Source organism: Harpia harpyja, chromosome 13 (assembly GCF_026419915.1).
Source record: "Harpia harpyja isolate bHarHar1 chromosome 13, bHarHar1 primary haplotype, whole genome shotgun sequence".
Lineage (NCBI taxonomy): Eukaryota > Metazoa > Chordata > Aves > Accipitriformes > Accipitridae > Harpia > Harpia harpyja.
In genome coordinates, this window is record NC_068952.1 from 28,574,095 (window position 1) to 28,684,853 (window position 110,759).

Sequence of the window (110,759 nt, forward strand, 5' to 3'; positions counted from 1 at the left end):
TAGTAAAAACTACTACAGTTACTCTAAGAAATAATTTATTGCTTAACTGATACCTTGTGCATCATGGCTGAATGTATTAGTAACAGACTAAACTTATAAAAGAATTTCTTCTGGGGCCATGATTTTTCTAACTCAAAACAGGTCATTCTAGAGAAGCAGTTGCATGCACTTTGTTATTTTTCTCCTCAAGAGTATTCATGTCTGAATGAAAGCTTAAAAAAAATGCCAAATGCTGACAGTGTGAAAGTGGCAGTTTCAGTGAGACCTTTCAGTCAGGTTAGTAATCATTTACTCTGAATATTTTGTATTTGAACTACAATATAAATATGGTTAAAGAGGTGGGGGGGGGGAGTTCTAGCAATATTTTTTAAATTCACATTGTACAGAAATGCAGTGAATAGCTCAGAAAATTGAATAAAAGATCAAACTTTCAAAACTGGAATAGAAAATGGATGTCAAATCTGAATATATGTTTTGTGTAGTGCACAAGAGTATTTATAAAATGCTCTGATTCCTGATCAAATAGAATTGACTGATGAAATACTAGTGAAGGTTGCTTAATAGGGTTTTAACATGTTTCTGTCATTTAGACTTGCAGTATATTTTTTAATGTGACAATCAATTAGAACAAATGAAAACATGATATTAACTAATTTTAGTAATAATTTGTAGTAATTTTTAGCCTCTTTATTTTATAACCAGCTCAGCTGAATTATTCTCATTTGGCAGTGCTTTGGAGGAAAAAAGAAAGCAATAGTAATAACAAGAAAATTGGCATGAGATTTAATAACTTCCTAAAGGTTTGTAATCATCTAGTAATTTTTTACTTTAAGGGAGTTTTAATCCAATTATGTGTAAAAATGTTTTCCTCCTGTTTTTTTCAGTTACTTAGATTCAATGCACGGTTCTTGGGTGCTAACCAGTTTCCCCAGGGGGCAGTTTAAAAAGAATAGGAGCATAAGCATAATGTGTAATAAGAAATGGGATTTCAGAGAATTGAAGGACATAGAAAGAAAGGAAGGCAAAATAAGGTACTGGGAATTTTTATTTAGAGCCTGAGAAAAGGAAGAGAAACTGGCTAACAGCGTCAAGATGGCAACTCCAGGATGGGTTTATAATGAAGTGGAGAAAATAGACTTTACTTGGGTGTTTTTTGTGTAGGCTTGCTATAAGTATGTGAAGGATAGAGTGGAAAAGATCATTTCAACAAGGGTGAGGAAGAGCCAGTGCATGGGCAGTTACTTCTTAACAGGATGAATTGGGAAGGAGACTGCCTTTTAAAAGATTAAAATAGCATGGAGGTGAGGGGTGGAGCAGGCTAGGAGTCTTAACAGAGAATTGCAGGTGTTTGCACATGGTGTCAGAGAAGGGCATGAGGGGCCTGTGAAAGAAAGAGGTGTGATGCATCACTGTAGTGGGTGCATGCAGAAGGCTATAGGGGCACAGAGCAGCAATTCCCTTGTGAGCAAGATGAGAATTGCCCAGGAGCTACTCAGTACAGTTCATCACTAAATAGAGCAATTCTGAAGTTTTTCTGTAAGAAAGTTAATTGCTTGAGAGGTGTGTGTTTTTCTCCCCCTAAATTAAAACTAGAATTTCTCAAGAGTGTTTTGATGCATCTGCTTTGATCTAATGTCAGATGGCTAAAAGCTGAAGCTAAAATGTGCATCTGTACCTTTGGGGTTGTAACCCCAGAGAAAATTCCGCTGGAAGGTTGACTGCCTTGGGACAGCAGACTTTCTCGCCTTTCAGAAAGAATAGACATAAGTGTAATGGCAGATTTGTTTCCAGGAAACACATAGTAGGAGGTGTTAGTGAAGGGAGAATGAATATTAGTAAGATTAAGGGCTGCTTTAGAAGGGAATTTGTCAAGAAAAGAAATGTTTTGGTAGAAATGGTTCCCTGAGTTAACGCAGAGTTATCACAAATAAGACTTTTTTTTTCTTCAAATGTTTAGAAGGCAGGGCTGATGAAAGTATTCATTCCAGGTTATAACATGAAGGAAAATGAAAGCAAATCTATTTTACTTTCGATAGACACTTGGTGCTTAAAGCATTAACTGATTCATGTTGACTTAGTTTATTTGCCTTAATGTTTGTATATGCCCAGTGTTCAATTAAAGCCGCAGATAACTAATTTAATCCCCCATCAGAACTTCCTCTCATGGAAGACTACTCTCAGGGTTGTCAGCACAATAAACGTATTTGCTGGAATTTCATCGGTTCCCATGTAACTAATCAGAAATAGCTTAGGTGTTGATTTCTGGTGGGGAAAAAAACAAGCTGCAGGCAGAAACCAGTCCATAGTTTCTTGTGAGTTGTTAGGCAATGCTTGTAACCTATTAGTCTAGGCCAATCTGAAAATACGAAGACATAATAGGATTTCAAGTAATAAGACAGCATTTGTTTCCTATTCTGTTTGTACTTTTGTCTTCTATGCAAAACTTCCAGGTTTCCATTCCAGGAATGCTTTTTTCACCAAAGTAGTCAAGATAATGAGTCTCTTTGATATGCCTGGGGATAAATGTATTGCGGTTCCTTTTGAATTAAAGCTGTTCCTAAAATAAAATGTATTTTCCAATGTACTGTGCTGTGCGGATGACCAATCTGTGAGGTAGAGGGAAAAACGCAAGTTACGGTCACTGATGTGGCTGTTCATTCAGGTCACTCACTCCTTGGCTGTGACTCTGACCTGGCAAGGTCCAAGAGCAGGCTTATCCCACAGCAGTCATTGGTGTGGCGTGCGTTGCTGTTGAACTTGGTTTAAATCCAGACTAAACCGTGAATTCTTAGTGAATGACTGTTTGCTTGTATTTTGATACTACGACTGCAACTTCAATACACAGAGAGAGAAAGGTGAGGAGGTAGGTGTGTGATTTCTCTGAGCACCAACAGCACAAGCATATATGCCCCTAGGAATCTCCAGGGCACAGGAAAACCTGTACTTTTGATCTGGCCTTTTGGCCACAATGAGTGGCTTCCTAGAGGGCGAGAATGGTATGCTCACCTCGGCAGGATCCAAGAGGTAACGCAGGCCAGGTGAGGTTTTACTGAAAGAACCAACAAAAAGCAGTTTTTGCTAATACACGGTGGTAGGCTGGTCAGTTTGTTTATCTCCCATTATTAACATTCAGGTAAGTGTAATGCAAATGACTGGCATTTATCAGTTTACTGGTTTGAAACATTATCTAGATTTTGTCTACATTTCTGTCATCCTGAAACTCAGTATTATGTTCAAGTTTGTGAATCTTGATTCCTCATTTAAACTATTAGTGGGGGCACTCCCACCTGTGGCAGTACATACCCCCCCCCCCCCCCCCTCCCACCACCCAGAAATGAAGCTTCTCCAGGAAGGGAGAAGGGGAAGGAAACCCTGGAGGCCACAGGTTGAAATTTGAACTGGCCAATCGAGATGTGCCAGGTACACCAAGGTGACCCTCCTAGGCAATAGAATTAAATGACCACAGGTCAGATTCAGCAGGGGTATAAACGGGGTCCTGCCGGAGGACACGGCAGTCCTCCTCGGAGCAGCGGGTCTGCAGTCGGAGACTCCCCCTCGGGTCGGGGCACCGCCCGAGGTGACTCCTCGAGGGAGAGAGCCCTCAGCTTTTGGGTGAGTGGTATGCGCGTTTTGAGCCATCGCTTTAAATCTTGGGGATGCTTAAGTCGGACGTGTAGTATTAATTCTCTTTACATCATTAAGCCTGTGGTTTTCTAAAATGTTACTGGACTTCTAACTAACTTTTGCTGAAGAATAAATCTGAGTTTTAACACCTGTTGGATTTGGTTAGTCGTGCATCCTTAACACCACCGGACAGCAGTGCTTGTGTACGCATTTGCTTGCTCGTCTATGAAGAGGACGGACTTGATGGTTTTTTTAGAGAGAGGGGTCTTTTGTGATCGTGGTTGAGGAGTGCTGGAGAACGCCTGGCAAGGTTATAACGCTGCCCTGCTGGCGTATGGTCAGATGGGCTCAGGGAAGAGCTATTCGATGATCGGCTGTGGTGCAAAGAGCGGCCTTGTGCCCGTTGTGTGTCCGGAGAGGTAGCTCTTCAAAGCCACCCAGAATCAGGAAAAGAACAAGCAGTACCAGGTGGGATTAGCACCAAGTGTCATTTATTTCCCAGATCTTGCCAGGTTGTACTTTAAAAGACTCAGTTAATGTCAAATTAGCAAAAAATAGAAACCAGGAGTATATGGAGCGACTTACAGCACAAGCTGCAGTGGATCCTATGAAATAGGGTTGAAAATAAGTTGATGTAGTACAGCTAGATTTACAGATAAACCCTAAAATGATGATTTGTCACAGGTGTAATTAATTGATCCCTAACATGAGAACCCCAAAGGTCAGTTTGTAGTAAACCTTTTTTTAACAACTGTTGAAACACCGATCTTCCTTTACCCGCCGTAAAGTGAGCTGATCTTTAATCTCCGCTATGCTTCCTAACTTCACTCTTGCACGGGGTATTCATGAGACGGTCTTCCCAGCACCTCAGTAAAGAAAACGAATGCTTTCTTCTGTATGCCTTGATAGGGTACAGAAGCTTTGTATTGCCACACCTCTGCTACACAGTACGAGCGATGTTTTTAGCTTTGCGGCACAGCTTTTGTAGCTGCTGGATGCTCCCACTCCACCAGCAGCCTTCTGCGCTTGTAGTCCAGTGGATTCTAGCACTGCTGTAAGCAGAAAGCTTTGCTCCTGTGACGTAGTGCCTTCTGTCTGCAAAAGTACCACCCTGATTGCTGAAGGCTGCTTGTGATTTACTCCTGGGTTACCTCTCTTAAGAAAGAGCACTTTGTTTTCCCTAACCAGCCTCCCCAGCTCTGTGCCAGCAGAAACGATGCAGGGATGCCATTTGCGAACATGTTTCTGTTTTCCTTTGACGCCGTCCACTGTGTGCTCCTGTGATAAACACGACAGTGAAAACTCATTCCTTCCCATCTCGCTCGCCATAGCAACGTGGAAATGCAAACCCCTGTTTGATGTGGATTTACTCCTATTATAGCCAGTTCTTGGACAGAGGAAAAAAATTGTGTCCTGGATCTTTCTTTTTACTTTTAATTCTTAACTATAGTCTTGCTATTAGAGAACAGATTTCTTTTTGAAGTTAGTGGATTTCTTACTGCGAAGCTTAACGTTTGATGCCAGTGCCTGCCAAGTGGTGAAAGGGATGGTACAAATCTGCTCACCCGGGGCTTCCTCCTTCCGGGCCGCAGGAGCCTGGCCTGGTGCACCCCAGGCCCGGGGGTGTCTCTGAGCCAGACCCGTGGACGTGGCTGCTGCTTTCCCGTTTGCAGGTTCGGCCAGTAGCGAGGCTGAGCGTGCACCACGCGCACGCATGACAACACCACGGCCGGCTACGCAGGCTGCCAGAGAATGGGCCGTGCCTTTACCAGCCGCCATCTAGCACTATGGCGGCTCGCCGAAAGCCTCCTCCCCGGCTCGTTGCCGTTGAAGCTCACGGGTGACACCAGAGGCATGCTGTCACCCTGCAGGTTCCCACGCACGCACGCCCACGTTTCCAGAGCCCCAGAAGATCAGCACAGCCTCAAGCCCAGCTGCCGTCTGTGCCCCCACCCTGGGCTCCCTCGCTCACCTCTGGCTGAGGCACCGAGTCTCTCCAGAGAGGGGTTTTCCTCCCACTCGCTGCCTAGCCCACCCCAAAGTCTGCTAGCAATTTACACGTGCACCTATGGCTAGGGGAAAATACAATCACCTGCTCCCTCCCCTTGCTGGCACCTCGGACGCCTGTGCCCCATGACTGTGGCCCCCCGTCCAGCTGCTGGCACTGAGACCCTCACCGCCCCACTTGCTGACACCGCAGACACAGGGGCCTCTGTCACCCGTGACCTGACTTCGGTTGCTGACGCTTGAGCATGACCCATGGTCCCACCAGGTGCTGGCACGGGGATCCTCATGCGATCTGATCACCGTGATGTAGCAGATGCTCTCACGTCACACATACCCTTATGCAGGTAATACGTATGGCTGCAGCTGTTCATCCAGAAATCAGAACCATTGGCTTTTTCTTTCTTAAAACAGCCTCAAAAATAAGTACTGGTTGAACCACCGTGCCCAGCTATCAAAAATTAACATTTGCACTTCTTGAATTTTCTGCATAGCTGTCTAGATGCTTCATAACTTAATTTCTAAGTAAAATGCTTTATTGAGATGTACCTTATGATGGAGTCTACCTAGACGGCAATAAGGATTATGCACGTAAGAGTAGGTTGAAGAAATGCTGGAGAAGAAAGAGAGTTGGGATGAAACAGTATGGATCTGATAAATAACTGCATGAATTAAGCTTATGTAATGGTTTGGGATGAAGGGAAGTTTTGATCTGTGTAGCCTGTGTTATTTTTACAGCAGGATGACACTCTCTGAAGTTTGTGGTTTTTTTTCCCAAATACGTTTTACCTTCTAGTTACTTCTTGTCTTTACAGATTGCTTTCAGGATGCTGGGAACTTCTAACCAACAGGTGATGAACTCGCTTTGTTTCAGTATTCACAAACCTTAGTTTTCTGTGTACATTTCTTTCTTTTTTTGCTTATTGCAATTAGAAAGTCATCCGTTCTGCTATGTTAACATGACCTTTCTGGGCACGTGGGCTGAAGTGTGTGGGTGCTACCTGGACCTAGCAGCACCTTTTTGCTGCTTTTTGCTGCCCGGCTGCTCTGCCGTACCACTGGCCAAGGTGTTTCATCCCTTGCAGTACTTTTCTTCTTTCTCCTTTCTGTATTTTGCTCCTTGGTGAAGAAGAAAGGGCTTAAGAAGAAAGTTAGCATTTTTATCTACTCTCTTTCCCCGATGCTCCTCCTCTTGTTAGTCTCTTACGTTGGCAGACACAGGACTCATTGCTAATTGGAAATGGGTAATCTGTTTCTCTTAAGCTGGGAGGGGATTTTGAAGATGGTGTATGTGTCAGAGCATTGAATGTTTAGCTTTCCTTCTAAGGTTTATGCAGTTTGCCACTTGCCTGTGAACTACTTTCCCCTGTACCTTCCTCCTCATTGGTTTGGAGCCATGTGGCCAATTTCAGACAGGTTCGATGCAATGGGCAGGAAAAAAATAGGAAAAAAATGAGCACAGGGGAAGACAGACTTCATTCATTTTAGCGGCTCATGGAATAAGCTTGTTTAAACTCCTTATCTAATGACGATGACAGAAGCAGAGGCAAATGATGCCTTTATCCTGAGTGTTGCAAACGTATTAAGTCTACAGATGTGAGCTCTCAGTGTAGATTAAATTTACCTGGCAAGAGGAACTCTCCGGCAATGAATTTCTCAACATGGTAAAGCCCGAACAACTACCCCGTGCTCCGCCGTAGTCGATCTTAATTTTTGTTCTATCCTTACTAAGCGTAACAATTTTTTTTCTTGTGCTGGTAACACATTTTGGCTCTCTAAAACCAGGAAGCCTGTTGGGCTCAAGATTAGAGAAGAGCAGCAGCAAGGTTTTTAAGTGGACGGTTTGAAGCTGGTGCCCTGTGGTATTTACGCACAGGTGGAGAGGTTAATGGAACACGGGAATAAGATGAGAACAGCAGCTACGACTACCATGAATGCCACCAGCAGTCGGTCTCACGTGGTCGTCACCATCCAGTTCGAACAGGTGTAGTGTGCAGGCACTGTTTCCACCGTTCAGTATAGCTGTTTAGCACTCTGAATGAGTTCAGTCCTCTTAGATGCGCCGTAAAACGAACTCGTGGAAGTTCATGCAGACACAAAATCCAGGGTGGCTCTGTTTTACCTAGACCCACCATCGTTTGTTGGCACCTCCACGACAGCGAGCAGATGAGAGCATGTTGGGTTGCCTCACCCCGGGCTGCAGGGCCAGCCTTGCCAGCCCACCTTTTTGGCGCTTGCACGCTGTCCGCCACTGCTGCTCTCGGAGCGGGGATCGCCGAAGGCAGAGGTGTCCTAAACCACTGCCTGCTTGCAGGTTGGCTCCGTATTTAAGATCCTCTATGTGCCAAATATTACAGGCGGTCTTTGAAAATCTCTCACTGGTGTCCAGAAATAACCTACGGTCACTGTTTCTCTCTGGCAGCTGCTGCTTGCCCGTTAGCGCTCTGCAGAACTCCTGGGCTCGCTATAACAAGCAGCCCTACAGCGAGCAAGCTCACAGGGCGCGGCACAAGCGCGGGGCAGTCTGCGGCACCTCCCCGGCCCCGTGTAAGGGAAGGCCGCAGCGTGGCGGTGGCAAAGACGTGACCCCAGAGGGTCACCGTGGCCCGAATCCTGCTGTCCTCGCTGTGTGTGCCCCCGGCCAGGCGGAGGGGTGCTGGGTGACCGTGGTGGTGCTGCTGCTGACGGGCGGCTGAACCACCTCAGAGCAGCCGGGCCGGGGGAGGCGACTGCTCGCGGCTCTGCTCCGGACAATGGGCCTTGCTCCTATCATCGCTCCCCCAACGTTTCCCCTCGGGAGACTGACACCAGAACTACAGTTTTTGCTGAAGTCCCCTGTCGACAGAGCTGGAGAGGGGTCTGCAGAGCCGCTTACGCAGGACAAGCCCGGGCTGGGGCTGGTTGAGGAGGAGGGGGCTCCGGCTGGCCCGGACGTGCATGACGCATCTCTGGAGCACAAGCGAGCTCAGCTCCCCACGGCTGCTCGCGCAGGCAGCTCTGAAAGCTGCTCAGCCCTGGCAGGCAGGGCCAGTCCTGGGCTCATCTGGGATGGGGATAGGAGGGAGACATCTTCTTTGCAGCCGGGGGAGGTTGGGAGCCAGCGGTGTTTCCATACCCCCTTTCTGCGGGTGCAGGGGATGAGCGGCTTTGTCTGCTGCTTAATCCTGAGAGACGGTAGGTCATTTGCTTTGAGGCACACCTTTGTGGTTCTCGTATTAAAAGCAATTCTTCATATATCAGATGTTCCAATAGCGGTAACTATCACAACCTATTTCCTCTGCGTTTCTGCAGAGTATCGTTTTCTGTATCTTACTTCATAATGTCTGAGCGATGGATTTGGTAATTTTTCCTGCTGTTGATACCGTATTTTAACAGATTTTTCTCGATCAAGCAGTCACCAAACAGCCAGTTATAAATCTGGCGGACTTGGCAGGAAGCGAAAGGCAAAAATCCTCAGGATCTGAAGGAGACAGGTTGAAGGAAGGCAGGCGGGTAAATCTAAGTCTAACCACGTTAGGAAATGTCACCAGGTATTTTTCTTCCTCTATTTTTTTTTTTTTTTAAATCCTTTCCTGTGAAGTAAAAAATAAATTTCTGCAGGTAAAAAAAGTTTTCCCTCCATTCAGGATTCCTTGCCGTCTGGCTAATGAAGTTACTTAAATGAATAAAGCCTGAGATGTCCATAAGCACAAATATACTGAAGCATGTGCCTAAGCATGAATATACAGAAGTTTCTAATCTGGTAGCGTCTCCCCCCCCCCCCCCCCCCCCCCCCCCCCCGCCCCCCAAATTTGCTTTTCATAGTCATGCTTCTACTTTTCACTTTATTTTCCCTTAGTGCCCTGGCTGAGGTTGCTACAGGAAAGAGAGTGGTGCATATCCCATACAGGGACTTGGTCCTGACGAAACTCCTGCAGTCTCCTCAGGGGGGAAACAGCAGGACCATCATGGTAAATTGATTCTTGAATTTATAAACCCGCTTTGCCCATTGAAATAGAATTGTGCGGCTCTGACATTGGTGAAAGTGAGTGTAGTTTAAAAGTTAAGCTTGCTTCCTGTGCAACATAAAGGTGAGAACCCTTCTGCTGGTCAAAAGTTTCTAGCCACTACTAAACGCGTTACTCAAATGGAGAGCACTTCTGTTTTCAGAACAGAAATGTGGCTGGCACAAGATATATATCTCTGTCTACGTTAGAGATACAACCTCTGTTTCTTCTGAAAGAGTTTTCTGCATATCTGTAAAAATTTATCGAAATATAGGTAAATGTAGCTATAAAACTCAGAAGCACCTGTTTTATATAAAACCCGTGTTCATTACCTAAAACTAGGCAGTATTATGAAACAAGTCCTTTTTTCCCTGAATTCTGAGATTATCATTTGTGCTGTGCACCAGAGGTTGCATTCCTAAATGACATGAAACTCCCCTAGGTTCTTCCTTGTCTCAGGTGAACTAACTGTATGCTCCAGCATCTTTGAAGAGGTATGTTTTTTTAAAGGAAGTGCAATTAAATGAAAGATGGAAGAATATGAACAGAAATGTGCACATGGGAAAAGGTTGACTGTAAATGCTGATACTCTCAAAACAGCTTACCTGGGTTTCTTCAAATGCTAACTTGTATAATTCATCGAAGATGTTTTGAACAAATTGAAGGACAGATTCTTCGATTGCTACTTGTACAAATACCATCAAAGTGGTTTTGCGCCTTTTTTTTTTTTTGCGTTGGCGCTAGCACTAAGGCAGAGTTAGCAGGATTCGAGCGCCTTCAGTATTAATTTTTGCAAAAGCCACCTCTGTCTTCTCATCTTTCTTTCTTTCTTTCTGTCTCATTTCTCTTCTGGCACAAGCGTTAGAAAGAGTTAATTTATGGCCAGATTGCTAAGACACCTGGGTTCTCCTTTTATATTTGAGGACTTAATGGTCTATCTTTCCACGTTAATCCCTATCTGGTTTTTGGTAGTGTTTAAAACTATTTTAAAAACCCTCCTTCAAAATCTAATGTCAGTTAATACTTTTCAGATGCTTAGAGATTGCGGCCGTTGAGTCCAGCAGACATCTGTTACGAAGAAACTTTGTCAACCTTGTGATATGCTGAAAGGTACACTTTCATAAGTTTTCCCTTTCTGGTCTTGGTGCACATTGCGGTCAGGACAGCTCAGAAGGAAGAAAGGGTGAATCTGTCCATAGGCAGGGGTGGCACATTAAGAGCTTATTCTTTACCCTTATTAACGAACGGCATATGTTTTTACAACTAAGTTGTACGACAGAGGTAACACTATTTCCTGAGAATTCCAGGTCTCCCTCATACGTGTGACTTAATTGAGCTTCTTTCCTCCCCTTTCTCTCCCAGTAACACAGCGCCTCTAAAACTAAGCTGTAGTTTGGGGTCCCACAGCCCAACCATGGTTGAAACGTAGAACATAGAAGTGATGCCTGCTGCCAGGCATTTGTCGTCTCTGCTTCCCAATCCCAGATCCCAGCGATAGTGCCACACAGAGCTATTCCTTCCTGCCCAGGAGCAGCTTGCTTTCCTGGCCACTTTCCCAGTCTGTCAGCTCCTTCTGGAGGAGAAGGTTCCCTCTCTGCTCCCCTTTGCTCTCCTCCTGCGCTTCCTGGGCCTCAGGACTGAAAACCGCTCTCTTTGCAGTTCTTTCAGTCAGGCTTTTGCTGGGACTCCAGCACTAATGCCTTCTTATTCCCTCTCCCATAAAAAGAGGTCAGGCACTTACACCCCAGTCCGTTATCCCAAAGCGGATGATGACTCAGTGACCTTGTAGCCACAGCAGCCTGGCTGTTAGCAGGTGTCAGGAGCAGGATATTTAATGTCTCCAGCAGCAGTTCAGTCCTGCAGAGAGCTGAACTGCTTTCATGTGCCGATATGAACGCAGACCAACAAACTCCCCATGCCTGAGCCAGCTCCGTGCAGGGGCAGCTGGAGTTGTGTCCTGCCTGCCTACCTGCCGTACCCACACTTACAGTGGGTGAGGTCTGGTTTTGAAGTATCCCATCCCGTACTGCCCCACATACTAGAGGCACAGCGGCTATGGCTACATTGCTGCAAGTTAGGGTTAGCTGGAGAAGAGAAGGGTTTTCGTGGGCTGGCAGGGGCAAAACGAAACCAGGCTGTGATTGCTGGTAGCGGTACAAGAGAGGGCATCAGATGTTTCCACCGAAGGAGCAAAGTGGCTGTCGCGTCCCAAAGTTGGAGCGACTCAGGTTCGTGGATTTCCTTTGTCAGAATTAAGGTGAAACGACACCAGGGGAGTTCAAACAACAGTCAACATTTATTCAACCTAGCTAACCTTGCCCAAGTACACGTGAACTTATCAATATGAACCTTGCAACATGTCATTAAGCCGCTGTTTGAGAAAAGAGGGGAGGTGTAGAAAAAGAAATGGAAGAAGAAACATGAAATGTATCAGAAGGAGAGCCCTCCCATTGAGTCACGAGGTTCAGAGCGGACCCCCTTGCTTTCTGGACTCCTTCTCAAAGAGGAGCCCAGGGGCGGCTAGACCCACTCCTAGTCTCAGACTTGGTCAACGGTTTATGTTTAAAAGGATGAGGTGTAGGGACTGTGAAAAAGAGAGAAGGAAAAGAGGGAGAGAGAGAAAGAGAGAAAGAAAGAAAGAGAGAAGGAAAGGGTTTCACCAGTCCTGGGTCCAGCGTTGGTCCAGCCAGCGTAGAGATCCAGTTCCGGAGGGCGCGCGCTGAGGACCCGTTCTCCCTTCTTTTATAGCGTGTTAGTCGATGGTCTCGACATGCGCAGTCCTGTTCCCGGGGTTCTCTGGAATCGGTCGGAGAGCTTTCGGGGGGGGGGGTCATCGCAGAGTTGCCTCTCTTTTTCTGCTGGCATGACCGCTTAAGATAGAAGCACAGTCCCATCCTCCGTGGGGCCTCCTCCTCCAGGCGCATATGCTGTGCTCCTTCTCCTGGTCACTTAAGATAAGGAATTGCGGCTTTGGAGAAGCGCGGTCCCACCCTCCGGGGGGCCCTCTCCTCCGGCCACATTATCCTGTTCACAAAACTCCAGCATTTTTACAGAGGCCGTTTTCTCCACCAAAGTTCTTTAACAAATGTTTGAGACATTGAATTTGTCAGACCGTCACAGTGGCTGTGAGACTTTTTCGCTTGTGAAGTTCCAGAGCTACATGGGATATTTCTGAACAGGGAAAAGAATAAAACAAAACAAAACAAAAAGTCACGTTTGATTGGAAATGTTGTCGTTTGCTGGGATTGTCTGGGTAACAGCTTCTTTTTTGTCTTTTATGTATTTTCATATTTAAAAGGACAAAACGGGTCAGGAACAAAGCAGTGGTAAGTGCAAGTCCCAGTGAGAAGCTTCTAAGAGAACCGCAGGCTGAAAATAACAAACTGTTGTCCAGACTGCCTGGGCTCGGGAGCACAGGGCGACCAATAGCCAATGGAACACGTATGTATTTCAGCATAAATACAGCTATGAATAGCAAGTAGATTTTGACTTCCCAAAACATTATCAGGAGGCATTTTTGGTAATCTGTAACACTGAAGAAGTATGGTGGGAATGGAGCTGAGGAGGATTCGCCGGGGCTGGCTCCTGTGCACGCTCTGGGCACCGTGTTTTGTTGATCCCCCCCTTCTGGTTAGAAGAGGACAAGGAAGATGGCAGCTTTCATTTCCAGTTCAGGATGCTGACAGCAGCAACAAACATCTCGGCTGTTCAGCAGCGGGGTGGGTTTCTGTCCCCACGTGCCACACGGTCCCCAGGAGGTTTGGGTTGGAAGGGCTTGCTCTGCAAGAGGCCAAACCGCCTCCCACTGCGTGGCTTCCTCGCTGCTGGTCCCTCGTCTCTCACGGGGTTTGATATTTTACACATAGGTACCCTGGTTAAAGCTGTCTTGCTGTTCACAAGAGGTGTGGTTTTTGCTGGCTGAGAACAAGCGGCGGATCTGGAGCACGCAGGCGACGTGGGAGTCCCGGCTGGAGGAAGCCCAGAAGAAGTGGGAGCACCAGCACGCTGCAGCGGCTCAGGCGTTTCCCAGTAATGGGCATCGCAGCCAGATACCTTAACCTCTGCTCTTCTGCTTCTGATGTTTTCCCCTTCTTGTCATCTTTAAGACTCGTTGCTCACACACTTCTCTGCCAGCAATGCCCCGACGAGACCCTCCAGGGGCTTTTCAGCCTGGGTAAACTGGCAATAACGTAGCCCTGGGTTAAGGGTCCACAATATAATAGCAAATCTCTCATGAGTTCAGATAACAGAATATTCTGTCTACTTCTAAGTACCTTACAGTTTCTAGGTTTCATTTTTTAGTTGTGAGAAATCATGACTGAAATAAAAGATGCCAGTGAATGTACCGAGCCATGTCAAAGCAGCTCAGGCTTGGGTCATTTCAAAGTCCTTGACAGGGAGAACCAGAGGTTTTCACTTTAAAACCAGTCATGAGATGAACACCCTAGAACTTGGGGCAGATGTGTTCTTTGCACTTTCTGAAAAACCAAAAAAACCCAACAAAAAACCCAAACCCCCAAACCCCAACATCCCCTCCCCCCTCTTTAGTTTTGGGCATATTTCTGAAAGCAACCAATGTTAACATGACTTATTTAGCCAGACAGAAGCATTTCAGCAGGAGGCTGTGGTGGTGTGTAAGAGCCAAGGAGTGCATGACGGGCTGCTCTGGGAAAGAAGGGGCCTGATGGTGACTTGATTAATAAGTCGTTCAAGGCACACCCTCATTGAAAGGCCATACGCTGCTCCCCTCCCAGTCGCTTTTCACGAACCATTTCGTTGCTTCAACATGGGTAACTGCCAAACAGAGGAGCTGGGAAATTGGCTCTCTGCATAGAGCGGCGATTGATCACGGGAAGAGGGCTGGGTTTAATGGGGAGAGCAGAGCTTTACAGGAATCCAGCGCGTTTTGTGGGGGGTCTCTTGATTTTTGCATGAAGCATGCATCACGCAGCAAAGTTGCTGACTTAAACAAAAGTGCTTGATTTCTTCCTGACTCGAGGTCTGGAGCATCTGCCAATAGAAGGAAGCGTGGAGTCAGTCTTTCAGCTCTAGCAATTGCTTGCTGATCGTCTTTGGTAAAACTAGGGGAAATTCAGGGGCTGAATTCTGTCGGGAATGCTGAACCCCGTGTAGGGTGTACGGCTAAACGTGGTAGTTCAAGTGCCGCCTTAGGCCCATCGGTCTGGATGATGGTATCAGTCTTGGCTGGCAGCTGTCACAGGTGTTTGGGCACACAGGACTGTATCCTGTTCTGCTGAGGACAGCTCCTCATCCACTTACTGCATCAGCTCGTTTTCCTGCATTGATTTGCCTGGGGTTTGCTTTTTTAAGAAGGTGAAATGAACTTAATCGGGCTTCTATTAGTTTTGTGTCTTCTCCCTAGCAAGCTGTTGGATATAGTTGTAGAGAAGTAATGGTGACAAGCCTTTGCTGGTGTGGTATTTTTTCACCTGTGTGGGGGAGAGAATACTTAAATTGGTAGGAGAGAGTCACCGAAAGCCTGGGCCTGTTGCACGTGTTGCCAACGTTTTTGCGGTTCAGCTTGTCAGGTTGCTGTTTGTCCAAGTACGTTTCAGAGCTGGATACTCAGAAGCCGTCTGGACGTGGTGCTGGGCAGGCTGCTCTAGGTGACCCTGCCTGAGCAGGGGGTTGGACCAGATGACCTCCAGTGATTCTGGAAGGCCGTCTTCTTCCAGAAGAGAACTTCTGGAAGTTCTCTTCCTTGTGATTCTGTGATTCTAGAATTTGTGCTGGGAGGGGCAAGCACCGGTGCGATGGCACACCGGTGTGGTATGCTGGAAATGTCAGCTGCTGTCTCCCTCTCTTAGGAAGGCTGCGTGGGTGTTCTGTACTGAGACACTTAGCACCTATGTCTGTCTGTCCAGGTACGCCAAGCAATGTAAAAAGAGCGTAAGTTCAGAAGGGACTTTAGGAACTTTTGCTAGCTTAGCCACGTTAGACAGGGGCTGCGACTCTTGAATGAAAGTATGGTCGTGTTAGAGAATAACCGTAGGAGGTGGCTGGGTAAACTGGCCCCAGTGTCAAATTCTGAGCTGTGTTGGTTTTGTTTGTGTTTTCATTTGAAGGGAAGTCAAATCTATGGTCTTAGCTGTTGGGGGTTGTTGGGATAGAGAGCTGAAATTCTTCCTTCTTCTCGCCTTCTGCTGTAGATTTGGGCTTGTGGAGCATCCGCACAAACTCTGCAAGAGAATCTGTAGGCTGCACTTGAGCGAAATAAGCCTGGTTGTGGAGTTCCGATACAGACCGTCTCTGTTATGCTAGTGGCTTTTTAGACTAGAACTTAGGCTTTGGAGTAAATGTAGGGTTGTTGCCTAAAGCACCGGGGCGGGGGGGTGTTTCCGCCTAAGTGGGAAAGAAATGACCCGGTGGTACTCACAAAATCACCTGCTAACTCACTCACTAAATCCTCTTTCGGCAGGAGTAAAATATGACAAAGTGCAAATTCACTGAACCCGACTACTAAGGTGCAGAAAGTGTCCTTTCCATCTACTGCTCCTCCAGCGCTTGTGAGTTGCCTCCTGCTTTTCTGGGGAAAATGTCATTGAACCAGTCATTAATAGTAATTCAGAAGATTCTGTCACTGTCATCTTTACCTGTTATTCAACAAAGTGGATGCTGTTTTTCTCAAAAGAACTTAGTTTTTCTTCCATTTCTTCTTCTTTGGCTTCTTCCCACTCTTTGTCCTGTTTCCTTGGAAAATGTGACCTGAATCGTGTCGCACACTGTTGTCCGTTCTCGGATCACCAGGTAGCACTTCCCTGAAATCGCTTTAGCTTCCACATCTGGCTGAATGAAAGAATGACGCCTGTCAGCTGCAGCCTTTCTCAGTGAGACAGTGAGTCTCTACGTGCACGAGGGAGTTAAAAGTTGACTGACTGTGTCTCGGGTGGTGTCCTTTCTAAAAGGAAAGGGTTCTTTAGCTCTCCTTGCAAACTGCGTGTGTAGTTTCACACGTGTATGAGCTAGCATAACGGCTTACTGCCACAAAATCGAGACGGACGAATTCCCTCTCCTTCTTCCCAATGCACTGTCCTGCCTCCTTCCTTGTGCCAGCTTTCATGCTTGCTAGTTCTCTCTGCAAGCCAGTTTAACTCTCTAAGCTGGTGGAAAACTATCTACTTTTCTGGGTTCGTTTCCCGTCTGCTTAGGCAGTTAACCTGGCTCGTAAAGTGCTCTAAAAAGTGCTCAAGTCAGTGCAAGGTAGGCCACAGGAATACAGCAGTAGAACAAAGGAGCAGATGGAGAGATGGGAGGCGGCAGCAAGGCCTCTCTTCTGGCGGCAGTGAAGGCAACGTGTTTTGTGAAACCGTATCTTCAGCTGCGACTGAGCGTATTTTTAGCTTTTTCTTCAGTAAGCCTGTAACATTGTTGGCCTTTGATTTTCCTGTACTACCGTCGGTCAGAACTGACATCGCAGAACTCTGACTTGGCTGTATGTGATTCCGCTTGAACATGTAATTTCTCAATTTTTTTTTTTTTTTTCCTGGGGATTTTTAATCCAGAAATCTGTCATCAGTCTATGACTTGTGGCATGTTCCTTTCTTTGGAAACAGTTCATGAGGTTTAGAGGTCATAAGTAGCAAGGGTGAAGAAGAATGGTAATTTTGGCAACTTGTACACAGACCACTTTGGTGTAGGATACAGCTGGGAGGTTGGATTCTGGCTTCCTCCTGAACATGGAGCAGGCCTGTGGCGTTTTACACTGATCTGTTTTCTACCAGACAGAAGGAGGAATGTGATCGTAGTTGTTGTTTTCAAAGAGAGCAGAAATGCAGTTAGTGTTGGATATCTCTCTTAAAGGAGAGGCTTCATGCCTTTAACCTAGTTCTATCTAACTATTTTCCCACTGTGTGGATTTGCCAGTAATCCTTGGTTTAACTTAGCAGAATGATGCAAGTAAAACATCTTAATAGCCAGGTCACTGTATATACGGTTCAGGCTTTATTATGGAGTTTATCTTCCTAGTTCCATATTGCCAAGCCAGATGTCTAGGAACAAAATGTTTCAAATGCCCATTGGCGTGCTGGAGGAAACCTGGGCATGGCTGATGGTCTAGCGTTTTCACGTGCTTTTATACGCAGTTAATAACTGCAGCGGAATTAAATTTAAAGTTCCATGAATGGTCCGGGCGTTGGAGTGTTACGTATTTGATGGTTCTTAGCGGTGGTATGGGACTGATAAGCACATTTGATGTGTGCTGTAGGCAGGAGTACACTGTGTCAAGGTGTGAGCTTTCCACCAGAGAAGAATTCTTTCTGATTTGGTGGGGAGTTTGGGGTGGTGAGTGGTTTGTTTTTAAACTCAACTCTCCCCAGTAGAGTATCTTAAAATTTGATGTGCAATTTGGCCACGTAACGTTCTGTGCTCTTGGCCTGTCCAGGTAGGCAGTGGCAAAGGCAGGGTGACGCAGGGTGACTCTTGTGAAATTTCTTCTCGTGATAATCTTCTCTGGTCATTCCTCCTTTCTTATTCAGCATCACGGTATTGCTGAAGGCACCTATCAAAAGAGTTGGACGTTGAAGGCCTTTGAAGGATGCTATTGACCAACCCAATAGATCTGTATTTGTGTTTGGTATTATGGGTTAGTCATAAAACATGTTGATTAAATCATTACAATTAAACTGAGCTGGAAGGCTGGTCAAATTGTGGGGCTTTTTACTCTCTGGAGCCCCTGGATGCAGTGCAAAAGTTCATCCCGCTGTCACTGTGAAAGGATGACAAGTACCAAAAAGCAAACGCGAGAAAACTACTGCAAATGAGTTGTCCCACTTGGGACTTGACCTGTGCTAGTTGTGAATGCTGGCAGGGTGGTCAGGCTGGCTGGCTGCAGCAGCAGCGTCCTGCAATACTGGCTTTGCCATCGGCAACCTTTTTTTCCAAAGGTTGACTTGCGCTTAGTGCGGGACCCTGGCTTACACTGCCTGTGTTTCACACACTCGTTGTTTTCATGCTGGCAGAAGGTACTGGAACATGTTCTCAGATAGAGCGCTTGTGACCTGAAATATAGTAGCTTCCAACGCCCAGGCTTTAGAGCGTAACCTTTCTCCACAGAAGTACAACTTGTATAAATGGTATTATTTATAAATGTTTCCCTTTAATAACTTTGTGTCGCTCCCAGAGTCTGGTCTTCAGAACTAGCTGTAACCTCCTATGCCATAAGGAAAATAGGTTATTAGTGCATGCTGGAAGAAGCAACCATAAAACTTTGTTTGCAGGAGAACATGTGGGCTACAGTTAATGCAATAGGCTTTGTGTGCCCATTGAAGTGGCTGGCTGTACTGGTTTGTGGCATAGGGTAAGGGTTCTGTTTGATGCCCGAGTTGGTCAGCATGTGTAACGCCCAGGAATAGTGAGCTACGTAGAATATCTTCCTTCTGAGACTCCGTGGAGAAAGCAGTGCTATTTGAAGAGATACTCGAACCTGTCTTGTCTTCCGGAGGCTTTTTCAATAACCCATAGAACTTGCAAAACGTAGTGAGCTAAAGTAGTTTGTATTTCCATGTGTGTGGAATATCTCTTACTTAGCCACCTATTCAATCTTGTAAGTCACTTGAGCTTTTAAGTTTTCCTCCCCAAAAATCTATCTATCTTGACATAGTGAAATGTGAACTGTCTGTGGAGCACCGATAGAGGTGTGGAAACTGGAAGGCCTCAAAGTTCTTGTAAAATACCACAGAGATGTGATAAGGACTGGCAATAGGAAGGAAAGGACTGGAATAAGGAATATGGGGATTTAAGTGTAGAAAAGAATCCGTGTTGTAAGGTGCTGTGTTATGTTCAGGTGATAAGTGTATGGAAAACTACTTTCCAACTGATGAGGTATGAAAGTCTGTATTGCTTGTCATGTGGAAACATCAACAGTACATTTTCTGGAAGAGTTTGAGAGTGAAGGTAGTTAAGAACTTAGTATTCCTTAAAGTTCAAAATAAACACACAAAAAGTGAACAAGACACAAATGATGCCTGAAATCTACTAGAAGACAATTGGCCATAAATAATGAAGTACAAAATCAAGAGCAAGGGCAAATGGAAACTCATACCTCTTACTGCAGCGCTAATTGAAATACGCTTTTTCTCGGATCGCATCTTACTACAGACTTACATGTCTGAGTAGACTTGAACTCGGTGTATTGGTTTTTTTCCCTGTTATTTACCTTATCAATACCCCTGTGTCACTTTTTGTTGGTGATCTCATAGGCATTAGAAAAGTAAAAGGATTCTCCTTTTGCTCTGCTGTGAGATCAAAAACTGTCCCGAGTGCCATTTTTTTAAGGAAAAGAGCTACAGGAGCTGTATAGGAGATTATTTGCGGCATACTGATGAAACTTCTGTCAATCTCAAAAACAGTTATGGCTGACATGAGTCTATTTTTGCATTTTTTTCTTTATTTACAGTGAAGAATGCGAGACCTATCGGCTCAGGTAACGAGCAGTCTGCTGCAGTTTCCAGAGGTGACTACTCAGGCACTTGGGCAAGATGAGATAACCCTAGGTTCTGTGCTGAGCGGGAAGTTTTCTGGAGGTGAGCATTCTCCTTTAAATTTGGTCTTGGTCTGAAGTTGTTATTGCCTGGAGGTTACCCGAAGCACAGGGTCACAGTATCGACTGTGTCAGGCTGGTGCTGTTAAGATGCATCAGGTTTCGAGAGAACAGGAAGGATGTTTTAACAATTAAAAATGCTAATATGAAAACCTTAGTATAGTTAAACTTTGAAATTACAGCAACCTTCACCAATCTTGTGCTATTAAAATAATTTACTTAAGCATGCTGAGTCAGCGGGCCTTCCTCAATGTCGTGGTCACTCAATTTTTAATTAAATAAAAGGCAGTTTTCAAAACAGTAATAGTGTTGTTTTGGGCCCTATTTATTTGTACCAGCTCAAGCTCTATGACCATCATAGCACCACATGCCGAACTAGTTCTTCTACAGCGTTACAGAGGCACCCCCCCCCCCAGCTTTTTCTTTTCCTAGTCTGAACACAAACAGCAAAGGAAGAGGATAACACTGTTAAGCGCTGCAGCCATATTTCCAACATATTTAATAGGGTGCAGATGAGTACCCAGGGAGAGTTGCTGAAAGTGGCTAAGCAGATTAGGTAGTTGACTTTCTAGGTGATCCGCAAGTAGAGCTAGCTGGGTGCCTATCTGGTTGTCTAGGCTTCTGTTAGACCAGGTAGAATGCATCTACCTGACTGAAAGTGCAGTAATTGAGTTAATACTTCCTCCGAGTTTGTTCAGTGAAACAAAATGTGTTAAATTCTTTCTGTCATCAGCCCGTGTAAAAGATTAGATTTACTCACGCGGTGCCCATTTTACGATAATTTCTTGCTGCCGTCCAAATCCCTGCCCCACGTAGGCGTGTGTCAAGTAAATGAATAAACTAGAAATGAATTGGTTTAGATTTGTTATCTTTGAAGTATGCTTTAAGACTCGTATTCCCGTATGTATTTAGACGATCTCTAGCCAAAACAAGCCGAATATGGGATGAAGACTCTAGATCAATATGTTGTCATCTTCATCCCAAACAGTCAAAATCCTTCAGTGCGGGAATGACAAGTAGAAATGCAAAATAATAAGGTTGTTAATATTAAGAGGTAGTGATGGAGGATTTCCATGGGTGATTTTAAATAATTGACCACAACTAGGTAAGTCGGTCTTCCCTTTTGGGTACTTTTATTGAAGGAAAGGGGCAGTGGCTGTGATTTTTCAGTTGTTTTCAATCTTGTATTGGAAATTTGCTTTAGTCAGCTTTCTTTTCTCTTACAGGGAGAAATGGTTTGGCATGGTTGGCGTGTGGTCCTCAACTGGAGGTAGTGAACTCTGTGACGGGAGAACGGCGCTCTGCTTACCGTTTCCGTGGAGTAAATAAACAGCCTCCCACCATTCTTGTGGTAAAGGACTTTTCCTGGCAGAAGAGAACGGGACTGCTGGTTGGGTTGGAAGAAGCAGAGGGAAGTGTTCTCTGTCTGTACGACCTTGGAATATCGAGAGTGGTTAAAGCAGTTGTTCTTCCAGGAAGGGTACGTACACTTTAATCGGAGGAGAGAAGCTTTTGCGTTGTCAGGTGCTGCATAATCCTGTTTCAGGAGAAGCTTTGGAGCGTCTCTTTGTAGGCGGTATTTTTTCTGTCTTGCATTAGTGCATCCTGTCACTTCAGAGTATCCAGTCAAGAGAGCCTTGGTGCAAACTCTTGGGCTTAACGGTACCGTTATCTTTTGAGCTTACTGATCGTAAAACAAGTTTTCTGGGTTTATGGTAGAGCACATAGTTACCTAATTCTCCACTGCCACAAAAAGGCATTGAGAACTATCTTTTTTTGGCCAGAGTGAAAAAGAAAAAAAGCTCCCGCCGTTCCCAGTGTCTGTAACGTACATTTCCTAAATGCTTGATTTCTATATATGTTAGAAATACCGTCTTTAAAATATCTGAAACTTCCATAGTTGTGCTGTAAATGACTTAGACACATTCCCCTGAATCTCAGACTAGCAAGCAGGTGGCTTTAGAGCAGAACAGATTTTTATGTTGACTTAGGATAGGAAAAAAGAGCCGTTAGGGAGTTACCTGGCAGACTGTTGAAAGATTGACTTTCAACCTGCAGTCCTTGAATCTCTGCTTATTGAATATTGTGTTTGTGTAGATGGGAGAGACTGGTGGAATGTTACTAATTTTTTCTGTCTTCTATAACCCAGGAACTCCAATGATGTAATGTCCCCTGGTCTCATTATCTTAATGTAAACAAGAATCAGTGCAAGTTAATAGAACATCAAGATTCACTATATTGTTTTTTTCTTGATATAACTGGAAACAATGCTTTGGTTTTAAGTCTTATGGTCCTGTATTTACTTTGTTGTTTCTGATGTGCTAATTCCGGCTTCACTTTTGAATGATTTCTGTTTAGCTTGTCAAACAGCTTAAATGCTAGCTTGCAGTTTTCCTGTAGGTAACTGCTATAGAACCCATAACGAATCACGGAGGAGCCAGCGTGAGCACTCGGCACCTACATCAGAGTCTGCGATGGCTCTTTGGAGTGGCAGCAGTGGCTACAGATGTTGGTCATCTACTTCTGGTGGACCTTTGTTTGGATTTCTCTTGCAATCAGAATGAAATACAAGCATTGGGTAAGCTTGCAGTTTTTAAACTTGAATTTGAGAGTAAGAAAACTTGTGTATAAACAATATGCATCCCACTTGGAAGAGACTAGTGTGCAGGCATTTCTGACTGCTGATTACAGATGGTGGTTTGACGTGGTATACTCCTGACCTGATTAAAAATGGGAGTGACTTAATACTCCTTCTAAAGTTATAAATGCCCCCCTGCCACCAAGATCCGTATGTCACTATGATTCTTGCCAGTGAGGTGTAGGAATTTTACCACGCGAGTCAGTGCAGCTGCCTGAGAGGAAGTTGTGTCAGAGGCGCCCTATTTCTTGGGAATGTTCTTCTGCTGCTGTTAATTGACTTGGGGCAAATTTTAGGCTTGCTTGTTAAAATAAATCCGACTTGTCAAAAATCGTGCATTTGGATGACTGAAATCTCTAATTTGCATATTCGGATTGCATACGCTGTTTTGGCTATTACAAGAGTGGCTTCAGGAGTTGGTGTCGCTCCAGACAGCTTCATCATGAGGCCCAAACGCGTGATTTATAGAGTTCAGGAAGAATTTGTCTACGAAGGTTACGCTTTTACCTGGTTTTAAAATACGAGTGAGAATACCTGTCCGATCAGAGAGTTCTTCTGTTCTTTGGAAACATACAAAAGAAGGCGTTGCATAAATGGGTATTTTGCCTGGGAAGGTAGAATTGGATGAGACGTGTTGTCACGTCAGTGTTCAAAATGCAGCCTAAATGGCCTAACACATTAATTCATGGCGTGGTTTTGTGTGTGTAGATCTAGAAGTTGTCACTAGAATTCCTGCTGAAGTTCCACAAAGAAGAGAAACTGTGACCAGAGAAGGGAGACATCTCTGCTTTCAACTACAAAATCCTTCAGGAACAGCAATATCGACCCTGTGCTACATAAGCAGAAGCAATCAGCTCGTTGTGGGTTTTTCAGATGGCTACCTGTCACTGTGGAATATGAAAACTTTGAAGAGGGAGTAAGTAGGCCTTTACACCTGGCCACACCTGGAGGTGCAGGGGTCTCAATTGTTTGCTTACGGAAGCCCGTTCATTAAAGAGAACCTTTTCAGGGACTGAAATTTTGGGTATAATCTTGGAATGTTTAGAAATCCTCTTCCAAAATAATTATTAAAAGTCATACATGGATTAAGTGGACCTCCTTCTCCCCAGTGGACTAGGATTCTTTTCCTTCTTGTGCCTGTGGCTCGAGGGATTGTGGAAAGCATGTTTCTTTGGGTTACGTCAAGCAGTTTAGGATGCGATAGAGCTGATTTTTATAAGATGCTTTGTCCGATCAGTAGCGTTCAGGGAAGCCAGGAAATGTGTGTATTTTGATGAACCAGATTTTAGGAATGATTTTTCAGAACCAGTTACTGCAATTAGAGCATACATTGAGAAGCTGAAGTATGTTAATAATGTGGTTTTGGTGATAATATTCTTTAAAGTGTCCAGGATGAAACTAGTGAGACATGAAAAATCAGTAGCTGATCTGTGCCTGAAAAGATATTCTTTCCTACATGTCAGCCTTGTCCAAAATAGGGGACTGACCCACTCCGAGGCAACGTTGCGTGTGAATGAAAATTTGCTTGGAACACTTGGAGATGAGGATAAGGGGCATGTAAATCTATAAGCAATAGAAAAATTAAGAGACGATTTTATATCTGCCGAAGGGCAATCACACGTGAAATATGTGACCAAATTCAGGTAGGGATTGGCTTAAGCAAACCTGCAGTGACTCTCCAGAAACTGTTGGATGCATAAATAGCCAGTGGAGGACTAATTGGGTGGCAAGAATAGATTGTGAAGGTACACGTAAGGTTCAGAAGTCTGGAGGAAAAATGCTTTACATAGCATCGGAGTAAAGAAATGAGAAAGTACTTGTGTTCGGCACTGTCTTAAATTTGTTCAGAAGATAGGCTGCATTTTAAGTTCAATATTGAAGTCGGCTGGAACAGGAGGAACAATCTTTTGCCTGGCAGCTGAAGTAATCATTTATGTTCTTCCTCCCCAGGCAGAGGAGGATATACACCCAGGTTATTGCATTTGATGGACAGTAATTTCGTCAGCTCTTGACTGTTGCATAAAAAGTAGTCGCTTCCCTGACTCACTTGTCTGAGATGGAAGTATGACCTTCTGTACTTTGAGGATAAGCATGGAAGGATAAGCTCTTTTCTCAGAAGATGCTTCTACCCTTCTACAAACAGTTAGGGCCCATCGTAGGCTCACCGTTTTGGTTTTTTTTTTCCTCTCTTTTCCCCTTTTCCTTTTTTTTTTTTTCATTTTTTCTTTCTTTTTTTTTTTTTCCCCAAACACGTAGGCACCACTCTCAGCTTGAAGGAGGAAGGATTCCTGTCTATGCTGTTACTTTTCAGGAGCCTGAGAATGATCCTCGCAATTGTTGCTACTTGTGGGCTGTTCAGTCTACACAAGAAAGGTGAATAAAAAGTTACTATAAGCCACTGAATGCATTTAAATTTTTTTGTATCTTTGTTCACATACAGTTGATACATGTATATTTGTTTTGTTTATGTAGCTGTGCAGGAGATTCTCTCAGGTATGGAAGGTGTTAAGCTTACAATGCAATTTTTACAGGATTTAGCGGATGTGAAGAGGGACCTACTAGTGCCTACCTTCTGAAAGAAGGCAAAGCAACAGTGGCTATGTTTTCGTGCTTGCATTCTTAAATGATTTCCTTTGTTTCTTGAGGACTGCTTCACGGTTTGTTTGGTACTCGCACCATGGTATTAAAATACCATTAAAAGTAGTTGCGGCTGCAGATCTCGAGCGCTAAACGTGCCAATATAACAGCCGGCTGCCCCTAAAGGAGGGAGGTGACAGTATTGCGGATTACCTTGTGCCAACTTCCACGGTCTTTGGAGCCTTTGTCAGCCAGGTCAGCTCACCTGGCAGAGACCGATCACTGTTCAGCAGCAAAGTCAATGGTTTCCTGCTGGGCTAATGGCCCAAATCAGTATGTGGAAGGGTGCAGTGTGTGTATGCAAGAGAGGGGCTGGAACTTTGGTGGGAAGGGAAGGGGAGAAAGATCTCCCTCTTTCAGCATCAGCAAGCTATTTAATCAGCTCAGCTGTTCATAGAGTGGCAGTCTTTTTAAGTTTGACTTTAAAGCAACAATTTGTAGTCCATACAACATATTAAAGCTTTCAAATTGTATGGTTAGCATTTGCCCCTGAAGCTGTTAGTGTCCAAATGTCCTCCTTTGTGTTACAGCGGCTACACGTGACCGGTTATCTGATGGTTTGGGAAGTGGTGTTTTTCTTTTCAGCAAGAAAACATCAGTCTAGATCTAATAAAATGATAACAAGGCCTATAAAGCAGCTTTGTAATCAAATGTCATAATTCCTACCTTTTTCAGTGAAGGTGACGTTGTGAGTTTACATCTGTTGCAGTTAGCATTTGGTGACAGAAAACGCTTGGCCTCAGGACAAGTCATGTATGAGGTAAGGCGTGCGTGTATGTGAAAAGATGAAAATAGTGATTTTGTCTATGTGAGTACCAGTTAAGTTGTCAGGGGTGATTTTTACCATCAGAATTCAGAGGTGACTGAAAACCCAATCTTTTGCTGAGTCTTCTTGGGCATGTTTTATACTGCTGCATCTCTTGTAGTGCTGTAAGCACTTTGGCAGGTCGATAGGAGAAAGATGCTTTAATCGTTCTCCAGTTTCACTTTTGAACTTCTGCTTTGCTTTATCCTCTTTTAAAAGTTACTTGTAGCTACAGTCTTAGCAGTGGCAAAGACAATACCTTGTACTGTGTGCTGCTTTGGAAGAAAATCCAGTCGTTGACATCCATCCCTCACGTGGCTACTTTGTTCTGTCTCAACGCTTTAATGTTAAAATGGGGGACCTTTTACTATTTGGCAATGCTTTGTCTTGGTCATCTTATTTTCCTGAATAAGGTGTGATGAGTGTCAGATTTCACCTCAGAGGGTTGAAATGTTTCAGCAGCTTTGAAAAATGGGTCTACTAAAAATTCCAGTTTTAAAAAAAGCACACAAAGTGATTCAATAATGTGGTTTGCGTTTGCGACCTGAGAAAGCTGTGCTGTCGTTAGTGTAAGACTTTTAACCCTCTACAGACAGTGCAACCAGTAATACATTCACAGGCTTCTAAGAGGTGTCAGGCGCCAGTCTCTGGATTTGAGATACTTTACTCCCCTGCTGTTCCTGCGTTCCTGTGATGAGCGTTGTGCAAGGTTGAAACAGGAACCGATCTCACAAGGTAGTTGAAGAGAGAACTAAACAGCTGGATCCCCTGGGGAGAAAAGACAGGTTCTTCAGCTAGCTTCCACATGAGCCACTTACACATGTAGCTTCATACCAAGACTTGCTAACACCTACTGCCAAAAAACCCCCCAGACAACTCCCACCTCCCCCCAAAAACCCCCAAAGAAGCATTAGTACAGGATCTGTCTCCTACAGAGGACACTTGGAGTGTCGGAATACTTCCCTGTAGTCACAGATTGGTCAGTACTACATGACTGTCTGCCTGCGTGCCTGGCCGAGTCAAGTTTCTTGTCCGTCTTCCGTGGCAGAAAATTTAAGAGTTGTTCCCAATTGCCAGGCCAAATTTGAGTAAAGGAGGAGGAATCTACTGTTGACCCTTGTTCGTTGAAGAGAGTTCACAGAAGCTTGAAGGAAAGCTTGAAATCTAGTGCATCCAGCCATGGTCATGAAGCGCACCTTTACATTTGTCCTACATATTGCTTGCAGGTGGATAGAGTATACAGCCTCCACTTCCACATCAGAGTCTGACGAGTGCATCTCATTTGAAAACTGTCTTCAGATTTTACGGGTCAATAAAGTCATTACTTAACATCTTCCATGCAGTGGAGTTCCTTAACTTCTTAGATTTGCTTGCCCCAGTGGAGAATTTAAAATGCACTGTTTTGCTTCAGAAGTTGTCTTAGGCAGGAATTGTTTGATATCTTTTTCCCTTCCCCTCAGCCCTAACTTTGGGGGGAGCTGGCTCTTCATAGGTGAATAAAAGTTGAAATCTCTAGCAGTTAAAATTCATCTCTAAGAGGTTGATGGAGTTGTAGTACTTTATCCGACGAAAGGGTCTTTTGGCATGGTGGACCTGTTCAGGACATCTTTTATTATAAACTGTGTTTGGTGATTATTCCTTCTGTAATAAAAATGGGATTCTTTACTTAGGCTTCATGCTAGTTTTTCAAAGAGATGGTTTAGATTTTTCGTATCTACTCTGCACATGTCTGTTATTTCCAAAGTTACTTGATAAAGTAGAATGAACTGTGCATACTTCAGAGGAAATTTTAGCTAGGGAAATGCTAAATTTTGAAAATGTGCAAAGCCCGTTACTATTTGACACTTCATTCTCTTGCATGTCAGATGTAGTTTCTCTTTGCCATCAGAAATAAGCTCATGGGAAATATACAGGACAATATGCATATTATATTATACATATACACATTCTTTCATATTTAGCTATAATGTATGTTTTTATCTCAAAATGACCTTTTCTCTCTCCTTTTATTTTTCCCCCAGGGTCTGGAATACTGTGATGAAAGGTACAGTTTAGATCTTACGGGTGGAGTCTTTCCCTTGAGAGGGCAGACCAGCAATACCAAACTACTGAGCTGTCAGACCGTAGAAAAATTTCGCAACCATGTTGACAGAGAGGATAGTGTTAATGAAGGTTTGTTCTAATGTCCCTGTTTGGTTATTCTAAAATAAATAGTTTTGGAATCTAAGCAATGAATGCTGTTCTGTACCCCAGTCTGTGAGTCTTATAGACTAGCTGGTTGGGCTTATTTAAAAAGAAAAAATGGGTGCTTAAGTTATATGGGACTTCTTTAAAGGAAAAAATAAGTTGTATTTTATGCTTGCTGACGTGCTATAGCGATGTATGGTGGGGTCACCTGCATGATGCTTGTCAGTCGTTTTATTCCTCCAGCTGTCATCTTTGAACAATAAGATGATGCTCCCCATTGCTTAGGAATGTTACGTGAATTTTTCTTTCCCTGTTCAAACCTATGTCTGCATCTGCATCCAGCTGGTGGCCGGTCACAAGTGGTGTTCCCCAGGGCTCGGTATTGGGGCCAGTTCTGTTTAATATCTCTGTCAATGATCTGGACGAGGGGATTGAGTGCACCCTCAGTAAGTTTGCAGATGACACCAAGTTGGGTGGGAGTGTTGATCTGCTTGAGGGTCTACAGAGGCTCTATGGAAGGATCTGGACGGGCTGGCTCAATGGGCCAAGGCCAACTGTATGAGGTTCATCAAGGCTAAGTGCCAGGTCCTGCTCTTGGGTCACAAGAACCCCATGCAACACTACAGGCTTGGGAGGGAGTGGCTGGAAAGCTGCCTGGCTTTGGGCCCCTCGCTACAAGAAAGACATTGAGCGCATTCAAAGAAGGGCAACAGAGCTGGGGAAGGGTCTGGAGAACAAGTCTTATGGGGGCAGCTGAGGGAACTGGGGTTGTTTAGCCTGGAGAGAAGGAGGCTGAGGGGAGACCTTACCGTTCCCTACAAGTACCTGAAAGGAGGTTGTAGCGAGGTGGGTGTTGGTCTCTTCTCCCAGGTAGCAAGTGATAGGAGGAGAGGAAATGGCCTCAAGTTGCGCCTGGGGAGGTTCAGGTTGGATATTAGGAAAAATTTCCTCACTGAATGTGTTACGAAGCATTGGAACAGGCTGCCCGGGGTTGAGTCACCTTCCCTGGAGGTATTTAAAAGACAGGGAGATGTGGCGCTTAGGGACATGGTTTGGTGGTGGACTTGGCAGTTCTGTTTAGGGTTGGGCTCAATGAACATAAAGGTCTTTTCCAACCTCACCAACTCTATGATTCTATGATCTGCCTGTCCATTTCTTCCTCTCTAAATCTAATAGGTTCCTACACCTGCAAGTTCTTAAAGCAATAGCTTTCCTTGTCCATATACTCAGTTAAAACTTTTACGATGTCTTTCATTATCTTGCAATAATTAAATGTCCATCTCTGGGTTTACAAATTCAGTTATGCTCTGACCATATTTTTGAGCCTGCTGCAGTGATAACTTTCATGGCCCTTTGTTCTGACTGCATTATTCGCCTTCCTTCTCTTCTTACTGGCCTGTACTTATGTATGATGTTTACAAAGACGACACTTGCATGATCTTTCTAGGCTACTTCTGTTTATCATCTTTGACTTAGTCCTGAAGCGGCAACTTGCATCTCTTTTGTGATGCCATCCTCTATCAACAGTGTGTCAAAATCTAACAAAAACACCTTTGGATTTTCTCCACTTGTGTCGCGTTTCTGAGGAGAGTGCCTCCTAAAAGCTTGTTAAAAACAAACACACACCACTGCTCCACCACACCCGACGTGTGTGTCCCCCCCCCCCCCCCCCCCAACCAAAATAAGAACAACAACCCCCCTTTCTGTCTCCTTTTTATGAAGCATGAGGCATGGAGAAATACCTGTAATTTCTCTGATGGTTTCTAATTAGCTTTTATTCAGAATCTGTTCAAGTTAAGTTCTAGGCACACATGAGCTGCTGTTGGATGTGGGTTGAGGCTAGCAATGAAGCCGTCTTCTGAATTATGAAAATAATTGATATCTTCAAAGGCACTTGCAGCAGCTACAAAACGGAAGCGGCACAGATGTTCACAATGAAACATAGTAAAGTGTGTGGGGATCCCTAAATGTAATGATGAATTCAGCAGAGAACAGAGAAACATTTTGCCAAACGAACTGTCGTCTTCTTCCTTACTCTATTAGGGTAAATGATATACCACATCCTTTGCTTACATCTAGAGAATGCATTCTCCCCAGAGAAGACAAACCATTCCACTTACTGAGAGAACTGGAGTATAACATTGTGAATGTTTTATGTTAAAATCTTTATTCCAATTTCTCGTTTGTTGGGTTTGGGGTTTTTGTATTTATTTTGTGTGATAATTGTGTTCGTTCATTCTGAATGTGCTGGAAAAGAGCTATTCGTAAAACCTGTAATTGAGTGCAGTCTGGAAATTAATAGTGCCTGCTAAGTGATACAAGAAGAAGGGGCAGTATGACTGAAACCTGTCACAGAGATGTTTGCTATTCCGTAAATTCTTTTTGTTATTCTTAGCGAGTGTTGTGCTTCATGAGTGATATAACAGAATTAAGCCAAAATAGGAAGTGGTGTTTTAAAAATATCAGCTATAGCGTTATTTTCTACAAACAAGAAACAATGTCTTGTCTTTTACAGTAATATCGCCTGACACCAGTGTATCAATCTTCAGCTGGCAAGTGAATACATATGGTCAGGGAAAAGCATCTGCTTATTTGGGTGTATTTGACATTAATCGCTGGTATCATGCTCAAATGCCAGATTCACTAAGGTATATTTTTATTAAGTTGTTTTCAATATCCCTACAAATAAATCATTTGAAAGTCGGTGTTTAGCTTATGCACTTGCTTGCTTTCAGGCCAGAAGAATTCCTTCAGGATTGCCCCTATTTTGCGTTGTGGTCACTGGATACTGTAATAAGCATGACTTCTCCAAACCCCATTTTGGATATTCTGGTACACGAGCGGAGTCTAAGTCGGGGAGTTCCTCCTTCTTATCCACCACCTGAGCAGTTTTTTAACCCAAGCTCCTACAATTTTGGTGGGTATTTCACTGCTTTTGATAGTGATAAGCTTAAAGTGAGGTCAAATGCCATTTATTGGTTCTCCTGTTCATTGTTTGTCACTCAAACCCATCCCAAACCAAAAAGCCCCAAACCCCCACAAGCCCAACCCTTGATTACGTTGCACTAACAAGGTGTTTAATACTGTGACATATCTGACAGTCTGCTGAGTTTGGGGGGTTTGGTGCTTTTGTAATGTAGCCTGTGAAGTGGTGATGGTCGTTGAACTGAAGCTCAGAGCAGAGCACCTCGATAGCACTAGAGATAAAATTTCTACACGCAGTAATTATTTTCAAAAAAATAAGTTTGGAAGTGATCTGATGAAGAAAATGGGTACTCAGTTACAGCTTTCCAGATACTGCTATTTACAAAACGTAAACTGGTCATAACCTAAGTGCGAGAGTATGGAAGGTTGTCAAACGTTCATTGTCTCTGCAGATGGTACGTGCTTGCTGAACTCTGGAGTTGTTCATATGACTTGCACCGGCTTCCAGAAGGAGGTGATCTTTTACTGTATCTTTATTGAGAATGGCAAGAGATGAACCTTTCCTATGTTTTCTATTGTACTGCTTTCAGTGTCGGAGACCATTTTATGCCCATCTTGCCCATCCACACGCATGACGGCAATTGTGTCCTGCCAGTTTTATGCAAATGGTAACATTTTAGGTCCACTCTTGGGACTGTAAAACTACCACTGTCTCCTGTTGAAACACGCTGAGGGATTGAATGTCTAGAGCGGAATACAACGTTGCTGTAGGAGCAAGAACAAAAATGTTGTGGACGTTGGGGAAAGCTGTTACTTCTGCATTACCCATCAGTGGAACTGCCTCCATAGTCCTGAGTTAGGGTTTTGATGCCTGATTAACTTGAAAAAGGAGGGCGGAATGGAGAAAATGAAATATTACTTAACTGTTTGAGAAGAAATGTTTTTTTTTTTTTTCTCCCACACTTGGCCGAATTAAAACTTCCAAGCCACTGCACAGCTTGTGACAAATAATTTTGAATTAAATTTCAGCTCACTAAGTATTTCCAACATAAATCAACTTCTGCAGAAACAAGCACAGAAAGGGTCTTCCAAAGCGTGATTTAAAGTTGTGTGCTAGCTTTAGCTTATATAGAATGTATTTTGTGTCAGTGTTCAGGGAAAAAAAAAGGTCTGTGTATTGACAGAGAAGCTAGAAAATACCTAAAAGGTTAGCCATCGCAACGCTCTAGTTGTTTTACAGGATATTTTTTATAAACCATAGTAGTTAGTTTGGCTGCCGTCTTTAACTCTACGTAGTACTGCTTTTTCAGGTAGTTAACCTAAAGCATATTACCGATGCAAGCTTTCTGACAGTTTAAGTGAATATTTATATTATTTCTCTTAGTGATTATCCAGAACCTTAATGACTGAATAATGCTACTGTCTTAATCTGTAGTTTTTGATTGATGTTTCAGACCTTGAATTTTTTAAAGAAATCTGGTCCTTCTATAAGTGAAGCCATTCATGATAGCTACAACAGGTGTCTTGTAGCTGGCTTGCTGTCTCCAAGACTAGTTGATGTCCAGCCATCCAGTTTGAGTCAGGTGAGTGCATATCAGGGAATCAAGGGGGAAATACATCCGTCTTGTCTGACAGGGCTGTAGAGGCTACAAGACATGATAATCTGATTTTCCTGTTATTCGCAAGTTGCACTGAAATGCAGGTGTTGACTTGAGTTAGCATAAGTTATAGTATTCTTAGGTCCAAACTACTGAGTTGTTTTAGAAAAACCAACAAAACAAACAAAAAAACAAAAAGAAAAAAGTAAAATTTTATGAAGGATCTTTTCACCTGAAAGAAGTATCACAAGACAAAATGAAATAAGCTACTACTTAATACTGCATGTCTGTGCATAGCTGTGCATTGTCCTTACCTTGCTGGTAAGAATTACCACTGCATTATAATACAGTATTCAAACAGCCTAAAATTTAAACCTATTAGAATTTAAACGTTTCACTTCTTTTTCTGTCATTTTAGAAAATGATAACTTGAAGTTTTGGGTGTCTGAACTGCTTCATGTCTTCAGAGTCTAGGAAGCTGCTTGACCTTAGCTTCACTGTTTCCGTGCAAGCGTTGCACCGTTGTATTTGCTCTGTCCCCTTCACGCATTCCTGATGGCAAACTTCTACGTGCAAAATGCGTGACGGGTATTAGCAGAGGATGTTACCGGACATAGTTAATTGGAACTCGGTAAACTGAGACTATACTGCAGAGGCATGCAAATAAATGTTAGAATCAGCCTTCAGTAAGTTGAAAAGTTAGAGGAAAAGTTTAACGTGTTTCTCAGACCAACAAGCAGTCCAGCCTGTGGCTAGAATTAAGAAAAGGAATGTGGAATTAGCTGCGTGTGTACTAGTGGACTTTGTGATGTCTGAATGAGTGTACAGTTAGAAACAAACACTTGCTGTTGCTGGTTCAGATATTGAAAGCATGTAAGATTCTCAGTTCATTTTGTCGGTTACATTTAGGAGGAGCAGTTAGAAGCGGTATTGTCAGCTGCTGTCCAGACAGGTTCTTTAGAACTTCTGACTGGATGCATTAAACATTGGGCATCTGAAGGTAATGCTTCTTACGTTGTTCTTATGTTATGTATTTTCTAGTTTGCAATTGTCGATTCATTTCTTTTTTGTTTTCTTTTTTTTAAAGCGCAGCCAAGTTCTGCTGCTAATTTACGGTTTGTTCTTGAGTGGACATGGAACAAAGTGATCTATACAAAAGATGAGTTTGACCAAATATGTGAGTACTAGTGTAGTCATTCTGCAAACATAAAATCGTTCTTTCTAATTGAGCTTATTCAGGAATGTGGCGGTATATGGTACTGCACGGGGTTCTTCAAGCGTACTTTGAAACTCTGAAATTGCTCTGTAGGCTAATGATGTAATATTTATTCTTGAAAAGGTGTTCCGCTGTTTGATGGCTCTCGCAACTTTGTTGACCCGCAGACGTTACAGTCTCTTCAGCACTGCCAGTTGCTTTTGAGCAACCTTAGCACGGTCTTAACCTGTTTTCTAACAGAAGCACAAGAGCGTACTGAAAAAGGTTTGTAATCGTATATATGAAACCTTTGGTATGTTTTACTAAGATTTGGAATTATGCTTGAGTTGTAAGTGTGGAAAGATGAGCTTCTGTTGGTTTTGATGATTGGAAGACAGCCAAATTTAGCTGGGAGAAGGGGCTTAAATCTGAGGAGTTGGGACCACCACTTAATATGTGTTGATTTCAGGGAAATAGTTGGTTGTGGAGTTCATGCAAGTGGGTAGGGGAGGCTACATTCAGCAAGAAGCTGTGTAAGCAGCTGGGTGGAGATTCCAGCAACCGGATGTGGTAGTGCTGCAAATTATTCCTTTTAATTCTTAGCTAGCAATTTATAATTGCATGCAAATATTGTATTGCCAATTGCTAGAAAATATAAAGGAAGCACAAATGAGTAACTTGTAAAGTAAGTTACTTGAGTTTCTGTAGCTTTTTATGTTATCACTTGTCCTTGGCATATTGAGGGGAAAAGAAGAATATCCCTTTGCTACGGTAAAAATCCCCGCTACGTGAAAAACAAATGTCTTATTCGTGAGTGTATTTAATAGTTCCGGCTTTATTTTTTTTTCTTTTAACCTTTAGTGAATCTGGTTCTTTGTAGGGGTTGCTTTTTGTTTTGGCGGTGAATGTGGGGTTTTTTTCTTCAGATAAGAAGGTGCTACAGAGTGAGAAATGCAAAGACCACAATTTCTACCGCTTTACTTTTACTCTTTCTATTTGGGATGATGAAGGGGGTTTTGTTAAAATGAAAGGAATTGGATAACAAAAATCATCTTATGCCTTTTTTTCAGGTTTTACAGACTTGACAAACAAGCAGGTGCTCACTGGCCTCCTTTCTTTGTATGCACAAGTGATCATCTGGTTCTGTCAATCCAGTCTCCTTCCAGAGGGTTTAGGTAAGCATAAACTGTAATACAGTTGTAACAGGGAGACTATCCAGTAAGTGATTCCGATGAACACATGCTTAGCCATGTTTTTGTAAATGTTTTGTCAGTGCTGAAGTTTTGTTGGTGAAACGGCGATTTTACTGTTTTTTCAAATACATAGTGTGGAATAATGCAAGCAGTTTCTTTCCTGGATGTTCCTTAGAAAGAGCAATAAGCCTCTGACTTGAAGGAGTTGCTTGTGTCCACAGCTTGAAAGACTTGGGATTTTAAACAAATTACTATTACACAACAAATACTGGAATGCTTGTTTTTACAGCAAAGGCATTACCTGCGTGTTTGGAACTTTTTATTTATTGCTTGAGGAAAAAATACACCGTGGAAATACTTCTTTATTTGGGTGGATTATAAAGTCTATTGTCAGCCTTCATTGTCTCACAGATGCTCACATGACATGTTTAAGAAACCATTCCCTTTGAGAATTGTCCTTTTTGTAGTGAGCTTCCGCTTACAGTACATGTTCTGAATGCTACCTCAATTGTAAGCTTGAAATGGCACTTGAGACAACAAGGAATTGAGTCTTGGGTCTTACCGCTCCTTTAGCGAAGGCAGAAAGAGGATTGGCTTCTTTCAAAGTTGGAGGCTTGCCTGTGCTTCTTGATGCTTAGCTCGTATGATCTTCTGTCTTTTTAGTCAAACATTTTAGTTTCAAAATGTGATATTGCTTCTTTAACTTGCTTTTACTTTATTGCCTGTAGATGATGCTATGCATTTGGGTAGACCTTTCTACAATTACCCTCTGATTCAGAGCTACTACACTGGTCATCGACAGAAACTTGAGCGTTTATCAAGGTAAGCCTTACGGGAAAACTCGAGAGCACTTCCACTGCGAATTCAGAAGTGGCAGCACGTGGCTTTGCTATCAACAGTTGGTGTTTGCTTTGCTTAATGCAGTTGCCGGCAATCCTCTTCACTTCAGCGATGCATGCGTTCTCTTGAACACGGAGGTTACTTTCCTGTGTTACAATATTTGTATATACCTCTGCTTAGTACCATTTGTTGGCATCATCGTTTCTTGGTAGCGTACTTAATCCAGCGGCCAATCTGTATAATTTAGTACTACTGAAAAAGGTCACGTGTTCAGGATAGGGTCAGCGATCTCCCGTTCAGCAAAGCACGGCGTTCACAGAACAGGTGTTTTGGACAGAGAAGAAAGCAAGTTTTAAAAACAAAACAAACCTCATCTCGTTTATTGACCAGCGAGCGATGGTAATAACTGTATTGGCCTAAATCACAAGTACATTTGTGTGATTTAATGAGATAGTCAGAGTTCGATGTAGTTGGCACACCTAGCACTCTACTGGCTGTTGGATAAAAGTCACTTGCTGAACGTGAACTCTCTTTCCTGCACTAGCTCACTAGCATATAGGTGATATGCCTTGGATTAGATGACAATAGATTTTTCTTTGGAAATTGTGCTGAAAACTAAATAAAGAGCTAAAGAAGCTTAGGCTATGGCACTGCGAACAAGAACAAGATGCTGCAAGATGAGTTGAGGTGCAAGCTGCGGTGTAGTAGCTATTGACTTTAAAGTTCCTCTTACTTAGCTTACTTCTCAAGTAACTTACATACCGGCTCAGGTGTTCCTTAGAAGCATACAACCTCCAGTGTGCTCCTTCTGCTTCTTATTATGGGGAAAGTAAAGGGTAGTGTCACAGTCAGCCAAAGACTGCGATGGACTCGTGAAGAAAGCAATTTTAAAGGTTCACCCATCCATGGTTGTAATGGTCTGTGCATAGAAACGTAATGGGTATGTGCATAGAAACATAAACGCTGCTTAAGATGACACTAAACTTCACCTGTATGCTCAGCTTTCTGGAAACAACTTTTTTTCAGTAACAAAAGTGAGATGCTGAGAACAAAATCTGAACTTTCCATGGTGTTGTCTTCTCGCAGCTGTGTATTGGAACACTCCAACAGGAGGCATGAGACTTGTGTTGAAGAATAGTCCTGGTATTTTGATACTGTTACGTTTCCTCTGTTAGACAGTAGGAGAGTGGTTATTTCTGGCACATAAAAAACTTTGTTTACACTTCCTTTGTACTACAAGTAAGACAACAAAAGAGAAAACCTGAAAACGAAAAGGTCCCTTAGTAGGAGAGCTTTCCAGGATGTCTATTTGGAACTCCTTTAATAATTCAGTATGATCTAACAAACATCTTTCATCTGACTCGGAAATTTCTTTCATGTGCGTTTCAAGTCATAATCATGCCTTTGTGTGTTTGTCACTTTCTTTGCCTCATGGGAGCTTTTTTTTGTTTGGTTTGACTGGAGGAGATCTGTTACACTGAGAGGCTGGAATTAGTGTTTGACTCTCCGATTCCTTGCTACCTTTTGTTCCAGAGGAAAATGGGATTCTGACTGCTTGATGATTGATGGAATGGTTTCCCAGTTAGGAGACCAAGTTGAGAAGTTGTGGCGGAGAGATGAAGGAGGAACTGGGAAATACCCACCTGCTAGTTTACACGTGAGTGTTATGTTCACTGAAAACAGCAACGAACCCCCCAAAGCCCCACCCAAAAGCCAATGATTCATGAAAGACAGGAGTTTTTAAAAAACTTTTGATTTTTCATTTTCAGGCACTGCTGGATCTCTATTTGCTAGAAAGCATTGAAGAAAGCTACAAACATGCAATTGTATCCTTTCTCGTTATTTTTACTACACCTTCAGTATACGCACATAAATGTTCTTAAATGTTTGTCACCTGCGCGTTTAATAACATTTTTGAATTTATGCTTCCAAGACAGTGCAAGTGAAAACATTTAGTTTAGAATGAAGTCATGGACAGGAGCATTGTTTTATTTCTTTGTACTGTGGATTCCTTATGTTGTGGGGGTTTTTTTTTTGATGTTTTGTTGCAAAGTCTCTTTTCTGACATGCAAAAACAGGTTTGATAAGAAATGTTAAAGATAAAAATCTCCCTTGGTTTTTTCAAAACTTAGCACAGTTTTTAATTTTTTAAAGCACTCGTATCTGTAGCAAATGGCTGCTTACTAGGATGATGCACAAATACGTGCTGCTTCAGAGCAGAAGGATTTCTAACCGGTACCTGATTTTTGCCCAATTCATCCATCTTCCAGCCCAGATAGCAGTGCTTGCTTTTGTTCTGTTAGAAGTGCAGGCACACCGAAAAAGAAAGAGAGAGAAGAGAAAAGTCATTGGGCAGAAACTGAATTTTTAAGCTGCTGAAATATACAGAATTACTTGTTGTTGTTTGCTGCCTAACCCGAGAGGGGAGCCTAGAGAGCAAGGGGTTTAAAAACGGTTGTACCCCAGAGCTGTCTTATTAGAATATGTCCCTAAAAACGGATGTCAGAAACAGAAAATGACACTACCGATGAGTGATCCACATACTGTTTTAAATCCAGTTTCAATCGCTCAGTGCTACGTTGTCTTGTAAGGACACCTTAATTTACATTGTTCTATATACTCTGGAAATGAGGGAAAAAGCCAATGGTAGAATTTGTTTGCTTTAATAATTAAGCCTTGGATGTTCAGGTGTTTTGAATGTCCAACTGGTAGCTCCAGTGACTAAAGAGGGAGCCTGAGTTTGTAACAACGGAAGTATTTAAGTATCTAAAGTTAACCTTTCTGAATGCCTTACAGAAATCAAAGAGTGTTTCTTTCTGGCTATATATTCAAAATGCAGTTTGGGGGTTAGGACCTGACCGTCTTCAGATAGCTCAAAATGGCAAGACTAACATGGCAGTATTTTCTGCTTCCTACCACTTGTATATTCTGATTTCACTGTGTTTTTCGAAACATGATGTGATAAATGTTTGGTCTTCCAAATTTATTAGCCTTAACAAGATACTTGATGTCAGACAATTTACTTGCTGCTAGATATCATGCATTCCTTTCCGAATAAAACAGAAACTTCAATCGACTCCTTCCCAACTGCCTTTGCTATCCCTTGGGGACTTGTTAAGCTTATTCAAGGTTTTTGGCTTCTAGATCACAATGATTACGAAGTAAGTACGTTACAGTTCAGTTAGACATCCCTTACAGTCCAAAGCTGTAATCTGTAAAATGATTTCAAAAAATCGGTGCTTAGCTAATAACAGGTGCTACAACATTAGAAGCCCTTTTGTCATACTGCTATGACATCTTCAGCAATAAGTTATAATCTGAAATTTTCTTTTAGCCACTTTGACAGGAAATTGATTAAAACGAAGAAGAAATCAACTTTAATAATGCTTGATACTTGAATTTTCAAAGCCATCCATTTAGGTTGTTTTCAGCAGACCGATGGAGCGCTTTCTCAAAAACAGTGTTTTAGGTACTTTAAATATTAAAACTGTGATCATAGCAGCAAGGTTTGAGGCAGAAGACTGCAGAAGTGACTGTTCAACCTAATTCATGTTCTTTGTGATGCTGAAGGTTGTTCTTTGCCTGTCACGAAGTTAATATATCTGTTTGTCTGGGAGAATAGCTTATTATTTAGTAATGTATTTCTAAAAAGTTCTGTTTGTACACAGAGATTTGGTTACTCTGGAAGAGTGTGAATTACTCCTTTTAAAACACTCGCTTTGTTCTGTACGGCTAACTGAACTTTTTTTTGCAAATACTTGAGAATTTTTATTTACAGTAGTTAGTCATCTAAGTTTATTTAACACACGTCCACCCTTATTTAAGATACTTTTGAATATTCTTGTTGCGTGCGTGCATGTGCATATCGTAATACACCTGACCTCTAACCTCTACAGAATTCACTGGCCCTGCTCTTTCATCCAGCTACAATCAAAACAGTGTCATGGCAGCACGTGAGAATTATTCAATCCCTGATGTGCCAAGGAGAGCATAGGCGAGCCCTCAGATACATACGGATGATGAAGCCATCAATGTCAAGCAGCAGTGAAGTGCGGCTTTTCCTCACTGTGTTGTTGTCCAATAGGTAAAGAAACCTATCCCACCGTTTTGGCATTCAAATATTGTGAAAGGTGGAGAACAAAGAATACGAATCACCGTCCCCTAAATTCCCTTTAAACTCTGAATGCAGTAGTTTGGGGGCATCTTTTTGGTTATACTATTAATATTCCTTTACGTCTCAAAAAATTTAATTACAGGTGCGTGGTGGAGGCTTGGGGTCTGTTGCATCAACATGCCACGAAGTTAAACATCGAAGAGCTGTTAAAACACATGTATGAAATCTGTCAGGAGATGGGACTAATGGAAGACTTACTGAAGCTACCTTTCACAGGCGCTGAACAAGTAAGTGTGGACACGAAAAAAAACCTTAATGGTCTCTTTGAAAAGAGAAGAGGCAGAATCATAACAGATTTTTGAAATGTGTTGTTTGTCATAGGAGTGTTTGGAGAAGTTTTTACAGAGCGATGCTGCTGTTCAGAATCCTGAATTTCTTTTAGTCCACCATCTGCAGCATGCCAACTATATCCCAGCGCTGCAGTTGAATCATTCAATGAACGTTAATCTTATGGTAAGCATAAAAGTTGTGTCAAGTGTGCAGGTTTCTGCTAGGTGTTACTAACCATTTTTGGTAGTAAATAAAATAAAAATCAATGCTTTGTTTTTTATACCATTCTTTGAAATACTAGGAATAAGTTTCTACACTTTCCGTTACAGCTGAACCTAAAAGTTGAACAAAATATTCCACTACTCCAAAGCTACTCCGTGAAGTTATAAATTAAGTGTTGCAGACCACTGTTGACTCCACTTTAAAATAGTTTGTTTGCATCTAAGGAATAATGGTTTAGATTGCTGAACGCTGTTTGTGTCAGTCTTTTCTGTGGCATGAAGAGTATGTTGTATGTCACCTCTTGAATCTTGCACACAGCTTTATTTTTCTAGCTGAGAGCAGTCTGGATGCCAATCCACAGGTAAAATCTGTGTGCTGGTTTGGTTTTCTTTTCATTTCCTCCAGTTATAGCATGAGCTCTGCGATTCCACAACTTCTGTTTTACCCCTTTTATGACAGAAATTCTTATCTAACTTCTATTTCTCAAAACAGCCAGATTAAATTTTGCGTTTTGCAAACTTCTGTTATGAATCTGTGATACATTTTCTGTTTTCCGGAACCATAGTTTTCCAGTGAATCACACTTAGAAGGTGGTCTTGGAAGGTTTAGGTCCTGCATTTGAAAACTTTCATTCGGCCAGAAGGTGTGTGTAGGTAGCCTTTTCTTACTTGTTTTAATATTCACATCATTGTGTCCACTGTAATTTGCAGTTGCCCTGTATAGTCAGTCATCTCGGCCATTGGTGTTTCAGGAAAAACAAGGGAAAGCCTGCTATTTTGTAAGCCATTTGAAGACTGCAGGTGAGAACAAGCGTATCGGAGTAAGGTTCTGCCGAGTGCCAGAATTGTTTCAACTTGAAGTTGTAGGTTCTGTTATTATCCTAGTCTGCCTTGCCCTTTGCTGAAATTACCAGGTGGAATTGGTGTGTGCTGAGGAGTAGAACTTGCTGCTCTTCTGTGCAGTGGCTGTATTTTACAGTATCTGTGGAGGAAATGTATTCGCTAATTAGAAATAGCAGAGATAGTTGTGTGCAATGAACTTCCGGTAATCAGTTACCTTCTTGCTTTATGCTTTTTGTTCATCAGAATGATCGTGAGCCTCGCTTGAGAGAGAGAGCAGTTGCCAGAAATTCTATATTAGACCAATATGGCAAGATCCTTCCTAGAGTTCAAAGGAAGCTGGCTGTAGAGAGAGCCAAGCCTTACCACTTGCCTTCATCGGTCTCAAGAGAAGGTAATTTTTAGGGGAGGGAAGTACAATGGACAACTGACCATGACTTTGATCACACAAGGCTGATATTTTTTCCCCTCTTGCTTTACAGTCGCAAGACCAAAGCCATTATCAACAGTAACAAAACAAGAAAATGCAGGAAATGTGCATACAAGAGCAACGTTCATCAGCAATGTATTGTCCAAAATTAGAGAAGTAGGGGTAGGCAATGAGCAGAAAACCAGTTGCTCACGCCGTGATAGGTAAGCAGCCTTTTAACAACGTTTAGTCTTGAGCTGCGTGTTTGGAGAGAGAGAGAGAGACAAAAAAATCCATTTGAATTATGTTAGTGTTTTGGAGGGAAGGGGCACCTGAATAAAGCTTCGTTTGGCTTTTTTGCACATACAAGATATAACATTTAAGAATCAATTCACCGTAAGTAATACTTGGAGAGAGAGTTCTTCTGCTATGATAATCTCATTTATGCAAATACATCTAGTTCCATTACAGTAAATGTGTATACAGAATTTAAGGTAGCTGAAACGAAAACCGTGATTACCAACAAGCTATTGGTGTACAGGTTTTGGTAGACTTGATTGTGTGATCAAATAGTAATCTTTTACCACTTTGTGCCCAGTTTCTGCTTCGTTTCTGCCTGTTTTTTTTATTTTTACTCAAAACCAGGCAGAATTATAAAGAGCAAAAAAGAAGCTAGCAGTTGTCAGATGATGGTATGGTCAAATAAACTTGAATTCTGGTACGTTTGGACTTCAGGGGAGTGAAAGTCAGTTACATTTTCCTTTTAATTCTAGGCCTAGAGCTACAGAACCACCAGTCATAACACGTCCTCTCCCGGATGCAGAGTTGCCCGATGCATTTGTTGGGACACCTATTACAAAATTTTCACGAACCTATTCTCATATACTGTGTGCGTGTATATACTTTCAGTGATTGCAAAGTGTTCTGTTTGCATTTAGTTTTGTACCTGTTAAAGAAAAGGTCAGGTTCGGGAGACAACTAAGTGCAAATTTGAAGTGGTGCCAGCATTGAAATGCAGAGGAATTTTCTTCTGACATGAGAATTACATCACTTGTGCAACGTAAAATTGCATTACTCTTGCCTCAGATGGCAGGGATTTAGGAAATTAAGTGTGAAATGTAACGAAATAATGAAAAAACAAGAGAAGGCCTGTAACTTGTTCATGGGCCTGATACATCAGCCCAGCAGTGAGGGTTCACCTGTATTTCTTGTTCATTGAATGTTTTTGTTATGTGTCATCTCAGATGTCTTGAGCGCAGCATGGTTTTATTTCATTTATTTATTTATGTTCATATTTTCAATTGTGTATCTTCACAGATTGCTGGATTTGGTGGTTCATCCTGTTCCTTCATGTTCTGCGGCACAGGGTGGTAGCTGGCAGTCACCATGCAGAGCTTCTACTTCATTCATGGCATCCAGCCCATTGAAATCAAATATGCTTGGTTCCATCTCACAAAAGAATTTTTCGAGAGCATCAGAGCTGAATTTACTGGCGACGCCTCTTGTGGTTAAGGTTTGTGTTTTAAAAAACAGGATCAACCAACCAAACCAAAAGCCTGTTAACGTTGTTTAACATGAAACCACCAAAGTATTTAACACAAACCCTGTTGGATTCAGAGTGTGGAATATTTTCAGCATACGTGTGGTTATTGTATGTAGAATCCTTTTGGAAGCAGGACGTTGGGAACAGTCTTGAAGAGGGAAAGTTTAGTTCTAAGTTAACTGCAGTACGCACATTGTCCCATAGCTTTCTGAAATACACTCGTGTTTATTGCATGGAACAAAGTAAGTTAAAATTGGACTTCTCAATATACTTAGATCCTTAGAGATGCAATTTGTAGCTTAACCACCTCATTAGTTAAGTAAGTGCTCAATAGCTCTGTGGAGTTTGACTTGCATGCCTACAAGCAAGAATGTAGATGCTTCAGTTTCTTAATCCACCTAAGGGAATAACAACGTAAGTGATGCCAGTTAAGCGATGTCAGTCTCCATCAAATTCAGTGACGGCTTTTTGCAGGGATTTTACTTATTGATGTTTGCGTTAAACTCTTTCCATTCACCGCCATCAAACTCTCCTCATGTAAGGAAATAACAACTGACCAATCTTCTTGGTGCTGATCTTTTTGCCTTTGCCTACCTGAACAAAATAGTAGTGATCTCTCTGATTTATAACCTTTTTCTTCTTACTAACTATTGTCCATATCATTAAGCTGGTTTCATTATCTTCCTTTTAAACCCGTTCAATACCGTAAAGTCTTTTCTGAGCTGAGGTAAGAAGACCTGAACGCTTCTAGATGAAGATGTGTAGGTATGTTTACAGCAGTGTCACTTCATTCAGTCCAGTGCGTGGATTGATTAATCAGAGAAGAAAGAAGGTATCGCTGTTGCTTTGCCGATTGCCATTTCTCATGGCAGTGTTTTCAGTTGCTGTATCTGGGGTAGCATTTGAAGTGGTATGCCTTTTAGAAGAGCAGTGTAGATATGGCAAAAATTACTGGGATGGGAGATAGCATTGCAGACAAGAAGATGCCATATCCTTGTTTCTTCAGGAAATTAATTTGAACACTAACATTTTATGTTGCATTAATAAAAAAAAAAAAAGAAAGAAGCCAAAAGAATCATAAGAAACATGAAACGCATGGGTTTTTTACCATTAAGTTTTTTGTCCCTTTGGAAAAAGAGCAGTGCAGAGGCTAAACTTTGTCCTCTCTGCTGGTACAAACTCAGTTTAATTTGAACTAATACTTTTGACAAGTGAAGTCTTCTGTTTTGAAGATTTAACAGGTCTGAAATTAAATATTTTTATTTCTTTTCATAGAGAGCTAAAGTTTTGGCCACAGCTGCTTCTGGTTTTCCTGCGTTTACTCCTCAGTCTATTCTCAGATCCAGCCTTCGCGCTACACCCCTAGCAACTCCCTCTGCATCTCCAGGACGATCAGTTACTCCTCCTCTACGAGCAAAGGAGCCTAGAATATCTTTCAGGGAAGAGAACTCGAATGCAAAATGGACTGTTGGGGTAAGCTGGCCTGTAGTTAGTGATCTTTATAGTTAAAGGCTTTACAGACTGTGATTTGATTTATTTTTTTTAAAGTTTTCCAAAACTCCTTATATTGAGAACTGGAATACCAAATCAGAACGGCAGACTTGAATTTGGTCAAAAAAGGTTATGTTGGACCTTCTGTAACATCACCTGCCTGCAGGAACATATTCATAACAAATACCAGTGACCTTGGTGGTTTTTACTCCAGCATCGCTAGGCGCTGTGATTGTTCCAAATTGCATGTGTGCAGCTTCCCGCTATACCTTTTGAAATGGTGGTGTGGCAGGAAGTTAAGGAATACAGATTCAGTTGTTTGGGTTCGCTAAGCTTTGTGAATGAAACACCTCTGAAAGCAACAAAAGTCATGAGCTGCATTTACTTTCAGTCTCTCTTTTTGCAAGGACTGGGTTTCCTTAAGTTATGGTAAAAATAGACTCCCGATGAAGAGAGCTGTATGGCTGTCTCTTCTCTAGCCCTAAAGTTCTCGGTTTTGCTACTTGCCTTGCACCAGCGATAGCATTCGTATAGTTGTCAAATGAAGTCTGTCCACCTGGAAGTTGCCCCCTTCTACTCCTCCTTTTGTTCTGTCAGGTGGCTTCCCTGATTCAGCTCGTCATGCGGTTGCCAAAGTAACGTACCAAACGGACGGGGGCATGTGCTAGTATCTACCTGTAGGAGCTTTCCATACCTGTACTAACGAATTGTCATAACCTGTTTTTATTGTACCTGTTATTGCCTGTTATAAAGAGCTACTCAACTGTAAGAAGAGGCTCTCTCTCCTGTAGGAAGTTCTTAGTAATAGTGCAGCGTGGCCGGATTAATTCACTTGTTCCATGCCACAGGCATAGTGAATGCTAAAATATGTTAGTAGTGCATACAAGCTGAAGAGGCAAGCATAAAAAAAGAGAAATCTTGGAGTTATGATTTTAGGTATGCAAAGCTCCCTCTTCCTGAAAACACAGTAGTGAACCCAATGAACAGCCTTGAGATGACAGGGTAAGCAAGCACTTACAAGACCCACTTCATCTTAATTCTCCAAGGTTGTGGAAACTCAATAAGCAGTCAACAGTGTGATTGGTTTTTACGCTGAGCTTTAAAAGCTAAGACAGTGCTAGAATGAGAACTAATTTTGTAGCGCCTTGCTTAAGGTGACACTTGTAAAACTGACAAATATCAGTATATATTTGTTCCTTTTTTTTTTTTGTCTTGCTTTGACAAAAAGCATATGTGTGATCTTGATTGTGAACTTTCTTTTTAAAAAATAAAGGTAACGGAAGATAATAAAGCACCGTCTGGAGTTTCATCTGAGCATCATCACGGAGTGGTGGAGGATGCTTGGTCTGAAAGTAGAGATAAACCAACTCTGTTTCCTCTGAGCAATCCCGAGGATGATGGTGCTGAAATGGAAGAGTCTGGAGATGGTTTGGAGAAAATGGATGTCAGCAAAGAAAACAGTAACTTCTCTGCCAGGTCAGACCAAACTGCTTTGGAGTATCATGATGCAAAATCACCTGGCGATTTTGAAGATGATGTCATCTTTATAGCTGCTAATCCAGCTAATTCTTCCACTGAAGAAACTGCCGATTTTGAAGAACTGGAGAAGGAGGAAGACAGTGAAATAGTTGAAGAGAAACCCTTCCCGATGGAACAACCAGGTTCATCAGAACTAAGAAAAGCAGCTGGTGCGTTTCCTGCTATGATAACCTAAGCTTCTGCATTTTTCAAATGTCTTCAAAAGGCTAAATTACTGATGGGTGCAACAGTCAATGATGAGCATTCACGAATGTCCGAGGCACTTCCTTGTCCTAGGCTTTTAAAATTGCCACTGTGTTTTGAGTCCTTTTTTAGGTCTCGTGGACATTATGGATGTATACTGCTTTTGGCTGGCACTTCTTGTGTGTAACTGCAGCGGAGAGGCAGCAGTGACTTGTGGGAGTTTTGAGAGGGGTACAAGTTGAAAACTTAGGCTTCTGGTTATGTTTTAGGGGTACTTCTGTAGGCTGCAGGTTTTTTTACAGCACGTTTAGCGTATGGCGTGCTTTGACTAGATAGGTAATTTTTTGTTGTTCTTTTGTTTTTTTACCCCCCTCGTTAGTGCTCAGTTAAATAGTTTTCTTCGGGAAGTGAGTCTGCTTGGGTATCTGCTTCTCATTACAGCTATGCTTGCTCCTTTTGCTGGCTCAACAGCTTATGCAGCCTTTTCCAAACCTATTTCAGCTGGTCTTTGGCAATTCAGCTCAATTCAACTCATTCAAGCCAGTGCAGCTGCTGAGGATGTGTTCATATGAGCAGGTCTGCTGGCAGATTAGAAGAGATGTAGCTCACTAGCTGGTGAGCAGTGATGAAGAGCTGGGAATGACAGTAGTGCAGGAACAGGGAGAAGGTGTGTAAAGACAGCTACAGTCAGGATTTGACAAACAGAGCTCAGTCCGCTCAGCTGCTTATAACAAAAGTTTGCTATTCCTGGGAGAGGTATGCAAGTGTCGGAGTTCTGCGTCCGAGGTCTTGAAACAGTTTGTAGCGGGGAGTGTGTACTCCAGTATCGGTGCATCATATGCAGCCTGATTCAGTGCTAAGCCTGAGATGATCCCGGAGGATCCTGGAGAGTGATTGCTGCTACTGAAGTTCCTCAGCTCCTTTTCTTTTTCAGTAAGAGCAGTGCCCAGACAGGGACTCCGTGTACATGGGTAAAAGGGGTTCTCCAGCTCTGAGTGTTTCTAGTAAGATAGGTCAAAACATTTGCCTGTCTGATTTTAGCTGTCCCGTGTTTGGACAAGAAATCAAGGGTGCTTTTCCTTAAAAATAATGATAAGGTCCTAATCATTAAAGAATAACCTTATGAAGAAAGTTTGTCATTGCCGGACTATGGTACAAACAGTTCTGTACAATTTCAGTACTCTGGAAGCGTTAGAGGGCAGCCAGTATAGCTCTTGTTTGGCCTGAGCTAGCAAAATTATCCCAGTCCTGCGTACTGTCTGCAAAGGTAATTGTTGGATCTGGAGGAAGCAGACGGCAGAAACAAAGAAGAAAAGGAGGAGGGTGTTTCTAAAATTTGGCCTGTTGAGAGAAAAACAGGCTAGCAAGCAGTTGGGTTTCAACGCCACCAGTCAATTGCTAGAGAAAAGAACAGGAGACGACCTTAGATGCGTTCTTGTAGAAGAGGGGAAATGAAGTCAAGAAAGGAAGGAAGCATTGCTGGGATGAGTTAAATATCCAAAGAGAAATAAGAAAAACTTACGACCCAATTTTAAGAAGGAGGGATGTTTCCCGAGGTTTTTATGTATTAGGTCAGTAATATACCAAGTTGAGTTTGTAAACAGAATGTCAATGGCCATGTTGTTTTCTTGATGGAAATTATGCATCAGACTTCTTGTTTTACTGGAAAGAAGCATTCAGACCTTCTGTGCATTTGAAGTCTTGGTGGCGTTATCTTGTTAGATCACCATCCTAGGTGAAATGCGTTACGGCTCTCTTGAAAATCATATGAGCATTTTAAAAGAAATGATGTTAAGTGCAACAGGGAAGTCACCCATCTGTCTGTTTTTGTAGGATTTGTGGAAGAATCAAATGCTGAACGTCTTACCCTTCCTGAGGATGGTAAATTGTTGTTTAAAGCTGCTGAGGCTGCTACTTCTGGGACTGCAAGTGAAGGGTAAGTTTGTGAAATAGATACACCTTTAGGTTCACACAACATGTGACTGCTGGCTTTCCTGTGTTTGAAAACTATGATTTTGAGCTGGTATTGGTTCTCTCCTGTGTTCTTAAATATAACAGGTTTCCTGTTCCTTTCTGTCTGTGAACAGAACTAATGTGGCATGAATAGAAGTCAAATTGACGAGCTGTCAGTTTGAGCCTTTTTTCTCAAATCATTGCAGACCCCAAAGTAATGGGATAAGGACTTCATTCAGCGGGCTATATGCACCTTTTTACAGTTTGAGGGGGCTACTAAGCAGATACTGTGAAGAGAAGCCCTCCTTTTGTCTGAATGTTATGTAGGTGAAAATTACAGCTGAGATTCCTGTAACTTTAGTGGGTTTATTGTGGGGCTTGAATACTTTCTGGCAGTACTTTATACACTTAATTTCTATTTTCTATGTGTGGTCAATTAGCATCTATTTGTTTCTGGAAAGGGAAGCAGTTTTCTCACCAGGTACTTTAAAAGCTGCAACTGCTTAGTGAGAGATGTTAGCAATGAAATAACCCTTAATTTCAAGTGGTAACTTACAGTGGCACAAACTTTTGTTCAGTTGGTTCTAGACCTCGAATATGGCAGTTGGAGTCTTTCTACAGAAGACAAGTAAGATATTATTCTTTAATACAACTCTGTTGTTATGTTCTTATCCAGTGTGAGATAGCTGGGAAGAATGTTAAGTACTTGATTCGTTGCACAAAATGAGTCGGGAATTGAATGTAGATGTGTTGGTAAAGGAATTTCTAATTTTTCTTAATTTTTTTCTGTTTGGAAACTTGAAGACTTTACAGTGAGAAAGTAATTTGTAAAGCTCTTCAAGGTTTGTTTTGAAGCTTTATGATGGATTTCTCTCTTTCTGTTCATGCAGTGAAGCAAACCAGCAGGAGTCCAAAATGTCCTCTTCATCAGAAGAAAAAGCCATACCAGTTGCAACAAACCCACAGCTTTCTGAATCCCCGCAGGCAGAGGGTGAATGTACGTACAGTATGTGGGAGATGTTATGTGAGTTAAGGTAGCTGAACTCCTCAAGTAACACGTGCAGTTTGCCATAGCGCTACAGGTGTCTCAGACTGAAGTAGTACTAGCATGTTACTGCTAACTTCCATTAAACTCTAGAGAGAAGAATACCCTCCTCAGAGAAAGTCCTCGTAGAAAATGCATAGCCAATGTTCCTGTTCTGGATAAAGGTACTGAGAAAACTGGTAGAATGTAAAATATTGGAAGGAGAGATCAGTATTTATTTCGGTGTTGTACACCACTACTAATTTGTGTGCTATGGGATCTGCTGCTTGAGTTACTATTTTGAAAGATGATGCATCCCTCAGTATTCAGGCTGTGAAGAATAACTAGCTACCAGGTAGATGGTTCTGGTTTCTAGCGTTTGGGGAAAGCCCGATGTATGTGGCAGGATGGAGAACTGTGTTCTTGGCTCCTGCTCCCTCTGTCACTTCCCGTTGCTTAAACGCGTGTCATTTATAGAGCAGTTAAGTTAAAATCATGTAAATCTCTTCCAGCTGTGATACGTATCCTTGACAGCGAGGATGTGGTCAGTACTCATTCAGAAAATTGCCTTGAGGGGAAGTGTGTGGATTTACCTGAAGAACGCAACCCAGAAGCAGCTGAAGATGAAGGAAACGTTCCTTTTCCACAGGAAGAAGTGACTGTTTCTAACAATCTTCCTAAAACTGAGGAAATTAATGTAAGTAAACTATTTTCCCATTTTCTACAAAAGAGAAAACACTTTGCAAATTGAGGACAGTCCTGTCTAACTGACAATTAGAAGGCACGCAAAACCGTCTCAGTTTCTTTAGCTGGGTAACACAAGTTAAAACCTCGTTGGGTAAGGGCAGATAGGTTTTTCTCCTATGCATTTGCTGTACCTATAACACAGAATAGAACCTGTCAAGACTTGGGCATTTGAGAGCTGCAGGAGTGCCAAAACCCGCCTAAATATTTGTTAAAAATCACCATGCCTTCATTTGGTTTGCTAGACTGTAAATGTTTCTTATTTGACTTAAGAAAAGAAATAGTTTTAATGTTAAAGACAATAAGAAAAGTTGGGGAGTGCAGCTTTTCAATACTGGAGGCCGTTTACCAAATGACAAAATGATGTGGGAACCGGACTCATTTTCAGAATGATTTAGGTGCTTAGATCCTTTGCTATTTGTTCCTTATTAACATAAAGAGAATTCCCAGTAATGAGTTAATTTCAGTGTCAAGATATTTCCAGCTACCTAAAACTCTTTTTGTGTGTGTGAAAATGTGGGGGGTTTAACATCTAAACTTTGTAAAATATGAATTTTAAAAGGTTGTTCACAAGGGCTGAAAATCAGAGCCAGAGATTCCTCAGTTGTCGCAGGTTTTCCCCATTGTTCTCACTTCTGCTGGGGCCGATGAGTGATTTGGGTTCATTGTGGATGTCCTCTAAGTACCATATAGAGTATGCTGTCGATTTCCTGTAGGGTTATACTCACAGGAGTTAGTAATAGTTAGAGTGAAATACAAACTGAAAGGTAGGCGTAGCACAAATAGATTGGTCTTAAGTAACAGAAGATGCTTTTCGGTGTCCCAGATTTCAGATGAAGTTGAACAGGCAGTCGCTTACGTAGCTCGTCTCGGCTTTGGGGTTTAGGACAATGCTCTAGAGAAGATGATTATAGACTTGGGAATACATAAATCACTTACTTATGGGAGTAAATGGAAAATCTGTGATGGGAAGAAGGGAGCCGGTATGTGAGACGGTCACAAAGCTGCTGCAGTCCTTCCTGTAGCAGTACAGCGAAGGTTTTCCTGCTTTCGTTATGACTGGTTCTTACTGAGTTATACGTAAACATGTCTTTTTGGCTTGTCTACCTTCACTGAATTTAGGACAAACTACTTACTGCTTTCTTGGTCGTAGATTTGTAAGCATAAAAGGAAAGTTTATGCAGACTAGTATTTCTCGAATTTCGCTTTGAAGCGTGGCATGTTGCTATATGCATGTTGCGCAACTACACGCACTCGTTCTCAAATTTGTGCTAATACCTCGCTTGCAGTCTGTGCTCCCTGCCGTGCTGTTAATGGCCGGTGGGAACCGGGCTGGAGTGACCCTATCGTTGTACTTTGTAACGCCGGCTTATGACAGGGTAGAATTGCTGGTGGTCGTGAAACTAGTCTGGTATTTGTACTCGGTATTGCCGTCACCTTCGTACTTCGGGAGCCACCCATCGGAAACTACTAGTAATTACAGCTTTTAGCTTTTTCCCTCGGCGAGCCTGCCTATGGGGGGCATCTCCGTACTCCGGGTGCCATCGCCTGGAGACTGTTACTGATTACACCTTTTACCTTTTCTCCTTGGGGAGCCAGCCTAGGGAGGAGAGATCTTCCCGCATCTTCCCCTTCTCTGCCAGGCTAATTACAATAGTGTTTGAGGACTTTGAAAATTTGCATAACCTTGGGATGTTGAAACCAGCAGGGTCCTATGCGAGGTCTCCTGCATGTCGTTCAGGTCTTGTTTAGGGTTAAACAGCTGTTTAAGGATACGATAAAAGATGATGCTTTAGCAACTTTTGACAAGGCAGGAGGCAAGAAAATAAGCAGATTCTATGGAGACTCGCGCTGAGTGGCTTCTTCCTTCTGCCCTCTTTGGCTAGCACTATAAGTTAGAGGGTTGGGCAAAGGTCTTCACGCGTTGATTAAATTATCTTGGCCATCTGAGTCACTTGAAATACATAACAGAGACTACTTTTGTTCTCAACATAAAAGCTTGAGTGTCTCATGTGGCTCTAGCAGGAGAGAATAATTGCTCAGTACAGGGGGCTACAAAGGCAGAGATGGAGGTATTTAGAATCTATGTGTCGACTCCTGCAATCCAAGTGATTCCTTACAGTGCGGTGTTGAGTTGTGGGATGTGATACCTGACCAGTTTGACTAAGTGTTGCGGTGACAGCTATGATGACCGAAACTTTAAGCTTGGGGGACATCGTTGTACTTTACCCCGTTAGATGCAGAGTCGGTCACTCTGTGTGGCTTTGTAGTCAGTCCGGAAAGTACTGCAATGTGATGATTACTGCCAGCTGGGTATACAGCTTGTATTGTAAAACTGCTCACTTTGTTCATGGGTGGTGGCAAATCGTTAGTCATGAACAGAAGTATCAGAAATGGAGCATGGGATTGCACACACGGAATACTCTGTTCTCTGTCCCTTAAACGCATAAACTTTTGCCTGTAGTAGAGAGTACATTGTATGTTTCTAACTTTACATTTGGTGGTGATCTGAAAGGAAAAGCAGCATTTCACTGTCCTCAGCTTCATCTAGCTCAGCCTGAAGTTAGTCTGTTTGGTAACTGATAATGCATTAAGAGACATTTTTTTATCTTTAGGTTATTGAAGATGGTGCGGTTAAGGCACAAACCTCAGAAGAAGCACCTGAAACATCACCATATAGTGAACTACATCCCTCAGGCAATCTTCAGTACAGCTATGATACTACAGAGCAACGGTTTGCATGTCATTTGCCTGATCAAAGAGATGGTGAATGTGATGCAGCTGAGGGAGATGGAGAGCTTTTTCTATCTCAGAGTAATTTTACTTTAGTCTTGGAAGGAGAAGAAGGTGAAGCAGAGATGGGAGACCCTACATTAGTAGATGCTTCTAAAGCAGCTGGCACAACAACAGAGGAAAAACCTGTCAGCAGCTTAGGAAATACTGAAAACCAAGAACATGTTACCAACTCGGTGTCCACTGTAACTAGTGATCAGGAATCTCAAAATATTGCAGAGTCGCTCCCGTATGTGCCTGAACCCATTAAGGTAGCTATTGCTGAGAACTTACTGGACGTCATCAAAGACACAAGAAGTAAAGAATTTACATCTGAAGTTGTAGAACAATCTATTCATGAAACCATAGGTAAAAAGGTAACTGGGTTCCAGAAGGCAAAAGCTCCCTTAAGAACCGTGCCAGAAGGAGAGGAAGACGAAACCAGCGTACGTCAAGTAGAGTACGGCATCGCTCCTAGAACACGTGCAAGGGGACAACTGAGTAGAAGTCTAAGTACTCCATCGGCAGGCACTCAGCAGCTACCGAAGACAGGCAAACCAGGTCTGTTTGCACTGTCTCCTAGGAGAAGTACCAGGCGAACAAAAGAAGCACCCGAGACTTCTAGTCTTCAAACAGAAGAAAATGCTCAAGAGGAGCAAATGCTTGTGATGCCTGTTACTCCTAGGAGAGGCAGGAAGCCTAAACCAAGCACTGCAGAAAAAGTAGAAAGCAGTCTTTCTGAGGGACGAACATTGTCCCTCCGTACACAGTCCATAGCTGCTACTCCAAGAAGAGGATTAAGGAGAGCGAAGGAAGCTGCAGCTGAACTCTTGGAAGAGGCTGATGAGGAAACTTCTCTTGCTGAAGGTAGCATTATCGCTTCTGCTACTTCCCAAAGGACTAGAGGAGGGAAAAGTTCAGCAGGAGGTCAAGAAACTGGCCAGATTGACACTGGTCATAAGATAAAAACGTCAGTCAGTCCCAGCAGAAGTGCAAGAAAACTGAAAAGCGTTAATTTACAATTTATGGAAAATATTGTCAAGGATCAAGAGGTGCAGCCTAGTGCCCAACTCCTTTTACCGGTGCCAACTAAAAGAGGCAGAAGAAGAAAGATGAGTTCATCAGAAGTTTCAGAAAATTCTGACCTTGATCTGTCTAAATCATTGCTTCCTCAAACAGAATTCAAACTTCCCGTCACTCCGAGAAGAAGGGCCAGGAAGCGGGCACAAAATCTCCTGGCAGACACAGAATCTCTCTCTGCTCAGGAAGACGTGCGTGCAGGTGGGAAAGTGGAAATCCTTGGTACTCCTAAGAGAAGAATAAGAAGAGTCCCACATGCTAAACTAGAAAAAACGGATGCTCCTGAGCAAAGAGCTGCCCAGCCAAACGAGGAATCAAGCACACCCAGGACTACAGTAAGAACAGGGCGTTGGGGCAGAAAGAGACGATTAGTATTGGAGGAGAGCGCAGGGGAGGAGGCCTTCCCCCAAGGACCTGGTGGCAGTCCTTTGCTGCTTGAAGAGAGAAACCCATCAGGACATGCTGGAATATTAAGATCTGTAATGGATCGTATCAGAAGAATATGCCCAGTGTGTAAACAAAGCCGCAGATAACTAATTTAATCCCCCATCAGAACTTCCTCTCATGGAAGACTACTCTCAGGGTTGTCAGTGCAATAAATGTATTTGCTGGAATTCCATCAGTTCCCATGTAACTAATCAGAAATAGCTTAGGTGTTGATTTCTGGTGGGGAAAAAAACAAGCTGCAGGCAGAAACCAGTCCATAGTTTCTTGTGAGTTGTTAGGCAATGCTTGTAACCTATTAGTCTAGGCCAATCTGAAAATACGAAGACATAATAGGATTTCAAGTAATAAGACAGCATTTGTTTCCTATTCTGTTTGTACTTTTGTCTTCTATGCAAAACTTCCAGGTTTCCATTCCAGGAATGCTTTTTTCACCAAAGTAGTCAAGATAATGAGTCTCTTTGATATGCCTGGGGATAAATGTATTGCGGTTCCTTTTGAATTAAAGCTGTTCCTAAAATAAAATGTATTTTCCAATGCACTGTGCTGTGCGGATGACCAATCTGTGAGGTAGAGGGAAAAACGCAAGTTACGGTCACTGATGTGGCTGTTCATTCAGGTCACTCACTCCTTGGCTGTGACTCTGACCTGGCAAGGTCCAAGAGCAGGCTTATCCCACAGCAGTCATTGGTGTGGCGTGCGTTGCTGTTGAACTTGGTTTAAATCCAGACTAAACCGTGAATTCTTAGTGAATGACTGTTTGCTTGTATTTTGATACTACGACTGCAACTTCAATACACAGAGAGAGAAAGGTGAGGAGGTAGGTGTGTGATTTCTCTGAGCACCAACAGCACAAGCATATATGCCCCTAGGAATCTCCAGGGCACAGGAAAACCTGTACTTTTGATCTGGCCTTTTGGCCACAATGAGTGGCTTCCTAGAGGGCGAGAATGGTATGCTCACCTCGGCAGGATCCAAGAGGTAACGCAGGCCAGGTGAGGTTTTACTGAAAGAACCAACAAAAAGCAGTTTTTGCTAATACACGGTGGTAGGCTGGTCAGTTTGTTTATCTCCCATTATTAACATTCAGGTAAGTGTAATGCAAATGACTGGCATTTATCAGTTTACTGGTTTGAAACATTATCTAGATTTTGTCTACATTTCTGTCATCCTGAAACTCAGTATTATGTTCAAGTTTGTGAATCTTGATTCCTCATTTAAACTATTAGTGGGGGCACTCCCACCTGTGGCAGTACATACCCCCCCCCCCCCCCCCCTCCCACCACCCAGAAATGAAGCTTCTCCAGGAAGGGAGAAGGGGAAGGAAACCCTGGAGGCCACAGGTTGAAATTTGAACTGGCCAATCGAGATGTGCCAGGTACACCAAGGTGACCCTCCTAGGCAATAGAATTAAATGACCACAGGTCAGATTCAGCAGGGGTATAAACGGGGTCCTGCCGGAGGACACGGCAGTCCTCCTCGGAGCAGCGGGTCTGCAGTCGGAGACTCCCCCTCGGGTCGGGGCACCGCCCGAGGTGACTCCTCGAGGGAGAGAGCCCTCAGCTTTTGGGTGAGTGGTATGCGCGTTTTGAGCCATCGCTTTAAATCTTGGGGATGCTTAAGTCGGACGTGTAGTATTAATTCTCTTTACATCATTAAGCCTGTGGTTTTCTAAAATGTTACTGGACTTCTAACTAACTTTTGCTGAAGAATAAATCTGAGTTTTAACACCTGTTGGATTTGGTTAGTCGTGCATCCTTAACACCACCGGACAGCAGTGCTTGTGTACGCATTTGCTTGCTCGTCTATGAAGAGGACGGACTTGATGGTTTTTTTAGAGAGAGGGGTCTTTTGTGATCGTGGTTGAGGAGTGCTGGAGAACGCCTGGCAAGGTTATAACGCTGCCCTGCTGGCGTATGGTCAGATGGGCTCAGGGAAGAGCTATTCGATGATCGGCTGTGGTGCAAAGAGCGGCCTTGTGCCCGTTGTGTGTCCGGAGAGGTAGCTCTTCAAAGCCACCCAGAATCAGGAAAAGAACAAGCAGTACCAGGTGGGATTAGCACCAAGTGTCATTTATTTCCCAGATCTTGCCAGGTTGTACTTTAAAAGACTCAGTTAATGTCAAATTAGCAAAAAATAGAAACCAGGAGTATATGGAGCGACTTACAGCACAAGCTGCAGTGGATCCTATGAAATAGGGTTGAAAATAAGTTGATGTAGTACAGCTAGATTTACAGATAAACCCTAAAATGATGATTTGTCACAGGTGTAATTAATTGATCCCTAACATGAGAACCCCAAAGGTCAGTTTGTAGTAAACCTTTTTTTAACAACTGTTGAAACACCGATCTTCCTTTACCCGCCGTAAAGTGAGCTGATCTTTAATCTCCGCTATGCTTCCTAACTTCACTCTTGCACGGGGTATTCATGAGACGGTCTTCCCAGCACCTCAGTAAAGAAAACGAATGCTTTCTTCTGTATGCCTTGATAGGGTACAGAAGCTTTGTATTGCCACACCTCTGCTACACAGTACGAGCGATGTTTTTAGCTTTGCGGCACAGCTTTTGTAGCTGCTGGATGCTCCCACTCCACCAGCAGCCTTCTGCGCTTGTAGTCCAGTGGATTCTAGCACTGCTGTAAGCAGAAAGCTTTGCTCCTGTGACGTAGTGCCTTCTGTCTGCAAAAGTACCACCCTGATTGCTGAAGGCTGCTTGTGATTTACTCCTGGGTTACCTCTCTTAAGAAAGAGCACTTTGTTTTCCCTAACCAGCCTCCCCAGCTCTGTGCCAGCAGAAACGATGCAGGGATGCCATTTGCGAACATGTTTCTGTTTTCCTTTGACGCCGTCCACTGTGTGCTCCTGTGATAAACACGACAGTGAAAACTCATTCCTTCCCATCTCGCTCGCCATAGCAACGTGGAAATGCAAACCCCTGTTTGATGTGGATTTACTCCTATTATAGCCAGTTCTTGGACAGAGGAAAAAAATTGTGTCCTGGATCTTTCTTTTTACTTTTAATTCTTAACTATAGTCTTGCTATTAGAGAACAGATTTCTTTTTGAAGTTAGTGGATTTCTTACTGCGAAGCTTAACGTTTGATGCCAGTGCCTGCCAAGTGGTGAAAGGGATGGTACAAATCTGCTCACCCGGGGCTTCCTCCTTCCGGGCCGCAGGAGCCTGGCCTGGTGCACCCCAGGCCCGGGGGTGTCTCTGAGCCAGACCCGTGGACGTGGCTGCTGCTTTCCCGTTTGCAGGTTCGGCCAGTAGCGAGGCTGAGCGTGCACCACGCGCACGCATGACAACACCACGGCCGGCTACGCAGGCTGCCAGAGAATGGGCCGTGCCTTTACCAGCCGCCATCTAGCACTATGGCGGCTCGCCGAAAGCCTCCTCCCCGGCTCGTTGCCGTTGAAGCTCACGGGTGACACCAGAGGCATGCTGTCACCCTGCAGGTTCCCACGCACGCACGCCCACGTTTCCAGAGCCCCAGAAGATCAGCACAGCCTCAAGCCCAGCTGCCGTCTGTGCCCCCACCCTGGGCTCCCTCGCTCACCTCTGGCTGAGGCACCGAGTCTCTCCAGAGAGGGGTTTTCCTCCCACTCGCTGCCTAGCCCACCCCAAAGTCTGCTAGCAATTTACACGTGCACCTATGGCTAGGGGAAAAATACAATCACCTGCTCCCTCCCCTTGCTGGCACCTCGGACGCCTGTGCCCCATGACTGTGGCCCCCCGTCCAGCTGCTGGCACTGAGACCCTCACCGCCCCACTTGCTGACACCGCAGACACAGGGGCCTCTGTCACCCGTGACCTGACTTCGGTTGCTGACGCTTGAGCATGACCCATGGTCCCACCAGGTGCTGGCACGGGGATCCTCATGCGATCTGATCACCGTGATGTAGCAGATGCTCTCACGTCACACATACCCTTATGCAGGTAATACGTATGGCTGCAGCTGTTCATCCAGAAATCAGAACCATTGGCTTTTTCTTTCTTAAAACAGCCTCAAAAATAAGTACTGGTTGAACCACCGTGCCCAGCTATCAAAAATTAACATTTGCACTTCTTGAATTTTCTGCATAGCTGTCTAGATGCTTCATAACTTAATTTCTAAGTAAAATGCTTTATTGAGATGTACCTTATGATGGAGTCTACCTAGACGGCAATAAGGATTATGCACGTAAGAGTAGGTTGAAGAAATGCTGGAGAAGAAAGAGAGTTGGGATGAAACAGTATGGATCTGATAAATAACTGCATGAATTAAGCTTATGTAATGGTTTGGGATGAAGGGAAGTTTTGATCTGTGTAGCCTGTGTTATTTTTACAGCAGGATGACACTCTCTGAAGTTTGTGGTTTTTTTTCCCAAATACGTTTTACCTTCTAGTTACTTCTTGTCTTTACAGATTGCTTTCAGGATGCTGGGAACTTCTAACCAACAGGTGATGAACTCGCTTTGTTTCAGTATTCACAAACCTTAGTTTTCTGTGTACATTTCTTTCTTTTTTTGCTTATTGCAATTAGAAAGTCATCCGTTCTGCTATGTTAACATGACCTTTCTGGGCACGTGGGCTGAAGTGTGTGGGTGCTACCTGGACCTAGCAGCACCTTTTTGCTGCTTTTTGCTGCCCGGCTGCTCTGCCGTACCACTGGCCAAGGTGTTTCATCCCTTGCAGTACTTTTCTTCTTTCTCCTTTCTGTATTTTGCTCCTTGGTGAAGAAGAAAGGGCTTAAGAAGAAAGTTAGCATTTTTATCTACTCTCTTTCCCCGATGCTCCTCCTCTTGTTAGTCTCTTACGTTGGCAGACACAGGACTCATTGCTAATTGGAAATGGGTAATCTGTTTCTCTTAAGCTGGGAGGGGATTTTGAAGATGGTGTATGTGTCAGAGCATTGAATGTTTAGCTTTCCTTCTAAGGTTTATGCAGTTTGCCACTTGCCTGTGAACTACTTTCCCCTGTACCTTCCTCCTCATTGGTTTGGAGCCATGTGGCCAATTTCAGACAGGTTCGATGCAATGGGCAGGAAAAAAATAGGAAAAAAATGAGCACAGGGGAAGACAGACTTCATTCATTTTAGCGGCTCATGGAATAAGCTTGTTTAAACTCCTTATCTAATGACGATGACAGAAGCAGAGGCAAATGATGCCTTTATCCTGAGTGTTGCAAACGTATTAAGTCTACAGATGTGAGCTCTCAGTGTAGATTAAATTTACCTGGCAAGAGGAACTCTCCGGCAATGAATTTCTCAACATGGTAAAGCCCGAACAACTACCCCGTGCTCCGCCGTAGTCGATCTTAATTTTTGTTCTATCCTTACTAAGCGTAACAATTTTTTTTCTTGTGCTGGTAACACATTTTGGCTCTCTAAAACCAGGAAGCCTGTTGGGCTCAAGATTAGAGAAGAGCAGCAGCAAGGTTTTTAAGTGGACGGTTTGAAGCTGGTGCCCTGTGGTATTTACGCACAGGTGGAGAGGTTAATGGAACACGGGAATAAGATGAGAACAGCAGCTACGACTACCATGAATGCCACCAGCAGTCGGTCTCACGTGGTCGTCACCATCCAGTTCGAACAGGTGTAGTGTGCAGGCACTGTTTCCACCGTTCAGTATAGCTGTTTAGCACTCTGAATGAGTTCAGTCCTCTTAGATGCGCCGTAAAACGAACTCGTGGAAGTTCATGCAGACACAAAATCCAGGGTGGCTCTGTTTTACCTAGACCCACCATCGTTTGTTGGCACCTCCACGACAGCGAGCAGATGAGAGCATGTTGGGTTGCCTCACCCCGGGCTGCAGGGCCAGCCTTGCCAGCCCACCTTTTTGGCGCTTGCACGCTGTCCGCCACTGCTGCTCTCGGAGCGGGGATCGCCGAAGGCAGAGGTGTCCTAAACCACTGCCTGCTTGCAGGTTGGCTCCGTATTTAAGATCCTCTATGTGCCAAATATTACAGGCGGTCTTTGAAAATCTCTCACTGGTGTCCAGAAATAACCTACGGTCACTGTTTCTCTCTGGCAGCTGCTGCTTGCCCGTTAGCGCTCTGCAGAACTCCTGGGCTCGCTATAACAAGCAGCCCTACAGCGAGCAAGCTCACAGGGCGCGGCACAAGCGCGGGGCAGTCTGCGGCACCTCCCCGGCCCCGTGTAAGGGAAGGCCGCAGCGTGGCGGTGGCAAAGACGTGACCCCAGAGGGTCACCGTGGCCCGAATCCTGCTGTCCTCGCTGTGTGTGCCCCCGGCCAGGCGGAGGGGTGCTGGGTGACCGTGGTGGTGCTGCTGCTGACGGGCGGCTGAACCACCTCAGAGCAGCCGGGCCGGGGGAGGCGACTGCTCGCGGCTCTGCTCCGGACAATGGGCCTTGCTCCTATCATCGCTCCCCCAACGTTTCCCCTCGGGAGACTGACACCAGAACTACAGTTTTTGCTGAAGTCCCCTGTCGACAGAGCTGGAGAGGGGTCTGCAGAGCCGCTTACGCAGGACAAGCCCGGGCTGGGGCTGGTTGAGGAGGAGGGGGCTCCGGCTGGCCCGGACGTGCATGACGCATCTCTGGAGCACAAGCGAGCTCAGCTCCCCACGGCTGCTCGCGCAGGCAGCTCTGAAAGCTGCTCAGCCCTGGCAGGCAGGGCCAGTCCTGGGCTCATCTGGGATGGGGATAGGAGGGAGACATCTTCTTTGCAGCCGGGGGAGGTTGGGAGCCAGCGGTGTTTCCATACCCCCTTTCTGCGGGTGCAGGGGATGAGCGGCTTTGTCTGCTGCTTAATCCTGAGAGACGGTAGGTCATTTGCTTTGAGGCACACCTTTGTGGTTCTCGTATTAAAAGCAATTCTTCATATATCAGATGTTCCAATAGCGGTAACTATCACAACCTATTTCCTCTGCGTTTCTGCAGAGTATCGTTTTCTGTATCTTACTTCATAATGTCTGAGCGATGGATTTGGTAATTTTTCCTGCTGTTGATACCGTATTTTAACAGATTTTTCTCGATCAAGCAGTCACCAAACAGCCAGTTATAAATCTGGCGGACTTGGCAGGAAGCGAAAGGCAAAAATCCTCAGGATCTGAAGGAGACAGGTTGAAGGAAGGCAGGCGGGTAAATCTAAGTCTAACCACGTTAGGAAATGTCACCAGGTATTTTTCTTCCTCTATTTTTTTTTTTTTTTAAATCCTTTCCTGTGAAGTAAAAAATAAATTTCTGCAGGTAAAAAAAGTTTTCCCTCCATTCAGGATTCCTTGCCGTCTGGCTAATGAAGTTACTTAAATGAATAAAGCCTGAGATGTCCATAAGCACAAATATACTGAAGCATGTGCCTAAGCATGAATATACAGAAGTTTCTAATCTGGTAGCGTCTCCCCCCCCCCCCCCCCCCCCCCCCCCCCCGCCCCCCAAATTTGCTTTTCATAGTCATGCTTCTACTTTTCACTTTATTTTCCCTTAGTGCCCTGGCTGAGGTTGCTACAGGAAAGAGAGTGGTGCATATCCCATACAGGGACTTGGTCCTGACGAAACTCCTGCAGTCTCCTCAGGGGGGAAACAGCAGGACCATCATGGTAAATTGATTCTTGAATTTATAAACCCGCTTTGCCCATTGAAATAGAATTGTGCGGCTCTGACATTGGTGAAAGTGAGTGTAGTTTAAAAGTTAAGCTTGCTTCCTGTGCAACATAAAGGTGAGAACCCTTCTGCTGGTCAAAAGTTTCTAGCCACTACTAAACGCGTTACTCAAATGGAGAGCACTTCTGTTTTCAGAACAGAAATGTGGCTGGCACAAGATATATATCTCTGTCTACGTTAGAGATACAACCTCTGTTTCTTCTGAAAGAGTTTTCTGCATATCTGTAAAAATTTATCGAAATATAGGTAAATGTAGCTATAAAACTCAGAAGCACCTGTTTTATATAAAACCCGTGTTCATTACCTAAAACTAGGCAGTATTATGAAACAAGTCCTTTTTTCCCTGAATTCTGAGATTATCATTTGTGCTGTGCACCAGAGGTTGCATTCCTAAATGACATGAAACTCCCCTAGGTTCTTCCTTGTCTCAGGTGAACTAACTGTATGCTCCAGCATCTTTGAAGAGGTATGTTTTTTTAAAGGAAGTGCAATTAAATGAAAGATGGAAGAATATGAACAGAAATGTGCACATGGGAAAAGGTTGACTGTAAATGCTGATACTCTCAAAACAGCTTACCTGGGTTTCTTCAAATGCTAACTTGTATAATTCATCGAAGATGTTTTGAACAAATTGAAGGACAGATTCTTCGATTGCTACTTGTACAAATACCATCAAAGTGGTTTTGCGCCTTTTTTTTTTTTTGCGTTGGCGCTAGCACTAAGGCAGAGTTAGCAGGATTCGAGCGCCTTCAGTATTAATTTTTGCAAAAGCCACCTCTGTCTTCTCATCTTTCTTTCTTTCTTTCTGTCTCATTTCTCTTCTGGCACAAGCGTTAGAAAGAGTTAATTTATGGCCAGATTGCTAAGACACCTGGGTTCTCCTTTTATATTTGAGGACTTAATGGTCTATCTTTCCACGTTAATCCCTATCTGGTTTTTGGTAGTGTTTAAAACTATTTTAAAAACCCTCCTTCAAAATCTAATGTCAGTTAATACTTTTCAGATGCTTAGAGATTGCGGCCGTTGAGTCCAGCAGACATCTGTTACGAAGAAACTTTGTCAACCTTGTGATATGCTGAAAGGTACACTTTCATAAGTTTTCCCTTTCTGGTCTTGGTGCACATTGCGGTCAGGACAGCTCAGAAGGAAGAAAGGGTGAATCTGTCCATAGGCAGGGGTGGCACATTAAGAGCTTATTCTTTACCCTTATTAACGAACGGCATATGTTTTTACAACTAAGTTGTACGACAGAGGTAACACTATTTCCTGAGAATTCCAGGTCTCCCTCATACGTGTGACTTAATTGAGCTTCTTTCCTCCCCTTTCTCTCCCAGTAACACAGCGCCTCTAAAACTAAGCTGTAGTTTGGGGTCCCACAGCCCAACCATGGTTGAAACGTAGAACATAGAAGTGATGCCTGCTGCCAGGCATTTGTCGTCTCTGCTTCCCAATCCCAGATCCCAGCGATAGTGCCACACAGAGCTATTCCTTCCTGCCCAGGAGCAGCTTGCTTTCCTGGCCACTTTCCCAGTCTGTCAGCTCCTTCTGGAGGAGAAGGTTCCCTCTCTGCTCCCCTTTGCTCTCCTCCTGCGCTTCCTGGGCCTCAGGACTGAAAACCGCTCTCTTTGCAGTTCTTTCAGTCAGGCTTTTGCTGGGACTCCAGCACTAATGCCTTCTTATTCCCTCTCCCATAAAAAGAGGTCAGGCACTTACACCCCAGTCCGTTATCCCAAAGCGGATGATGACTCAGTGACCTTGTAGCCACAGCAGCCTGGCTGTTAGCAGGTGTCAGGAGCAGGATATTTAATGTCTCCAGCAGCAGTTCAGTCCTGCAGAGAGCTGAACTGCTTTCATGTGCCGATATGAACGCAGACCAACAAACTCCCCATGCCTGAGCCAGCTCCGTGCAGGGGCAGCTGGAGTTGTGTCCTGCCTGCCTACCTGCCGTACCCACACTTACAGTGGGTGAGGTCTGGTTTTGAAGTATCCCATCCCGTACTGCCCCACATACTAGAGGCACAGCGGCTATGGCTACATTGCTGCAAGTTAGGGTTAGCTGGAGAAGAGAAGGGTTTTCGTGGGCTGGCAGGGGCAAAACGAAACCAGGCTGTGATTGCTGGTAGCGGTACAAGAGAGGGCATCAGATGTTTCCACCGAAGGAGCAAAGTGGCTGTTGCGTCCCAAAGTTGGAGCGACTCAGGTTCGTGGATTTCCTTTGTCAGAATTAAGGTGAAACGACACCAGGGGAGTTCAAACAACAGTCAACATTTATTCAACCTAGCTAACCTTGCCCAAGTACACGTGAACTTATCAATATGAACCTTGCAACATGTCATTAAGCCGCTGTTTGAGAAAAGAGGGGAGGTGTAGAAAAAGAAATGGAAGAAGAAACATGAAATGTATCAGAAGGAGAGCCCTCCCATTGAGTCACGAGGTTCAGAGCGGACCCCCTTGCTTTCTGGACTCCTTCTCAAAGAGGAGCCCAGGGGCGGCTAGACCCACTCCTAGTCTCAGACTTGGTCAACGGTTTATGTTTAAAAGGATGAGGTGTAGGGACTGTGAAAAAGAGAGAAGGAAAAGAGGGAGAGAGAGAAAGAGAGAAAGAAAGAAAGAGAGAAGGAAAGGGTTTCACCAGTCCTGGGTCCAGCGTTGGTCCAGCCAGCGTAGAGATCCAGTTCCGGAGGGCGCGCGCTGAGGACCCGTTCTCCCTTCTTTTATAGCGTGTTAGTCGATGGTCTCGACATGCGCAGTCCTGTTCCCGGGGTTCTCTGGAATCGGTCGGAGAGCTTTCGGGGGGGGGGTCATCGCAGAGTTGCCTCTCTTTTTCTGCTGGCATGACCGCTTAAGATAGAAGCACAGTCCCATCCTCCGTGGGGCCTCCTCCTCCAGGCGCATATGCTGTGCTCCTTCTCCTGGTCACTTAAGATAAGGAATTGCGGCTTTGGAGAAGCGCGGTCCCACCCTCCGGGGGGCCCTCTCCTCCGGCCACATTATCCTGTTCACAAAACTCCAGCATTTTTACAGAGGCCGTTTTCTCCACCAAAGTTCTTTAACAAATGTTTGAGACATTGAATTTGTCAGACCGTCACAGTGGCTGTGAGACTTTTTCGCTTGTGAAGTTCCAGAGCTACATGGGATATTTCTGAACAGGGAAAAGAATAAAACAAAACAAAACAAAAAGTCACGTTTGATTGGAAATGTTGTCGTTTGCTGGGATTGTCTGGGTAACAGCTTCTTTTTTGTCTTTTATGTATTTTCATATTTAAAAGGACAAAACGGGTCAGGAACAAAGCAGTGGTAAGTGCAAGTCCCAGTGAGAAGCTTCTAAGAGAACCGCAGGCTGAAAATAACAAACTGTTGTCCAGACTGCCTGGGCTCGGGAGCACAGGGCGACCAATAGCCAATGGAACACGTATGTATTTCAGCATAAATACAGCTATGAATAGCAAGTAGATTTTGACTTCCCAAAACATTATCAGGAGGCATTTTTGGTAATCTGTAACACTGAAGAAGTATGGTGGGAATGGAGCTGAGGAGGATTCGCCGGGGCTGGCTCCTGTGCACGCTCTGGGCACCGTGTTTTGTTGATCCCCCCCTTCTGGTTAGAAGAGGACAAGGAAGATGGCAGCTTTCATTTCCAGTTCAGGATGCTGACAGCAGCAACAAACATCTCGGCTGTTCAGCAGCGGGGTGGGTTTCTGTCCCCACGTGCCACACGGTCCCCAGGAGGTTTGGGTTGGAAGGGCTTGCTCTGCAAGAGGCCAAACCGCCTCCCACTGCGTGGCTTCCTCGCTGCTGGTCCCTCGTCTCTCACGGGGTTTGATATTTTACACATAGGTACCCTGGTTAAAGCTGTCTTGCTGTTCACAAGAGGTGTGGTTTTTGCTGGCTGAGAACAAGCGGCGGATCTGGAGCACGCAGGCGACGTGGGAGTCCCGGCTGGAGGAAGCCCAGAAGAAGTGGGAGCACCAGCACGCTGCAGCGGCTCAGGCGTTTCCCAGTAATGGGCATCGCAGCCAGATACCTTAACCTCTGCTCTTCTGCTTCTGATGTTTTCCCCTTCTTGTCATCTTTAAGACTCGTTGCTCACACACTTCTCTGCCAGCAATGCCCCGACGAGATCCTCCAGGGGCTTTTCAGCCTGGGTAAACTGGCAATAACGTAGCCCTGGGTTAAGGGTCCACAATATAATAGCAAATCTCTCATGAGTTCAGATAACAGAATATTCTGTCTACTTCTAAGTACCTTACAGTTTCTAGGTTTCATTTTTTAGTTGTGAGAAATCATGACTGAAATAAAAGATGCCAGTGAATGTACCGAGCCATGTCAAAGCAGCTCAGGCTTGGGTCATTTCAAAGTCCTTGACAGGGAGAACCAGAGGTTTTCACTTTAAAACCAGTCATGAGATGAACACCCTAGAACTTGGGGCAGATGTGTTCTTTGCACTTTCTGAAAAACCAAAAAAACCCAACAAAAAACCCAAACCCCCAAACCCCAACATCCCCTCCCCCCTCTTTAGTTTTGGGCATATTTCTGAAAGCAACCAATGTTAACATGACTTATTTAGCCAGACAGAAGCATTTCAGCAGGAGGCTGTGGTGGTGTGTAAGAGCCAAGGAGTGCATGACGGGCTGCTCTGGGAAAGAAGGGGCCTGATGGTGACTTGATTAATAAGTCGTTCAAGGCACACCCTCATTGAAAGGCCATACGCTGCTCCCCTCCCAGTCGCTTTTCACGAACCATTTCGTTGCTTCAACATGGGTAACTGCCAAACAGAGGAGCTGGGAAATTGGCTCTCTGCATAGAGCGGCGATTGATCACGGGAAGAGGGCTGGGTTTAATGGGGAGAGCAGAGCTTTACAGGAATCCAGCGCGTTTTGTGGGGGGTCTCTTGATTTTTGCATGAAGCATGCATCACGCAGCAAAGTTGCTGACTTAAACAAAAGTGCTTGATTTCTTCCTGACTCGAGGTCTGGAGCATCTGCCAATAGAAGGAAGCGTGGAGTCAGTCTTTCAGCTCTAGCAATTGCTTGCTGATCGTCTTTGGTAAAACTAGGGGAAATTCAGGGGCTGAATTCTGTCGGGAATGCTGAACCCCGTGTAGGGTGTACGGCTAAACGTGGTAGTTCAAGTGCCGCCTTAGGCCCATCGGTCTGGATGATGGTATCAGTCTTGGCTGGCAGCTGTCACAGGTGTTTGGGCACACAGGACTGTATCCTGTTCTGCTGAGGACAGCTCCTCATCCACTTACTGCATCAGCTCGTTTTCCTGCATTGATTTGCCTGGGGTTTGCTTTTTTAAGAAGGTGAAATGAACTTAATCGGGCTTCTATTAGTTTTGTGTCTTCTCCCTAGCAAGCTGTTGGATATAGTTGTAGAGAAGTAATGGTGACAAGCCTTTGCTGGTGTGGTATTTTTTCACCTGTGTGGGGGAGAGAATACTTAAATTGGTAGGAGAGAGTCACCGAAAGCCTGGGCCTGTTGCACGTGTTGCCAACGTTTTTGCGGTTCAGCTTGTCAGGTTGCTGTTTGTCCAAGTACGTTTCAGAGCTGGATACTCAGAAGCCGTCTGGACGTGGTGCTGGGCAGGCTGCTCTAGGTGACCCTGCCTGAGCAGGGGGTTGGACCAGATGACCTCCAGTGATTCTGGAAGGCCGTCTTCTTCCAGAAGAGAACTTCTGGAAGTTCTCTTCCTTGTGATTCTGTGATTCTAGAATTTGTGCTGGGAGGGGCAAGCACCGGTGCGATGGCACACCGGTGTGGTATGCTGGAAATGTCAGCTGCTGTCTCCCTCTCTTAGGAAGGCTGCGTGGGTGTTCTGTACTGAGACACTTAGCACCTATGTCTGTCTGTCCAGGTACGCCAAGCAATGTAAAAAGAGCGTAAGTTCAGAAGGGACTTTAGGAACTTTTGCTAGCTTAGCCACGTTAGACAGGGGCTGCGACTCTTGAATGAAAGTATGGTCGTGTTAGAGAATAACCGTAGGAGGTGGCTGGGTAAACTGGCCCCAGTGTCAAATTCTGAGCTGTGTTGGTTTTGTTTGTGTTTTCATTTGAAGGGAAGTCAAATCTATGGTCTTAGCTGTTGGGGGTTGTTGGGATAGAGAGCTGAAATTCTTCCTTCTTCTCGCCTTCTGCTGTAGATTTGGGCTTGTGGAGCATCCGCACAAACTCTGCAAGAGAATCTGTAGGCTGCACTTGAGCGAAATAAGCCTGGTTGTGGAGTTCCGATACAGACCGTCTCTGTTATGCTAGTGGCTTTTTAGACTAGAACTTAGGCTTTGGAGTAAATGTAGGGTTGTTGCCTAAAGCACCGGGGCGGGGGGGTGTTTCCGCCTAAGTGGGAAAGAAATGACCCGGTGGTACTCACAAAATCACCTGCTAACTCACTCACTAAATCCTCTTTCGGCAGGAGTAAAATATGACAAAGTGCAAATTCACTGAACCCGACTACTAAGGTGCAGAAAGTGTCCTTTCCATCTACTGCTCCTCCAGCGCTTGTGAGTTGCCTCCTGCTTTTCTGGGGAAAATGTCATTGAACCAGTCATTAATAGTAATTCAGAAGATTCTGTCACTGTCATCTTTACCTGTTATTCAACAAAGTGGATGCTGTTTTTCTCAAAAGAACTTAGTTTTTCTTCCATTTCTTCTTCTTTGGCTTCTTCCCACTCTTTGTCCTGTTTCCTTGGAAAATGTGACCTGAATCGTGTCGCACACTGTTGTCCGTTCTCGGATCACCAGGTAGCACTTCCCTGAAATCGCTTTAGCTTCCACATCTGGCTGAATGAAAGAATGACGCCTGTCAGCTGCAGCCTTTCTCAGTGAGACAGTGAGTCTCTACGTGCACGAGGGAGTTAAAAGTTGACTGACTGTGTCTCGGGTGGTGTCCTTTCTAAAAGGAAAGGGTTCTTTAGCTCTCCTTGCAAACTGCGTGTGTAGTTTCACACGTGTATGAGCTAGCATAACGGCTTACTGCCACAAAATCGAGACGGACGAATTCCCTCTCCTTCTTCCCAATGCACTGTCCTGCCTCCTTCCTTGTGCCAGCTTTCATGCTTGCTAGTTCTCTCTGCAAGCCAGTTTAACTCTCTAAGCTGGTGGAAAACTATCTACTTTTCTGGGTTCGTTTCCCGTCTGCTTAGGCAGTTAACCTGGCTCGTAAAGTGCTCTAAAAAGTGCTCAAGTCAGTGCAAGGTAGGCCACAGGAATACAGCAGTAGAACAAAGGAGCAGATGGAGAGATGGGAGGCGGCAGCAAGGCCTCTCTTCTGGCGGCAGTGAAGGCAACGTGTTTTGTGAAACCGTATCTTCAGCTGCGACTGAGCGTATTTTTAGCTTTTTCTTCAGTAAGCCTGTAACATTGTTGGCCTTTGATTTTCCTGTACTACCGTCGGTCAGAACTGACATCGCAGAACTCTGACTTGGCTGTATGTGATTCCGCTTGAACATGTAATTTCTCAATTTTTTTTTTTTTTTTCCTGGGGATTTTTAATCCAGAAATCTGTCATCAGTCTATGACTTGTGGCATGTTCCTTTCTTTGGAAACAGTTCATGAGGTTTAGAGGTCATAAGTAGCAAGGGTGAAGAAGAATGGTAATTTTGGCAACTTGTACACAGACCACTTTGGTGTAGGATACAGCTGGGAGGTTGGATTCTGGCTTCCTCCTGAACATGGAGCAGGCCTGTGGCGTTTTACACTGATCTGTTTTCTACCAGACAGAAGGAGGAATGTGATCGTAGTTGTTGTTTTCAAAGAGAGCAGAAATGCAGTTAGTGTTGGATATCTCTCTTAAAGGAGAGGCTTCATGCCTTTAACCTAGTTCTATCTAACTATTTTCCCACTGTGTGGATTTGCCAGTAATCCTTGGTTTAACTTAGCAGAATGATGCAAGTAAAACATCTTAATAGCCAGGTCACTGTATATACGGTTCAGGCTTTATTATGGAGTTTATCTTCCTAGTTCCATATTGCCAAGCCAGATGTCTAGGAACAAAATGTTTCAAATGCCCATTGGCGTGCTGGAGGAAACCTGGGCATGGCTGATGGTCTAGCGTTTTCACGTGCTTTTATACGCAGTTAATAACTGCAGCGGAATTAAATTTAAAGTTCCATGAATGGTCCGGGCGTTGGAGTGTTACGTATTTGATGGTTCTTAGCGGTGGTATGGGACTGATAAGCACATTTGATGTGTGCTGTAGGCAGGAGTACACTGTGTCAAGGTGTGAGCTTTCCACCAGAGAAGAATTCTTTCTGATTTGGTGGGGAGTTTGGGGTGGTGAGTGGTTTGTTTTTAAACTCAACTCTCCCCAGTAGAGTATCTTAAAATTTGATGTGCAATTTGGCCACGTAACGTTCTGTGCTCTTGGCCTGTCCAGGTAGGCAGTGGCAAAGGCAGGGTGACGCAGGGTGACTCTTGTGAAATTTCTTCTCGTGATAATCTTCTCTGGTCATTCCTCCTTTCTTATTCAGCATCACGGTATTGCTGAAGGCACCTATCAAAAGAGTTGGACGTTGAAGGCCTTTGAAGGATGCTATTGACCAACCCAATAGATCTGTATTTGTGTTTGGTATTATGGGTTAGTCATAAAACATGTTGATTAAATCATTACAATTAAACTGAGCTGGAAGGCTGGTCAAATTGTGGGGCTTTTTACTCTCTGGAGCCCCTGGATGCAGTGCAAAAGTTCATCCCGCTGTCACTGTGAAAGGATGACAAGTACCAAAAAGCAAACGCGAGAAAACTACTGCAAATGAGTTGTCCCACTTGGGACTTGACCTGTGCTAGTTGTGAATGCTGGCAGGGTGGTCAGGCTGGCTGGCTGCAGCAGCAGCGTCCTGCAATACTGGCTTTGCCATCGGCAACCTTTTTTTCCAAAGGTTGACTTGCGCTTAGTGCGGGACCCTGGCTTACACTGCCTGTGTTTCACACACTCGTTGTTTTCATGCTGGCAGAAGGTACTGGAACATGTTCTCAGATAGAGCGCTTGTGACCTGAAATATAGTAGCTTCCAACGCCCAGGCTTTAGAGCGTAACCTTTCTCCACAGAAGTACAACTTGTATAAATGGTATTATTTATAAATGTTTCCCTTTAATAACTTTGTGTCGCTCCCAGAGTCTGGTCTTCAGAACTAGCTGTAACCTCCTATGCCATAAGGAAAATAGGTTATTAGTGCATGCTGGAAGAAGCAACCATAAAACTTTGTTTGCAGGAGAACATGTGGGCTACAGTTAATGCAATAGGCTTTGTGTGCCCATTGAAGTGGCTGGCTGTACTGGTTTGTGGCATAGGGTAAGGGTTCTGTTTGATGCCCGAGTTGGTCAGCATGTGTAACGCCCAGGAATAGTGAGCTACGTAGAATATCTTCCTTCTGAGACTCCGTGGAGAAAGCAGTGCTATTTGAAGAGATACTCGAACCTGTCTTGTCTTCCGGAGGCTTTTTCAATAACCCATAGAACTTGCAAAACGTAGTGAGCTAAAGTAGTTTGTATTTCCATGTGTGTGGAATATCTCTTACTTAGCCACCTATTCAATCTTGTAAGTCACTTGAGCTTTTAAGTTTTCCTCCCCAAAAATCTATCTATCTTGACATAGTGAAATGTGAACTGTCTGTGGAGCACCGATAGAGGTGTGGAAACTGGAAGGCCTCAAAGTTCTTGTAAAATACCACAGAGATGTGATAAGGACTGGCAATAGGAAGGAAAGGACTGGAATAAGGAATATGGGGATTTAAGTGTAGAAAAGAATCCGTGTTGTAAGGTGCTGTGTTATGTTCAGGTGATAAGTGTATGGAAAACTACTTTCCAACTGATGAGGTATGAAAGTCTGTATTGCTTGTCATGTGGAAACATCAACAGTACATTTTCTGGAAGAGTTTGAGAGTGAAGGTAGTTAAGAACTTAGTATTCCTTAAAGTTCAAAATAAACACACAAAAAGTGAACAAGACACAAATGATGCCTGAAATCTACTAGAAGACAATTGGCCATAAATAATGAAGTACAAAATCAAGAGCAAGGGCAAATGGAAACTCATACCTCTTACTGCAGCGCTAATTGAAATACGCTTTTTCTCGGATCGCATCTTACTACAGACTTACATGTCTGAGTAGACTTGAACTCGGTGTATTGGTTTTTTTCCCTGTTATTTACCTTATCAATACCCCTGTGTCACTTTTTGTTGGTGATCTCATAGGCATTAGAAAAGTAAAAGGATTCTCCTTTTGCTCTGCTGTGAGATCAAAAACTGTCCCGAGTGCCATTTTTTTAAGGAAAAGAGCTACAGGAGCTGTATAGGAGATTATTTGCGGCATACTGATGAAACTTCTGTCAATCTCAAAAACAGTTATGGCTGACATGAGTCTATTTTTGCATTTTTTTCTTTATTTACAGTGAAGAATGCGAGACCTATCGGCTCAGGTAACGAGCAGTCTGCTGCAGTTTCCAGAGGTGACTACTCAGGCACTTGGGCAAGATGAGATAACCCTAGGTTCTGTGCTGAGCGGGAAGTTTTCTGGAGGTGAGCATTCTCCTTTAAATTTGGTCTTGGTCTGAAGTTGTTATTGCCTGGAGGTTACCCGAAGCACAGGGTCACAGTATCGACTGTGTCAGGCTGGTGCTGTTAAGATGCATCAGGTTTCGAGAGAACAGGAAGGATGTTTTAACAATTAAAAATGCTAATATGAAAACCTTAGTATAGTTAAACTTTGAAATTACAGCAACCTTCACCAATCTTGTGCTATTAAAATAATTTACTTAAGCATGCTGAGTCAGCGGGCCTTCCTCAATGTCGTGGTCACTCAATTTTTAATTAAATAAAAGGCAGTTTTCAAAACAGTAATAGTGTTGTTTTGGGCCCTATTTATTTGTACCAGCTCAAGCTCTATGACCATCATAGCACCACATGCCGAACTAGTTCTTCTACAGCGTTACAGAGGCACCCCCCCCCCCAGCTTTTTCTTTTCCTAGTCTGAACACAAACAGCAAAGGAAGAGGATAACACTGTTAAGCGCTGCAGCCATATTTCCAACGTATTTAATAGGGTGCAGATGAGTACCCAGGGAGAGTTGCTGAAAGTGGCTAAGCAGATTAGGTAGTTGACTTTCTAGGTGATCCGCAAGTAGAGCTAGCTGGGTGCCTATCTGGTTGTCTAGGCTTCTGTTAGACCAGGTAGAATGCATCTACCTGACTGAAAGTGCAGTAATTGAGTTAATACTTCCTCCGAGTTTGTTCAGTGAAACAAAATGTGTTAAATTCTTTCTGTCATCAGCCCGTGTAAAAGATTAGATTTACTCACGCGGTGCCCATTTTACGATAATTTCTTGCTGCCGTCCAAATCCCTGCCCCACGTAGGCGTGTGTCAAGTAAATGAATAAACTAGAAATGAATTGGTTTAGATTTGTTATCTTTGAAGTATGCTTTAAGACTCATATTCCCGTATGTATTTAGACGATCTCTAGCCAAAACAAGCCGAATATGGGATGAAGACTCTAGATCAATATGTTGTCATCTTCATCCCAAACAGTCAAAATCCTTCAGTGCGGGAATGACAAGTAGAAATGCAAAATAATAAGGTTGTTAATATTAAGAGGTAGTGATGGAGGATTTCCATGGGTGATTTTAAATAATTGACCACAACTAGGTAAGTCGGTCTTCCCTTTTGGGTACTTTTATTGAAGGAAAGGGGCAGTGGCTGTGATTTTTCAGTTGTTTTCAATCTTGTATTGGAAATTTGCTTTAGTCAGCTTTCTTTTCTCTTACAGGGAGAAATGGTTTGGCATGGTTGGCGTGTGGTCCTCAACTGGAGGTAGTGAACTCTGTGACGGGAGAACGGCGCTCTGCTTACCGTTTCCGTGGAGTAAATAAACAGCCTCCCACCATTCTTGTGGTAAAGGACTTTTCCTGGCAGAAGAGAACGGGACTGCTGGTTGGGTTGGAAGAAGCAGAGGGAAGTGTTCTCTGTCTGTACGACCTTGGAATATCGAGAGTGGTTAAAGCAGTTGTTCTTCCAGGAAGGGTACGTACACTTTAATCGGAGGAGAGAAGCTTTTGCGTTGTCAGGTGCTGCATAATCCTGTTTCAGGAGAAGCTTTGGAGCGTCTCTTTGTAGGCGGTATTTTTTCTGTCTTGCATTAGTGCATCCTGTCACTTCAGAGTATCCAGTCAAGAGAGCCTTGGTGCAAACTCTTGGGCTTAACGGTACCGTTATCTTTTGAGCTTACTGATCGTAAAACAAGTTTTCTGGGTTTATGGTAGAGCACATAGTTACCTAATTCTCCACTGCCACAAAAAGGCATTGAGAACTATCTTTTTTTGGCCAGAGTGAAAAAGAAAAAAAGCTCCCGCCGTTCCCAGTGTCTGTAACGTACATTTCCTAAATGCTTGATTTCTATATATGTTAGAAATACCGTCTTTAAAATATCTGAAACTTCCATAGTTGTGCTGTAAATGACTTAGACACATTCCCCTGAATCTCAGACTAGCAAGCAGGTGGCTTTAGAGCAGAACAGATTTTTATGTTGACTTAGGATAGGAAAAAAGAGCCGTTAGGGAGTTACCTGGCAGACTGTTGAAAGATTGACTTTCAACCTGCAGTCCTTGAATCTCTGCTTATTGAATATTGTGTTTGTGTAGATGGGAGAGACTGGTGGAATGTTACTAATTTTTTCTGTCTTCTATAACCCAGGAACTCCAATGATGTAATGTCCCCTGGTCTCATTATCTTAATGTAAACAAGAATCAGTGCAAGTTAATAGAACATCAAGATTCACTATATTGTTTTTTTCTTGATATAACTGGAAACAATGCTTTGGTTTTAAGTCTTATGGTCCTGTATTTACTTTGTTGTTTCTGATGTGCTAATTCCGGCTTCACTTTTGAATGATTTCTGTTTAGCTTGTCAAACAGCTTAAATGCTAGCTTGCAGTTTTCCTGTAGGTAACTGCTATAGAACCCATAACGAATCACGGAGGAGCCAGCGTGAGCACTCGGCACCTACATCAGAGTCTGCGATGGCTCTTTGGAGTGGCAGCAGTGGCTACAGATGTTGGTCATCTACTTCTGGTGGACCTTTGTTTGGATTTCTCTTGCAATCAGAATGAAATACAAGCATTGGGTAAGCTTGCAGTTTTTAAACTTGAATTTGAGAGTAAGAAAACTTGTGTATAAACAATATGCATCCCACTTGGAAGAGACTAGTGTGCAGGCATTTCTGACTGCTGATTACAGATGGTGGTTTGACGTGGTATACTCCTGACCTGATTAAAAATGGGAGTGACTTAATACTCCTTCTAAAGTTATAAATGCCCCCCTGCCACCAAGATCCGTATGTCACTATGATTCTTGCCAGTGAGGTGTAGGAATTTTACCACGCGAGTCAGTGCAGCTGCCTGAGAGGAAGTTGTGTCAGAGGCGCCCTATTTCTTGGGAATGTTCTTCTGCTGCTGTTAATTGACTTGGGGCAAATTTTAGGCTTGCTTGTTAAAATAAATCCGACTTGTCAAAAATCGTGCATTTGGATGACTGAAATCTCTAATTTGCATATTCGGATTGCATACGCTGTTTTGGCTATTACAAGAGTGGCTTCAGGAGTTGGTGTCGCTCCAGACAGCTTCATCATGAGGCCCAAACGCGTGATTTATAGAGTTCAGGAAGAATTTGTCTACGAAGGTTACGCTTTTACCTGGTTTTAAAATACGAGTGAGAATACCTGTCCGATCAGAGAGTTCTTCTGTTCTTTGGAAACATACAAAAGAAGGCGTTGCATAAATGGGTATTTTGCCTGGGAAGGTAGAATTGGATGAGACGTGTTGTCACGTCAGTGTTCAAAATGCAGCCTAAATGGCCTAACACATTAATTCATGGCGTGGTTTTGTGTGTGTAGATCTAGAAGTTGTCACTAGAATTCCTGCTGAAGTTCCACAAAGAAGAGAAACTGTGACCAGAGAAGGGAGACATCTCTGCTTTCAACTACAAAATCCTTCAGGAACAGCAATATCGACCCTGTGCTACATAAGCAGAAGCAATCAGCTCGTTGTGGGTTTTTCAGATGGCTACCTGTCACTGTGGAATATGAAAACTTTGAAGAGGGAGTAAGTAGGCCTTTACACCTGGCCACACCTGGAGGTGCAGGGGTCTCAATTGTTTGCTTACGGAAGCCCGTTCATTAAAGAGAACCTTTTCAGGGACTGAAATTTTGGGTATAATCTTGGAATGTTTAGAAATCCTCTTCCAAAATAATTATTAAAAGTCATACATGGATTAAGTGGACCTCCTTCTCCCCAGTGGAGTAGGATTCTTTTCCTTCTTGTGCCTGTGGCTCGAGGGATTGTGGAAAGCATGTTTCTTTGGGTTACGTCAAGCAGTTTAGGATGCGATAGAGCTGATTTTTATAAGATGCTTTGTCCGATCAGTAGCGTTCAGGGAAGCCAGGAAATGTGTGTATTTTGATGAACCAGATTTTAGGAATGATTTTTCAGAACCAGTTACTGCAATTAGAGCATACATTGAGAAGCTGAAGTATGTTAATAATGTGGTTTTGGTGATAATATTCTTTAAAGTGTCCAGGATGAAACTAGTGAGACATGAAAAATCAGTAGCTGATCTGTGCCTGAAAAGATATTCTTTCCTACATGTCAGCCTTGTCCAAAATAGGGGACTGACCCACTCCGAGGCAACGTTGCGTGTGAATGAAAATTTGCTTGGAACACTTGGAGATGAGGATAAGGGGCATGTAAATCTATAAGCAATAGAAAAATTAAGAGACGATTTTATATCTGCCGAAGGGCAATCACACGTGAAATATGTGACCAAATTCAGGTAGGGATTGGCTTAAGCAAACCTGCAGTGACTCTCCAGAAACTGTTGGATGCATAAATAGCCAGTGGAGGACTAATTGGGTGGCAAGAATAGATTGTGAAGGTACACGTAAGGTTCAGAAGTCTGGAGGAAAAATGCTTTACATAGCATCGGAGTAAAGAAATGAGAAAGTACTTGTGTTCGGCACTGTCTTAAATTTGTTCAGAAGATAGGCTGCATTTTAAGTTCAATATTGAAGTCGGCTGGAACAGGAGGAACAATCTTTTGCCTGGCAGCTGAAGTAATCATTTATGTTCTTCCTCCCCAGGCAGAGGAGGATATACACCCAGGTTATTGCATTTGATGGACAGTAATTTCGTCAGCTCTTGACTGTTGCATAAAAAGTAGTCGCTTCCCTGACTCACTTGTCTGAGATGGAAGTATGACCTTCTGTACTTTGAGGATAAGCATGGAAGGATAAGCTCTTTTCTCAGAAGATGCTTCTACCCTTCTACAAACAGTTAGGGCCCATCGTAGGCTCACCGTTTTGGTTTTTTTTTTCCTCTCTTTTCCCCTTTTCCTTTTTTTTTTTTTCATTTTTTCTTTCTTTTTTTTTTTTTCCCCAAACACGTAGGCACCACTCTCAGCTTGAAGGAGGAAGGATTCCTGTCTATGCTGTTACTTTTCAGGAGCCTGAGAATGATCCTCGCAATTGTTGCTACTTGTGGGCTGTTCAGTCTACACAAGAAAGGTGAATAAAAAGTTACTATAAGCCACTGAATGCATTTAAATTTTTTTGTATCTTTGTTCACATACAGTTGATACATGTATATTTGTTTTGTTTATGTAGCTGTGCAGGAGATTCTCTCAGGTATGGAAGGTGTTAAGCTTACAATGCAATTTTTACAGGATTTAGCGGATGTGAAGAGGGACCTACTAGTGCCTACCTTCTGAAAGAAGGCAAAGCAACAGTGGCTATGTTTTCGTGCTTGCATTCTTAAATGATTTCCTTTGTTTCTTGAGGACTGCTTCACGGTTTGTTTGGTACTCGCACCATGGTATTAAAATACCATTAAAAGTAGTTGCGGCTGCAGATCTCGAGCGCTAAACGTGCCAATATAACAGCCGGCTGCCCCTAAAGGAGGGAGGTGACAGTATTGCGGATTACCTTGTGCCAACTTCCACGGTCTTTGGAGCCTTTGTCAGCCAGGTCAGCTCACCTGGCAGAGACCGATCACTGTTCAGCAGCAAAGTCAATGGTTTCCTGCTGGGCTAATGGCCCAAATCAGTATGTGGAAGGGTGCAGTGTGTGTATGCAAGAGAGGGGCTGGAACTTTGGTGGGAAGGGAAGGGGAGAAAGATCTCCCTCTTTCAGCATCAGCAAGCTATTTAATCAGCTCAGCTGTTCATAGAGTGGCAGTCTTTTTAAGTTTGACTTTAAAGCAACAATTTGTAGTCCATACAACATATTAAAGCTTTCAAATTGTATGGTTAGCATTTGCCCCTGAAGCTGTTAGTGTCCAAATGTCCTCCTTTGTGTTACAGCGGCTACACGTGACCGGTTATCTGATGGTTTGGGAAGTGGTGTTTTTCTTTTCAGCAAGAAAACATCAGTCTAGATCTAATAAAATGATAACAAGGCCTATAAAGCAGCTTTGTAATCAAATGTCATAATTCCTACCTTTTTCAGTGAAGGTGACGTTGTGAGTTTACATCTGTTGCAGTTAGCATTTGGTGACAGAAAACGCTTGGCCTCAGGACAAGTCATGTATGAGGTAAGGCGTGCGTGTATGTGAAAAGATGAAAATAGTGATTTTGTCTATGTGAGTACCAGTTAAGTTGTCAGGGGTGATTTTTACCATCAGAATTCAGAGGTGACTGAAAACCCAATCTTTTGCTGAGTCTTCTTGGGCATGTTTTATACTGCTGCATCTCTTGTAGTGCTGTAAGCACTTTGGCAGGTCGATAGGAGAAAGATGCTTTAATCGTTCTCCAGTTTCACTTTTGAACTTCTGCTTTGCTTTATCCTCTTTTAAAAGTTACTTGTAGCTACAGTCTTAGCAGTGGCAAAGACAATACCTTGTACTGTGTGCTGCTTTGGAAGAAAATCCAGTCGTTGACATCCATCCCTCACGTGGCTACTTTGTTCTGTCTCAACGCTTTAATGTTAAAATGGGGGACCTTTTACTATTTGGCAATGCTTTGTCTTGGTCATCTTATTTTCCTGAATAAGGTGTGATGAGTGTCAGATTTCACCTCAGAGGGTTGAAATGTTTCAGCAGCTTTGAAAAATGGGTCTACTAAAAATTCCAGTTTTAAAAAAAGCACACAAAGTGATTCAATAATGTGGTTTGCGTTTGCGACCTGAGAAAGCTGTGCTGTCGTTAGTGTAAGACTTTTAACCCTCTACAGACAGTGCAACCAGTAATACATTCACAGGCTTCTAAGAGGTGTCAGGCGCCAGTCTCTGGATTTGAGATACTTTACTCCCCTGCTGTTCCTGCGTTCCTGTGATGAGCGTTGTGCAAGGTTGAAACAGGAACCGATCTCACAAGGTAGTTGAAGAGAGAACTAAACAGCTGGATCCCCTGGGGAGAAAAGACAGGTTCTTCAGCTAGCTTCCACATGAGCCACTTACACATGTAGCTTCATACCAAGACTTGCTAACACCTACTGCCAAAAAACCCCCCAGACAACTCCCACCTCCCCCCAAAAACCCCCAAAGAAGCATTAGTACAGGATCTGTCTCCTACAGAGGACACTTGGAGTGTCGGAATACTTCCCTGTAGTCACAGATTGGTCAGTACTACATGACTGTCTGCCTGCGTGCCTGGCCGAGTCAAGTTTCTTGTCCGTCTTCCGTGGCAGAAAATTTAAGAGTTGTTCCCAATTGCCAGGCCAAATTTGAGTAAAGGAGGAGGAATCTACTGTTGACCCTTGTTCGTTGAAGAGAGTTCACAGAAGCTTGAAGGAAAGCTTGAAATCTAGTGCATCCAGCCATGGTCATGAAGCGCACCTTTACATTTGTCCTACATATTGCTTGCAGGTGGATAGAGTATACAGCCTCCACTTCCACATCAGAGTCTGACGAGTGCATCTCATTTGAAAACTGTCTTCAGATTTTACGGGTCAATAAAGTCATTACTTAACATCTTCCATGCAGTGGAGTTCCTTAACTTCTTAGATTTGCTTGCCCCAGTGGAGAATTTAAAATGCACTGTTTTGCTTCAGAAGTTGTCTTAGGCAGGAATTGTTTGATATCTTTTTCCCTTCCCCTCAGCCCTAACTTTGGGGGGAGCTGGCTCTTCATAGGTGAATAAAAGTTGAAATCTCTAGCAGTTAAAATTCATCTCTAAGAGGTTGATGGAGTTGTAGTACTTTATCCGACGAAAGGGTCTTTTGGCATGGTGGACCTGTTCAGGACATCTTTTATTATAAACTGTGTTTGGTGATTATTCCTTCTGTAATAAAAATGGGATTCTTTACTTAGGCTTCATGCTAGTTTTTCAAAGAGATGGTTTAGATTTTTCGTATCTACTCTGCACATGTCTGTTATTTCCAAAGTTACTTGATAAAGTAGAATGAACTGTGCATACTTCAGAGGAAATTTTAGCTAGGGAAATGCTAAATTTTGAAAATGTGCAAAGCCCGTTACTATTTGACACTTCATTCTCTTGCATGTCAGATGTAGTTTCTCTTTGCCATCAGAAATAAGCTCATGGGAAATATACAGGACAATATGCATATTATATTATACATATACACATTCTTTCATATTTAGCTATAATGTATGTTTTTATCTCAAAATGACCTTTTCTCTCTCCTTTTATTTTTCCCCCAGGGTCTGGAATACTGTGATGAAAGGTACAGTTTAGATCTTACGGGTGGAGTCTTTCCCTTGAGAGGGCAGACCAGCAATACCAAACTACTGAGCTGTCAGACCGTAGAAAAATTTCGCAACCATGTTGACAGAGAGGATAGTGTTAATGAAGGTTTGTTCTAATGTCCCTGTTTGGTTATTCTAAAATAAATAGTTTTGGAATCTAAGCAATGAATGCTGTTCTGTACCCCAGTCTGTGAGTCTTATAGACTAGCTGGTTGGGCTTATTTAAAAAGAAAAAATGGGTGCTTAAGTTATATGGGACTTCTTTAAAGGAAAAAATAAGTTGTATTTTATGCTTGCTGACGTGCTATAGCGATGTATGGTGGGGTCACCTGCATGATGCTTGTCAGTCGTTTTATTCCTCCAGCTGTCATCTTTGAACAATAAGATGATGCTCCCCATTGCTTAGGAATGTTACGTGAATTTTTCTTTCCCTGTTCAAACCTATGTCTGCATCTGCATCCAGCTGGTGGCCGGTCACAAGTGGTGTTCCCCAGGGCTCGGTATTGGGGCCAGTTCTGTTTAATATCTCTGTCAATGATCTGGACGAGGGGATTGAGTGCACCCTCAGTAAGTTTGCAGATGACACCAAGTTGGGTGGGAGTGTTGATCTGCTTGAGGGTCTACAGAGGCTCTATGGAAGGATCTGGACGGGCTGGCTCAATGGGCCAAGGCCAACTGTATGAGGTTCATCAAGGCTAAGTGCCAGGTCCTGCTCTTGGGTCACAAGAACCCCATGCAACACTACAGGCTTGGGAGGGAGTGGCTGGAAAGCTGCCTGGCTTTGGGCCCCTCGCTACAAGAAAGACATTGAGCGCATTCAAAGAAGGGCAACAGAGCTGGGGAAGGGTCTGGAGAACAAGTCTTATGGGGGCAGCTGAGGGAACTGGGGTTGTTTAGCCTGGAGAGAAGGAGGCTGAGGGGAGACCTTACCGTTCCCTACAAGTACCTGAAAGGAGGTTGTAGCGAGGTGGGTGTTGGTCTCTTCTCCCAGGTAGCAAGTGATAGGAGGAGAGGAAATGGCCTCAAGTTGCGCCTGGGGAGGTTCAGGTTGGATATTAGGAAAAATTTCCTCACTGAATGTGTTACGAAGCATTGGAACAGGCTGCCCGGGGTTGAGTCACCTTCCCTGGAGGTATTTAAAAGACAGGGAGATGTGGCGCTTAGGGACATGGTTTGGTGGTGGACTTGGCAGTTCTGTTTAGGGTTGGGCTCAATGAACATAAAGGTCTTTTCCAACCTCACCAACTCTATGATTCTATGATCTGCCTGTCCATTTCTTCCTCTCTAAATCTAATAGGTTCCTACACCTGCAAGTTCTTAAAGCAATAGCTTTCCTTGTCCATATACTCAGTTAAAACTTTTACGATGTCTTTCATTATCTTGCAATAATTAAATGTCCATCTCTGGGTTTACAAATTCAGTTATGCTCTGACCATATTTTTGAGCCTGCTGCAGTGATAACTTTCATGGCCCTTTGTTCTGACTGCATTATTCGCCTTCCTTCTCTTCTTACTGGCCTGTACTTATGTATGATGTTTACAAAGACGACACTTGCATGATCTTTCTAGGCTACTTCTGTTTATCATCTTTGACTTAGTCCTGAAGCGGCAACTTGCATCTCTTTTGTGATGCCATCCTCTATCAACAGTGTGTCAAAATCTAACAAAAACACCTTTGGATTTTCTCCACTTGTGTCGCGTTTCTGAGGAGAGTGCCTCCTAAAAGCTTGTTAAAAACAAACACACACCACTGCTCCACCACACCCGACGTGTGTCCCCCCCCCCCCCCCCCCCCAACCAAAATAAGAACAACAACCCCCCTTTCTGTCTCCTTTTTATGAAGCATGAGGCATGGAGAAATACCTGTAATTTCTCTGATGGTTTCTAATTAGCTTTTATTCAGAATCTGTTCAAGTTAAGTTCTAGGCACACATGAGCTGCTGTTGGATGTGGGTTGAGGCTAGCAATGAAGCCGTCTTCTGAATTATGAAAATAATTGATATCTTCAAAGGCACTTGCAGCAGCTACAAAACGGAAGCGGCACAGATGTTCACAATGAAACATAGTAAAGTGTGTGGGGATCCCTAAATGTAATGATGAATTCAGCAGAGAACAGAGAAACATTTTGCCAAACGAACTGTCGTCTTCTTCCTTACTCTATTAGGGTAAATGATATACCACATCCTTTGCTTACATCTAGAGAATGCATTCTCCCCAGAGAAGACAAACCATTCCACTTACTGAGAGAACTGGAGTATAACATTGTGAATGTTTTATGTTAAAATCTTTATTCCAATTTCTCGTTTGTTGGGTTTGGGGTTTTTGTATTTATTTTGTGTGATAATTGTGTTCGTTCATTCTGAATGTGCTGGAAAAGAGCTATTCGTAAAACCTGTAATTGAGTGCAGTCTGGAAATTAATAGTGCCTGCTAAGTGATACAAGAAGAAGGGGCAGTATGACTGAAACCTGTCACAGAGATGTTTGCTATTCCGTAAATTCTTTTTGTTATTCTTAGCGAGTGTTGTGCTTCATGAGTGATATAACAGAATTAAGCCAAAATAGGAAGTGGTGTTTTAAAAATATCAGCTATAGCGTTATTTTCTACAAACAAGAAACAATGTCTTGTCTTTTACAGTAATATCGCCTGACACCAGTGTATCAATCTTCAGCTGGCAAGTGAATACATATGGTCAGGGAAAAGCATCTGCTTATTTGGGTGTATTTGACATTAATCGCTGGTATCATGCTCAAATGCCAGATTCACTAAGGTATATTTTTATTAAGTTGTTTTCAATATCCCTACAAATAAATCATTTGAAAGTCGGTGTTTAGCTTATGCACTTGCTTGCTTTCAGGCCAGAAGAATTCCTTCAGGATTGCCCCTATTTTGCGTTGTGGTCACTGGATACTGTAATAAGCATGACTTCTCCAAACCCCATTTTGGATATTCTGGTACACGAGCGGAGTCTAAGTCGGGGAGTTCCTCCTTCTTATCCACCACCTGAGCAGTTTTTTAACCCAAGCTCCTACAATTTTGGTGGGTATTTCACTGCTTTTGATAGTGATAAGCTTAAAGTGAGGTCAAATGCCATTTATTGGTTCTCCTGTTCATTGTTTGTCACTCAAACCCATCCCAAACCAAAAAGCCCCAAACCCCCACAAGCCCAACCCTTGATTACGTTGCACTAACAAGGTGTTTAATACTGTGACATATCTGACAGTCTGCTGAGTTTGGGGGGTTTGGTGCTTTTGTAATGTAGCCTGTGAAGTGGTGATGGTCGTTGAACTGAAGCTCAGAGCAGAGCACCTCGATAGCACTAGAGATAAAATTTCTACACGCAGTAATTATTTTCAAAAAAATAAGTTTGGAAGTGATCTGATGAAGAAAATGGGTACTCAGTTACAGCTTTCCAGATACTGCTATTTACAAAACGTAAACTGGTCATAACCTAAGTGCGAGAGTATGGAAGGTTGTCAAACGTTCATTGTCTCTGCAGATGGTACGTGCTTGCTGAACTCTGGAGTTGTTCATATGACTTGCACCGGCTTCCAGAAGGAGGTGATCTTTTACTGTATCTTTATTGAGAATGGCAAGAGATGAACCTTTCCTATGTTTTCTATTGTACTGCTTTCAGTGTCGGAGACCATTTTATGCCCATCTTGCCCATCCACACGCATGACGGCAATTGTGTCCTGCCAGTTTTATGCAAATGGTAACATTTTAGGTCCACTCTTGGGACTGTAAAACTACCACTGTCTCCTGTTGAAACACGCTGAGGGATTGAATGTCTAGAGCGGAATACAACGTTGCTGTAGGAGCAAGAACAAAAATGTTGTGGACGTTGGGGAAAGCTGTTACTTCTGCATTACCCATCAGTGGAACTGCCTCCATAGTCCTGAGTTAGGGTTTTGATGCCTGATTAACTTGAAAAAGGAGGGCGGAATGGAGAAAATGAAATATTACTTAACTGTTTGAGAAGAAATGTTTTTTTTTTTTTTCTCCCACACTTGGCCGAATTAAAACTTCCAAGCCACTGCACAGCTTGTGACAAATAATTTTGAATTAAATTTCAGCTCACTAAGTATTTCCAACATAAATCAACTTCTGCAGAAACAAGCACAGAAAGGGTCTTCCAAAGCGTGATTTAAAGTTGTGTGCTAGCTTTAGCTTATATAGAATGTATTTTGTGTCAGTGTTCAGGGAAAAAAAAAGGTCTGTGTATTGACAGAGAAGCTAGAAAATACCTAAAAGGTTAGCCATCGCAACGCTCTAGTTGTTTTACAGGATATTTTTTATAAACCATAGTAGTTAGTTTGGCTGCCGTCTTTAACTCTACGTAGTACTGCTTTTTCAGGTAGTTAACCTAAAGCATATTACCGATGCAAGCTTTCTGACAGTTTAAGTGAATATTTATATTATTTCTCTTAGTGATTATCCAGAACCTTAATGACTGAATAATGCTACTGTCTTAATCTGTAGTTTTTGATTGATGTTTCAGACCTTGAATTTTTTAAAGAAATCTGGTCCTTCTATAAGTGAAGCCATTCATGATAGCTACAACAGGTGTCTTGTAGCTGGCTTGCTGTCTCCAAGACTAGTTGATGTCCAGCCATCCAGTTTGAGTCAGGTGAGTGCATATCAGGGAATCAAGGGGGAAATACATCCGTCTTGTCTGACAGGGCTGTAGAGGCTACAAGACATGATAATCTGATTTTCCTGTTATTCGCAAGTTGCACTGAAATGCAGGTGTTGACTTGAGTTAGCATAAGTTATAGTATTCTTAGGTCCAAACTACTGAGTTGTTTTAGAAAAACCAACAAAACAAACAAAAAAACAAAAAGAAAAAAGTAAAATTTTATGAAGGATCTTTTCACCTGAAAGAAGTATCACAAGACAAAATGAAATAAGCTACTACTTAATACTGCATGTCTGTGCATAGCTGTGCATTGTCCTTACCTTGCTGGTAAGAATTACCACTGCATTATAATACAGTATTCAAACAGCCTAAAATTTAAACCTATTAGAATTTAAACGTTTCACTTCTTTTTCTGTCATTTTAGAAAATGATAACTTGAAGTTTTGGGTGTCTGAACTGCTTCATGTCTTCAGAGTCTAGGAAGCTGCTTGACCTTAGCTTCACTGTTTCCGTGCAAGCGTTGCACCGTTGTATTTGCTCTGTCCCCTTCACGCATTCCTGATGGCAAACTTCTACGTGCAAAATGCGTGACGGGTATTAGCAGAGGATGTTACCGGACATAGTTAATTGGAACTCGGTAAACTGAGACTATACTGCAGAGGCATGCAAATAAATGTTAGAATCAGCCTTCAGTAAGTTGAAAAGTTAGAGGAAAAGTTTAACGTGTTTCTCAGACCAACAAGCAGTCCAGCCTGTGGCTAGAATTAAGAAAAGGAATGTGGAATTAGCTGCGTGTGTACTAGTGGACTTTGTGATGTCTGAATGAGTGTACAGTTAGAAACAAACACTTGCTGTTGCTGGTTCAGATATTGAAAGCATGTAAGATTCTCAGTTCATTTTGTCGGTTACATTTAGGAGGAGCAGTTAGAAGCGGTATTGTCAGCTGCTGTCCAGACAGGTTCTTTAGAACTTCTGACTGGATGCATTAAACATTGGGCATCTGAAGGTAATGCTTCTTACGTTGTTCTTATGTTATGTATTTTCTAGTTTGCAATTGTCGATTCATTTCTTTTTTGTTTTCTTTTTTTTAAAGCGCAGCCAAGTTCTGCTGCTAATTTACGGTTTGTTCTTGAGTGGACATGGAACAAAGTGATCTATACAAAAGATGAGTTTGACCAAATATGTGAGTACTAGTGTAGTCATTCTGCAAACATAAAATCGTTCTTTCTAATTGAGCTTATTCAGGAATGTGGCGGTATATGGTACTGCACGGGGTTCTTCAAGCGTACTTTGAAACTCTGAAATTGCTCTGTAGGCTAATGATGTAATATTTATTCTTGAAAAGGTGTTCCGCTGTTTGATGGCTCTCGCAACTTTGTTGACCCGCAGACGTTACAGTCTCTTCAGCACTGCCAGTTGCTTTTGAGCAACCTTAGCACGGTCTTAACCTGTTTTCTAACAGAAGCACAAGAGCGTACTGAAAAAGGTTTGTAATCGTATATATGAAACCTTTGGTATGTTTTACTAAGATTTGGAATTATGCTTGAGTTGTAAGTGTGGAAAGATGAGCTTCTGTTGGTTTTGATGATTGGAAGACAGCCAAATTTAGCTGGGAGAAGGGGCTTAAATCTGAGGACTTGGGACCACCACTTAATATGTGTTGATTTCAGGGAAATAGTTGGTTGTGGAGTTCATGCAAGTGGGTAGGGGAGGCTACATTCAGCAAGAAGCTGTGTAAGCAGCTGGGTGGAGATTCCAGCAACCGGATGTGGTAGTGCTGCAAATTATTCCTTTTAATTCTTAGCTAGCAATTTATAATTGCATGCAAATATTGTATTGCCAATTGCTAGAAAATATAAAGGAAGCACAAATGAGTAACTTGTAAAGTAAGTTACTTGAGTTTCTGTAGCTTTTTATGTTATCACTTGTCCTTGGCATATTGAGGGGAAAAGAAGAATATCCCTTTGCTACGGTAAAAATCCCCGCTACGTGAAAAACAAATGTCTTATTCGTGAGTGTATTTAATAGTTCCGGCTTTATTTTTTTTTCTTTTAACCTTTAGTGAATCTGGTTCTTTGTAGGGGTTGCTTTTTGTTTTGGCGGTGAATGTGGGGTTTTTTTCTTCAGATAAGAAGGTGCTACAGAGTGAGAAATGCAAAGACCACAATTTCTACCGCTTTACTTTTACTCTTTCTATTTGGGATGATGAAGGGGGTTTTGTTAAAATGAAAGGAATTGGATAACAAAAATCATCTTATGCCTTTTTTTCAGGTTTTACAGACTTGACAAACAAGCAGGTGCTCACTGGCCTCCTTTCTTTGTATGCACAAGTGATCATCTGGTTCTGTCAATCCAGTCTCCTTCCAGAGGGTTTAGGTAAGCATAAACTGTAATACAGTTGTAACAGGGAGACTATCCAGTAAGTGATTCCGATGAACACATGCTTAGCCATGTTTTTGTAAATGTTTTGTCAGTGCTGAAGTTTTGTTGGTGAAACGGCGATTTTACTGTTTTTTCAAATACATAGTGTGGAATAATGCAAGCAGTTTCTTTCCTGGATGTTCCTTAGAAAGAGCAATAAGCCTCTGACTTGAAGGAGTTGCTTGTGTCCACAGCTTGAAAGACTTGGGATTTTAAACAAATTACTATTACACAACAAATACTGGAATGCTTGTTTTTACAGCAAAGGCATTACCTGCGTGTTTGGAACTTTTTATTTATTGCTTGAGGAAAAAATACACCGTGGAAATACTTCTTTATTTGGGTGGATTATAAAGTCTATTGTCAGCCTTCATTGTCTCACAGATGCTCACATGACATGTTTAAGAAACCATTCCCTTTGAGAATTGTCCTTTTTGTAGTGAGCTTCCGCTTACAGTACATGTTCTGAATGCTACCTCAATTGTAAGCTTGAAATGGCACTTGAGACAACAAGGAATTGAGTCTTGGGTCTTACCGCTCCTTTAGCGAAGGCAGAAAGAGGATTGGCTTCTTTCAAAGTTGGAGGCTTGCCTGTGCTTCTTGATGCTTAGCTCGTATGATCTTCTGTCTTTTTAGTCAAACATTTTAGTTTCAAAATGTGATATTGCTTCTTTAACTTGCTTTTACTTTATTGCCTGTAGATGATGCTATGCATTTGGGTAGACCTTTCTACAATTACCCTCTGATTCAGAGCTACTACACTGGTCATCGACAGAAACTTGAGCGTTTATCAAGGTAAGCCTTACGGGAAAACTCGAGAGCACTTCCACTGCGAATTCAGAAGTGGCAGCACGTGGCTTTGCTATCAACAGTTGGTGTTTGCTTTGCTTAATGCAGTTGCCGGCAATCCTCTTCACTTCAGCGATGCATGCGTTCTCTTGAACACGGAGGTTACTTTCCTGTGTTACAATATTTGTATATACCTCTGCTTAGTACCATTTGTTGGCATCATCGTTTCTTGGTAGCGTACTTAATCCAGCGGCCAATCTGTATAATTTAGTACTACTGAAAAAGGTCACGTGTTCAGGATAGGGTCAGCGATCTCCCGTTCAGCAAAGCACGGCGTTCACAGAACAGGTGTTTTGGACAGAGAAGAAAGCAAGTTTTAAAAACAAAACAAACCTCATCTCGTTTATTGACCAGCGAGCGATGGTAATAACTGTATTGGCCTAAATCACAAGTACATTTGTGTGATTTAATGAGATAGTCAGAGTTCGATGTAGTTGGCACACCTAGCACTCTACTGGCTGTTGGATAAAAGTCACTTGCTGAACGTGAACTCTCTTTCCTGCACTAGCTCACTAGCATATAGGTGATATGCCTTGGATTAGATGACAATAGATTTTTCTTTGGAAATTGTGCTGAAAACTAAATAAAGAGCTAAAGAAGCTTAGGCTATGGCACTGCGAACAAGAACAAGATGCTGCAAGATGAGTTGAGGTGCAAGCTGCGGTGTAGTAGCTATTGACTTTAAAGTTCCTCTTACTTAGCTTACTTCTCAAGTAACTTACATACCGGCTCAGGTGTTCCTTAGAAGCATACAACCTCCAGTGTGCTCCTTCTGCTTCTTATTATGGGGAAAGTAAAGGGTAGTGTCACAGTCAGCCAAAGACTGCGATGGACTCGTGAAGAAAGCAATTTTAAAGGTTCACCCATCCATGGTTGTAATGGTCTGTGCATAGAAACGTAATGGGTATGTGCATAGAAACATAAACGCTGCTTAAGATGACACTAAACTTCACCTGTATGCTCAGCTTTCTGGAAACAACTTTTTTTCAGTAACAAAAGTGAGATGCTGAGAACAAAATCTGAACTTTCCATGGTGTTGTCTTCTCGCAGCTGTGTATTGGAACACTCCAACAGGAGGCATGAGACTTGTGTTGAAGAATAGTCCTGGTATTTTGATACTGTTACGTTTCCTCTGTTAGACAGTAGGAGAGTGGTTATTTCTGGCACATAAAAAACTTTGTTTACACTTCCTTTGTACTACAAGTAAGACAACAAAAGAGAAAACCTGAAAACGAAAAGGTCCCTTAGTAGGAGAGCTTTCCAGGATGTCTATTTGGAACTCCTTTAATAATTCAGTATGATCTAACAAACATCTTTCATCTGACTCGGAAATTTCTTTCATGTGCGTTTCAAGTCATAATCATGCCTTTGTGTGTTTGTCACTTTCTTTGCCTCATGGGAGCTTTTTTTTGTTTGGTTTGACTGGAGGAGATCTGTTACACTGAGAGGCTGGAATTAGTGTTTGACTCTCCGATTCCTTGCTACCTTTTGTTCCAGAGGAAAATGGGATTCTGACTGCTTGATGATTGATGGAATGGTTTCCCAGTTAGGAGACCAAGTTGAGAAGTTGTGGCGGAGAGATGAAGGAGGAACTGGGAAATACCCACCTGCTAGTTTACACGTGAGTGTTATGTTCACTGAAAACAGCAACGAACCCCCCAAAGCCCCACCCAAAAGCCAATGATTCATGAAAGACAGGAGTTTTTAAAAAACTTTTGATTTTTCATTTTCAGGCACTGCTGGATCTCTATTTGCTAGAAAGCATTGAAGAAAGCTACAAACATGCAATTGTATCCTTTCTCGTTATTTTTACTACACCTTCAGTATACGCACATAAATGTTCTTAAATGTTTGTCACCTGCGCGTTTAATAACATTTTTGAATTTATGCTTCCAAGACAGTGCAAGTGAAAACATTTAGTTTAGAATGAAGTCATGGACAGGAGCATTGTTTTATTTCTTTGTACTGTGGATTCCTTATGTTGTGGGGGTTTTTTTTTTGATGTTTTGTTGCAAAGTCTCTTTTCTGACATGCAAAAACAGGTTTGATAAGAAATGTTAAAGATAAAAATCTCCCTTGGTTTTTTCAAAACTTAGCACAGTTTTTAATTTTTTAAAGCACTCGTATCTGTAGCAAATGGCTGCTTACTAGGATGATGCACAAATACGTGCTGCTTCAGAGCAGAAGGATTTCTAACCGGTACCTGATTTTTGCCCAATTCATCCATCTTCCAGCCCAGATAGCAGTGCTTGCTTTTGTTCTGTTAGAAGTGCAGGCACACCGAAAAAGAAAGAGAGAGAAGAGAAAAGTCATTGGGCAGAAACTGAATTTTTAAGCTGCTGAAATATACAGAATTACTTGTTGTTGTTTGCTGCCTAACCCGAGAGGGGAGCCTAGAGAGCAAGGGGTTTAAAAACGGTTGTACCCCAGAGCTGTCTTATTAGAATATGTCCCTAAAAACGGATGTCAGAAACAGAAAATGACACTACCGATGAGTGATCCACATACTGTTTTAAATCCAGTTTCAATCGCTCAGTGCTACGTTGTCTTGTAAGGACACCTTAATTTACATTGTTCTATATACTCTGGAAATGAGGGAAAAAGCCAATGGTAGAATTTGTTTGCTTTAATAATTAAGCCTTGGATGTTCAGGTGTTTTGAATGTCCAACTGGTAGCTCCAGTGACTAAAGAGGGAGCCTGAGTTTGTAACAACGGAAGTATTTAAGTATCTAAAGTTAACCTTTCTGAATGCCTTACAGAAATCAAAGAGTGTTTCTTTCTGGCTATATATTCAAAATGCAGTTTGGGGGTTAGGACCTGACCGTCTTCAGATAGCTCAAAATGGCAAGACTAACATGGCAGTATTTTCTGCTTCCTACCACTTGTATATTCTGATTTCACTGTGTTTTTCGAAACATGATGTGATAAATGTTTGGTCTTCCAAATTTATTAGCCTTAACAAGATACTTGATGTCAGACAATTTACTTGCTGCTAGATATCATGCATTCCTTTCCGAATAAAACAGAAACTTCAATCGACTCCTTCCCAACTGCCTTTGCTATCCCTTGGGGACTTGTTAAGCTTATTCAAGGTTTTTGGCTTCTAGATCACAATGATTACGAAGTAAGTACGTTACAGTTCAGTTAGACATCCCTTACAGTCCAAAGCTGTAATCTGTAAAATGATTTCAAAAAATCGGTGCTTAGCTAATAACAGGTGCTACAACATTAGAAGCCCTTTTGTCATACTGCTATGACATCTTCAGCAATAAGTTATAATCTGAAATTTTCTTTTAGCCACTTTGACAGGAAATTGATTAAAACGAAGAAGAAATCAACTTTAATAATGCTTGATACTTGAATTTTCAAAGCCATCCATTTAGGTTGTTTTCAGCAGACCGATGGAGCGCTTTCTCAAAAACAGTGTTTTAGGTACTTTAAATATTAAAACTGTGATCATAGCAGCAAGGTTTGAGGCAGAAGACTGCAGAAGTGACTGTTCAACCTAATTCATGTTCTTTGTGATGCTGAAGGTTGTTCTTTGCCTGTCACGAAGTTAATATATCTGTTTGTCTGGGAGAATAGCTTATTATTTAGTAATGTATTTCTAAAAAGTTCTGTTTGTACACAGAGATTTGGTTACTCTGGAAGAGTGTGAATTACTCCTTTTAAAACACTCGCTTTGTTCTGTACGGCTAACTGAACTTTTTTTTGCAAATACTTGAGAATTTTTATTTACAGTAGTTAGTCATCTAAGTTTATTTAACACACGTCCACCCTTATTTAAGATACTTTTGAATATTCTTGTTGCGTGCGTGCATGTGCATATCGTAATACACCTGACCTCTAACCTCTACAGAATTCACTGGCCCTGCTCTTTCATCCAGCTACAATCAAAACAGTGTCATGGCAGCACGTGAGAATTATTCAATCCCTGATGTGCCAAGGAGAGCATAGGCGAGCCCTCAGATACATACGGATGATGAAGCCATCAATGTCAAGCAGCAGTGAAGTGCGGCTTTTCCTCACTGTGTTGTTGTCCAATAGGTAAAGAAACCTATCCCACCGTTTTGGCATTCAAATATTGTGAAAGGTGGAGAACAAAGAATACGAATCACCGTCCCCTAAATTCCCTTTAAACTCTGAATGCAGTAGTTTGGGGGCATCTTTTTGGTTATACTATTAATATTCCTTTACGTCTCAAAAAATTTAATTACAGGTGCGTGGTGGAGGCTTGGGGTCTGTTGCATCAACATGCCACGAAGTTAAACATCGAAGAGCTGTTAAAACACATGTATGAAATCTGTCAGGAGATGGGACTAATGGAAGACTTACTGAAGCTACCTTTCACAGGCACTGAACAAGTAAGTGTGGACACGAAAAAAAACCTTAATGGTCTCTTTGAAAAGAGAAGAGGCAGAATCATAACAGATTTTTGAAATGTGTTGTTTGTCATAGGAGTGTTTGGAGAAGTTTTTACAGAGCGATGCTGCTGTTCAGAATCCTGAATTTCTTTTAGTCCACCATCTGCAGCATGCCAACTATATCCCAGCGCTGCAGTTGAATCATTCAATGAACGTTAATCTTATGGTAAGCATAAAAGTTGTGTCAAGTGTGCAGGTTTCTGCTAGGTGTTACTAACCATTTTTGGTAGTAAATAAAATAAAAATCAATGCTTTGTTTTTTATACCATTCTTTGAAATACTAGGAATAAGTTTCTACACTTTCCGTTACAGCTGAACCTAAAAGTTGAACAAAATATTCCACTACTCCAAAGCTACTCCGTGAAGTTATAAATTAAGTGTTGCAGACCACTGTTGACTCCACTTTAAAATAGTTTGTTTGCATCTAAGGAATAATGGTTTAGATTGCTGAACGCTGTTTGTGTCAGTCTTTTCTGTGGCATGAAGAGTATGTTGTATGTCACCTCTTGAATCTTGCACACAGCTTTATTTTTCTAGCTGAGAGCAGTCTGGATGCCAATCCACAGGTAAAATCTGTGTGCTGGTTTGGTTTTCTTTTCATTTCCTCCAGTTATAGCATGAGCTCTGCGATTCCACAACTTCTGTTTTACCCCTTTTATGACAGAAATTCTTATCTAACTTCTATTTCTCAAAACAGCCAGATTAAATTTTGCGTTTTGCAAACTTCTGTTATGAATCTGTGATACATTTTCTGTTTTCCGGAACCATAGTTTTCCAGTGAATCACACTTAGAAGGTGGTCTTGGAAGGTTTAGGTCCTGCATTTGAAAACTTTCATTCGGCCAGAAGGTGTGTGTAGGTAGCCTTTTCTTACTTGTTTTAATATTCACATCATTGTGTCCACTGTAATTTGCAGTTGCCCTGTATAGTCAGTCATCTCGGCCATTGGTGTTTCAGGAAAAACAAGGGAAAGCCTGCTATTTTGTAAGCCATTTGAAGACTGCAGGTGAGAACAAGCGTATCGGAGTAAGGTTCTGCCGAGTGCCAGAATTGTTTCAACTTGAAGTTGTAGGTTCTGTTATTATCCTAGTCTGCCTTGCCCTTTGCTGAAATTACCAGGTGGAATTGGTGTGTGCTGAGGAGTAGAACTTGCTGCTCTTCTGTGCAGTGGCTGTATTTTACAGTATCTGTGGAGGAAATGTATTCGCTAATTAGAAATAGCAGAGATAGTTGTGTGCAATGAACTTCCGGTAATCAGTTACCTTCTTGCTTTATGCTTTTTGTTCATCAGAATGATCGTGAGCCTCGCTTGAGAGAGAGAGCAGTTGCCAGAAATTCTATATTAGACCAATATGGCAAGATCCTTCCTAGAGTTCAAAGGAAGCTGGCTGTAGAGAGAGCCAAGCCTTACCACTTGCCTTCATCGGTCTCAAGAGAAGGTAATTTTTAGGGGAGGGAAATACAATGGACAACTGACCATGACTTTGATCACACAAGGCTGATATTTTTTCCCCTCTTGCTTTACAGTCGCAAGACCAAAGCCATTATCAACAGTAACAAAACAAGAAAATGCAGGAAATGTGCATACAAGAGCAACGTTCATCAGCAATGTATTGTCCAAAATTAGAGAAGTAGGGGTAGGCAATGAGCAGAAAACCAGTTGCTCACGCCGTGATAGGTAAGCAGCCTTTTAACAACGTTTAGTCTTGAGCTGCGTGTTTGGAGAGAGAGAGAGAGACAAAAAAATCCATTTGAATTATGTTAGTGTTTTGGAGGGAAGGGGCACCTGAATAAAGCTTCGTTTGGCTTTTTTGCACATACAAGATATAACATTTAAGAATCAATTCACCGTAAGTAATACTTGGAGAGAGAGTTCTTCTGCTATGATAATCTCATTTATGCAAATACATCTAGTTCCATTACAGTAAATGTGTTTACAGAATTTAAGGTAGCTGAAACGAAAACCGTGATTACCAACAAGCTATTGGTGTACAGGTTTTGGTAGACTTGATTGTGTGATCAAATAGTAATCTTTTACCACTTTGTGCCCAGTTTCTGCTTCGTTTCTGCCTGTTTTTTTTATTTTTACTCAAAACCAGGCAGAATTATAAAGAGCAAAAAAGAAGCTAGCAGTTGTCAGATGATGGTATGGTCAAATAAACTTGAATTCTGGTACGTTTGGACTTCAGGGGAGTGAAAGTCAGTTACATTTTCCTTTTAATTCTAGGCCTAGAGCTACAGAACCACCAGTCATAACACGTCCTCTCCCTGATGCAGAGTTGCCCGATGCATTTGTTGGGACACCTATTACAAAATTTTCACGAACCTATTCTCATATACTGTGTGCGTGTATATACTTTCAGTGATTGCAAAGTGTTCTGTTTGCATTTAGTTTTGTACCTGTTAAAGAAAAGGTCAGGTTCGGGAGACAACTAAGTGCAAATTTGAAGTGGTGCCAGCATTGAAATGCAGAGGAATTTTCTTCTGACATGAGAATTACATCACTTGTGCAACGTAAAATTGCATTACTCTTGCCTCAGATGGCAGGGATTTAGGAAATTAAGTGTGAAATGTAACGAAATAATGAAAAAACAAGAGAAGGCCTGTAACTTGTTCATGGGCCTGATACATCAGCCCAGCAGTGAGGGTTCACCTGTATTTCTTGTTCATTGAATGTTTTTGTTATGTGTCATCTCAGATGTCTTGAGCGCAGCATGGTTTTATTTCATTTATTTATTTATGTTCATATTTTCAATTGTGTATCTTCACAGATTGCTGGATTTGGTGGTTCATCCTGTTCCTTCATGTTCTGCGGCACAGGGTGGTAGCTGGCAGTCACCATGCAGAGCTTCTACTTCATTCATGGCATCCAGCCCATTGAAATCAAATATGCTTGGTTCCATCTCACAAAAGAATTTTTCGAGAGCATCAGAGCTGAATTTACTGGCGACGCCTCTTGTGGTTAAGGTTTGTGTTTTAAAAAACAGGATCAACCAACCAAACCAAAAGCCTGTTAACGTTGTTTAACATGAAACCACCAAAGTATTTAACACAAACCCTGTTGGATTCAGAGTGTGGAATATTTTCAGCATACGTGTGGTTATTGTATGTAGAATCCTTTTGGAAGCAGGACGTTGGGAACAGTCTTGAAGAGGGAAAGTTTAGTTCTAAGTTAACTGCAGTACGCACATTGTCCCATAGCTTTCTGAAATACACTCGTGTTTATTGCATGGAACAAAGTAAGTTAAAATTGGACTTCTCAATATACTTAGATCCTTAGAGATGCAATTTGTAGCTTAACCACCTCATTAGTTAAGTAAGTGCTCAATAGCTCTGTGGAGTTTGACTTGCATGCCTACAAGCAAGAATGTAGATGCTTCAGTTTCTTAATCCACCTAAGGGAATAACAACGTAAGTGATGCCAGTTAAGCGATGTCAGTCTCCATCAAATTCAGTGACGGCTTTTTGCAGGGATTTTACTTATTGATGTTTGCGTTAAACTCTTTCCATTCACCGCCATCAAACTCTCCTCATGTAAGGAAATAACAACTGACCAATCTTCTTGGTGCTGATCTTTTTGCCTTTGCCTACCTGAACAAAATAGTAGTGATCTCTCTGATTTATAACCTTTTTCTTCTTACTAACTATTGTCCATATCATTAAGCTGGTTTCATTATCTTCCTTTTAAACCCGTTCAATACCGTAAAGTCTTTTCTGAGCTGAGGTAAGAAGACCTGAACGCTTCTAGATGAAGATGTGTAGGTATGTTTACAGCAGTGTCACTTCATTCAGTCCAGTGCGTGGATTGATTAATCAGAGAAGAAAGAAGGTATCGCTGTTGCTTTGCCGATTGCCATTTCTCATGGCAGTGTTTTCAGTTGCTGTATCTGGGGTAGCATTTGAAGTGGTATGCCTTTTAGAAGAGCAGTGTAGATATGGCAAAAATTACTGGGATGGGAGATAGCATTGCAGACAAGAAGATGCCATATCCTTGTTTCTTCAGGAAATTAATTTGAACACTAACATTTTATGTTGCATTAATAAAAAAAAAAAAAGAAAGAAGCCAAAAGAATCATAAGAAACATGAAACGCATGGGTTTTTTACCATTAAGTTTTTTGTCCCTTTGGAAAAAGAGCAGTGCAGAGGCTAAACTTTGTCCTCTCTGCTGGTACAAACTCAGTTTAATTTGAACTAATACTTTTGACAAGTGAAGTCTTCTGTTTTGAAGATTTAACAGGTCTGAAATTAAATATTTTTATTTCTTTTCATAGAGAGCTAAAGTTTTGGCCACAGCTGCTTCTGGTTTTCCTGCGTTTACTCCTCAGTCTATTCTCAGATCCAGCCTTCGCGCTACACCCCTAGCAACTCCCTCTGCATCTCCAGGACGATCAGTTACTCCTCCTCTACGAGCAAAGGAGCCTAGAATATCTTTCAGGGAAGAGAACTCGAATGCAAAATGGACTGTTGGGGTAAGCTGGCCTGTAGTTAGTGATCTTTATAGTTAAAGGCTTTACAGACTGTGATTTGATTTATTTTTTTTAAAGTTTTCCAAAACTCCTTATATTGAGAACTGGAATACCAAATCAGAACGGCAGACTTGAATTTGGTCAAAAAAGGTTATGTTGGACCTTCTGTAACATCACCTGCCTGCAGGAACATATTCATAACAAATACCAGTGACCTTGGTGGTTTTTACTCCAGCATCGCTAGGCGCTGTGATTGTTCCAAATTGCATGTGTGCAGCTTCCCGCTATACCTTTTGAAATGGTGGTGTGGCAGGAAGTTAAGGAATACAGATTCAGTTGTTTGGGTTCGCTAAGCTTTGTGAATGAAACACCTCTGAAAGCAACAAAAGTCATGAGCTGCATTTACTTTCAGTCTCTCTTTTTGCAAGGACTGGGTTTCCTTAAGTTATGGTAAAAATAGACTCCCGATGAAGAGAGCTGTATGGCTGTCTCTTCTCTAGCCCTAAAGTTCTCGGTTTTGCTACTTGCCTTGCACCAGCGATAGCATTCGTATAGTTGTCAAATGAAGTCTGTCCACCTGGAAGTTGCCCCCTTCTACTCCTCCTTTTGTTCTGTCAGGTGGCTTCCCTGATTCAGCTCGTCATGCGGTTGCCAAAGTAACGTACCAAACGGACGGGGGCATGTGCTAGTATCTACCTGTAGGAGCTTTCCATACCTGTACTAACGAATTGTCATAACCTGTTTTTATTGTACCTGTTATTGCCTGTTATAAAGAGCTACTCAACTGTAAGAAGAGGCTCTCTCTCCTGTAGGAAGTTCTTAGTAATAGTGCAGCGTGGCCGGATTAATTCACTTGTTCCATGCCACAGGCATAGTGAATGCTAAAATATGTTAGTAGTGCATACAAGCTGAAGAGGCAAGCATAAAAAAAGAGAAATCTTGGAGTTATGATTTTAGGTATGCAAAGCTCCCTCTTCCTGAAAACACAGTAGTGAACCCAATGAACAGCCTTGAGATGACAGGGTAAGCAAGCACTTACAAGACCCACTTCATCTTAATTCTCCAAGGTTGTGGAAACTCAATAAGCAGTCAACAGTGTGATTGGTTTTTACGCTGAGCTTTAAAAGCTAAGACAGTGCTAGAATGAGAACTAATTTTGTAGCGCCTTGCTTAAGGTGACACTTGTAAAACTGACAAATATCAGTATATATTTGTTCCTTTTTTTTTTTTGTCTTGCTTTGACAAAAAGCATATGTGTGATCTTGATTGTGAACTTTCTTTTTAAAAAATAAAGGTAACGGAAGATAATAAAGCACCGTCTGGAGTTTCATCTGAGCATCATCACGGAGTGGTGGAGGATGCTTGGTCTGAAAGTAGAGATAAACCAACTCTGTTTCCTCTGAGCAATCCCGAGGATGATGGTGCTGAAATGGAAGAGTCTGGAGATGGTTTGGAGAAAATGGATGTCAGCAAAGAAAACAGTAACTTCTCTGCCAGGTCAGACCAAACTGCTTTGGAGTATCATGATGCAAAATCACCTGGCGATTTTGAAGATGATGTCATCTTTATAGCTGCTAATCCAGCTAATTCTTCCACTGAAGAAACTGCCGATTTTGAAGAACTGGAGAAGGAGGAAGACAGTGAAATAGTTGAAGAGAAACCCTTCCCGATGGAACAACCAGGTTCATCAGAACTAAGAAAAGCAGCTGGTGCGTTTCCTGCTATGATAACCTAAGCTTCTGCATTTTTCAAATGTCTTCAAAAGGCTAAATTACTGATGGGTGCAACAGTCAATGATGAGCATTCACGAATGTCCGAGGCACTTCCTTGTCCTAGGCTTTTAAAATTGCCACTGTGTTTTGAGTCCTTTTTTAGGTCTCGTGGACATTATGGATGTATACTGCTTTTGGCTGGCACTTCTTGTGTGTAACTGCAGCGGAGAGGCAGCAGTGACTTGTGGGAGTTTTGAGAGGGGTACAAGTTGAAAACTTAGGCTTCTGGTTATGTTTTAGGGGTACTTCTGTAGGCTGCAGGTTTTTTTACAGCACGTTTAGCGTATGGCGTGCTTTGACTAGATAGGTAATTTTTTGTTGTTCTTTTGTTTTTTTACCCCCCTCGTTAGTGCTCAGTTAAATAGTTTTCTTCGGGAAGTGAGTCTGCTTGGGTATCTGCTTCTCATTACAGCTATGCTTGCTCCTTTTGCTGGCTCAACAGCTTATGCAGCCTTTTCCAAACCTATTTCAGCTGGTCTTTGGCAATTCAGCTCAATTCAACTCATTCAAGCCAGTGCAGCTGCTGAGGATGTGTTCATATGAGCAGGTCTGCTGGCAGATTAGAAGAGATGTAGCTCACTAGCTGGTGAGCAGTGATGAAGAGCTGGGAATGACAGTAGTGCAGGAACAGGGAGAAGGTGTGTAAAGACAGCTACAGTCAGGATTTGACAAACAGAGCTCAGTCCGCTCAGCTGCTTATAACAAAAGTTTGCTATTCCTGGGAGAGGTATGCAAGTGTCGGAGTTCTGCGTCCGAGGTCTTGAAACAGTTTGTAGCGGGGAGTGTGTACTCCAGTATCGGTGCATCATATGCAGCCTGATTCAGTGCTAAGCCTGAGATGATCCCGGAGGATCCTGGAGAGTGATTGCTGCTACTGAAGTTCCTCAGCTCCTTTTCTTTTTCAGTAAGAGCAGTGCCCAGACAGGGACTCCGTGTACATGGGTAAAAGGGGTTCTCCAGCTCTGAGTGTTTCTAGTAAGATAGGTCAAAACATTTGCCTGTCTGATTTTAGCTGTCCCGTGTTTGGACAAGAAATCAAGGGTGCTTTTCCTTAAAAATAATGATAAGGTCCTAATCATTAAAGAATAACCTTATGAAGAAAGTTTGTCATTGCCGGACTATGGTACAAACAGTTCTGTACAATTTCAGTACTCTGGAAGCGTTAGAGGGCAGCCAGTATAGCTCTTGTTTGGCCTGAGCTAGCAAAATTATCCCAGTCCTGCGTACTGTCTGCAAAGGTAATTGTTGGATCTGGAGGAAGCAGACGGCAGAAACAAAGAAGAAAAGGAGGAGGGTGTTTCTAAAATTTGGCCTGTTGAGAGAAAAACAGGCTAGCAAGCAGTTGGGTTTCAACGCCACCAGTCAATCTCTAGAGAAAAGAACAGGAGACGACCTTAGATGCGTTCTTGTAGAAGAGGGGAAATGAAGTCAAGAAAGGAAGGAAGCATTGCTGGGATGAGTTAAATATCCAAAGAGAAATAAGAAAAACTTACGACCCAATTTTAAGAAGGAGGGATGTTTCCCGAGGTTTTTATGTATTAGGTCAGTAACATATCAAGTTGAGTTTGTAAACAGAATGTCAATGGCCATGTTGTTTTCTTGATGGAAATTATGCATCAGACTTCTTGTTTTACTGGAAAGAAGCATTCAGACCTTCTGTGCATTTGAAGTCTTGGTGGCGTTATCTTGTTAGATCACCATCCTAGGTGAAATGCGTTACGGCTCTCTTGAAAATCATATGAGCATTTTAAAAGAAATGATGTTAAGTGCAACAGGGAAGTCACCCATCTGTCTGTTTTTGTAGGATTTGTGGAAGAATCAAATGCTGAACGTCTTACCCTTCCTGAGGATGGTAAATTGTTGTTTAAAGCTGCTGAGGCTGCTACTTCTGGGACTGCAAGTGAAGGGTAAGTTTGTGAAATAGATACACCTTTAGGTTCACACAACATGTGACTGCTGGCTTTCCTGTGTTTGAAAACTATGATTTTGAGCTGGTATTGGTTCTCTCCTGTGTTCTTAAATATAACAGGTTTCCTGTTCCTTTCTGTCTGTGAACAGAACTAATGTGGCATGAATAGAAGTCAAATTGACGAGCTGTCAGTTTGAGCCTTTTTTCTCAAATCATTGCAGACCCCAAAGTAATGGGATAAGGACTTCATTCAGCGGGCTATATGCACCTTTTTACAGTTTGAGGGGGCTACTAAGCAGATACTGTGAAGAGAAGCCCTCCTTTTGTCTGAATGTTATGTAGGTGAAAATTACAGCTGAGATTCCTGTAACTTTAGTGGGTTTATTGTGGGGCTTGAATACTTTCTGGCAGTACTTTATACACTTAATTTCTATTTTCTATGTGTGGTCAATTAGCATCTATTTGTTTCTGGAAAGGGAAGCAGTTTTCTCACCAGGTACTTTAAAAGCTGCAACTGCTTAGTGAGAGATGTTAGCAATGAAATAACCCTTAATTTCAAGTGGTAACTTACAGTGGCACAAACTTTTGTTCAGTTGGTTCTAGACCTCGAATATGGCAGTTGGAGTCTTTCTACAGAAGACAAGTAAGATATTATTCTTTAATACAACTCTGTTGTTATGTTCTTATCCAGTGTGAGATAGCTGGGAAGAATGTTAAGTACTTGATTCGTTGTACAAAATGAGTCGGGAATTGAATGTAGATGTGTTGGTAAAGGAATTTCTAATTTTTCTTAATTTTTTTCTGTTTGGAAACTTGAAGACTTTACAGTGAGAAAGTAATTTGTAAAGCTCTTCAAGGTTTGTTTTGAAGCTTTATGATGGATTTCTCTCTTTCTGTTCATGCAGTGAAGCAAACCAGCAGGAGTCCAAAATGTCCTCTTCATCAGAAGAAAAAGCCATACCAGTTGCAACAAACCCACAGCTTTCTGAATCCCCGCAGGCAGAGGGTGAATGTACGTACAGTATGTGGGAGATGTTATGTGAGTTAAGGTAGCTGAACTCCTCAAGTAACACGTGCAGTTTGCCATAGCGCTACAGGTGTCTCAGACTGAAGTAGTACTAGCATGTTACTGCTAACTTCCATTAAACTCTAGAGAGAAGAATACCCTCCTCAGAGAAAGTCCTCGTAGAAAATGCATAGCCAATGTTCCTGTTCTGGATAAAGGTACTGAGAAAACTGGTAGAATATAAAATATTGGAAGGAGAGATCAGTATTTATTTCGGTGTTGTACACCACTACTAATTTGTGTGCTATGGGATCTGCTGCTTGAGTTACTATTTTGAAAGATGATGCATCCCTCAGTATTCAGGCTGTGAAGAATAACTAGCTACCAGGTAGATGGTTCTGGTTTCTAGCGTTTGGGGAAAGCCCGGTGTATGTGGCAGGATGGAGAACTGTGTTCTTGGCTCCTGCTCCCTCTGTCACTTCCCGTTGCTTAAACGCGTGTCATTTATAGAGCAGTTAAGTTAAAATCATGTAAATCTCTTCCAGCTGTGATACGTATCCTTGACAGCGAGGATGTGGTCAGTACTCATTCAGAAAATTGCCTTGAGGGGAAGTGTGTGGATTTACCTGAAGAACGCAACCCAGAAGCAGCTGAAGATGAAGGAAACGTTCCTTTTCCACAGGAAGAAGTGACTGTTTCTAACAATCTTCCTAAAACTGAGGAAATTAATGTAAGTAAACTATTTTCCCATTTTCTACAAAAGAGAAAACACTTTGCAAATTGAGGACAGTCCTGTCTAACTGACAATTAGAAGGCACGCAAAACCGTCTCAGTTTCTTTAGCTGGGTAACACAAGTTAAAACCTCGTTGGGTAAGGGCAGATAGGTTTTTCTCCTATGCATTTGCTGTACCTATAACACAGAATAGAACCTGTCAAGACTTGGGCATTTGAGAGCTGCAGGAGTGCCAAAACCCGCCTAAATATTTGTTAAAAATCACCATGCCTTCATTTGGTTTGCTAGACTGTAAATGTTTCTTATTTGACTTAAGAAAAGAAATAGTTTTAATGTTAAAGACAATAAGAAAAGTTGGGGAGTGCAGCTTTTCAATACTGGAGGCCGTTTACCAAATGACAAAATGATGTGGGAACCGGACTCATTTTCAGAATGATTTAGGTGCTTAGATCCTTTGCTATTTGTTCCTTATTAACATAAAGAGAATTCCCAGTAATGAGTTAATTTCAGTGTCAAGATATTTCCGGCTACCTAAAACTCTTTTTGTGTGTGTGAAAATGTGGGGGGTTTAACATCTAAACTTTGTAAAATATGAATTTTAAAAGGTTGTTCACAAGGGCTGAAAATCAGAGCCAGAGATTCCTCAGTTGTCGCAGGTTTTCCCCATTGTTCTCACTTCTGCTGGGGCCGATGAGTGATTTGGGTTCATTGTGGATGTCCTCTAAGTACCATATAGAGTATGCTGTCGATTTCCTGTAGGGTTATACTCACAGGAGTTAGTAATAGTTAGAGTGAAATACAAACTGAAAGGTAGGCGTAGCACAAATAGATTGGTCTTAAGTAACAGAAGATGCTTTTCGGTGTCCCAGATTTCAGATGAAGTTGAACAGGCAGTCGCTTACGTAGCTCGTCTCGGCTTTGGGGTTTAGGACAATGCTCTAGAGAAGATGATTATAGACTTGGGAATACATAAATCACTTACTTATGGGAGTAAATGGAAAATCTGTGATGGGAAGAAGGGAGCCGGTATGTGAGACGGTCACAAAGCTGCTGCAGTCCTTCCTGTAGCAGTACAGCGAAGGTTTTCCTGCTTTCGTTATGACTGGTTCTTACTGAGTTATACGTAAACATGTCTTTTTGGCTTGTCTACCTTCACTGAATTTAGGACAAACTACTTACTGCTTTCTTGGTCGTAGATTTGTAAGCATAAAAGGAAAGTTTATGCAGACTAGTATTTCTCGAATTTCGCTTTGAAGCGTGGCATGTTGCTATATGCATGTTGCGCAACTACACGCACTCGTTCTCAAATTTGTGCTAATACCTCGCTTGCAGTCTGTGCTCCCTGCCGTGCTGTTAATGGCCGGTGGGAACCGGGCTGGAGTGACCCTATCGTTGTACTTTGTAACGCCGGCTTATGACAGGGTAGAATTGCTGGTGGTCGTGAAACTAGTCTGGTATTTGTACTCGGTATTGCCGTCACCTTCGTACTTCGGGAGCCACCCATCGGAAACTACTAGTAATTACAGCTTTTAGCTTTTTCCCTCGGCGAGCCTGCCTATGGGGGGCATCTCCGTACTCCGGGTGCCATCGCCTGGAGACTGTTACTGATTACACCTTTTACCTTTTCTCCTTGGGGAGCCAGCCTAGGGAGGAGAGATCTTCCCGCATCTTCCCCTTCTCTGCCAGGCTAATTACAATAGTGTTTGAGGACTTTGAAAATTTGCATAACCTTGGGATGTTGAAACCAGCAGGGTCCTATGCGAGGTCTCCTGCATGTCGTTCAGGTCTTGTTTAGGGTTAAACAGCTGTTTAAGGATACGATAAAAGATGATGCTTTAGCAACTTTTGACAAGGCAGGAGGCAAGAAAATAAGCAGATTCTATGGAGACTCGCGCTGAGTGGCTTCTTCCTTCTGCCCTCTTTGGCTAGCACTATAAGTTAGAGGGTTGGGCAAAGGTCTTCACGCGTTGATTAAATTATCTTGGCCATCTGAGTCACTTGAAATACATAACAGAGACTACTTTTGTTCTCAACATAAAAGCTTGAGTGTCTCATGTGGCTCTAGCAGGAGAGAATAATTGCTCAGTACAGGGGGCTACAAAGGCAGAGATGGAGGTATTTAGAATCTATGTGTCGACTCCTGCAATCCAAGTGATTCCTTACAGTGCGGTGTTGAGTTGTGGGATGTGATACCTGACCAGTTTGACTAAGTGTTGCGGTGACAGCTATGATGACCGAAACTTTAAGCTTGGGGGACATCGTTGTACTTTACCCCGTTAGATGCAGAGTCGGTCACTCTGTGTGGCTTTGTAGTCAGTCCGGAAAGTACTGCAATGTGATGATTACTGCCAGCTGGGTATACAGCTTGTATTGTAAAACTGCTCACTTTGTTCATGGGTGGTGGCAAATTGTTAGTCATGAACAGAAGTATCAGAAATGGAGCATGGGATTGCACACACGGAATACTCTGTTCTCTGTCCCTTAAACGCATAAACTTTTGCCTGTAGTAGAGAGTACATTGTATGTTTCTAACTTTACATTTGGTGGTGATCTGAAAGGAAAAGCAGCATTTCACTGTCCTCAGCTTCATCTAGCTCAGCCTGAAGTTAGTCTGTTTGGTAACTGATAATGCATTAAGAGACATTTTTTTATCTTTAGGTTATTGAAGATGGTGCGGTTAAGGCACAAACCTCAGAAGAAGCACCTGAAACATCACCATATAGTGAACTACATCCCTCAGACAATCTTCAGTACAGCTATGATACTACAGAGCAACGGTTTGCATGTCATTTGCCTGATCAAAGAGATGGTGAATGTGATGCAGCTGAGGGAGATGGAGAGCTTTTTCTATCTCAGAGTAATTTTACTTTAGTCTTGGAAGGAGAAGAAGGTGAAGCAGAGATGGGAGACCCTACATTAGTAGATGCTTCTAAAGCAGCTGGCACAACAACAGAGGAAAAACCTGTCAGCAGTTTAGGAAATACTGAAAACCAAGAACATGTTACCAACTCGGTGTCCACTGTAACTAGTGATCAGGAATCTCAAAATATTGCAGAGTCGCTCCCGTATGTGCCTGAACCCATTAAGGTAGCTATTGCTGAGAACTTACTGGACGTCATCAAAGACACAAGAAGTAAAGAATTTACATCTGAAGTTGTAGAACAATCTATTCATGAAACCATAGGTAAAAAGGTAACTGGGTTCCAGAAGGCAAAAGCTCCCTTAAGAACCGTGCCAGAAGGAGAGGAAGACGAAACCAGCGTACGTCAAGTAGAGTACGGCATCGCTCCTAGAACACGTGCAAGGGGACAACTGAGTAGAAGTCTAAGTACTCCATCGGCAGGCACTCAGCAGCTACCGAAGACAGGCAAACCAGGTCTGTTTGCACTGTCTCCTAGGAGAAGTACCAGGCGAACAAAAGAAGCACCCGAGACTTCTAGTCTTCAAACAGAAGAAAATGCTCAAGAGGAGCAAATGCTTGTGATGCCTGTTACTCCTAGGAGAGGCAGGAAGCCTAAACCAAGCACTGCAGAAAAAGTAGAAAGCAGTCTTTCTGAGGGACGAACATTGTCCCTCCGTACACAGTCCATAGCTGCTACTCCAAGAAGAGGATTAAGGAGAGCGAAGGAAGCTGCAGCTGAACTCTTGGAAGAGGCTGATGAGGAAACTTCTCTTGCTGAAGGTAGCATTATCGCTTCTGCTACTTCCCAAAGGACTAGAGGAGGGAAAAGTTCAGCAGGAGGTCAAGAAACTGGCCAGATTGACACTGGTCATAAGATAAAAACGTCAGTCAGTCCCAGCAGAAGTGCAAGAAAACTGAAAAGCGTTAATTTACAATTTATGGAAAATATTGTCAAGGATCAAGAGGTGCAGCCTAGTGCCCAACTCCTTTTACCGGTGCCAACTAAAAGAGGCAGAAGAAGAAAGATGAGTTCATCAGAAGTTTCAGAAAATTCTGACCTTGATCTGTCTAAATCATCGCTTCCTCAAACAGAATTCAAACCTCCCGTCACTCCGAGAAGAAGTGCCAGGAAGGGGGCACAAAATCTCCTGGCAGACACAGAATCTCTCTCTGCTCAGGAAGACGTGCGTGCAGGTGGGAAATTGGGAATTCTTGGTACTCCTAAGAGAAGAATAAGAAGAGTCCCACATGCTAAACTAGAAAAAACGGATGCTCCTGAGCAAAGAGCTGCTCAGCCAAACGAGGAATCAAGCACACCCAGGACTACAGTAAGAACAGGGCATCGGGGCAGAAAGAGACGATTAGTATTGGAGGAGAGCGCAGGGGAGGAGGCCTTCCCCCAAGGACCTGGTGGCAGCCCTTTGCTGCTTGAAGAGAGAAACCCATCAGGACATGCTGAAACATCAAGAACTTTAACAGGTCGTATTACAAGAACCAGATCCCGTAAAACTTCTATGCTTCAGAAACTGTCTCTTGAGGAAAATGAGTCCTTCCTTTTCTCTCCTCCTCTCACTAAGCTGACAAAGAAATTTAAAGGTAGGTGCACTATGTTTATATGCAAAATAGGGCATATTGCTGTTTTGTAAACCACAGAAAACAGCTTGTGAGGATGGCTTTAAGTATTGTAAGAATATAACCATACAAAATAAAAAATTGGGAAAGAGGCAATTCCTCTTTTTTCTGAACTCTATATGACTGCCTGGCTAGTTGTGGTGGAGACAGGAGAGGAGGCTGATCTGATTACACTGACATGAAATTTAAGCTTAATTTTTTGTCATGAGCTTAATGTCTATCCATTTTGAAAACTGGAGGATATATGTTAATATGTGGTTGCCATCACTTCCCCCCAGTGGAGAAGTAAAGGAGACATGCTTTCAAATTCTGTTAATTTTTTAACTTAACATGAGCTGCAACTTGCAATAAACTATACAGCTGTTTGTTTATGTGATTGTTTTTCATGGGCATATACTTTGTTAGTGAAGTTACTGCTCATGGGGTTCTTTGTACTGGAGTACATGATAAAAAAATATTTTTTGAGATGTGTAAGGACTGTCGATGCCTCTTGAGCATAATATCTTTCATTATGTAAGTGCAGGTAAAATCGCTACACTGGCTTATTTTTGTTTCACTATTTACTGTAAAAGAATGGATCTCAAGAGGCAGTTACTAGGGGAAGAATACCTGCACATTTTTTATAAACCCAATTGGACCTTTTATTTCAGGAATCTGTTGTGCTTTTGATTATTAGCTGTAATTTAATGTCACTGTCGTTTATGTATAATGTACATGCATGTTAAGAATGCATTGTCATTTTAGCTGGAAAAGCAGACCATCCTGTGCAGCTTAAGGATATAGACCCGGACTTGTCTTCTCAATTTGTCTTTTCACCCCCTCTGTTGAGGTCAAGGAGAAAAAATGAATCTAGTATTTCCCAAATTGTGAAAGAACCAGTAAGTAAAAACTCTAGTTGTCTCATGTTCTTGTTTTTTGCTCTGTACTGCTTTTTCCAGTCATACTTTGTGATGCCTTGCCTTTTTCCTGGAAAGTATATCTAAAAAGAGAGCTTTAAATTAATCAGCTAAACTGTTTATTTTTTTTCTTCATGAAAACTAGCTACAGAAATCAGTTCTGAATCTATGTAAGTCAAGGATTAATAAGTACTGCTTTGTCTTTAACAAAAGGCACAGTGGCTTTCTTTAAACATACTTGTGTTATCTGTTAATATCGGCATGGAACTTTGAGGATGGTACAGTTATTTGAGATGGCAGGTTTTTGCGGGGAGAAACTGTAATGCTTTTGGAAATAACTTTGGCGTGACTACTTCATGAAAGAAACATTCATTTGTATTCCGTAGAAGTGTAAGAACTTGTGCATGATTAATGTTTTTGTTGCCTTAACACAGGACCTTCCAACTAAAGAGGAAGAGGATACCAAATCCATAGAGTCTGTGGGAAAACAAAAATTGAAGAGAGGTAGAGCTGCAAAATCAAAAATGAAAAAAGCAAGCAAGTATGAATTTTTTTTTGAACACTTACTTGCATTCCTTTATTGTGGTAGTGATTCCGCTGTTAGCCACCTAACTTCCTCTTCCTTTCTTGGCTGTGCAGTTCTGCTCTGACTTTATGAGTATGTCGAGCTTGCTGGTCTAATAGGTACCTTTTTCCCCACTTAACGGTTTAGTTTTCTAATGGAAGCAGAAGAGAAAGGGAATGGAAAAGGGCAAGTGGATACTAATCTTTGCAATGATGGCGTGCTCTTACACTATCTTATTCCACCTTATGAAGCCACACTCTTATGGTCTTTTGTTCCCCATACAAGGCAGGAGAGGGTCAGACAATGAGTAGAGAGAACTTCTTGTCTCTGGACATGTTCTCTGGTTCCTTCTGGAAAACTGTTTGAGGGCATCTGCCTCTTAAAAGCTGGGGTGGGGGCCTCTAAAAGCTTGTATGAATAGTGACTGAGAATGCTTGGGACAGTTGGTAAGGAATGAAAGCAAACGGATGCTTATTTATGTACTTTTTCTGCCTTGATCCTGTCTACAAAGAAGCCCATAAATAATCCTTTGGCATGGACTTTGTAATTCCATGGGGTTTTTTTCATCTACTAAATACTGTTGGTAATAAAAAAATCAATTTGATACTTCTCTTTCTTATTAGAACCACAAGAAAAGAAGGTTCTTGGTCACCTCCACCAGTGGAAATAAAATTCATCTCTCCTTTTGGAAGTCCAGTGGACGGAACAAAAAGCAAGCAGCAAGAAACCGCAGATGCAGCAGAGAAGATGCTACGAAAGAACAAAAAAAGACTGTCTAATTTTCCAAAGCCAGTTGGGCGCCGGAAGATGCTGTAACTGTTTTTTAAGTTTATACTGTACACCACTGTTTGTAAAGTCATCAAAATTGTGTGGGTTAGTAAAAAGAAAAAAAATCACCTAATTTGGAAGAGATAATTTATATAAATTATTGTAAAATTTCATAAACAAATGGTCTTCAGTAAGTAACTCCATATGGAGTGTGATTTCTTCAGTCAATGCAGTTTTCTATTTTATATTAAGACTTCATACATTTATATAATATGTAAATACAGCTTATTTTAGGAATGTTAAATAAAAATGTATACTTCACAATATGCTTACTGTCTGATAGCTTTTTGAGGGAATAGTGGGTTGAATGGCCTGTATTGCTCAGAAATTTTAATGTTGGTTTGCAAGAGTTGCAGATGCTCAAAAGTGAGGCCAAAAGCTTCGCTTAGAATTCCTATAACAAGTAAACATTTAAAACATACTAGTTTAAATTTTGTATATGATGTTTGACCTTCTGGCACAAATAATTGGGCTCACAATACAAACTGGTAATTCTTTACATTCACAGTTAAGTTGTACTGTGTTGAAGTCAGAATGTAAACAGTTGTATTTTAAGCTGTGCAA

The 110,759-nt window shown here is 42.6% G+C and overlaps 2 protein-coding genes and 2 long non-coding RNA genes across 4 annotated transcripts; all 4 read left to right on the plus strand.

Moving 5' to 3' along the window:
* The first annotated feature begins 9,428 nt into the window (after positions 1-9,428).
* Positions 9,429-13,847, plus strand: LOC128150345 (uncharacterized). The gene is made up of 4 exons (XR_008238030.1): positions 9,429-9,578; positions 10,654-10,724; positions 12,913-13,333; positions 13,481-13,847. It is a non-coding gene; the product is annotated as an uncharacterized LOC128150345 (long non-coding RNA).
* Positions 13,848-16,052: 2,205 nt separating this feature from the next.
* On the plus strand, positions 16,053-55,355 carry LOC128150343 (protein ELYS-like). The gene is made up of 33 exons (XM_052806460.1): positions 16,053-16,141; positions 20,029-20,155; positions 21,399-21,652; positions 22,573-22,750; positions 23,519-23,726; positions 25,067-25,183; positions 26,123-26,207; positions 28,274-28,424; positions 30,955-31,087; positions 31,175-31,356; positions 31,817-31,878; positions 32,819-32,947; positions 33,872-33,962; positions 34,050-34,139; positions 34,302-34,442; positions 35,228-35,332; positions 36,079-36,172; positions 37,724-37,847; positions 37,960-38,016; positions 39,205-39,351; positions 40,087-40,274; positions 40,447-40,591; positions 40,686-40,817; positions 41,942-42,089; positions 42,178-42,328; positions 42,878-42,991; positions 43,422-43,617; positions 44,923-45,120; positions 46,412-46,826; positions 48,694-48,796; positions 49,704-49,810; positions 50,350-50,534; positions 53,197-55,355. Exons 2-33 carry the CDS (start codon positions 20,035-20,037, stop codon positions 54,964-54,966), a joined length of 6,321 nt encoding a protein of 2,106 aa, XP_052662420.1. The 5' UTR covers positions 16,053-16,141; positions 20,029-20,034; the 3' UTR covers positions 54,967-55,355.
* A 6,908-nt stretch (positions 55,356-62,263) lies between these two features.
* LOC128150346 (uncharacterized) lies at positions 62,264-66,556 on the plus strand. Its single transcript, XR_008238031.1, has 4 exons — positions 62,264-62,414; positions 63,490-63,560; positions 65,748-66,168; positions 66,316-66,556. It is a non-coding gene; the product is annotated as an uncharacterized LOC128150346 (long non-coding RNA).
* Positions 66,557-68,897: 2,341 nt separating this feature from the next.
* On the plus strand, positions 68,898-110,461 carry LOC128150341 (protein ELYS-like). The gene is made up of 36 exons (XM_052806458.1): positions 68,898-68,976; positions 72,864-72,990; positions 74,234-74,487; positions 75,408-75,585; positions 76,354-76,561; positions 77,902-78,018; positions 78,958-79,042; positions 81,109-81,259; positions 83,789-83,921; positions 84,009-84,190; positions 84,651-84,712; positions 85,653-85,781; positions 86,706-86,796; positions 86,884-86,973; positions 87,136-87,276; positions 88,062-88,166; positions 88,913-89,006; positions 90,558-90,681; positions 90,794-90,850; positions 92,039-92,185; positions 92,921-93,108; positions 93,281-93,425; positions 93,520-93,651; positions 94,776-94,923; positions 95,012-95,162; positions 95,712-95,825; positions 96,256-96,451; positions 97,757-97,954; positions 99,246-99,660; positions 101,528-101,630; positions 102,538-102,644; positions 103,184-103,368; positions 106,031-107,870; positions 108,651-108,784; positions 109,237-109,343; positions 109,991-110,461. Exons 2-36 carry the CDS (start codon positions 72,870-72,872, stop codon positions 110,181-110,183), a joined length of 6,825 nt encoding a protein of 2,274 aa, XP_052662418.1. The 5' UTR covers positions 68,898-68,976; positions 72,864-72,869; the 3' UTR covers positions 110,184-110,461.
* Positions 110,462-110,759: the final 298 nt, after the last annotated feature.

Coding starts and splice junctions, on each gene's coding strand:
- LOC128150341 (XM_052806458.1), top strand. CDS start 72,870: ATGCGAGACCTATCGGCTCAGGTAACGAGCAGTCTGCTGCAGTTTCCA. Junction 86,797..86,883: donor TAAACATTGGGCATCTGAAG/GTAATGCTTCTT, acceptor TTTTTTTTAAAG/CGCAGCCAAGTTCTGCTGCT. Junction 90,851..92,038: donor AAAGCTACAAACATGCAATT/GTATCCTTTCTC, acceptor ACTTGATGTCAG/ACAATTTACTTGCTGCTAGA.
- LOC128150343 (XM_052806460.1), top strand. CDS start 20,035: ATGCGAGACCTATCGGCTCAGGTAACGAGCAGTCTGCTGCAGTTTCCA. Junction 31,357..31,816: donor CCCAAGCTCCTACAATTTTG/GTGGGTATTTCA, acceptor TTGTCTCTGCAG/ATGGTACGTGCTTGCTGAAC. Junction 38,017..39,204: donor AAAGCTACAAACATGCAATT/GTATCCTTTCTC, acceptor ACTTGATGTCAG/ACAATTTACTTGCTGCTAGA.